The sequence below is a fragment of the Bos grunniens genome, chromosome 19 (genome assembly GCF_055505025.1).
Source record: "Bos grunniens cultivar Pamir isolate PY7600 chromosome 19, Bosgru_T2T1.0, whole genome shotgun sequence".
In the NCBI taxonomy this organism is placed as follows: Eukaryota; Metazoa; Chordata; class Mammalia; order Artiodactyla; family Bovidae; genus Bos; species Bos grunniens.
The window spans coordinates 31,863,552-32,007,730 of record NC_141183.1 but is presented as its reverse complement, the minus strand read 5'-3'; the positions used below and the strand labels follow the sequence as shown (position 1 = coordinate 32,007,730).

Genomic DNA, 144,179 nt, shown 5'->3' with positions numbered 1-144,179 from the left:
AAGATCCCGCTTTTCCTCCTTAATTCTTCCTTAATTCATACACTTTTATGGAAAGAAGTTATAAACAAACAGATGTTTCTGGATGACATTCCATTATTTAAATTAAACTTCAGGCAGCAGCAGTATCACGTGAGTAAAGATAATTCTCCCCATGTGGTGAGAGGTGGATTCAGAGGAGATGAAGTTTTGTATGTGATGAGCCATCCTCTGGCTCCCCAAGTTATTTAAAAGCAACATGAAGGAAAAGCCAGGGCATATCCAGGGTATGTAGGAGTTTTTGCAAAACCAAAACCAAACAGGGACTTTCCTGGAGGTCCAGTGGTTAAGACTTTGCCTTCCAATGCAAGGAGTACAGGTTCAATCCCTGGTCAGGGAGCTAGGATCCCATATGCCTTATGGCCAAAAAACCAAAACATAAAATAGAAGCAATATTGTAACAAATTCAATAAAAAATTTTAAAATGGTCCACATTAAAAAAAAAAAAACTTAAGAAAAAAAAAACCATAATACCCAAGGTAATCAAACATCAAACAATTAATATTGATAAAAGAAATCAACCCCAAAAGAAATCAACCCTGATTATACATTTGGAAGGGCTGACACTGAAGCTAAAGCTCCAATACTTTGGCCATCTGATGTGAAAAGATGACTCATTGGAAAAGACCCTGATACTGGAAAAGATTGAGGGCAGGAGAAGTGGACAACAAGGTTGGTTGGCATCACCGACTCAGTGGACATGATTTTAAGCAAACTCTGGGAGATAGCAAAGGATGGGGGAGTCTGGGATGCTGTAGTCCATGGGGTCACAAAGAGTCAGACACTTAGTAACTGAGTAACAATTCAATCTCCTATCTTCTGACTAAAATCACCTTTTCTCAGCCTGTAGAAGACTCTATCCTAAATTGTCTTAAAAACACATTTGGTTTTATTTTTTTCTCTTCTTTTAAAATTTTTATTTAAATTTATTTGGGTGTGTTGGGTCTTATTGTGACACAAGGGTTTAGTTGCCCTACCAAATATAGAATCTGAGTTCCCAGACCAGGGATTGAATCTGAGTCCTTTGCATTGGAAGGCAGACTCTTAACCACTGTATCACCAGATAAGTCCCTGTTTGTTTTTGTTTTCTGATCTGCTAAATGGCTGAGAGTCCCTTGGACAGAAAGGAGATCAAACCAGTCAATTCTATAGGAAATCAACCCTGAATATTCATTGGAAAGGCTGATGCTGAAGCTCCAACACAGTGGTCACCTGATGCGAAGAGCTGACTCACTGGAAAAGACCCTGATTCTGGGAAAGATTGAAGGCAAAAGGAGAAGAGGGCAGCAGAGGAAGAGATGGTTGGATGGCATCACTGACTCAATGGATATGAATTTGAGCAAACTCAGGAGACAGAGTGAAGGACAGAGAAGCCTGGTGTGCTGCAGTCCATGGGGTCTCAAAGGGCTGGACATGACTTAGCAACTGAACAACAGGAACAATGAAAATGTGTGACACTTCTTTTATGCAAATCCACTCTAGGAAATCCTAGGTCTCGGCATTCCTCCCTGAATATTAGAGGGAAATAAACGGCCTGTACCCCAGCCTGCTATGATCATCATCAGAATTGCAGAGTTGAAGACCAAGAGGGAGCAAGACTCCACCCACTTCCTCCTGCTCCAGCCAGGGGACCCCTGGTCTTGAGGGAGCCTTGCTCTCTGGCCCATTCCCTCGAAGAAACGGTCGTTCCTGGAAATCCACTCCAAGCCTCCCCCAGCCTTCCAACAATGTGTGTTTATGGCTGCAGCGCCGCAGCTGGGAACCATAAGGCATGAATGAATGCGTGTCCATACTTTGGAGCCGATTTTCGTCAGAAATGTACTAAACACTTCATAAATTAAGTCCTTGGCTGTCAAGCTCCTCTGATATTAGGTTAGTCATTGCTCGCCATTCCCTGAACAAAACCCAGGGGATGGCCGCACCAGATGGTGCCAGAGGTTTTCCTCTTTTTCTTTTTGTTAATGGAAAATGTGTGGGGAGGAATAAGTTACCTTGTCCCCTGCCACACAATCACAGATGTGAGTGATGGACATTCCGGCTGGTTTTCCCAGTGCTGCAGCCTTTCTGTCCTTCCCCAGCATGGACAGGCTGTGCAGACAGGCTTTTGGTGGAGGGTGAGGAGCTGGCTGAGACCTTAGATGCCTAGATTTCCCCCAGGTTTTGTGAGTGCCAGGCACTGATGTCAACACTATGCATTTAGAGGAATCAGTCCTCCAGGATGATCTCATGATGAGACAGTGTTATTATCCCCCACTTGACTGCTTAAGAAGCTGAAGTACATGAGTGAATAACTCGTCCAAGGACACATAGCTGTGCACAGCTGAGATGAGGTTCATGAACATGCCTTGCCCTCAACTGCCTGCTGTACGGCTGCTGCTCCACGGGTGTCAGACCCGAGTCAGAGCCACTCTGCTGGCAGAATGGGGCAGAAGCATGAACGTCAGCCCTCCCATGTGTGTGTGCACTCAGTTGTGTCTGACTCTGGAACCCCATAGATTGTGTAGCCTTCCAGGCTCCTCTGTCCAAGGGACTTCTCAGGCAAGAATACTGGAAAGTGAAAGTGAAAGCATTTGTCGTTCAGTTGTTCCAACTCTTTGAAACTCCATGGACTGTAGCCTGCCAGGTTCCTCTGTCCATGGGATTCTCTGGGCAAGAACACTGGAGTGGGTTGCCATTCCCTTCTCTTGGGATCTTCCCAACTCAGGGGTTGAACCTGGATCTCCTGCATTGCAGGCAGATTCTTTACCATCTGAGCCACCAGGGAAGCCCAAGAACACTGGAGTGGGTGCCATTCCCTTCTCCAGGGCATCTTCCCAACTCACGGGATCGAATGCGGGTCTCCTGCAGTTCCTCCACTGGCGGGCAGATTCTTTATCACTGAGCCACCTGGGAAACCCTCAGCCCTGTAAGCCTGTCTTTGTTTATTTATGCAGTAAAGATGTTCTTAGGATCTACTGCCCTAGAGGGTCTTAGGAAATTTTCCTTTTTAATATTTTATTTGGGCTTCCCTGATAACTCAGTTGGTAAAGAATCAGCCTGCAATGCAGGAGACCCTGGTTCAATTCCTGGGTCTGGAAGATCCCTTGGAGAAGGGATAGGTTACCTACTCCAGTATTTTTGGGCTTCCCTTGTGGCTCAGCTGGTAAAGAATCCATCTGCAATCCAGGAGACCTGGGTTCGATCCCTGGGTGGGCCTAGGGATCTACTTAGATCTACTTAGTAGTTCTACTAGGGATCTATTTAGTAAATCTTAGGAGCTACTGCCCTAGAGGTTCTTAAGGAATTTTCTTTTTTAATATTTTATTTATTTGGCTTTGTTAGGTTTTAGTCGCACATGCAGGATATTTCATTGCAGCTCACGGACTCTAGTTGTGGCGGACAGACTCAGTAGTTGCTCTGCAGTGTGTGGGATCTTAGTTCCCTGACCAGGAATTGAACCTGTGTCCCCTGCATTGGAAGGTGGATTCTTAGCCACTAGATCATCAGGGAAGTCCTTAAATTGATTTACTTTAGAAATCAGTCCCCCTTTGACAGAATTTACAATTCTAGCATTCCCTGCTAGAGGAGTGAGGCAAATTTGGGGGTCTTAAAGAAATTTTAAAAATCAATTTTCCTAAAGACACTTTTACTACGTTTAATATTTTTAACAAGTTTTTTTTTTTTTTTTTTTCAAGAAAAAGAGATGTTCATGATTTCCGCCCCCTAGGGGATAATATCAGTTGCCTGAGCTCTGCCTATGGGGTAGGAATGCTGATGCTAACAGACACTCCACACGCAGGCCTTTACAAGTCCCTCTGGGGCATCACATTTTACCCCACCTTTCCCCACTTGGGAGTCTCCATCTGCTCAGAACACTTAGGGCTCCAGGCTGCCACTTTCAGCTACGTTGTTAAGCTACGTTGTTGGTCTGCTTCACTGTCAATACTCTCATATCCCTTCTATTACATACATCTTCTGGAAATCTGTGGGCACTGACAGTTTTCCCCTCCTGTTACTTTAATTGGCTCCCCTGGTAGCTCAGCTGGTAAGGAATCCACCTGCAAGGCAGGAGACCCTGGTTCAATTCCTGGGTTGGGAAGATCCACTGGAGAAGGAATAGGATACCCACTCCAGTATTCGTGGGCTTCCCTGGGAGCTCAGGTGGCAAAGAATCTGCCTGCAATATGGGAGACCTGTTATTTTAAATGCTCTGGTCCCAGTGCTTTCTGAACTTCTCTGTTTTTTATTTCAGAGGAATCATGGGAAGGCTGTGCAGATCTTGAGTTGGAAGTTTGTCTTCTTGAAGACAGGAGAGATGCTCTAAGGGAGACAGACTCACAGAATCTAACCCGACGTGGAGTGGGTAGGGGTCTTTGAGGAGGACACCCGTGGCCTTCAGGTCGATAACAGTGGTTCGGATCATATTTGAGAACTGTGATGCAGGCCAACCAAATGGGCAGCGGAGTCTCTTCTTCACGCTGACCATGCCCTGAGAAGGCAGTAGCCTTGGCACTGGAGTTTGGAGAGACTCCAAGGCAGGCAGAGGAGACAAGGAGTCACGGTGGGTGGAAGAGAAGGCTCAGGGCTGCCCTGATGGCAGCTGTTTGGCTTGGGGAGGGGAAAGGCTGAGGGCAGGCTGACTAGAAGCGGGACGTCCTGTGTGACTGGTCAGGGTTCAAAGAAAGCGTGAACATCTTGCCAAAGATCAGACATCTCGAGAGGGGCAGAGTGAACATGCAGACCCAGGTTCTGATTCTTTCCGGGCTCACCCATCCCTCCACACCGTGAGACATCCCTTCTGAGTTGCTGCAGGAAATAGGCTGCTCTGGTTACCAGATCAGGGACCACGGTCGCCTTCGCTGTGGCTCTCCTGTCTGTGCTCCAGAGGGCTTTCCACAAACCCATAGCGAGGTCTAGTTCTTTATTCATCCACTTAAAAAAAAATCTTTTGCATTTCAAAAACTGTGTTGAAGGGGCTTCCCTGGTGGCTCAGTGGTAGAGTTTCTTTACCACTCTGTTGAGTGGCACTCTGTTCCCCCCAACTCCCTGTGGCCCCCACTTCATCCCCTGGCAGCCCCTAATCTGCTCTCTGCCTCTACGGATTTGCCTATCCAGGGTGCTTCATACATATGGAATTATATAATAAGAGGGCTTTTGTGCCTGGCTGCCTTCACTGAGCATACTGTTTTCAAGGTTCATCCGTATTACAGCTTGTAAAGCACTCTGTTCCTTTTAAAAGTGGAGAAGTCTTCCGCTGCATGGACAGATTATATTTTGTTTATCCACTCATCCACTGTTGGTCGTTTGGGCTGTGTGCACCTTTGCTGCTATGGAGACCACGGCTGTGGACATTCATGGGTGGGGCTTTGTCTGGACTCTGAGCACCACTGCTCCACACAGCTGTCCAGGCAATGCTCCCCCGGTGCTTGTCCTGAGCCTAGAATTCCACCCCAGCTCAGTCCACCCTCTGGAGCTAGCCGGGCAGGCAGAGGGACAAGGAGAGCTGTGCAGAATGCCAAATGGGAGCTCCGTGGCCGTACCCTCAGGGACCAAAAGCCATACTCTGCAAGCCACTCAGGACAGAAACTTCTTTAGACCTGCCTGCACACAAAATGTTTCCTTAGGCTGAATGTCCTACTCCTTCTCCTGCCTGTCCAACTGCTAGTCCTCTTTCCTCTCTAATTTAACTGTCACCCCTGACTTAACGTTCCTCTAAGTGGAGTTCTTTAGTATACAAGCTACTGAAAGAAGAGGCAAGGCATATCCTATATACATTCCCAGTTTCTCCGGGACAGGAGCTGCACAACTACTCAGCCTGTGCTCTGGAGCCTGAGAATCATAACTACTGAAGCCCACATACCCCAGAGCCCCTGCTCTGCAACAAGAGAAGCCACAGCAATGAGAAGCCTGCCCACCACCACAAGAGAGACGCTCCCCCCGACCCCCGCCACAACTAAGAAAGCCCCACAGCAACGAAGACCCAGCACAGACAAAAATAAATAAATAAAATTATTTTTAAAAGATAGCTTGAATATGTCCAGCATAGGAATACAGCCAATATTTTGTAATAACTGTAAATGGAAAGTAACCTTTAAATTGTATAAAAGTAAAATATTAAAAAAATATGTAGTACACAGGAGGATGTGCGTAGGCTATATACAAGTACCACACCATTTTATGTGAGACTTGGGCACTTATGGATTTTGGGGTCTGTGGGGTCCTGGAACTAACTCCCTGCAGGTACCCAGGAACAACACAACTATCTGTCCGCTTTGTCCACTGGATTCTTCCAGCCACAGTCCTGTGTTGCTGGCTCTGTTTCAATGTGCTCAAGTCCTATCTTCCCAACAAGACTTAAACTTCTTTTGGGGGAAGGACTGGGTCCAGCCCCACCCTACCCATCCACAGCCCGCCGTGTGTGAGGCTGCTCAGCAACCAGAGAAAATTCCTCACCCTGTCTAAGCTTCAGTGTTTCATCTGCAAATGGGGGCTGATATGCTTTTTACTGCCTTGTCACTAGGGTCACGTGAGATGATGCTCTGGGGCCCTCATCAGAGTCTGCAGAACCAGGCTCGTGGGAGGCAGCTAATCCGTGCTGGTGGTACCATCGTGGCTTCCCTGCAGGACCATACAGAGGGACACCGCTCTGTTCTCCTCCATCATGGAATTTTAACCTTAAATAAAAGAGCTGGAGGAGAAAAAAACATCTAAGGGGCCGGTTTGAGAAAGAGTGATGATTTGTTTCTCAGAGGGCAGAGCCTCCCCCGAGCTTGGGCAGGAAAGTCCCGGGGTCACATTTAGAACAACCTAGTCGCATACTAAAACTCAGGGGGCGTCTGAGTTACTCAGAGCACTGAGTGAGCTATTGTGGGCACTTTAGCAACAGTAACAAACGTCTCTGTAGTGGAACAAAATGTGTCCTTTCTCTGGGTTGCAATTCCCAAACTCAAGGTTTAAAGGAATATGACTTTATTGTTATTTTCTTTAGCAGAAGACCCTGAGGTGTGAATCGAAGCTGCGGTGCTCCCCGGAGTCCAATGCTGCCTGGCCCGGCTGCCACCAGCACCCTGAAATGAATGGGCATATTATGCTTTCCATTAAAAGTTGTGGCTCTTAATTAAAAACGTGATCGTGGGTCTTTATGGAGACATTGTTTAGGTTTTCTTTAGCTGTTAACACGTAATAAATCATTTTAAAAGGACCTTTCCCCAGATTGCTTAATGGTTAGTGTATTTTTAAAAAGCGATTTGAAAATAAAGCTGGGATTAAATTTAGTGTTTGACAAGGTGCTAAGGGGCTCACCACCTCGCTGGGCTAAGACAAGCGGGCTTTGCTTGATCTGCTACTGACGGTTCTCGTCTCTCCAGCTTCGACCCAGCTTCCCCATTTGAAACAGCAGGGTGACTTGGGTGTCAAAAGTTTAAATGGTGGGTACAGGGAAAAAGTGCAGCCAGCCCACTCTTTCATCTGAGCTTCCTTTTACTGTCTTATAATTGCAAAACATGCAACTCTGCTGAGAAGAAAAGCCTGTTTCTTTTATGAACTCTCCTGCAATGCCATAAAGCAGGGAAGGTGTGGGTTGCGTGTCGGTGCCTGTGAATAATCCATAAATCCAAAAACCTGGGCTTCATTTCTTCTTCCTGGTGCAGCCTCCTGCACCAGGGTGGAGTAAACAGGAAGTGCCCTTGGGTTCCAGTCCATTCGAGGGTTCTGTGCATATGGATGTAGGAATCTCTGCAAATCTGAGGGGTGGTCACAAACATTTTCTGATTTACTGGGCTGTTCTTAGGACCTCTGGGTTGGATGGTACAGCAGAGACAAAACTAAAGGGCAGCCTGGAATTGATGTGGGACCTTAGTCACGCATCGTTGTCATACTTTAGGGATGCTGTGTTTTCTGCGAAGGAGGACAACAGTAATTTTTCTGGGTATGATGAGATGACAAATGTCAGAGTGTTTGCAAAGTACCTGTCACCGGGCAAATAAAAGATTATGGTGATGATTCTAACCCAGTTTTACAATCATTTAAAAATAAATAATTTCTTTGCAAAATTTCTAGTTGGCTGTGAAGATGGTTTTGGTTTGTTTCCTCTTCCCTCATGGAATTTCCTGGTAGAGGAAGGCATTACCTTGTTTGCTACTGGCCGAGAAGCTTTCTGTCCAAGTTTGCCCATCTCCAAGCCAGGGCTCAGCCTCCAAGCGGCAGTCCCCCCAGGACGCCAGTAGAGGGGGTGCTGCCCCCTGCTCTCAGCACCGGGGGTGCAGTGGCCGCTGGGTTTCCCTTTCACTGTCCTGGCTGTGACCTTGACTCCTGTGTGCCACGGAGACCACACACATGGCCGACAGCGGTTTTCATCTTGTTTACCGAAGGGAAAGGGAATTTAACTGGGATTCTTCAGAAATTACAAAATGCCAGACGTCGCATTCCTGGTTACCGTCCATTCCGAAGTTTATCCCTGATTCAACTTAAGGTCCATCTGGCTGGGAGTGTCTCCACCTGCGTGGGGCAGCTTTCCCCTGAGTTGGTCTGTCTGCCTGCCTCTCCTGTTCTCATTTTCAATCCTGGCTCTGCACTCCGCCCCGCTACCCTCAGATTTTGATGAAGAAAGTAGCTTCCACCCAAATATGAAGGATCCCAGCAAAACTCATGACATCAGCATATTGTACTTTTCCTACTATATTTTTTAAAGAGGGCTGCATTCTGTGGTTGACATTAGTTTACTCCTTGATTAACAGATATGTATGTGTGTGTATCTGTTCTTTTGGGTGTTGTCTCTATACAGATTTATTGTTCAGTTGTGTCTGACTCTTTGCGACCTCATGAACTGCAGCACGCTAGGCTTCCCTGTCCTTCACCATCTCCTGGAGCTTGCTCGAACTCATGTCCATCAAGTCGGTGATTACCACTGAACCATGTCATCCTCTGTCACCCTCTTCACCTGCCTTCAATCCTTGCCAGCATCAGGGTCTTTTCCAGTGAGTTGGCTCTTTGCATCAGGTGGCCAAAGTATTGGAGCTTCAGCTTTCAACTCCAGTCCTTCCAATGAATATTCAGGGTTCATTTCCTTTAGGATTGACTGGTTTGATCTCCTTGCTGTCCAAGGGACTCTCAAGAGTCTTCTCCTGCACCACAGTTAAAGCGTACATTTAGGTTACCAATTCCAGATGAATCTACTCTAATCAGTTTTTTAAAAAACGTATTTATTTGCCTATATCGGGTCTTAGTTGCAGCCTGTAGGATCTTGGTTGCGGTGCATAGGCTCTCTGGCTGCAGTCCGTGGCCTCTCTAGCTGTCTGTGACCTGGCTAGTTGTGGCCTGTGGACTCCTAGTTGTGGTCTGTGGCCTCTCTAGTTGTGGTCTGTGGACTCTCCAGTTGTGGCATGGAGGCTCAGTTGCTCTGCTACATGTGGGGTAGCACATCTACCCCTTACTACATCTTAGTTCCCCGACCAGAGACTGAACCTGTATCCCCTGCATTGCAAGGTGGATTCTTAACCATTGGACCAGGGAAGTCCCTTAATCCACTCTAATTGTTAACTGTTGCCTTTCAGTTTGATAGATAAGAATTTTTGTCACTTTTATCACCACCAATCCTATCCCCTATGTGTAGTGTATGACTAGCATCACCCAGATCCTTCTTTAGTCAGACCTACATATTCAAAGTTATCCTTTGATCTCCATTTCTTTTTCTAGAAACCCCAAGACATCTCCATTCCGTACTGGCAATTTTCTTCCCCCATACTTCACCAGTGCTCCCATCTACCTCCTCAACTTTATGCACAAAAACTTTATGCTCCCATCATTAAGGTTTATAAAGTTTACATTTTGTTATGAAGCAAGGTTGCCACCCATGAAGGCTAGAGTTGGTTCTAAAAGTTGAGAACTCAGCCACAGCATTTATCCTTTTTTAGATAATGTAACACCTCTTATTTGCAGAACCAAGCAATAATCTATGATTACATTTCCATTAATATAATGTGTAAATATCAGACTTCTTTCTTTACCTGGAAAACAATTTTCCAAGCTCAAGAAACATTTATAAATGGGGATTCATTCTTCTCTCCTCCTCCAGATCACATAATAATCCTAGACAGTCAACTGTTCAGGTCATTGCAGTGGCTGGGGGCGGGGAGTCTCTCTTCTTATTCCCACCCTGGTGACTGTTGGGATGTAGTCTGGCACCTCAATTGGGATTTTTCTTCCTGGAGGCTGGGAACCTTCTTGGGCCACCTCTGAGTCATTCCACTGTGATTCTGCCACATCCTGTCCCTAAGGACTGAGGGTGCCCCTGCTCAAGGGAGCAAGCAACCAACCACAGTCTGGGGAAAGTCTCTCCTTTACTCCTCTGGTGGCCTTCAAAGCCCCTCTCTCTCTCACACATACATACACCTCTTTTCTCTGAACCTCAAGCACGCAATCTTTTCAATGAACCCAGGCTCCTAAAATATAGGAGAAACTGTTGACCTGGGCAGCTTCTATTTTCAGCTCTGCAAATATCTCTAAGACAAGAAACGATCAAGGGACATAGATGGAAGCAAGACTGTAAGGAAGGCTGAGTGGGCACCACCTTGGGGAGTTGTTTGGCCATAGGGAGTGATGTGAAGATGATCCGCTAGGGGCAGAGGTGGCAGGTTCTCTGGTGCAGAAGGGCCCTCACTCCCTTTTGCATTGTCTGCATTCGTGCTCCAGGAGCTGAGCTGAGTAACTTTGACCGAGACCTAAAATACTAAAATATTTCCTATGTGTTGTGCTGACCTCTGCTCTAGATGAGCAATTCCATTTCTAGGTGTGGATGCTTAACTCCCCCAGACGGGGGCTGCAAGACGTGCCCCTGCTGATATTGTTTGTACTCAGAAAACCTGGAAACAGCAAATGTTTCTCAGTGTGGGGAGGGGGAGCCGTGATGGATACACCGTGGTGACTCACGTACCAGGTTCCACAGAGGAAGAGCAGTGAGTGAACCAGGTGGAGGAGGGAGTGAATGCAGTATTTATTTACATTTCAGTAAAACCAGACTGGAAAAGGTCAGTTTTCATTCCAATCCCAAAGAAAGGCAATGCCAAAGAATGCTCAAACTACCACACAATTGCACTCATCTCACACGCTAGTAAAGTAATGCTCAAAATGCTCCAAGCCAGGCTTCAGCAATATGTGAACCGTGAACTTCCAGATGCTCAAGCTGGTTTTAGAAAAGGCAGAGGAACCAGAGATCAAATTGCCAACATCCACTGGATCATGGAAAAAGCAAGAGAGTTCCAGAAAAACATCTATTTCTGCTTTCTTGACTGTGCCAAAGCCTTTGACTGTGTGGATCACAATAAACTGTGGAAAATTTTGAAAGAGATGGGAATACCAGACCACCTGACCTGCCTCTTGAGAAACCTATATGCAGGTCAGGAAGCAACAGTTAGAACTGGACATGGAACAACAGACAGGTTCTAAATAGGAAAAGGAGTACATCAAGGCTGTATATTGTCACCCTGCTTATTTAACTTATATGCAGAGTACTTCATGAGAGACGCTGGGCTGGAAGAAGCACAAGCTGGAATCAAGATTGCTGGGAGAAATATCAATAACCTCAGATATGCAGATGACACCACCCTTATGGCAGAAAGTGAAGAGGAGCTAAAAGAGCCTCTTGATGAGAGTGAAAGAGGAGAGTGAAAAAGTTGGCTTAAAGCTCAATATTCAGAAAACAAAGATCATGGCATCCGGTCCCATCACTTCATGGGAAATAGATGGGGAAACAGTGGAAGCAGTGTCAGACTTTATCTTTTTGGGCTCCAAAATCACTGCAGATGGTGACTGCAGCCATGAAATTAAAAGACGCTTACTTCTTGGAAGGAAAGTTATGACCAACCTAGATAGCATATTCAAAAGCAGAGACATTACTTTGTCAACAAAGGTTCGTCTAGTCAAGGCTATAGTTTTTCCAGTGGTCACGTATGGATGTGAGAGTTGGACTGTGAAGAAGGCTGAGCACCGAAGAATTGATGCTTTTGAACTGTGGTGTTGGAGAAGACTCTTGAGAGTCCCTTGGACTGCAAGGAGATGCAACCAGTCCATTCTGAAGGAGATCAGCCCTGGGATTTCTTTGGAGGGAATGATGCTAAAGCTGAAACTCAAGTACTTTGGCCACCTCATGGGAAGAGTTGATTCATTGGAAAAGACTCTGATGCTGGGAGTGATTGGGGGCAGGAGGAAAAAGGGACGACAGAGGATGAGACGGTTGGATGGCATCACAGACTCGATGGACATGAGTTTGAGTAAACTCTGGGTGTTGGTGATGGACAGGGAGGCCTGGCATGCTGCGATTCATGGAGTTGCAAAGAGCTGGACACCACCGATCGACTGAACTGAACTGAAAGCGAAAGTGAAAGTGAAGTCGCTCAGTGGTATCCGACTCTTTGTGACCCCATGAACTATAGCCTATCAGGCTCCTCGGTCCATGGGATTTTCCAGGCATAAGTACTGGAGTGGGTTGCCATTTCCTTCTCCAGAACTGAACTGAACTGGACTGAAAACCAGAAAGCATTATATATATTGTTTATCTATCTTTATCTACGTGTCTATCTTTATCTACCTATCTATCTTTGTCTGCCTGCCCATTCATCCCTCCATCTAGCCATCCCTCCGTTTATCTATGGTTTATCTTATATGTACATATAGACACATACATATATGTATATGTATGGAGACAGAGAGAAAGTGAGGGAGAGAGAGGAATGTGAACTACAGTACCTTTATATAGCTTTCACAAACTCACGAAACATTATAATATTGTTCATACATACATATCTGTGCTTGTATAGAGGGCGGCAGAGGATGAGATGGTTGGATTCCAGCACCAACCCAATGGACATGAACCTGAGCAAACTCTGGGAGATGGGACAGGGGAGCCTGGTGTGCTGCAGTCCATTGTGGGATAAGAGTTGGACACAACGTACTGACTGAATAACAACAACAATGGTCCCTTTAATCCACAAAGTATGAAATGCTCTCAAAATTAAATTATGATAATATAATTATGAATGATTTTTTTGATGAAGAAGAAAAGGGGGAGACATCTATAAAAAAATCAATGTGGCTAGACTTTCTCATTAATTCCCATTTTAAAAGAACACGTACGAGATATAAGGAGAAACAGAAAGCAAAGGGCATGTGAAAAAGAGGCTAGTATGAATGTGTAAAAATGGAAAAATGCTGAGACTTGAAAACAACACCAAGAAGACTGGGGTTTCCTAAGATGCATCCAGAACAAGAATTACAAAGAATATATAAGGCCTCTCCCCAGGGCAAGAGTGGAGAAGGCAATGGCACCCCACTCCAGTGCTCTTGCCTGGAAAATCCCATGGATGGAGGAGCCTGGTGGGCTGCAGTCCATGGGGTCGCTAAGAGTCCGACACGACTGAGCGACTTCAGTTTCACGTCTCACTTTCATGCATTGGAGAAGGAAATGGCAACCCACTCCAGTGTTCTTGCCTAGAGAATCCCAGGGATGGGGGAGCCTGGTGGGCTGCCGTCTATAGGGTTGCACAGACTCGGACATGACTGAATCGACCTAGCAGCAGGGCAAGTGATGTAATAGGTTAAGAGAGAATATAGTAAAACAACAATGACTCAAATATTTTTTTAATTTATTTTTATTCTGTTTCTATATTTTGCAATCTCTAAATTTAAAAGAAACTGAAGAAAATTCTGTAAGTGGGAGCAAAGCTCTCTGAGATAGTAATTATATTGCATATGTAAGATGCACACCTTCCATTTTTATCCTTTACCAAATTTATGTCATCAGAATCATTCTCATTTCAGAAAGTGAGTTGATAAATTTTCTATATTTTTCCATGCCCTTAGTAGTTTAATTGATGAGAGTTCAATATTCTTTGAACATTTGAAAAAACTCATTCATAAAACTAAAGACTATTGTCCATCAGCAGATGAATGGATAAGAAAGCTGTGGTACATATACACAATGGAGTATTACTCAGCCATTAAAAAGAATACATTTGAATCAGTTCTAATGAGGTGGATGAAACTGGAGCCAATTATACAGAGTGAAGTAAGCCAGAAGGAAAAACAGAAATACAGTATACTAACGCATATATATGGAATTTAGAAAGATGGTAACAATAACCTGGTGTACGAGACAGCAAAAGAGACACTGATGTATAGAACAGTCTTACCGACTCTGTGGGAGAGGGAGAGGGTGGGAAGATTTGGGAGAGTGACATTGAAACATGTAGAATATCATGTAAGAAACGAGTTCCCAGTCCAGGTTCGATGCGCGATACTGGATGCTTGGGGCTGGTGCACTGGGACAACCCAGAGGGATGGTATGGGGAGGGAGGAGGGAGGAGGGTTCAGGATGGGGAACACATGTATGCCTGTGGTGGATTCATTTTGATATTTGGCAAAACTAATACAACTATGTAAAGTTTAAAAATAAAATAAAATTAAAAAAAAAAAATAAAGACTATTGTTCTTTTTGTGTAGGTCTTTAACAATTTTTAAAAAACCATTTCTTCCATTGTTATTAGGCTTTTAAACTTTCCTATGTCAATTTTCATAATTTATGCTTTCCTGGAATATTTTCCACTTATTAAAATGGAAGGTTAATGCACAACATTTGTTTAGGATCTTAAAAATTGTCTCTCTATCCATGGCTATAAATGGATATAAATGGTAATAGCCCTTTCTTTGACTCTAAATTGTGTACTTATGTTTTCTCTTTTGATTCACTTAGCTTTAGTCTGTTTTTCTTTTTTTCAGCTTATTGATACTTGCTCTTGTAATTTTTCCTTTCTTCTTTTATGCATGTACAGCTATCTGTGTATAGTTTTAAAGTTTCTGAAAGAAAAACGTTTAATTATTTTGTTTCCAGTCCTTCTTTTTAATAATAAAAGCCATTTAAGGGATTTCCCTGGTGGTTCAGTGGTTAAGAATCTATGCTCCCACTGCAGGTGGCACGGGTTAGATCCCTGGTGGAGGAACTAATATCCTGCATGCCTCATGGGTGGCAAAAACAAAAGGCACTGAAGAACAGGGATTTCTGTTTGAGTTTAGCATTGGTTGCAGAGTACAACTTTAAATATTATTGTTATTTTCTTAAAGGCCTGTCATTGCATTTTTTAAGTTTTTATTTTGAAACATTTTCGGATTTATAGAAAAGTTAACAAAGTTAGTACTGAGTTCCTCAGCTTTCTCTAATGGAATGTAGGTGCATGGTACAATTATCAAAGCTAAGACATTCAAACTGGGATCATACTGTTAGGTTAAACAACAGACTTTATTCATCTTTTACAGTGTTTTGACTAGTGTGTACCAATCCAGGGTCTCACATTGTGTTCAGTTCTCAAGTGTCCTTGGCCTCCTCCAACCTGGACTCTTCCTTAGTTTTTGGGACCTCGATGCTTTTGGGTAATACTGGTCAGGCGTTTTATAGAACGTCCTTCAGTTTGGGTTTATCTAGTGCTTTTTCAGGTTCTATTGAAGTTATGAACACTTGGCAAGAATATGACAGAAATTAGTGTCCTGTGCTTTTGTATTAGTGTTCCCTTAATAGCTAAAGAAGATATCCTAATTAAATTCCCACTCTCACAGGGTTTTAGAACCATGAGAATTCTCCTTTTTCAAAGCAGATTTTCATGATTCATCATCTCCAGCTCCTCACAGCTCCATCCAGCCTGCAACCACTTCCTGCCTTACCATCAATAAAAGCCTGGTCTCAGGGCAGGCCACAAGAGTCTGTTTCCACTTTCAGCACTCTGCCTATCACCTAAAGGGGAAAGGTCCCTAGGACTACAAATCGGTGAGCTATCCTAACAGCTTCTTCCAAGGGAGTGTTTCATAATATTTCCCAATCACCCAGGGTCTAGTCTAAGATAGGCAATATTGGGGATCTCTAGGTGTCTCCAGGCTTTTTCTCAGAGCCAATAACTCCATGAAATGGGAAAGCAGAGGTTGGTTTCTGCAAGTCTTTGCTTTCAAGTTTTACTGCAAGTCATTGCAGAGAAAGTAAAAACACCTGTATTAGAAGGGTTTGATCATTTTCTGAGAATTTCTGTCTTTTCATCAATCAAACATACTACATTTTTCTCTACTTGGCAGGCGTATAACTGAAAACTGGAATTGTAGGATCGTAGAGTTAGATGGTGGAGAAGGCAATGGCACCCCACTCCAGTACTTTTGCCTGGAGAGTCCCATGGACAGAGGAGCCTGGTGGGCTGCAGTCCATGGGGTTGCTAAGAGTCGGACACGATTGAGCGACTTCACTTTCACTTTTCACTTTCATGCATTGGAGAAGGAAATGGCAACCCACTCCAGTGTTCTTGCCTGGAGAATCCCAGGGACGGGGAGCCTGGTGGGCTGCCGTCTATGTGGTCGCACAGAGTCGGACACGACTGAAGTGACTTAGCAGCAGCAGCAGAGTTAGATGGAATCTTAGGAATCATCCAGTCCCGTCTTGCTCACTGTAGGAATTTCTTTAAGAGCATTTCAAGTGGCTCTAGATTTGAAGGGCTCAGTGCTTCATAAGACAGACCATCTAACCTAAGGCTTATTTCTATTGTTAGAAACCTTTTTCTTCTTTATTGTGGCAAAATGTGACCAGTGATCTAATTTGTCTACCTAACCATCTGTAGGGAGACTTTTGTCTCCTGTGACCTTTACCCCTCAGTGTTAATCTGATAAATATGCTACACTACATGGCCAAGGGACTTTGCAGGTGTGATTAAGGTTACTAATCAAATGTCTTGAAGACTGGGAGAGTATCCTGGGTTGTTGAATGGGCTTTATCAAATCACTGCTGCTGCTGCTACTGCTAAGTCACTTCAGTCGTGTCCGACTCTGTGCAACCCCAGAGACGGCAGCCCACCAGGCTCCCCCGTCCCTGGGATTCTCCAGGCAAGAACACTGGAGTGGGTTGCCATTTCCTTCTCCAATGCATGAAAGTGAAAAGTGAAAGTGAAGTCGCTCAGTCGTGTCCGACTCTAGCGACCCCACGGACTGCAGCCCACCAGGCTCCTCTGTCCACGGGATTTTCCAGGCAAAAGTACTGGAGTGGGGTGCCATTGCCTTCTCCGTAATTAAATCACATGAGCCCTTAAAAGTAGAAATCCTACTCTAGCTGGTAACATAAGGGAAAATAAGGAATTTGAGGCAGGAAAAGGTAGAATACTGTTTTGGCTGGAAGATGAAGAAAATTATGTGCCAAGGAAACTGGGACTTCAGTCCCACAACCACAAGGAAGATAATTCTTCCAACAACTTGAAAAAGCGTAGACCCTTTGATCTCAGCCTTGTGAGATCCCGAACAGAAGACTCAGCTGAGACACTCTGTGCCCAGACTTCTGACTCGTGGAACTATGAGATAATAAGTGGGCATTCCTGCTACTTGAGACAAGATTCCCCCCACCCCTTAGTCATGAATGACCCCTTCCTGATTCACAGCTAAATGTTAATCATGACCCATCCATTCTAGTCAGAGTAGCTCATGCAACAGTCCCTCTTCCCCCTCTCAAATCCCTCCTAAGTGCCACCTACTATACCTAAAGCCCTTCCTGAGGCTTTAGGCATATCCTTACTACCTGTTCCTCTTTTCCAACACCGTGCAGGCACCCACCATAACAGATGGGTGATGTTATCCAGTTTTCCCAAGACAGAGGGGTTTCCCAGGATGTGGAGCTTCCAGTTTTAAAACCAGGATGAGATGGTCAACCTACTGGGCTTGCCTGCTTAGGATAGAGGTTTCCCCTTAACATAAAAGCTGACCATACCAGACGTTTGTTTCTCAGCTTTATTTGCAGCTTGGGTTTGAGTGTATGATCTTGTAGGTCAACGGGGTCAAAGGGAAATACACAGGGAAGCTTCTGGGAAGTCAGTTAAACAGAGATGAAGAAAAAGGATCAGCCTTTCTTATTGTCTTTGAATGCCTCTGGATAAAGATATGATGCCTGCAACAGTAGCAGCCATCTTGTGATCATGAGCCTAGTAAGCTTAAGGACCAGATCCATAGGCTGATGGAAGAGAAAGATGAATGGGGCCTGGTCCTTGAAGCCATGGTTGGCCCACTGCACTGACTCTGCAGCCACCTTCTTCTGGACATCTTATTATGGGAGATAATATTGTCAGAGCCACTTTTAGTCAAGTGTTTTATTTCTGGCAGTTCAGAACATTCTTGTGGATACAATACCATGTTTACTGTTCATTCTGCTTCCCAAACACCTGTTCGTAGAGCTGTGGACACTATAGAACAGCCCCAGAAGCACTTCTAGTACATTTCATTGTGACGATGAGTCCCAATTTCTGCTAATATGAAACTCTAGCACATAAAGATTAGGGTCCCTCAAACACAAGAGTAGGAGGTAAAGTAGATAGCAGAATGACATAGACATTTTGGCCGGAAGCTTAGGAGAGATAAAGACAGCTGAAGGAAAGCATGCGGGGAATTGAGAATCATGTCCTCACTTCTCTGAGGCACAGAGCCCTGGGAGATGTGGAGATGTATGATGTCCGATGAGTTGACAGTGTGTGACACTATCCAGGGCAGTGCCTGGGTAACATAGCCCAGCACACTGTGGAAGGAGGGGTGGAGAAAGACTGTCTGACTTGGGCAACTTATGTCTATATATCTGATTCCTAACTTGTCCACTCTGGGTCCTAGAGACAAGTAGAGTCACAGGAGGCGGGGTGCTGCAACTCTGAGCTGTAAACTCGGAGTTATTGAATGTTTAGATGCAGAACTAGTGCTGAAGGGGGAGAGGCAGCCCAGCCCGGCAGTACGAATGCAAAGTGAACCTACACCCGGACGTGTGCCAGGTGCACGGGGGGGTCTGAGTTCATCTGACTCACGTTCCCATCTCTTTTTTTTAAAGTAGGTGATTTGTCCCTATCTTTTTTTATAATTTATTTATCTTATTCTATTGGCTTTGCGGGTCTTTATTGCTGTGCATGGGCTTTCTCCAGTTGTAGCGAGTGGGGGCTACTCTTTGTTGTGGTGCATGGGTTTCTCATTATGGTGGCTTCTTTTGGTGTGGAGCACAGGCTTTAGGCACACGAGCTTCAGCAGCTGCGATTCCCAGGGCTCTAGAAAGCAGGCTCAGTAGTTGAGGCACAGGGGTTTAGTTGCTCCATGGCCTGTGAGATCTTCCCAGACCAGGGATTGAACCCTGTCTCTTGCATTGCAAAGTGGATTCTTAACCACTGGATCACCAGGGAAGCCCCTACATCCCATTTTTTAAGATAGGTTTTACCGAGTCCTCACCACCCTGGGTCTTGTTACACAAAAACACCTCTTTGAATAAAAAATTTTACTGTCAGTCCTCAAGTTGGGAAAGAGTTGTTTTTTTTCACGACGTGGCTGTCTTATTTTGTCCCTGGAAGGATGCTGAGTGAAGCTACAGAGCCCACTCTGAGTTGAGCACTACATATTCTAATGCAATATGGTGACTGAAGGATCCATGGGCATCAGGGGATTTGCTGAGCATTACTGAACAGATCTCAATAGCATGAAGTTTTGTATTTTCTCCCATTCTAATCTCTTGGCGTCCACATTTGCCATGCTGTGGTTAAGCTGGCCTCCGGCAGAGTATATGGGAATAAACACCCTTTTGTTCACAGTTCTTGCAAAGGAAGTGCATCATTTTAGCCGGGTGATCTCAGTGGCCTCCTAAACTTTGAGAACTGCTCTGTTGGATCCACAGAAATGCCACTTTTCGATGAAACAAGCAGCAGGCATTCGCTCCTCTTTCTTCTCCTAAACTGTGTGTGTGCAGCATCTGTGTTTTGTGTGTTGTGCTGCATGTTGTACCTCTGAGTATAGCGTTGCGTGTGTTGGGTGTTTGCATTGCTCTAGTTGCTGTGTGTGCACTGGTGGCAGAGAGAGAAAGGTACAGGAGGAAGGAATTTGCCTTCTCTCTAGGAATGGCAGGGATGTTGAAAAATCTTCTCTAAATCCCTAATCTCTTCACCCAAGATTAAGCAAATAAAATTGTTGGCTCGAAGAAGTCAGATTCTTGATGACTCCGAAGAGACAGCAGCAAAGTGAGTCAAGAAGCTTAGCTTCATATCAGCAAAGAGATAAAGGGGCTTGAGTTCTGAATGACAGCTTGAGCAATATACACTAATCCGATTATCAGGGAATTCAGTGTCACTCCACATTAACAGTGGATTTAAAAATGGCCCCTAAAGACTTAGCGTTCATCATCCGAAGGCTGCAGTTATTCCTGAGGATAAAATAACCCTGACCTGAAACACCAGGCTAAGGGGCCAGAGACTGGGATGCTCCTGGGATGAGGGGAAGCTGAGACTCATCTCTCATAAGGGTCCTTTGTTCACCCAGGGCCCTGTGGGGGCTGTCCCTTCTCTTCTGCCCAGAAGAGAGAATGGGGATGGAACTAACTGGGTGGTTAAAATCCTTAGCTTTTATATTTCACAGCTGATGACTATAAGGCTCAGTGAAAGTAAGTGAATTGATTAGGCTCATCTATGTACTTAGTAGGCTTCTCTGGTGACTCAGTGGTAAAGAATCCACCTGCTAATGCAGGAGAGGTGGGTTTGGTCCCTGGGTTGGGAAGATCTCCTGGAGAAAGAAATGGCAATCCACTCCACTATTCTTGCTTGGGAAATTCCATGGACAGGGGAGCCTGGTGGGCTACCATCCATGGGGTCGCAAAAGAGTTGGACATGACTCAGTGACTAAACAACAACAATGACATATACTTAGGAGCATGGTTGAGCGACAAACACATGTACACACACTTAGGAGCAGAAGTAAGTTTCAAACTCAGCTTTATCAGACCACAAAGTACATGGTCTTTCTACTACATCCTGCCTACAAGTAAGGAGGAAATGAGGTGTTCCATGGTTCCTCTTGTTTAAGTGGTCATCAAACCAAGTGTTGTCTTCTTACAACCTTCCAATGTTTGCTCTGGCTGTGATTTCAGATCGTCCCAGGATGGAAAAGTGTCTTTCCATTTGGCGAATACATCCTTAATCTTCACTGAGCGTAAAATCAGAGGTCATGGACCACTGGAGTTCTTGGCTAAATCCTAGTCCACTGGAACATGCTGCTATTCATATTTTTATTTGTGATTTGATAATTTTCTCATCATGAATGAAAGATTATTTGGGACTACCCTCAGTGAAGAAACAAGGTTGCTTGACTGAGAAAGAAAATCTCTTCCCTCCTTTTGCAGTTAAATGTTGACATGTGGTCAACCACTTTAAAAAGGGGTGGAGTGGGACTTCATTGGCAGTCCAGAAGTTAAGACTCCATGCTCCCAATGCAGGAGGCCTGGGTTTGATCCCTGGTTGGGGATCTGGGGGAACTAAGATCCCTCCTGAATGAAGCAAAGCAGGGTGGACAAGAGGGTAATCATGGGTGCAGCTTTGATTGTTTCTTCTTCTTCTTCTTCTTTTTTTTTTTTTTGCTGTGCAGCTTGTGGGATCTTAATTTTCTGACCAGGGCTTGAACCCATGTCCACTGTAGTGGAAACTCAGAGTCTTATGCACTGGACTGCCAGGGAATTCCTCGGGTACAGCTTTTTTTTTTTTTTAATTTTAAACTTTTTATTTGGTATTTGGGTATTGCCAATTAACAATGCTGTGATTTCAGGTGAACAGCGAAGGGACTCAGCCATACATATACATGTATCCATTCTCCCCCAAACTCCCCTCCCATTCAGGCTGCCACATAACATTGAGCAGAGCTCCCTGTGCTACCCAGTAGGTCCTTGTTGATTATCCATTTTAAATATAGCAGTGTGTATATGTCCAGCCCAAATTCTCTAACTATCCCTCCCCTTTAGCAGTCAGAGTTTCGTTTTCTAAGTTTGAGAGTCTCTTTCTATTTTGTGAGTTAATTTGTATCATTTTTTTTTTAGATTCCACATATCAGATCTGATCAGATCAGTCACTCAGTCGTGTCCGACTCTTTGCAACCCCATGAATCGCAACACACCAGGCCTCCGGGTCCATCACCATCTCCCAGAGTTCACTCAAACTCACGTCCGTTGAGTCGGTGATGCCATCCAGCCAGACAGAGACATCCTCTGTCATCCCCTTCTCCTCCTGCCCCCAATCGCCCCCAGCATCAGAGTCTTTTCCAATGAATCAACTCTTCCCATGAGGTGGCCAAAGTACTGGAGTTTCAGCTTTAGCATCATTCCTTCCAAAGAACACCCAGGGCTGATCTCCTTCAGAATGGACTGGTTGGATCTCCTTGCAGTCCAAGGGACTCTCAAGAGTCTTCTCCAACACCACAGTTCAAAAGCAGCAATTCTTCGGCGCTCAGCTTTTTTCACAGTCCAACTCTCGCATCCATACATGACCACTGGAAAAACCATAGCCTTGACTAGATGGACCTTTGTTGGCAAAGTAATGTCTCTGCTTTTCAATATGCTATCGAGGTTGGTCATAACTTTCCTTCCAAGGAGTAAGCGTCTTTTAATTTCATGGCTGCAGTCACCATCTGCAGTGATTTTGGAGCCCCCCAAAATAAAGTCTGACACTGTTTCCACTGTTTCCCCATCTATTCCCCATGAAGTGATGGGACCAGATGCCATGATCTTTGTTTTCTGAATGTTGAGCTTTAAGCCAACTTTTTCACTCTCCTCTTTCACTTTCATCAAGAGGCTTTTTAGCTCCTCTTCACTTTCTGCCATAAGCGTGGTGTCATCTGCATATCTGAGGTTATTGATATTTCTCCCGGCAATCTTGATTCCAGCTTGTGCTTCTTCCAGCCCAGCGTTTCTCATGATGTACTCTGCATATAAGTTAAATAAGCAGGGTGACAATATACAGCCTTGACATACTCCTTTTCCTATTTGGAACCAGTCTGTTGTTCCATGTCCAGTTCTGACTGTTGCTTCCTGACCTGCATATAGGTTTCTCAAGAGGCAGGTCAGGTGGTCTGGTATTCCCATCTCTTTCAAAATTTTCCACAGTTTATTGTGATCCACATAGTCAAAGGCTTTGGCACAGTCAAGAAAGCAGAAATAGATGTTTTTCTGGAACTCTCTTGCTTTTTCCATGATCCAGTGGATGCTGGCAATTTGATCTCTGGTTCCTCTGCCTTTTATAAAACCAGATTGAACATCTAAGGGAGGCCAAATACCCTCTCCGTCTGACTTATTAATACTTCATGGACTATGACAATCTCTGCATCCATCCATGTTGCTGCAAATGGCTGGCTCATTCTTTTTGACGGCTGAGTAGTATTCCATTGTATCTATGTACCCCATCTTCTTTATCCATTCCTCTGTTGATAGACATTTATGTTGCTTCCACCTCTTGGCTATTATAAACAGTGCTGCAATGCATATTGGGGTGCATGTGTTTTTCAGATCATGTTTTTCTCTGGATATATGCCCAGGAGTGGGATTGCGGGGTCATATGGCAGCTCTATTTTTAGTTTTTTAAGGCACCTCCATACTATTCATAGTGGCTGTACCGACTTACATATGCACATATAGTGTAGGAGGGTTCCCTTCTCTCCCTGGGTACAGCTTTTGATATGAGAATTTTTTTCTCCTTGCCTGTCTCTGGGGGACAGAAAGGCAAGAGCTCCATGTTTGAAGGAATAGTAGTTTTACTCTATCATCTTCAGAAAACTACATACATATAAAAAAACCTAAAAAAAAAAAAATAGGAGCATTGCTTTTCTTTCTTTCTATAAAGAAAAGAGCATAGCTAAGTCACAGCCCATAGATGTCAGTAGAATCAAAAGTATCTGGCCCACAGGAAGCCAAATTCCAAGTTGCTGCCACCAACAAGAAAGGGACTTTATTGACTCTGTGTCTGTCCTTTGTCTGCACACAGGCTGCAGAAGCCCACTCAACAGGAACCTCGCCCTCTGGATTTCCACATCAAAGACGGGCTGAGGTTCTCTGCCCTCCTGGGTGGCAGTTTGACAGCCAATATCCTACCTCAGATCAATGCTCCCTGCCAGTCATTACCACAACGGATATTTCCTAAACTGTTTGTTCTGAGAAATGTATTCTTTTTAAATTATTTGCGAGGGAAATCTCAGGGAAACTCGACAGCCTTTGGGCTCTGAGGTGAGATGAGACTCTGTTATCAGAATAGCTCACCTCTCTGTTTTCTCTTGGCTCCAGAATTAAGTGGGATCTAGAGTGAAACACTCTGAAATAAGATATGTAGGTATTTTCAGCTTCAACCTTTGTTTCCAACTCTCCTAGGGATTTTGTTGCTGTTTCAATTTAGTCGCTGAGTCACGTCCGACTCTTTTTGACCCCATGAACTGTAGCAACTGGGCTCGTCTGTCCATGGAAGATTCCCCAGGCAAGAATACTGGAGTGGGTTGCCATTTCCTTCTCCAGGGGATCTTCCTGACCCAGGGTTTGAACCCGCATCTCCTGCATTGACAGGCAGACTCTACCACTGAGCCACCGACGGATTTTACAAAACTGATGGGAATAAATTATTCTGGCCAGTGTTTTTCCCAATGTCTTGTAACTTGGGACACAGAGAACAAGACCCCTTCCGGTTGGTGGAAGATACAGCAGGTGAGACCTGGGACTTGAGGAATACCATACTTCAAAGCAGGCGGAGGGACCCAAGTTATAGTGACAAACACCAATGATCAAAGCAAACAAGAGTTGGTTCGAGACCACCAGTGTTCAGGACCTGACTCCAGGAGACTTGTGGTCAAGAGGCTCCTAATTGCCCTTGACTTTCCCCGACAGCTTATGGGACCAAAGGACTGAAGGTCACGTGGGCTACTAAATGTCCTTCCGAAAGTCTATTTTGCCCAATTTCTTTCAGAATGATTTCACTCATGTGCAACCAAAGCAATCCTGAATAATATACTGACCATTCATGAAATGTAAAATGGCTATTGATTTTCACATATTCTGTCACAAGTGACCAAAGCAAGATCTTTTATTAATGTCAATGGTTTTTCAATAGGTTTTTCAGATATTCAAAATGGATTCATGAGTTTAATTTGTGAGTGATGATAATGTTGTTCCATAATTCCAACATATTTATGTGTATATATACATAGACACATATTTATATGTAAATGTATGCATGTACACAAACATACACATATTCCTTTCTGACTGTGTTGGCAAGGATTTCCAAATTCACTTTGAATAACAGCAGTTACTGGCAATCTATGCCACGCCTGATTTTAATAAGAATGCTTCTGGACTTCTAGAGTTAAGAGTAATATTTGCTGTTTTGGTTTCAGATAGATATAATGTATCACATTAATCGAATATCCTATTTTTATTTGACAAAGAATCATACTTTCAAAGAGGTTAAGAGCAAATCTTCCATTTCAAAAATCTTTTTAGCAACTCTGAGGGTGACTATATGCTTTAGAAAAATCTCCTTTGATCCATTAATATAGTTAATTATGTTCATAGATTTTTCTAAGAACTATTCATTTTTGCAACTCTGGAGAAAGACTTGCGCTTTTTCTCTGCATGTGATTTATTTACTATGATTTAGATTTGCTTTGCTAATATTTTGCAGCTTTCTTCTATACCAACAAATAAAAATTTGACTTAAGTTTTTCCTTTTAAAGCAATGTTTTGCAGATTATGGCATCAGGCTTCTGCTAGCTTTCTGTCCGTGTACTTGATCGTGAACCATTAAAATACCATATGAATTCTCTCTTTCTCTCTCGCTTTGGCTGTCCCATGCAGCTTGTGGGGTCTTAGTTCTCTGACCAGGGATTGAAACTGAGCCCTCACAGTGCAAGCATGGAGTCCTAAACACTGGACTGCCAGGAAATTCCCTTGTTTTCCTTTTATTAACTTCTTTTGTTGTATGTTTAGATCATTTATTTTCAATATATCTGGCTTACAGTAAAACAAGTTAAAGCTTGGGTTTTCTGAGAATTCAAATTTTCTTTTATTCAATAAGTATTGATGCTTAATATTACTATGATCTCAGCTTGTATTTTCTCTTTAAAGTAGGAGTTATGTACCACAGAAGTTATATATGGAGGAGGGCATGGCAACCCACTTCAGTATTTTTGCCTGGAGAATTCCTTAGACAGAGGAGCCTGGAGGGCTACAGTCCATACAGTCCATGGGGTTGTAAACAGCTGGGCATGCCTGAAGCTACTTAGCACGCATGCACACATGTATCAGTAGTTTACTATTTCAAGGTGGTTGAGTTTTTCACTTGAAATTTCATTAAATTTGCTTGTTTTTAACACCCAGTTTCAATAAATTAGGGGCCAAAGACTATGGCATGAACCATTTGGTTTTGGAGGAATTTATTTACATTTTCTTTGACCTAAAATATGGTTAATAGTGCTTATTAAAGCAACTAAAAGCTGACTTTATCCATCTCTTAATTTAGACTTATTTATTATTCATATCTTCTGTGCTTTTGGGAAGGGACTAATTAAGGGAATTACTTAATTATACAAAGACTTAGAGACTTGGATCGCATTTTTTTTACTTCAATTTTTTGGTCAATTTTTCCAAATATTACAAATGATTTTCCTTTTATATATTTCAGTATACCTCATCTATAAAGATTCAAATCAATTTAACTTTTCTACCAATTTAAAGCTTTATGAATACAAAATGAGTCTTCCTTTCCTGTGTCATTGTTTTTGCTTTGAATTTTACTATGCTTGATTCTGTCACTTTTTTTTTTTTTTTTTTTGAGTGTAATCATCACTGGGCTTCCCAGGTAGTACTAATGGTAAAGAACCTGCCCACCAATGCAGGAAACATAAGAGCTTAATGGTTTTTGTTTTTGTGTTTTGAGGGCCTTTGTTAAGTACGATACAAATTAGCAACAAGTAGTCTTTGGCAATCATGAATCTGGGATTTTCAGTGGAAAAGTTTGAACACAACAGACTTTAGTGCAATGGGTGTTGGTGAGCTGTGTGCACAGCTCCTGCAGGCAACACTTTCCTCAAGTTTGTGCAAAGGATGTGATGTGAGAGCAAGATTTGATGAGGGACATGTGCTTATGGGAGTTTTTTAATGAAAAACAAATACAGAAGAGAATTCTGCACCTTTAAATTCTAATGGGGAAAAAGAGTATAGAATGCAGGGTTGAAACTCGAGGTGAGAAAGATGGTAATTGATAGAATTAAGTCCCCAAAGATACTGTTGGGAATGAGATCCAGATCATAAGTAGGAGGACTAGTTTTAGGTTAAGAGGAGATCCCTTGCCCATCTTTCTATATGAAGGTGAATATGACCTATAGGGAGACTGATGAGTTTGCAGATGAGATGCAGGAAAGCAGAAAGTGTTTGCATCTTATCATTTCTATTTTACAGAGATGTGGAAAGCCGGGGGTCTGTTGAAAAAGAGATGGGGTGTGGCAATGCACAGATTTTCTATGATGTAGGTTTGAAACAGTGACCATGAAAAACAGGAGATAAATTCGATGAGAGAAACACAGAAACATTGTCATAGTGTTCTGAAGACTCAGGAGAAGTTTCTTGTGGATTTGAGATCCTACCATTTCATGAGGTTGTGTGATTTCTTCAGTGTTACTTTTTTTAAAAGTTTATTATTTTTTTTCCTTTTGAACCTTTTATTGTATTGGAGTATAGCCTGTTAACAATGCTGTGATAGTTTCAGGTGAGCAGTGAAGGGATTCAGCCATACACATATGTGTATCCTCCCCCAAACTCCCCTCCTATCCAGGCTTCCATGTAACATTTAGCAAAGTTCTATGTGCTGCACACAATTTATTTATTTTTAATTGGAGAGCAGTTGTGTTACTTTTTCTTTTTTTAAAGCATTTATTTATTTGGCTGTGTCAAGGCTTATTTGCAGCACTTGGGATCTTTCCTTGCGGCTCATGGACACTGGTTAGTGCTTGGGCTTAGTTGCCCTGCGGCGAGTGGGCTCTTAGTTCCCTGATCAGGGATCAAGCCCACATCCTGTGTATTTCAAGGCAGATTCTTAACCACTGGGCCACCAGGGAAGTCCCCGTCCTTCACTATTTAAAGGTGAGAAGTAGAAATAGAGAAAGTGCAAGTTAAGCTGATCCATGGTGTGAATTTTGCTGGGCTGAAGCAGCAGAATAACAGAAGGGGCTTGAAAATGTTGCTGTGAGTGGCTGAAGTGGCTGAGTGAATGATTTCTATGCTTTTTTGTCAAGGGGTGCTTTATGGTCCAGAATGTGCTCTAGCTTAGTGATATTCCATATAAGCTTGAGAAGAATGTGTGTTCTGTTGTTGTTGGATGAAATGGTCGATAGATGGCCTTTTATCCAGTTGACTGATGATACTGCTGAGTTTGACTATGTCTTTATTGATTTTGTGGCTACTGGACATGTCTACTTCTGATAGAGTCATGTTGAAGTCTTCAACTATAGTGGTGGACTCATCTATTTCCTCTTACAACAATACCAGTTTTTGCCTCATGTGTTTTGATACTCGGTCAAATTAACAATTAAGGATTGTTATGTCTTCTTGGAGAATTGGCCCTTTAAGCATTATGAAATGCCTCTCTTTAACCCTAATAATTTTCCTTGCTCAGAAGTCTGCTCTGTTTGAAATTAATATAGCTACTTCAACTTTCTTCTGGTTAGTGTGAGCAAGGATATCTTTCTCCTTTCCTCTACTTTTAATTTTGATGTATCTTTATATTTTAAATGGGATTCTTGTAGACAACATATAGTTGGGTCTTATTTTTTCATTCACTGACTTTAGTCTTTTAATTGGTATAGTGAAACAAATTACTTTTGACATGATTATTGATATTACTGGATTCATATCTACCATGTTGGGAGTTTCCTGGCTGTCCAGGGGTTAATACTTCACCTTCCAATGTCAGGGGGTGCCAGTTAGATCCCTGGTTGGAAGTTAAGGTCCCACAAGCCTTGTGGCCAAAATCCAAAACAGAAAATAGAAGCAATATTGTAACAAACTCAATAAAGACTTAAAAAATGATCCACATTAAAAAATCTTTAAAAATATACTTACCATGTTTATTTCTGTTTCCTATTTATTGTCCTTGTTCTTTTTTTTTTTTTTTTTCTATTTTTGTCTTTCTCTTTTTCTGCCTTTTGTGGTTTAATTAAACATCATTCAGTTTTCTTTTTTTGCATATCAATTACACTTTTTTTTTTTTTACTTTTAAGTGTTGGTCCTTGAGTTTGCAATATACATTTACAACAAATCCAAGTTTATTTTCAAGTAACCCCATGCCATTTCATGAACAGCTCAGGTGCCATATAATAATGGAATATTCCTGATTCCGTCCTCTTATTTCTTGTCATTCCTGTCATTTCCACTTCTGTGTAACTTATAATCATTAACTATGTTGTTGCTATTATTTTGAACAAACAACAAATTGTTATCTGTTAGAACAAGAAAAGTAAAAGTTTTGTCTTCACTTATTCCTTCTCTCATGCTCTTTCTTCTTTTATATAGATCCAAGTTTCTGACCTATATCATTTTCTTTTTATCTAAAGAACTCATTTTAACTTTTATTGCAAGGCAGGTCTAATGGACACCTAATCACTTAATTTTTGTTTGTCCAAAAAAGTCTGTGTTTTCCTCTCTTTAGAAGGATAATTTCTCAGGATATAGAATTCCTGGTTAGTAGTTTTGTTTTGTTTTTCCTTTCAAATCTTTAAATATTTCTTTCTGCTTTATCCTTGCTTGCATGGTTTCTGAGATGAAGTCAGAGGTAATTCTTATCTTTCCTACTTTTTTAAGTAAGGTTTTAATTTTTTCTCTTCTGACTTTTTTCAGGATTTTTTTTTTATGTTTGATTTTTCACAGTTTGAATAGGATACACATAAGGTGTTGTTTTTTCTCCTGTGTTTTTCTTGCTTAATGTTCTCTGAGTTTCCTTATCTGTGGTTTGGTGTCTGACATTATTGCTTGGGAGAAATTCTCAGTCATGTGGCTTCAAATGTTTCTTCTGGTTTCTCCCCTCAGCCCCCTATCCGCCCAGTGCATTGTCAGACCTTGTGCGCTTGTCCCCACAGTTCTCTGATACTCTAGCTTTCTTTTCCAGGCTTTTTTCTCTTTGCAATTTCATTTTGGAAGTTTCTATTGACATATCCTCAAGCTCAGAGATGTTTCTTTAGCCAAGCCCTGTCTACTAATAAACCCATCAAAGGCCTCCTTGTTCATGTTACAGTGTTTTGATCTCTAGCATGTCTTTCTGAGTCCTCCTTAGAATTTTCATCTCCCCGCTTACACTATCCCCTGCCCTCTGTTCTCCCACAGTGTCTCCTTTGTCCATTAGAGCTCTTAGCACAGCGATTGCTGTTCAGCTGCTACGTTGTGCCCTGCGCCGGATCCTCGTCGTGTCCTGCGGTGAGCGGGCTCGGGAGGGCAGGCTTGGTTGCTGTGGCACTCGTGCCTGCTTGCTCTGTGGCATGTGGGATCTCAGTTCCCCGGCCAGGAGTCGAACCTGCGTCCCCTGCACTGAGAGGTGAATTCTCAACCACTGGACCACCAGGAAAGGCCTGACTTTCCTTCTTCTGACTATAAGGCTTTATGTGTTAAATGTTTATTCAGGATTAAATAATCATAATTCTTACAAAGTAACTGATCAAATAAGATATTTGCATATTAATAAGACATTCCATATCAAATAAGATATATTGCACATTTTGATAAATAATTATTAATCAAAGTAAAATTTTCTGACTTAAAGTTTGTTAACCCAATCATTTGTCATTAACCTTCTTAATTTCTAGGAGGTAAAACAAAATCTCTTTACTGAAGCTTATCAAAAGATATTAATTTTACTTGCTACTCTTGTACTGACAGTCACCTTTTATTAAAGCTGAAATTAGATACATCAGAGCTAAGTTGTCCCTATGAAATCTGAAATCTCACATTTTTGTATTTTCTTAAAATAAGTTGTGAACAATGAGCTGTTTATTCATCTCAAAGTTTAATTTTTCATGTTATCTCAAGATATGTTTATAAATGATAGTCAGACACTTGAGAGTTTATACACATAACACATACATTCAAGTAGGATGAAGTTTTTTACTTCATCCTACTTGAAATGAAATCAAGTTCATTTCATGGTTGAAAACAATTTGGCAGAATTAGAGTAATACTAAATTTGAGGAGGTGGAAGTAATTCAAATTAAACAAAGGTGTTTTCTAAATTGTAGCTGAGATTGCATACCGGAATGCTTTGTCTATACATCCATACATTAATAACTGTTCTCATTTTGAAGGAGGAATCTAATGAACTTGTAGAAATAAATTGCAAGTGAACAAGAGACAATTCGAGGCTGCTAGTTAGCTAGTAGTTGAGGAGCTTATAACAGGCACTTTAATGGTCCCGTTGTGAAGGATTATGTTAATATATATATATATAGTATGGGCTTCCTTGGTAGCTCACATGGTAAAGAATCTGCCTGTAATGTGGGAGACCTGGGTTTGATCCTTGGGTCAGGAAGATCCCCTGGAGAACATTCCAATTATGCTAATAGAGACCTGAGAAGTATATAATCTAAGTGAAGAAAGGAGTAAGTGTTGGAAAACACAGCAGAAGATGTGTTGCCAGTAAAAGGTAAATATAGATTTCCAACAGCCAACTGGCAAAAGTTAATGAAATCATTTCTTCCATGGGCTAAGTAAATAATCAAGAAATCAGTCAGTCAGTCCTAAAGGAAATCAACCCTGAATATCCATTGGGAAGGACTGATGCTGAAGCTGAAGCTCCAAGCCTTTGGCCACCTGATACAAAGAGCCCACTCATTGGAAAAGATGGATTCTGGGAAAGATTAAAGGCAAATGGAGAAGGGGGCAACAGAGGATGAGAGGTTAGGCAGCATCACGGACTCAATGGACATAAAACAGTGGAGGACAGAGGAGCCTGGTGGGCTGCAGTCCATGGGGTGGCACAGAGTTGGACATGACTGGGCGACTGAACAACAACAACAGATGATCAAGAAGATATAAAATTCTTTCTTACTTCTGATCTATTCTCCTTTTCCTCCAAGTCACAACGTTGATCTGTGGGAAGAAACGGGGGAGGGGGAGAAGTTTTTTACTTCATCCTACTTGAAATGAAATAAAATATGCACCTGACACTTATTTGACGTCTTACTTTTCCTGAGATGGTGAAAATGCAGAGAAGACGTGCCTGCAGCAGACGGTTCTTCCCCGGATGTATGTGTGTGTGTGTATCTCTGTGTATAAATCCTGACTGTTCTAATAGCAGGACAGACAGATAAAGAGATAAGGCAGGGACCCTTGCCCTTGGTTTGTGGCTGTGTTAAAGTGAAGTTCCACTGCTTCCAGTATTTCACACTGACAGCTCCTTTGCTTTGCTCTCAGCAGACTCTCCCTAAGGGGTGATGACTACAGGACTGTAGTCGGGGCGCAGAAGAGGTAAAGCCATTAAGTTCCCATTCCCATCCCTCCTGCCACCTCAATCTACAGTGTGTCTGGATTTAGAGTGTCTCAACCTAGGGGGAATCACTATGCTTTGACCTTAATAGAAGTATCACCAATATGGGAAACGACTCAACCCTCAGATGGAGGTTATAGTGGCTTGATTAAAAGAAGTTTCTCAGACACCGACACTTGAAATGGTCTGTCCCCTGGGGCACTTTCACAGCCTGGGGTACTGCAGTACAGTCAGGTTCAGGATGGAGGAGAGGGACATCTTTCTCTCTCAAAGTGGGTGAAGGGGACTCCACAAGGGGGAGAGAGAGAGAGGAAATCTACATGCAGCTCTACCACAGCGCGTTTTTAGGCAGAGCAGTTTCAGGAAGGAGTACTAGCATAAATCAGGGGCTTCCCTGGTGGCTCAGGTGGTAAAGAACCCGCCTGCCAGTGCAGGAGAGGTGGGTTCGATCCCTGGGTCAGGGGGATCCTCTGGAGAAGGAAATGGCAACCCACTCCAGTATTCTTGCCTGGGAAATCCTATGGACAGAAGAGACTGGTGAGCTACAGTCCATGGGGTTGCAAAGAGCCAGACACAGCTTAATGACTAAACAACAACAACAGACACCTAGTGTAAAACAACCCCTTTAAAATATATTTTTTATTTGACTGTGCCAGGGCTTAGCTGTCGCATGTGGGATCTAGTTCCCTGACCGGAGATCGAATTCAGGCCCACCACTGCATGGGAAGGCAGAGTCTTAGCCACTGGACCACGAGGGAATTCACGAAACAACTACTTTATTTTTAAATTTATATTCTATTTATTTATTTTGCTGTGATGGGCCTTAGTTGTAGCACATAGCATCTTTGATCTTCACTGGGGCACGTGGGGTTTTTAGTTGCTGCATGTGAGATCTAATTCCGTGTGTGTGTGTGCTCAGTTGTGTCCAACTCTTGCAACCCTGTGGACTGCACCTCTCCGGGCTACCCTGTCCATGGGATTTCCCAGGCAAGAAAACAGAAGTGAGTTGCCATTTCCTTCTCCAGGGGAATCTTCCCAACCCCAGGATCGAACTGGAATCTTCTGCATCTCCTGCGTTGGCCAAGCAGATTCTTTACCACTGAGCCACCTGGGAAGCCCCCTAATTCCTCGACCAGGGCTCAAACCCAGGCCCCCTGCCTTGAGAGCTCAGAGACTAGCCACTGGACCACTAGGGAAGTCCCAAAGCAACTTTAATGTACCTATTCTGGTTCCTATGTTAGTTTCCTGTCACTGCTGTTAACAAATTTCCCCACCCTTAGTGGCTTAAAATAACAGGATTACAGTCTTTCACTGTTTGGGAGGCCTAAAGTCAGAAATTCATTTCACTAGGCCAAAGTCAGGGTGTCAGCTGGGCTGTATTCCCTCTGAAGGTTGTGCTGGAGATCCACGTCTTGCCTCTTCCAGTTCCTGGAGGCTACTGTGCTTTCCCGGCCGCTTTCCTGCAGCCACGCTGCCTTCTCCTCTCTTCTGTGTCAAATCTCCCTCTGCTTTTGTTGTATAAGGACACTTCTGGCTGTATCAAAGGCCCATCCAGATGATCCAGGATAATCTCGCCAACTCCTGACCCTTGACTTAATCACTCTTACAAAGACCCTTTTTCTCTATCAGGTAACATTTATAGGTTCTGGGAAATAGGACCCAGTATTTTTGTGGGGTGGGCTTCCCAGTTGGTGATAGTGGTAAAGAACCCACCTGCCAATGCAGGAGATGGAATAGACTTGGGTTCAATATCTGAATCAGGAAGATCCCCTGGAGGAGGGCATGGCAATTCATTCCAGTATTCTTGCCTGGAGAATCCCATGGACAGAGGAGCCTGGTGGGCTACAATCCATGGGGTCGCATAGAGACAGACATGACTAAAGCAACTTAGCACACATGCACGCATCTTTGCGGGGCATTATTCAGCCTATTAGGTGTGTGTGTGTGTGTGTGCATGCTCAGTTGATCAGTGGTGTTAGACTCGTTGTGACCCCATAGACTATAGCCTGCCAGGTTCCTCTGTCCATGGGATTCTCCTGGCAAGAATACTCGAGTGGGTTGCCATTTCTTCCTCCAAGGGATCTTCCTCACCCGGGAATCAAACATGTATCTCTTGTGTCTCCTGCATTGCAGGAGGATTCTTTCTTGTTGAGCCACTGGGGAAGCCCCTCAGACTACTAAGGTACTTAGTAAATATTTTTCATCTACTTTCAGGAGTTTTCTGCTATACTTATAGCACAGAGATGGTATATAATAAAAGAGGATAATTCTAGTTCCTTAAATTCCAACAGTGGTGAATTCTTTTGGGTTGTATGAAAATATTGCTGGTTGGTCTTCATTTTTACAGTAGTTATGAATTTCAGAGTATGTATCTGTGCCTGCACATATGTTCTTATAAAATTTTTTAATGATTTCTGGCTGTGTCAGTCTTTGTTGCTGTGTGGGCTTTCTCTAGTTGAGGCCAGTGGGGGCTACTTTCTAGGTGCACAGGCTTCTCATTGCCGAGATTTCTCTTATTGCAGAGCATGGGCCAAAGAGTTGTGGCACATGGGCTTGGTTGCTCCATGGCATGTGGGATTTTCCTGGACCAGGGATTGAACCGGTGCCCCTTGCATTGGCAGGCAGATTCTTAACCACTGGACCACCAGGGAAGCCCACATCATGTTCTTATGGTATACTGGCCAATGCAACACTACGATTCAAGGTGCTCTGTAAAATTTTGGAGAGGGAAATCAAGTGGGCCATCCCAATAAGAGAGCCAACACCCACTCGTCAAGTTGATCTCCCAGTTTCTAACTTCCACAGAAACTTGACCACCGAATTACATCTCCTGATGCCCAGGATGCTTTCTGAGACAGGCTGATTCACTCCCTCCATAATCTCATAAACCCCAATAAGTATCAATGATCCCCAGAATCCTTGGGAGCCATGTCTAGTTTTTCCTTTGGTTATTGTAATCATAGATACTTGGCACCATCTGGCTCTAAATTTTGGGGGTAGGGGGTGGGTTCAGAGTCATTTACCACATAAAGATCACATATTCCAAAGAAAGCGAGCCATCCAGTACACTGCAATGATAAAACAAAAATGAAAGCATTATTCGGGCAGGAAGTCCTCTGCGTGGCAGATAAAGCACGGTAATGGTATCTCCAGCACATGGGCCCAGGACCGACTATAAATGATCCATTCAAGTCCCTCTGTGCGCACGTGTTAAAGGACTTCCAGATGTCCTCATGGGCAGGCCCTCTGTTCTGTGATCTGGGTCTCACCCACCATATGGAGCTGATTTGGTGTCATGATAGAATGATGCAAGATGAAACACCGGCTGCTCTGCTAGCTACAGAAGAGTTGGTAAATTGTTTAAGGCCTCATCATTTGTCTAGTTGGAGGTCCCCACGGCAAATGCCCCCTGATTTCTGTGGGATAAGGAGACCTGGGGGCACACCCTAAGGACAGGCTCTCTGTAAAACATATAAATGATTATGTCAGTGCCCTGGAAAGACCCCATGTATTCTGGGATCTTATCAGAATCCTCAGTCCACAGCCAGAAGTTTGGGGTGAAGTTGGAGATGTGAGATGCAAAGCAGGGGTAAGAATCCTCTGTGTGCTGTCCGCCTCGGGTTTTATTTCATAACCGGAGGTGCCCGCTCCTCTTGGTTACAGCCGATGGCCACTCCCATGGCAGCTTTCAGTGATACTTGGAGAGCCAGAGAGAATTAGGATCACATGAGGGTGTTTTGTTGTTTTTCAGTTGCTAAGTCACGTCCAACTCTTTGTGACTCCATGGACTGCAGCACGCCAGGCTTCCCTGTCCTTCATTATGTTCCGGAGTTTGCTCAAACTCACTTCCACCGAGTCGGTTATGCTATCTAACCATCTCATCTTCTGTTGCTCTCTTCTCCCTTTGCCCTCAGTCTTTTCTAGCATGAAGGTCTTTTCCAATGAGTCGGCTCTTTGCATCAGGTGGCCAAAATATAGGAGTGTGTTTAGAGAACATTTATTTCAACTCTATTTTTCCAAGTAAGAAAAAGGCAAGGGTACATAATTTATCCATTATTCATATCTTAGGGTCTCTGCCTCCCAATTCCTTTTTTGATGCATATAATATTTATGTTAATTTGCTACATACATATATATATACATATGTAATATGGAGATACACAATAAGCCAACTCCTGATTATCTACCACTGTCCTCTCTTTTATCCAGGTTTTTCATCCAAGAATGGCTTCTTCCTCTTACCAAGTATAGTTTCTGCAATCACAGCTTGGTCTGTATTTATGAAAAGTATATTGTAATTGCCATTCTCTTCAACTCAACCACCAAAGAATGCTTCCAAAAGAAAAGAACAAAAATTTCTAACCCAAGTGCCAAAATATTTATGCTGAAGTCAGATAAAAATGAAATTTGTAGAGATGTGCCATTTCAACTTCTTTGCATCTTCTTGATTATTGGTACTTGCTATAGACTGGGAGAAGGCAATGGCACCCCACTCCAGTACTGTTGCCCGGAAAATCCCATGGATGGAGGAGCCTGCTAGGCTGCAGTCCATGGGGTCGCACAGAGTTGGACATGACTGAAGTGACTTAGCAGCAGCAGCAGCAGCAGCAGCTATAGACTGTGTCCCCCCAAATTTGTATGTTGAAATCCTAATCCCTCAATGTAATAGTACCAGGAAGTGGGGCCTTTGGGAGGTGATTAGGTCAGGAGCATAGAGCCCCTGGGAATGGAATTAGTGCCCTTACAAAAGAGACCTCGTGTAACTGCCTCCCAATTCCTGGTCCAATGCCCTTTCTGCACACGTGGATGGCCTGTCTGTAATGGGTGTCATCTTAAACAAGGTCGTCTTGATTTGAAAATCAAAGGGAAGTCCACTGCATTGAAATGCTTGGATCAGAAGCTGCTGTCACGTTGAGTTGGACTTGAGTACTGGGAGGAAAACCCAGAACCACCTGTTACCAAAATCTCGTCTGCTTTGCTGACCTGTAATAGTAGTTCTCATCAAATTTCACCGTCAGTTTCACTGCCACTGTGTGGCAGGTAGACACAAAACATAATCAAGCTTCATATGCATAAACATACTCAGAGATAAGATACACAAAGATAAATTGGTACCCAGCGTCATGAAATATAGATGTTTTGGCAAATACAAATATAGATGTTTTGGCTAATGCAAGGATGCGTTCATGCTCAGTCACTTCAGTTGTGTCCGACTCTTTGCAACCCCATGGACTGTGGCCTGCCAGGCTTGTCAGTCTGTAGGGTTCTCGAAGCAAGAATACTGGAGTGGGTTGCTGTGCCCTCCTCCAGGGGATCTTCCCAACCCAGGGATCAAACCTGTGTCTCCTGCATCTCCTGCATTGCAGATTCCTTACTGCTGAGCCTCTGGGGAAGCCCCATGAGGATGTACTGTGGCTTAATCTTTACACCATTTTCTCTTTTCCTGGTTATTAGCCATCAAAGACAGTAATTAATGTTCTGACCCATCTGCATGCCTCCACTTACTCTTCCTGCCTTTTTTCACATTTCCAACAAAAATAATGTCCTCTGTATGTCAGCCTTCTGTCTCAAAAGCCATCAATAGCTTCCTGTTGCACGTTGAGTAATGACGATGCCTTGTCTTAGGGCATTCTAAGCCCAGCACCAAAACTGGTGAGTAGGTTTCAATTACTGCACCCACCCTGATGGATTTTGCCCTCCCTGCCTGGAACCTCTTGTTGAAAAGGGATCTGATGCTACATCTGAACTCAATAAGAAGGCGCACCATGATTGATAGGGGATGTCTGCCATGATGTGGTATCTGGGAGTGAAGGCCCAAGGCTACATATTTCTCAGCCCTACCAGACAAGATCTGGTCTCATCTGTCACTCTATCTCTATCCCAGGTCTTTGCTTTAGCAACTCCAGGTTGTCTTATGTTCAGTTAAGGGACGATAAAAAAGTGCAGCAATGTCATCCTCATTAGATTGTCAGATATTTAGAAATACCCAATCTATTCCACCTCTTAAAACCTTCTGTATCCAGCCCCTCCATGCCATGCTCTTTGCCTCTGCCTTAGTTCAGACTCTCGTCAGCTCTCACCTGGCCTATTATTCTCCTGTCTGATCATCATTTTATTGTGTATTAAATTCTTCAGTGGCTCTCATTTCAATTGCTTTTACTTGGCTTCTAACCACTCACCCTCCCAATGTTTTAGCTAATGCTAACCCAACACTATCTCTACCATACCTTTAAATGCAACCACTTTTTTTTTAATGTAGACCATTTTTTAAGGTCTTTATTGAATTTGTTACAATATTGCTTCTGTTTTTTTACCAAAAAACAAACAAAACCAAAACAAAGCAATGTTTCCTGAATGATTTTGTCTTATAATTCTGTCTTATGTATTATAAGTCCTGTCCCATTTTCACTTGCTTTCTAATGTTCTGTACATAGTAAAATATGACCACAGGGAGTTGGATGTGGCCCCAAGAAAAGATACATCCACCTCTTAAGCCCCAGATTCTGTGCATATGACCTTATTTTGAAAAAGCAACTTTGTAGATGTAATGAAGTCAATGGTCTTGAGATGGGAATCATCCTAGATTATCCACCGGGACCTGATACCAATGACAAGTGTCCTTATAAGACACAGAGGTAAGAAGACAAACACAGAAGTGAATGCCATGAAGATGTAGGCAAAGATGGGGGTTAGGCAGCTGCAAGCCAAGGACTATCTGGAGCTTGCAGAATCTAGAAGATGCAAGGAAGGATTCTCCATCTTGAACCTTCAGAGGGAGCAAGACCCTGCCAACAGCTTGACTTTGGACTCTTGGTCTCCAGGACTATGAGAGAATAAATTTCTGTCCTTTGAAGTCACCAAGTTTGTGAGAATTTGGTATGGCAGTCCAAAGAAACTAAGTGACATTCCTGCTGTGGCCATCTACAAAATCGACCAATCTCTAGACTTATTTTGTTGGCCCTACCTTGCAGCATGCAGGATCTTAGTTCCTCAGCCAGGGATGGAACCTCTGCCCCCTACATTGGGAGTGCAGACTCTTAACCACTGGACCACCAGGGAAGTCCCTACTAATCTCTAGATTTTTGCACTCATGTGTGTGTGTTGGTCACTCAGTCGTGTTCAACTCTTTGAGACCCCCATGGACTGTAGCGTTCCAGGCTCCTCTGTCCATTGAATTCTCCAAGCAAGAATACTGGAGAGGGTTGCAATTTTCTCACCCAGGGGATCTTCCCCATCCAGGGATCGAACCTAGGTCTCTTGCATTGCAGACAGACTTTTTTTATTGCCTGAGTCACCAGGGAAACCCCTTTGCACTCATAACTAAGTTCAATTTCTAGCAGCTAGAGATATTCTAAGCTAGACCAGGAGGGTCAATATGAGTCTATGTTCACATTTTTACGTCAAAATGAATCCTGCTTTTATTCTAAGCTCATGATATAGTCCACTAATCTCCCAAACTGTGCATTCAGTTCAGCTCATTTCCTACTTATTGATCCAGGACAACAGCTTTATCAGGCTGAGTTCCAAATTCAGATTAATTTTCCTTTTCACTGGGCCTTTTTAAATGGAGTTTAATGATAGCAAAGTACATGTTCCAAGCTCCTTTTGAAAATTGAACTCCGTACCTAGTTGGGAAACCCAAGAAGATTTGAACAAAGTATCAATAAATATCCCATTTTCAGCCTTGGTCCATCCCTATCCTGGAGACACAGATCAAGACCATCCCCATGGAAAAGAAATGCAAAAAAGCAAAATGGCTGTCTGGGGAAGCCTTACAAATAGCTGTGGAAGAAGAGAAACGAAAAGCAAAGGAGAAAAGGAAAGATATAAGCATCTGAATGCAGAGTTCCAAAGCATAGCAAGGAGAGATGAGAAAGCCTTCTTCAGTGATCAAGGCAAAGAAATAGAGGAAAACAGCAGAATGGGAAAGACTAGAGATCTCTTCAAGAAAATTAGAGATACCAAGGGAACATTTCATGCAAAGATGGGCTCGATAAAGGACAGAAATGGTATGGACCTAACAGAAGCAGAAGATAATAAGAAGAGGTGGCAAGAATACACAGAAGAACTGTACAAAAAAGATCTTCATGATGGCCCAAGATAATCACGATGGTGTGATCACTCACCTGGAGCCAGACATCCTGGAGTCAAGTGGGCCTTAGAAAGCATCACTACGAACAAAGCTAGTGGAAGTGATAGAATTCCAGTTGAGCTATTTCAAATCCTGGAAGATGATTCTGTGAAAGTGCTGCACTCAATAGGCCAGCATTTTGGAAAACTCAGCAGTGGCCACAGGACTGGAAAAGGTCAGTTTTCATTCCAATCCCAAAGAAAGGCAATGTCAAAGAATGCTCAAACTACCGCACAATTGCACTCATCTCACACGCTAGTAAAGTAATGTTCAAAATGCTCCAAGCCAGGCTTCAGCAATACATGAACCGTGAACTTCCAGATGTTCAAGCTGGTTTTAGAAAAGGCAGAGGAACCAGAGATCAAATTGCCAACATCCACTGGATCATGGAAAAAGCAAGAGAGTTCCAGAGAAACATCTATTTCTGCTTTATTGACTATGCCAAAGCCTTTGACTGTGTGGATCACAATAAACTGTGGAAAATTCTGAAAGAGATGGGAATACCAGACCACCTGACCTGCCTCTTGAGAAACCTATATGCAGGTCAGGAAGCAACAGTTAGAACTGGACATGGAACAACAGACTGGTTCCAAATAGGAAAAGGAGTATGTCAAGGCTGTATATTGTCACCCTGCTTTTTTAACTTATATGCAGAGTATATCATGAGAAACGCTGGGCTGGAAGAAGCACAAGCTGGAATCAAGATTGCCGGGAGAAATACCAATAACGTCAGATATGCAGATGACACCACCCTTATGGCAGAAAGTGAAGAGGAACTAAAAGAGCCTCTTGACGAAAGTGGAAGAGGAGAGTGAAAAAGTTGGCTTAAAGCTCAACATTCAGAAAACGAAGATCATGGCATCTGGTTCCATCACTTCGTGGGAAATAGATGGGGAAACAGTGTCAGGCTTTATTTTTTGGGGCTCCAAAATCACTGCAGATGGTGACTGCAGCCATGAAATTAAAAGATGCTTACTCCTTGGAAGGAAAGTTATGACCAACCTAGACAGCATATTGAAAAGCAGAGACATTACTTTGCCAACAAAGGTCCGTCTAGTCAAGGCTATGGTTTTTCCAGTGGTCATGTATGGATGTGAGAGTTGGACTATAAAGAAAGCTGAGTGCCGAAGAATTGCTGTTTTTGAACTGTGGTGTTGGAGAAGACTCTTAAGAGTCCCTTGGACTGCAAGGAGATCCAACCAGTCCATTCTAAAGGAGATCAGCCCTGGGTGTTCTTTGGAAGGAATGATGCTAAAGCTGAAACTCCAGTACTTTGGCCACCTCATGCGAAGAGTTGACTCTTTGGAAAAGACTGATGCTGGGAGGGATTGGGAGCAGGAGGAGAAGAGGACGACAGAGGATGAGATGGCTGGATGGCATCACTGACTCGATGGATGTGAGTTTGAGTAAACTCCAGGAGTTGGTGATGAACAGGGAGGCCTGGCGTGCTGCGATTCATGGGGTCGCAAAGAGTCAGACACGACTGAGCGAATGAACTGAACTGAACTGAACTGAGTAGATGAGAAGTGGTATCTCATTGGGGTCTTGATTTACATTTTCCTGCTGACTAATTACACTGAGCATCTTTTCACGTGCTTGTTGGCCATTTTTATATCCTCCCTAGAGAACTGTCTATCCACATTCTTTGTCCATATTTTACACATCCAAGAAATTTAAACCAAAGAACTCTTAAAAAGCAGGAGAGACTACGGTGAAGGAAACTAGGAAGAGATCAATGAATCTAATGAAGGTGTATTCTAGACTATGGGGCAGTTACTGTGCAGGAGAAAACTGGAAACTAAGATCCTGGGAAGAGTCCCCTAAGAGCAGAACAAATATAAATTATTTGAAAATTAAAACAAACATAAACACAATGAATATTTTGATACATATTTATATGACCAATGTTTTAGCCATTTCTTGTTCTAATATCTTGCCAGTGGTATTTTCCTTGAGAATGTAGTTTTCAATGTGACTTAATCTTTAAAATTATCTTAAACACTGGTAAGTTTTGGCAAGTACAGCTTCTATTTCAATTAATATAATGTCATGGCTTTGAATTCAGTTTTGCAATGAACCAGTGAACCAGTGAAGTTGCTCAGTCATATCTGATTCTTTGTGACCCCATGGACTGTAGCCTACCAGGCTTCTCTATCCATGGAAGGAGTGGGTTGCCATTTCCTTCTCTAGGGGATCTTCCCGACCCAGGGATCAAACCCAGGTCTCCCGCATTACAGGCAGATGCTTTACTGTCTGAGCCACCAGAGAAGCCCAGTTTTGCAATGATGTGTACATCAAAGCTATTTTCAAGTGCATTTCTGTTTCTAAATTTCTTAATTTAGTAAAAACATTATTTTTACTATGGTCCTATGCACCACCATAATTTGTTTTCCATATAATCACTGTAAGCTAAATTGTTTTATGTTAAATACCTAACTTTTAAATTTAATTTAAATAGACTTTATAATCATGTCAGATATTTCATCTTTGACAGAAGGAACTTTTAAAAGCTTTACTCTGATGTTATTTTTATGTAGATCATTACACTACTCATAAATAATCAGATTTGATTCCTTTCTTTTACTTTCCTGTGTTTTATTTTTTGCACTGTCAGGGACTTTCTGAGCAGTAATATTGGGCATCTTTGCCTTGTTTCTGACTTCACTGGGGATACTTCGGGTATTTCACTATTAAAACTGTGCTTACTTTCAAGTTCAAGAAAATCTTTTTTAAAGTACAAGGAATACCCATTTATTCTGAGTTAAGATTTAAGTCAGGAATGAATACTGAATTTTATCAAACGTCAAACTTGTATTATAACATTGTGGACAATCTTTAAGTGAATTTCCTACAGTGATACTTAAATACTCAGTTTTCATAAATACATGGAGCAAAAAGCTAGAAAATCTTTGTTCAGTTCAGTTCAGTCACTCAGTTGTGTCTGACTCTTCTCGACCCCATGAACCGCAGCACGCCAGGCCTCCCTGTCCATCACCATCTCCCAGAGTTCACTCAGACTCACGTCCATCGAGTCAGTGATGCCATCCAGCCATCTCATCCTCTGTCGTCCCTTTCTCCTCCTGCCCCCAATCCCTCCCAGCATCAGTCTTTTCCAATGAGTCAACTCTTCACATGAGGTGGCCAAAGTACTGGAGTTTCAACTTCAGCATCATTCCTTCCAAAGAACACCCAGGGCTGATCTCCTTCAGAATGGACTGGTTGGATCTCCTTGCAGTCCAAGGGACTCTCAAGAGTCTTCTCCAACACCACAGTTCAAAAGCATCAATTCTTCAGCCCTCAGCTTTCTTTACAGTCCAACTCTCACATCCATACATGACCACTGGAAAAACCATAGCCTTGACTAGACGGACCTTTGTTGGCAAAGTAATGTCTCTGCTTTTCAATATGCTGTCTAGGTTGGTCATAACTTTCCTTCCAAGGAGTAAGCATCTTTTAATTTCATGGCTGCAGTCACCATCTGCAGTGATTTTGGAGCCCAAAAAAATAAAGCCTGACACTGTTTCCCCATCTATTCCACATGAAGTGATGGGACCAGATGCCATGATCTTCGTTTTCTGAATGTTGAGCTTTAAGCCAACTTTTTCACTCTCCTCTTCCACTTTCGTCAAGAGGCTCTTTTAGTTCCTCTTCACTTTCTGCCATAAGGGTGGTGTCATCTGCATATCTGACGTTATTGATATTTCTCCTGGCAGTCTTGATTCCAGCTTGTGCTTCTTCCAGTCCAGTGTTTCTCATGATATACTCTGCATATAAGTTAAATAAGCAGGGTGACAATATACAGCCTTGACGTACTCCTTTTCCTATTTGGAACCAGTCTGTTGTTCCATGTCCAGTTCTAACTGTTGCTTCCTGACCTGCATATAGGTTTCTCAAGAGGCAGGTCAGGTGGTCTGGTATTCCCATCTCTTTCAGAATTTTCCACAGTTTATTGTGATCCACACAGTCAAAGGCTTTGGCATAGTCAATAAAGCAGAAATAGATGTTTCTCTGGAACTCTCTTGCTTTTTCCATGATCCAGTGGATGTTGGCAATTTGATCTCTGGTTCCTCTGCCTTTTCTAAAACCAGCTTGAACATCTGGAATTTCACGGTTCACATATTGCTGAAGCCTGGCTTGGAGAATTTTGAACTTTACTTTAGTAGCGTGTGAGATGAGGGCAATCCTGCTGTAGTTTGAGCATTCAAAAACAATAACAAAATCTGTGTTACATTGTTGCTAAGGCGGGACCAGAATAAACCTCTATGATCTTGTGTCTATTCTCAAGTTTCTAAGGAAACAGAAAGTCTCATGCATTCTAGTGGGAGTGTCATCTTGAATAATTGTAATGGATGGCAATCATTAGGTCAGATATCTGTCAAAATTATGAATACAAGAACTCATTGACTAAGAAAATTCTGTTCCATGAATTTATCCTGTCAACATATTCTCAAATGTCTAATGTGACACATATATGAGATTATTCATTTCAGCACACACAGTGGTAGCCAAAAGTCAGAAAGCAATCCAAATATCCATCAGTGTAAGGCTGCTTAAATAAATTATGGCAACACTCATATGATGGAATAAAGCATAAACATAAGAAGATAAGAAAGCTCTTCATTTACTCAAGTGGAAAAATTAGCCAAGATACATTATGAAACCTAAAAGGCTGTTTTAGAACAATATACCTTGATGCTACATATGTGGGTTAGAAAGGGACAGGGGAATAAATTTAGAGCTGCTCTACCTTCAAATGGGCTTCCCTCATAGCCAGTTGGTAAACAATCTGCCTGCAATGCAGGAGACCCGGGTTTGATTCCTGGGTCGGGAAGATCCCCTGGAGAAGGAAATGGCAATCCACTCCAGTATTCTTGTCTGGAGAATCCCATGGACAGAGGAGCCTGTCAGGCTACAGTCCATGGCGTCGCAAGGGTTGGACACAACTTAGTGATGAAACCACCACCACCCACCTTCAAAATATATTTGGGATATGACTTCTTGTTACCAACCTCATTGCCACCACCTGGGTCCGCATCTCCCTCATCTCCTGTGGGATGACTGAGATGGTTCTCCAGATAAGTCATTGCTTCTGTACTTGCTTCTGGGTTGTCTGTTGTCAACATAGGGCTATTCTTCTTAAACAATGTCTCTTCTGCCCTTCAAGGATTTCCCAGCTTCTTCAGAGACCTAAAGGTGACCTGAAGAACCACGGCTCCTCGACTCTCACTCCCATCCACTTTGCTCCAGCCGCAGGAATCTTCATGGCATCGCTCACAAGCATCTTCTCTCTTCCAGGTTTTTTCGCCATTGGTCCCTTCCTGGAGGGTTCCTCTCAGGACACCGACATAAGCAGCTCATCCTGTTTATTCAAGTCTTAACTCGAAAGTTGTTTTCTTAGGGAGGGCTATCCTGACCTCTATTTCTAATATTTCAAGCCACCCCCACATTAATATTTCAAATCCATTTTTTCCTGATATTTTTCCTTTGTAATACTTGTTATTTTTATTTTTTACATTTTAACCGCCCTCCCCCCCCACCCCCCGCCATCTCTCCAGACAGAATGAAAAACCCTATGATGGCAAAGTTATTTTGAGGAAATCCCTATTACCAAATCCTTAGTATAGTAAGAGCTCGTGTTTTTTTTTAAATAAAGAAGAGAATTAATGACTATAATTAAAATCTTTCTGGAATATCACTTAGAAACTGCTGACACAGTTTTCAACAGCTTTCAACAATAAGTTGCTGAAAATACCACCTTTTCGCTCATGCTTAAGTGTAACAGGCAGCTTTGAAGCCTTATTCTATTGACGACGTTCACAGTTACAGCAGCAATGACACCACCAATAACAACACTGACTGAGCACTTGCTCGGCATCCTGATTCCTTTTGTCATATTTATTTTAGTGAAAAATAACTTGTGATATATTTTATATCTAATATAATTATTCCAAGTGATAGTTGCTCAGTCGTGTCCAATTCATTGTGGCCCTATTGACTATAGCCTGCCTAGCTCCTGTTTCTGTGGAATTCTCCAGGCAAGAATACTGAGTAGGTTGCCATTCCCTCCTGCAGAAGATCTTCCTGACCCAGGAATTGAACCTGGGTCTCTTGCATCGCATGCAGACTCTTTACCATCTGAACCACCAGGGAAGCTATATCCAAGATTTGTTGTCCTGGAAGCTGTGTTCAGGGCTATAGAAATGTAGCCTAATGGTATTAGGCACCATACATAACACCTCATTAGCAGTGTTAGGCCTGTTCTATAGACTAGAGTCAGACAAGACTGAGCGACTGAACTGAACTGTACTGATAGATTAGAATATAAAATTAAGGGATATATACTAAATATTATATTTAGCAAATAACTCATTGCCAGAATAATAAAGAAAAATAAATCCTGCAAACCAAAAACAAAAAACCCAATTAAAAATATGCAAAAACCCTCAATATAACTGTATGCAAAGAAGGTATACAAATTGTCAAAAGATATTCTCACAAAACCAGTTCAAAGCAGCTCTGTTTTAAAAGCCTAAACTCAACAACCCAAACATCCAGCAATAGGATAGTAAACTATTACACATTTGTACAAAATAATATTACTCAGTAATAAAAAGAATGAACTACTGTTACACTCAGCAACCCAGATGAATCTCAGTCACTACGTTGAGTGAGAGAAGCCCAGGCCCTAAAGAGTGTGTGTTGTGTGATGCCAGCAGAGGCACAAGTAATCCATGCTCATCAAAATTTGAACAGTGGTTAGTTTTGGGGGAGGATTGGTGAGAAAAGACTCAAGGAAATTTCTGGGGAGATGAAAACATTTTCTATCTTGCTCTGTGCTGTGGGAACGTTTGTTACTACTTGTTAATTATGCCAATTAAAAACAAAAAGACTAAAGGAGAGGGGGATAAAAAGCAATTTATCAAGTTATGTCCCAAGACTATAGGGCACCTGGTAGACCTGGCTTTCTCATCATAGCTGACAGGTTCCCTGAGATCACCACAGGCTCCAGGGCTTGCTCCCTGTCCTGCTGGTAGGTGTCATAGCTCTATAAATCCATCCAGCCTAGGTGCACATCACTGCTTCCTGGTCCTCAATAGGCTGAGCCTGGTGATGGATGCCATCAAACCCAGTCACTGCCTGAGGGCTGGGCTGCTTCAGAGGCAGGGGGACAGAAGGGTGCATCAAAAAGTCACCGCAATGCACTTCACCCAAAATTAAGTGCTAAGGGATGATAATGGGGCTTTTATGCCATATGCATGTTTTCCTTTCCATTAAATCTCAGATATGCTGTTTGCTTTGGTATCCTTAGTGCAGGCTGCTTTGAAATCCATAGGGGGAAAGAAACCCGTCATTAAGTCCAGCAGCCCAGCCCAGCAATGCAGTGGTGCTCTTATTTGGTTTTCCTTCTGTAAATATTTGTGCTCTCTCAGGCTAAGGAGTGGCCTGTGCCGAGACTAAAATATCCCCATTTATAAATCCTCCAGGTGCAGCAGGGAAAGCCTGACCCATCACCCTGCCCCTGCAATGACCCCAACCTCACTCTCGCAGACCACCCTCCAGGCTGCCCCCAGTGCAGACCTGTGATCACCTCTCCCCGTTGACTGCAGGAGAGGATGAACCTGAAATCGAGCGGTTATTGCAAACCTGATTTTTTCAGTCCAAAGGTGAAGGTTACTTTGCATCTCATCGCTGCTCTAAGCTTGTTAATGAAAAGATGGAAAAACAATATTGATAACAGTGAAGTCCCATTTGTCCAGAAATGAAGGCTGATTTGTCACAGAAATAAAACAGAAGACAAATGGAAAAGCTAAATATACAGTAAGACCAATAATGGAAAGAAAATTGTGAAAGGCTTAAAGAAATATTTCTTTTTCTACTGGGTGTATTTATCTGGGTTTTCAAATTTCTGCTTTTCACAAGAGGCTCATGATGTGAATTCTAATCCCAAATAAGAGGTCAGACTGAGGCTTAATTATCTTCCACTGCTAAATCCAACTGACTTAACAGCTAAGGGAATTTTGTCCATTCATTGAATAACATTTATTGAACTGCACAGTATTCCAGATGTTGGACTTATTCATTTACTTTTTTAAACTTTCCATTTTTACATGTCTATAAATTCACTTCCTCTTTCCTTTTCCTAAATTCTTATCAAGCTAATTTGTGTCAAAACTATGATATTTCATGCATTTCTAAGTTTTATCTTATATAAATTCCCCTATTTGCCTTATGATAAGGAGCAAATGAAGTACTCTTGATAAAAGCATATGAAAATATTTTTCATCTTAAATACATTTCAAAGAATAATCAGAGTCTTAGACTTTTGTTGGAAAAGGAAAACAAAAAAGTTAATCTTTGTGATTTTAATAACCTTATAAAAATGGAAACAGAACAAAAACTAGGGAATGAAAGCTGACATGAGATCAGAAATTTTTCTAGTAAAAAACAGGATTGCTGAATTTAGAAATGCAGTAGAGAAAAAATATTTATGGCAAAACCCCAAACCTCTACCCTCTTTAAAAAAGGGATAACTACAGATAGTCTATGGGGTCAGTTCTTCATTTCTGTGAAACAGTTATTTATGTTACAAAGCAAGCCAAGTCTTTAGAAAGAAATGAAAAAAATTCATATCTCTGATCATAGAGCCTAACATATATAGGATAAAACATGGAATAGAGAGACTGATTCATATGAAAAATCAAGTATTCTAAATAAAATGTCAACAAATCAAATATACCAGTATATATACTTGTATACACACACACACACACACACATGCATGCACGCACACAAAGTGGTTAAGAATCTGTCTGCCAATGCAAGAAACACAGGTTTGATCCCTGAGTTGGGAAGATCCTCTGGAGAAGGGAATGTCTATCCACTCCAGTACCTTTGCCTGGAGAATCCCATGGACAGAGGAGCCTAGTAGGCTTCAGTCCATAGGGTCGCAAATAGTCAGACACAACTGAAGCGACTTGGCATACATATGAGGAATAAAATTCATATTTTATGGCAAGACAGAAATAATTTAAATATAAGAAATTTTCTTTGCCCTTTGGCCTCTCCTCTCCCCACTGTGCACTGTGTCTGCATTAGGTATTGACCAAACCCCCCTCATTGGCAGAAACATCTCTGCTCAACCATAAAGAGCAACATTCTCATCACATCAACAACACAACTTAAAAAATAACACTCCTTCTGTTCTTACAAGGGATCTCAATGACCAACCACTTTGTACTTGCAGATCTGAATCATGTAAACTGTCAATAATACATCAGTTAATGCTCAACCTTCCATCTCAAAAAAACTTCTATAACTGCCTGGATTTCTAATGGGCAGAACAGTTCTTCAGCATTCTGAGATGCTTTCCCCAGGTTATAATCCTTGAATGTGACTCGAATAAAATCTTTCATTTCTTTCTTGGATCAACTAATTAATTTTTCATTGACATATATATTCTAGTATATACACCCATTTCTGTGGATAGCAGGATTTAGCATGTGACAAGTCTGTGGCTCCAGATGATAAACAATCTGCCTGCAGTGCAGGAGACCCAGGTTTGATCCCTGGGTTGGGAAGATCCCCTGGAGAATGGAATGGCTATCCACTCCAGTATTTTTGCCTGGAGAATCCCATGGACAGAGGAGCTGATAGGCTATGGTCCATGGGGTTGCAAAGATTTGGAAACAACTGAATGACTAACACACACACACACGTTTTTATGGTAGCCACTGGGTTCAAGTCTGAACTTGAACTGACTTTCTGGGGATAGTCATCCTGTTCCCTTAGAACTTACCAAAGCCTGGACCCAGAGTGGAGTCCATATAGTAATCAGCTGAGCAAACTAGTCACTTTCCAGCCTCCTTAGTGGGGTTGTAGTAGCTGCTACTGCCCGTAGGCAGACACCATTCCTTATCAATCGATGTGATTGTTTAGAGAAATAAGCAACCACCTGAGTAAGGGGGCTCAGTATTTGAGCTAACACCTAAGGGCGATTCCTCTTCTCTCTTTTTTTTTTTTTTTTTCTGTGTATGTGTGTGTGTTTTAAGTAGATGATAATTACTTTACAATATCATGATGGCTTCTGCCACACATCAACATGAATCAGCCAAAGGTATACATATGTCTCCGGCTCCTTGAACCCTCCTCCCACCTCCTTCCCCATCCCACCCGTCTAGGTTGTCACAGAGCACCAGCTTTGGGTTCCCTGCATCATACAGCAAATTCCCAGGGGCTATCTATTTTACATATGATAATGTGCATGTTTCAATGCTATTCTCTCAATTCATCCCACTCTTTTCTTCCCCCACTGAATCCGAATATGTGAAAAGATGCTCAACATCGCTCATTATTAGAGAAATGCACATCAAAACTACAATGAGGTATCATCTCACACCAGTCAGAATGGTCATCATCAAAGAAATCTACAAATAATTAAGGCTGGAGAGGATGTAGAAAAAAGGAAACCATCTTGCACTGTTGGGAATGCAAATTGAGACAGTCACTATGGAGAACAATATGGAGATTTATTAAAAAAAAAAACAACTCTGGAATAAAACTATCATATGACCCAGCAATCTCACTACAGGGTACACCCCAAGGAAACCATAATTGAAAAAGACACATGTACCACAATGTTCAATGCAGCATTATTTCTAATAGCTGGGTCATGGAGGCAACCTAGATGTCCATCAGCAGATAAATAGATAAGGAAGTTGTGATACATATCAGTTTAGTCACTCAGTCGTGTACAACTCTTCGCAACCTCATGGACTGCAGCACACCAGGCCTCCCTCCCTGTCCATCACCAACTCCCAGAGTTTACTCAAACTCATGTCCATTGAGTCAGTGATGCTACCCAACCATCTAACCCTCTGTCATCCTCTTCTCCTCCTGCTTTTCAATGTTTCCCAGCATCAGGGTCTTTTCTAATGCGTCAGTTCTTCTCATCAGGTGGCCAAAGTACTAGACTTTCAGCTTCAGCATCTGTCCTTCCAATGAATAGTCAGGACTGATTTCCTTTAGGATGGACTGGTTGGATCTCCTTGCAGTCCAAGGGACTCTCAAGAGTCTTCTCCAACACCACAGTTCAAAAGCATCAATCCTTCAGGGCTCAGCTTTCTATACAGTCCAACTCTCACATCCATACACGACCACTGGAAAAACCATAGCTTTGACTAGATGGATGTTTGTTGACAAAGTAATGTCTCTGCTTTTTAATATGCTGTCTAGGTTGGTCATAGCTTTTCTTCCAAGAAGCAAGCATCTTTTAATTTCATGGCTGCAGTCACCATTGCAGTGATTTTGGAGTCCAAAAAACTAAAGTTTGCCACTGTTTCCATTGTTTCTCCAACTATTTGCCATGAAGTGATGGGACCAGATGCCATGATCTTAGTTTTTTGAATGTTGAGCTTTAAGCCAACTTTTTCACTCTCCTCTTTCACTTTCATCAAGAGGCTCTTTAGTTCTTCTTTGCTTTCTGCCTTAAGTGTGGTGTCATCTGCATATCTGAGGTTATTGATATTTCTCCTGGCAATCTTGATTGCAGCTCGTGCTTCATCCAGTCCAGCATTTCTCATTATGTACTCTGCATATAAGTTAGATAAGCAGGGTGACAATACAGCCTTGACGTACTCCTTTTCCTATTTGGAACCAGTCTGTTGTTCCATATCCAGTTCTAACTGTTGGTTCTTGACCTGCATACAAATTTCTCAGGAGGCAGGTCAGGTGGTCTGGTATTCCCATCTCTTTCAGAATTTTCCACAGTTTGTTGTGATCCACACAGTCAAAGGCTTTGGCATAGTCAATAAAGCAGAGGTAGATGTTTTTCTGGAATTCTCTTGCTTTTTCTATGATCTAACGGATGTTGGCAATTTGGTCTCTGGTTTCTCTGCCTTTTCTAAATCCAGCTTGAACATCTGGAAGTTCATGGTTCATGTACTATTGAAGCCTGGCTTGGAGAATTTTGAGCATTACTTTGCTAGTGTGTGAGATGAGTGCAATTGTGTGGTAGTTTGAGCATTCTTTGGCATTACCTTTCTTTGGGATTGGAATTAAAACTGATCTTTTCCAGGCCTGTGGCATGGAATATTACTCAGCCATAAGAAGGAATGCATTTGAGTCAGTTCTAGTGAGGTGGATGAACCTGGAACCTATCATACAGAGTGAAGTCAGTCGGAAAAAGACAAAGATCATATATTAACACATATGAAGACAGTAATGATAATTCCATTCTCTCTTGAATGTAAAGGTCAAAGGGTTTAGCTCCATCTGGGAGGGCCAGCAGGAGGCCTGATTTAATGGCTTTTTCAATTCTCCAAAGGCCCCTTTGCATTCTGAATTCTATTCAAAAAAATCATTATCCTTTCCTTTCAACTTGCCACCTAGAGGCCTAGCTGTTAGGCCATAATTACAGACCTAGATGCTCAGGACCTGGACACTCCCAGGATACCCCTAGGCTGTCTTCCATTTTTAGGAGGAGTGAAGCTGCAAATGGATTGGTTCCATTCTGAAGTGGCTTCTCCAACTTTCCGTGAGGATGAAGCTGAGGTGGGTCACCCAAGTTTGCTACCCACTGCCAGGTCTACCTTCCCATCTCCCAGCCTGTCTGGGGCCCAGGCTATACCACACAGAATGGTAAGATGTTTCTTCCTGATGGACCCTAATGGGTGACCCTTCAGCTCAGTGGACTCTTGGTTCCCCATCCCTTAGATGCTCTATGTTAGATTTGTTTCCAAAGGCCAAGGGGGCCAGTTGGAGTGACCTGTTGTCACACAAATGCCATAAGATTCAACCCAAAGAAGATTTGCTTGGGAAATTTGGACCCAGCAGCAAACAGTTAATGGATTCCTCAAAAGACCCAAATAGGTGGTATCCAAATGGTGTGAACTCTGATGTAACTGGGGTCCCCCTATTTGTAATGGTTGGAGCTTGAACTAGTTAGTCCTTCCTCAATCAGAACATCCTGGCCAGAGACGGTTAGCCTCTATAGTTCCTGACCAGCTTGGTCCCTTAGTGGGTGGCACTGCTCTCAGATGGGGGTGAGGGGGGTAGTTCTTCTCTTTCCTCCCTTAGGTTGAAAAGGAGAAGTTTTCAGACCCCTTACCAGGTGAGAGCTAAAGGTATGGGGTGGGGTGGGGGGTTCCCCATGGTACTCACCTGATCTCCCGGGCAGCTGCAATCCTCCTGTTCTGATCCTGGGAGGAGAGCCCAGGAACCTTGGCCGATGAGTGTTTCCTGTTCTTGCCAGAAGCTCTCTGGGCTTCCCTCCTGAGCACGGGGTTCCTGGCCTTTTGAGGGGTTCCCAGGAAAATCCCATGGACAGAGGAGCCTGGTGGGCTGCAGTCCATGGGGTCGCTAAGAGTCGGACACGACTGAGCGACTTCACTTTCACTTTTCACTTTCATGCATTGGAGAAGGAAATGGCAACCCACTCCAGTGTTCTTGCCTGGAGAATCCCAGGGATGGGGGAACCTGGTGGGCTGCCGTCTATGGGGTCGCACAGAATCGGACATGACTGAAGCGACTTACCAGCACCAGTACCAGCACCAGGGCCCCCAGGTCACTTCTGAGAAAGCAGCACTGCCTGGGTGGGGCTACCTCATGGATCTGTACCCACCTTGGGAGCCTTTGCCCTGGGCATCCCCATGTCTTTTCCTGAACTCAGATCGTGAGTCCTTATTCCGTTTTGTCCGGTGTCCCCATTACCTGGGCCTTTTCCCAGTTTTGCCTCTCAGGTCTCGGGCTATCCCATCCTTCACCAAACCAGAAGTGACCATGGAGGATGCTACCATTGACCCCTGGAGGTGAGCAAAGAGGACACATCGCACTGGTGTAGCATAGAGAGGTAGAGACGACCACACTCCCAGCGATACTGCAGGCAAGGCTGCCCTGTCTCCCTCTTGCCCTTGGTTCCCTCCGTCCCTGGGGTTGACACCATGGGAAAGCCAGCCAGAGGCAGCCAAATGCAGTCATGTCATTTCAGTCTCCAACCCCAAATATGTCACAATGTGGTCCCCTCAAGGGGGACTACTAGGGTCTAAGGCCTGCTTGGGCCACACCCTAGCACCAGGTTCCTGGGCAGAGCTGCTCTGGATTTGGCCCCAGGCAGTCGCATTCCACTCAGTCACAGTGTCCTCTGGGATCAGAGGAAGCTCCCAAAGCCTCCGCTATGTTCCCGGCTGGAGTCAGGGTGGGCCTGGAACCTAGGGAGGAGTGCAGGTGAATAAGGCCAGCCTGTCCCACCTAGGGTGTCAGCATTTTGTTTTTTTTTCTTTTTTGTTTTTATTTTTTTAAATTTTTTTAAATTTTATTTTATTTTTAAACTTTACATAATTGTATTAGTTTTGCCAAATATCAAAATGAATCCGCCACAGGTATACCTGTGTTCCCCATCCTGAACCCTCCTCCCTCCTGCCTCCCCATTTGTTACTGACCTTCCTGAGTCGGTACTCCACAAGGGTCTTTCTGCTTTTAGGCTGGGAGAGTCGACTGGGTTCTCGCGAGGTGGGGCGAGATCTCAGGGACAGGCAGAGCGTCTCTGCACACGGCCCGTGGCCGCCATCTTGGATGGAGCCTTGTGGGCGGAGCTTCTGCACACGCCCCACCCCTGTAGCTAAGGTGCAGGTGTAGCCTGTTTTGCATCAGGAACTCTGGACTGAAGATCCGGATACAAGGCCTCTGCTGCCCGCTGCCCGCTGTGAGCCAGAGAGACTAGACTCCGCACAGAGGAAAAGAAAGGTAAGACTTTATTTTATTACCCAGATTCTATGTTTATTTCCTGTGAATTGTTCATGGGCTTGGCCTGTGATGAGGTCGGAGGAGGAGCATTGCTGGTGGAACTCCAGGAGCTAGGAGCTGAGCGTTTCCTAGCAGCCAGGGGCCTACTGCTGGGAGGTCAGAAATGAGGAGGTTTTTGATGTCCTTTCAGAAATCATGGTGGATGACCATTGTGAGAAGAATCTCGGGGGTTTTTTGTTACCTTTTTTAAAACTTTTTTTTTTCCTTTTTAAATTGAAGTATAATCGATTTACAACGTTGTGTTAATTTCTGGTGTTAACAAAGTGATTTCGTGGAGAAAAATCTCCTTTTAAGTATGTTAAACAGTAATTGAGATGTGAATAAGTGGTAGCCACTGCAGACTGCAGACAGCTCTCACCAAAGGTTTTTTTGTTTTTTGTTTTTCCAGTTTTTATTGGAGTATTTGTTGTTCAGTCGCTAAGTCATGTCCGACCCTTCACCACCCCAGGGACTGTAGCCCGCCAGGCTCCTCTGTCCATGGAATTTCCCAGGCAAGAATACTGGAGTGGGTTGCTGTTTCCTTCTCCATTACTGGAGTATAGTTGATTTACAATGTTGAGTTAGTTTCAGGTGTACAGCAAAGTGAGGCAGTTATGTGTATACATGTATCTACTCTTTTTTCAGTCTTTTCCCATATAGGCCATTACAGAGTACTGAGCAGAGTTCTCTGGGCTATATAGTAGGTCCTTGTTACCTATCTATTTTATATATAGTAGTGTGTATGTCAGTCCCAATCTCCCAATTTATCCCTCTCTCCATCCCAGGTAACCAAAGTTTGTTTTCTACATCTGAGACTCTACCCCCAAAGGCTTTAACGTGAAAGGAAAGAGAGATATGAGAGTGTGGAGTTTGGGATAATTCCTCCCCCCCCCAATGAAGATAGAAAGTAAATTGTGTTTATTTGCTGATTAAAATAATCCAGGAAAGGGTCAATTATTTATGCTGGAGAGGGAGCTTATTGCTGGGGGAAAACATTTGAGGATGAAGAAGAGAAAACCTTCATAAATCGTTAGAAAACTTATTCTTAGATAACAGGATCTGTAAATATACTTTGTCATCTCCGAGTGAACCCCTGCAATTAAAAAGTAGTTTTTCATTAAAATGTTATCATTTAAAATGTTGAATTTGACCAAATTGAATGCCTCAGAAGAACTGAGATGGTTTTGAAAAATAAGTTATGAGGAGGGAGTTGTTCAATCATATAAAGTTTCTGTAATTTTTTATGATGAGGAATACACAAAGTGGCCAGTGGAGCAGAATACAATATCAGGAGTAAGCCTCCCTGGTGGCTCAGACAGTAAAGAATCTGCTCACTATGCGGGAGACCTGGGTTCAATCTCTGGGGTGGGTAGATCCCCTGGAGAAGGGAATCACGACCCACTCCAGTATTCTTGCCTGGAGAATTCCACCTGTAGAGGAGCCTGGCGGGCTATAGTCCATAGGGCCACAAAGAGTTGGACATGACTGAGTGACTAACTCACTTTCAGGAGTAAGCCTAGAAACATAAATCAGAAGTTAGTATGTGTCAAACTAGTGGAGAAAGCATCCTTCATTAAAAAGTCATCTCACAACTTGTTGACTCATAACTGCTGAGCCATTTGGGGGAGGGAAGATTAGATCATGCTGCCAAATCATATATTAAAATAAATTCCGGGTGCATTAACACTCTTAACAGACCAGACACCATAAAATACTAAAAGAAAGCGTAATGAGCTTCTAAGCATATTTTCAAAGGTAAATAGATATGTAAATAGACCGATGGAGGGATTATGTAAAAATTAAAATCCTCATGGTAAGATCCAAAGATGAAAAACTCTATGTGGTTATGAAAACATGCTTTGGATGAGAATTTAATGAGAAAGGAAAATAATCACAAAATGTCACATTATTGAGCCGTAAACTAAAAGATTGTAGAAGATCTTACAGTCCTTACTTTGCAATAAAAATATTTATACATGCAAAGAGTGGAGGAGCAAAGAGTGGAGGAAAAATTAATTAACTGTGTATTTCAAGGCAAAGAAATCACCTATAGAGTCAGTTTTTATTTTTTTAGAGCTTTTCTGTAGTTCTCAATACACATGTCATAAAAATAGGGGGGAAATAGTAGTACTTTTTTCAAGTTTGAGCCACTACTGGCTGTTTTAGGTAGTTTATATTAAATCAAAATCTTAAATATCAAATAGCTTTTTAAGATTATACTTACATTCTACTTGCAAAAAAAAAAATGGGAAAAAATCCTTATAATGTACATCAAGCATTGGGTACTTGTACATATATTTCTTTTCATAGCTGGAATTGAATAGCCTTGCCCTTGAACAAAATACAATTCAGTTCAGTTGCTCAGTCATGTCCAACTCTTTGTGACTCCATGAACCGCAGCACGCCAGGCCTCCCTGCCCATCACCAACTCCCAGAGTCCACCCAAACCCATGTCCATCAAGTCAATGATGCCATCCAACCATCTCATCCTCTGTTGTCCCCTTCTTCTCCTGCCCTCAGTCTTTCCCAGCATTAGGGTCTTTTCCAATGAGTCAGCTCTTCACATCAGGTGGCCAAAGTATTGGAGTTTCAGCCTCAACATCAGTCCTTCCAATGAACACCCAGGACTGATCTCCTTTAGGATAAACTGGTTGGATTTCCTTGCAGTCCAAGGGACTCTCAAGAGTCTTCTCCAACACCACAGTTCAAAAGCATCAATTCTTCGGCGCTCAGCTTTCTTTATAGTCCAACTCTCACATCCATACATGACCACTGGAAAAACCATAGCCTTGACTAGACGGACTTTGTTGGCAAAGTAATGTCTCTGCTTTTTAATATGCTGTCTAGGTTGGTCATAACTTTCCAGGTATTGGATAATGTTGTGTCTGTTCTGCTGGGTGCTTGGGTAGGGAAGGCATTTTTCTTGAAGTGGTACATCTTGTTTCTGTTTCAATCACTGTTTTACCTGTATTCACTATATTCAATACACTGCCTGCAGTAACATATTACCATAAACTTAGTATCTTAAAACAACAGACATTTCTATTCTCACTGATTTGGAAGCTGGAAGTCTGAAATCAATATCTCTGGGCTGAAATCAAGGTGTCAGAAGGGCCACCCTCCCTCAGGGACTTTAAAGAACAATCTGTTTATAATCTCTTCCGGCTGCTGGTGGTTGGTGGTGGTTGTTCCTTGGTTTGTGGAAACATCTCTCCCATCTCTGCTTGTGTCATCACATGCGTTCCCTTCTTCTGTGCTGTAATCTCTTTCTGCTCCACTTTTATAGTGCATTTAGGGCCCACCCCTAAATCCTCTTAATCCAGGATAATCTGGTCATATCAAGATATTTAATAGCATCTGCAAAATCTGTTTTCTTCCATGTTGTTGTTGTTCAGTGGCTAAGTCATGTCTGACTCTCTGCAACCCCATGGACGGTGGCGTGCCAGGCTCCACTGTCCTCCACAATCTCCCAGAGTTTGCTCAAATTAATGTCCATTGAGTTGGTGATGCTATCTAACCATCTCATCCTCGGTTGCCCTCCTCCTCCTTTTGCCTTCAGTCATTTCCTGCATCAGGGTCTCTTTCAGGGAGTCAGCTCTTCACATCAGGTGGCCAAAGTACTGGAACTTCAGCTTCAGCTTCAGTCCTTCCAATGAATATTCAGGGTCAATTTGACTGGTTTGATCTCCTTGCTGTCCAAGGGACTCTCAAGAGTCTTTTTTGCCATATGAGGTGACTTTCCCAGGTTCCAGGGATTAGGGTGGGGTTCTCTTTTCAGGATAGAGGGTAGTGTTCATCAACCCACAGTCACTCAGAGATGTACTCAGTCCTAGGGCAAGACCTTCAGTCTGGGACCAGGAGTAGCTTCCTACTCTAGGCACAAGGATGGTAACTGAGTGAGACCCCCATCTTTCACTGCTAGAAGCCAAGGGAGGGGTGTGACAGTCAACAACTCCCAGGAAGCAGTTTCTGGGCAGCTTTCTCCAGAACCATGAACTCTAACTTCCAGCTCCACTGGTGGGTGGTCTAGGCAACTGAAACTCAAGTTGGACTAAAGGAGACAGTGGGGCCTCCTCCATGGTCTCGGACAGAAGGTCATTGGCTCATCAGAGGGTCATTCTCCTGGGGTAGTCATCAGCCTAGAATAAGCAGTGAAGTTAGAAGAAAGCCAAAGTGAAGAAACCTAAATGCAATGTTTTAAAATCCCTGACAGCAAAAGATCAGAAATAGCTAGGGTTCCATTTGAATGAGGTCAATTTTACCTCATTGGCTGGCAGGAGCCCATGCCTTCTAATATAATCCCATTTGAGAAAGTTGAGGGTGTAGATTTATTGTTTATCTCTCTTTTCTGATGACTTTATGTTTTTTTTTTACTTTTCATATAAAAGTGTTTTATTACTTTTAATATAAAATTTTAGTGTCTTAGGCTTGAATCCTGGAACACAAACACTGGATTTTAAGTATTTTAGAAATGAGAGACTGAAACACTTTCTATGTCTACACATCAGCTTTATTAAGAATCAAAAATGATAGGAAACCAGCCTAGAGAAAGACTATGTCTTAGTGAGCAGGAATCTTCAGTTTCTTCCTTCTGTGCTTCATGGGCATGTGTGCACCCAGGGTAGTTGTGACAGTTGACTGCCCATTTGAAGCTAGTGGATCTGCAGAGTTGAACAAAGGGACTCCCAGATTTTTATTATCTACCCTGTTGGAATAGCCACACCAGGACCTAGAAATAGCTTGTTACCATGGTGATTTTGCCGCTCAGAACACGATGTCACCCAAGCCTCATGTCTGGGTCTCAAGTCATTAAATACTTGGTGATTCATATTTATGGGACTACAGTTTTCTGTGTCTGTACCACAAGTTAGGATATTTCTCTTTGTGCCTGTTTCAGGACTAGGAATTTCTCAAGTATATCGACTGGGGGCTTTCCACATGCAGGTGTGGCCAGGGGTTTACCAGTATCTGATCTCTAGCCTCAAGCTACGTCTGACTCCACTCTCATATTTCCCGACTGCTTGTTTGATATTTATGGCTGATGGTTCTGCCATGACTTCAATCTTGATACATTTTTCCCTAACAAGATTATCTATGCATCTCAATATTTCTACATTCATCAAAACTTTCTACTGTTCATTTTGCAACAAGGCTCAATATCTTGGCCTCACATCTGATTATTCTATTTGTTGTCCTTTGTTTCCAAGCAGTTGCCCTTTTCAATTGTTTGTTTAAAATACCTCCTTCCTTTGACTCCCACTATTTCCTAAAGTTTAGTCTAGAATCTCACAAGGCCTCCAAAAGTAGCATTAACATACTTTGTGCCTCTGTTTTTCCTATTCCCCTAACTAGGGCTGTGTACTCAGGTAGACACATATTTAAGGATACAGAGGAAGATCCCAGACTCCCCAGCTCAGTTGGCTACAAAGGTTATCATCGAGGGTCTATTCCATTGATACTTGTCTGTAAAATCATTTCTGTAATCAACATTAACTTAAAAAGATACGAGGCAACTAGGTATTCTGGCAAGCTCAGCATGAAAAAGTACTCAAATACAAAAAAACTGGATGAATTGAGGGACTGAAAACTTCACCTTACATGGTCTGGGAATGTCATGGTCTGAAAATCACTGATTTCATACTTTGTTCCATCTTCAAAGGCCTCAACACATTTATCAGTCATTTACATTTTACACTAAATGGATGCCTTAGCTTCTTTGAAGAAGCCAGTCATAATAAGGTGGAGGATAAAAGTAATTAAAAATTACTGTTGGAGAGGAAGAATCATACACCAAAAAAAGAATTCAGAGAAGGAAGGAGTGTAAAAAAACAGGCTTTTCCTTCTTAACTATTTTGAATGCCTATGATAAATTTAAAATACCGTTTCTTGTTCATTCAATAAGGATCTGATGAGAACACAGATACTATGTGTCCATCTCTGTAGTAGAAACTGGACACAGAGAAGCAAGCAAAAGGGACAACTTTTTACTTGCCTATATCCTAGTAAGAGAGAAAAGCAATAGACATGTAAACAAACAAAATTCACAAACAAGTCAATAAAGCGATGCTTGCTATGATGGAATTAAAACAGGGTGCTCTGATAGTGATTGAAAGTGGCTGCCACTCAGATTGGATGGCCAAGGAAGACCTCTTGGTGGAGTTTATCATTGACCTAAGACCCAGATGATAAGAAGATACCAGTCAACAGAAGATTCGAGAGAAAAGTGTTCCAAAGAGAGAGAAGATAGCCTGTAGAGACCCAGCTATAAGAAGCTCATTGTGTTCAAGGAATGGCCAGTGTGACCGGAAGACAGCAAAGAAGCATGCAAGATGAAATCTAAGGTGGTCAAGCTTTTCAAAGTTTTGGGGGTGATAGTGGCAGTTTGTATATTATTTTAAAGGAGTTGGGAGCTTCCACTGAAGGGCTTTAAGCACAGGTATAACATGGTATGATTTATACTCTATAGCGATCACTCAGGCTGCTGGGCAGAGGATAAATGGGTTGTGAAGGGAAAGAAGGCACCTCCCGAGCATCTCTCTAAATGAGAGATGATGATGACTTGGCTTGGATTGTGGCAGTAGGATTGGCTTATTATGGTTGAATTTAGGAAAAAATTTGAATTAGGGGTGTCACTGCTTCTGGATTAGATGGATGTTGGTTGAGAGGATGGCTTGGTATCTTTGCTTGAGCAGCTGGATCACTCATGGCACCATATGGAGATGAGAGATGCCTAGGACAAGTTCTCTTGAGATGTCCATTTGACATCCCAGTGGAAGTTTTAGATCAGCTCTAGGTGGAGTTCAAGTCTAGACATGTCAGTTAGAGCCCTGACAACTTATTTAACAACAAGAGACTGAGAGACTACACCTGATTTCCTGGGAAGAGAGTGGAAAGAGAGAGATGGAAAAGTGGAGCTCATAATCACTTTAATCTTCTAAAAATACTCTTTTACTGACTGTTTTCCTGCTTTCTTGCTCAATGATTCTAATTTTTTCCCATTTTTTCCATGCTAAATTATTAGCATGTAATTCACTTTAATGTTTAAAGTACTGAACGAAATTTCTATATCCTTTCTAATTACTCCAGTCTACCCTGATCTTTCCATAGTCGAGTTTCTGTACCTTTCTGATTAAGGAAGAATTAACCTTATCCAAAGGGGTGTCTGGCCTTTGTCCTCAACTATTGGAAAGTGATTAATATCCTGCCTCAGGGAAGTATCTTTGTTTGCCTGGGGGCTCTGGCCACTGGACAGTCTTAATAATGTGATTCATGTTGAGGCCTTATGTGGCATCAGTTCTGGCCCCTGGAGGGGCTGGAGACCAAAGGGAGTGACCCCACCTCAGGGAGAAGCTGGGTAGTAAAGGTCAGTCATGTAGGTGGCTTGAGATTGAGTCACAGTAGAAACTCTGGACACCAAAGGCTGAGGTGAGCATGCTAGGTTGGTTGTACACCTGGCATATTACCACACACAGCAACTGGGAGGATTTGACTCCATCCACAAGTGCACAGGGACAGGATAACCAGAAGCTTTGCATTTGGAAATTTCCTGGACTCTACCCTTGGTGTCCCTTCCCTTGGCTGATTTTAATCTGTGTTCTTTCCCTATAATTAACCATAACTGTGAGTATGACAGCTTTCTGTGAGTTATCAGACCTAAGCATGATTTTGAAGAACTGATGAAGAACTGATGCTTTCAAATTGTGGTGCTCAATAAGACTTTTGAGAGTCCCTTGGACCGTGAGGAGATCAACCCAGTCAATCCTAAAGGAAATCAACCTTGAATACTCACTGGAAGGACTGATGCTGAAGCTCCAATACTTTGGCCACCCGATGCAAAGAGCTGACTTGTTGAGAAAGATTGAGGGCAGGAGGAGAAGTGGGTGGCAGAAGTTGAGATGGTTAGATAGTGTCATCGACTCAATGGACATGAATCTGAGTAAACTCTGGGAGGTGGTGAATGGCAGAGGAGCCTGGCATGATGCAGTCCATGGGGTTGCAAAGACTCAGACACAACTTAGTGACTGAACAACAACAAAGCATGATTTTGGAACCCCCCCTTTTATAGACTGAATGTTTTTATCCCTTCCCAATCCATAAGTTGAGATCCTAATCCCCAAAGTGATGGCATTTGGAGGTTGGGCATTTGGAGATGAAGTCATAAGGGTGGAGTCCTCGTGAATGGGATGAGTGCCCTTAGAAAAGGGACCCCAGGGACCACCTCTTCTGCCATATGAGGACACAGTGAGAAGACAGCTGTCAATGAACCAGGAAGTGGGTTCTCACTAAACACTCAATCTGCTGGTGCCTTGACCTTTCAGCCTCCAGAACTGAGAAATAAATGTTTGTGGTTTAAATTTACCCAGTCTGTGGCATTTTTATTATAGCAGCCTGACCTATGATATGCTCTGAATTTGAAGTTGGTGTCCAACTGCATGGTCTGTTTGGTCTGTTTCTTCTAAGTTGGTCATTGGTTCTACTCTTCCCATCTTCATTTTGGTGGCTAATCACATGCTTATTTCCTTGTTATTCAACTTTTTTCTGTTTCTGTGTCCCCCTCAACCAAGAGTGGATCTCCTAGAGAGCTTTTGTATCCTTAACACTCTGCATAATTTGGGGGCTCTTAAGAAGTTCTCAGGGCTTCCCTGGTGGCTCAGCAATAAAGAATCTACCTGTTAATGCTGGAGACATGAGTTTGATCCCTGAATCAGGACGATTCCCTGGAGATGGGAATGGCAACTCACTCCAGTATTCTTGCCTGGAGAATCCCACGGACAGAGGAGCCTGGCGGGACACAGTCCACGGGGTCACAAAGGGTCATACACAACTTAGTGATTAAACAATGACAACAAGTTCTCAATATATGTGTTCAATTTTATCATTATGTCAAGTCACTAAAAGTTTGGGAATCACAGCAATACCTTAGAATAACCAGCTGAGAACTTACCTTTAACACATCAACTATTCCAATACTTAATAAAGATGGAAACTTCAAAAGTGTTGAATTTTTTCCTGTGTAAATTTTTCTAAAAATGTTTCAGAGCCAAGCATAGATTGTGTGTGCCAAGATTTGGTGAAAAGAACTTTATTGCAAAGTTACCAGCTTTGAGAATTTGGTCCTCATAAAGAGTCTCTATAACCTTCCATGAAACATCAGGAAGGGGCCAGTTTAATAATGACGCTACCTGTGTTCTAGGGCACAACTAATGAGAATCTCTTTAATGGGGAGCGGGGAGGGGGAGGGATGAAAATCGAGAATTTAAGCTAGATCTCCAGGTATTAATGTATGAATTGTTTTAATGACTTCTTTAGAGTCTGGCTTCTCGTTTTGTCAGAAACTCTTTAAATGGTTGCCAGTTTCATAAAGGGAAGTAGCTATTTTATTTTTCTGAAGGTATTAGAAAGTGTAGAGACAGGGCCACGTTTTCTTCGTAACCACGATGACTTTGTGCCAAAGTCTAAAATCCTTACCAGAAACCAGAAGATGGTACACTGGACCCGGGAGGCCTGGATGCTCTGCACAGATCTCTCATGCTGTGCAGGTCATTACTTATTTTTGGGTGGTTATCAAGGGTGAGAGGTCCTGACCCTATCAAACACAGCTAGTTTAATAATGTCCCCTTTGAAAAGCAGTTTAGTTCTCTCAAAATAGATTTTTAAAGACTTTCAATGAAAGGCATCGAAAGAAAGATATCTTTTAACCATAATTTAGTAATTCTCCAACCTTGATTTTTGGCTTTCCTTGCTGCCTAAGTGGTCATATATTTTATAAGCCTTGCTAATTTGCTGTTAAATTTGCTATTTATATGATCCTAGATGATTTGCTGGACTTCATTGAACAGAAAAGAATTTTATTAGCAGCCAGTGCTCTAAGAGAGGTTTTTTTTTTTCTTTTTTTTTTTTTCACACCATCAAGGCCACTTTCTCAACTTATTGACAGCTTTATGAGTGTAGCTGGATAAAGAACAGTTTCCTGTGTCCAAAGCGGTCTTGCATTCCATGGGGCAAAAGCTCGGACTTTTAATTAGGATGTAAGAGCCTTCTTTTCTCTCCCCGCATTCTCTGGGGGCATGGAGCAGTTACACTTGCATTTAGATAGTTAATCACTTTTCCAGACTTCAGTCCACTGAAATTAGGGAGGTCTTCAGGGCCCATGTTTACCTGGATCTGGGCCAGCCCAAGATGGTATTTATTTCTGCACATCTGCAGTTTGTATATGTGCACACATGGTTTTGCCTTTCTAATTAATTGAAGGTATTTTGCCTACTGCAAAAATTGTCAAATGAGTTCTGTTTAGAATCTTCTCTGAGCAAGCCCTCTATTGGGTATTTTTCACAAGAGAATGAAATATGCCGTAGACTTTTCCTGGATGTGTTTCGTCTCTGCATCGAGTACCTGGCAAATTCTCCTCATTCCTTTCTCTCTTTTGTCCTGACCTCAGTATCCAGCAGATTTATAGGAGTTTTAAGGTTTTATGTTCCTGTTAAAATTTTCCTTATTATTATAATCCTATCCAGCAAATTCTCTTTTCAACATGGTGTTAAGGCTTTGATTATGAAAATGGGACACCAAAAAGTGAACGAATATTTGGGGGCTCACAGTGGTAGCCGGGTTGATATATTTTGCTAGTATTTGATGTCTTTTGAAGAAAGCGTTTGCTTTCAGAATATTCCAGCTGGCTGTCTTTGGTCCCTTGCTCCGTCTTCACAGATACACACTGTCAGCAGTCACTGTGAATGGACTTCTGCCAAGGGTGTGGAGGGTCTCCAGGGTCTTGCTTGATGGTGTGACTCCAATAACAGCAATACCAGGACCACCTGAAACCTATTCACTTATTAAAGTAACTGGCAGGCTGTGGATAGGAAGATGCTCTTCAGGGGATTTTTCTGAATTGCACCCCCCCTCCCCCGGCTTTTTTTTAAAATTTTGTAACCATGTCAAGAAGACCTATTTCTTCTTTTTTTAACCACAGGCTCTTTTTATTTAATTTTACTTGTTGTTAGTTGTGCAGGGTCTTCGTTGGTGTCCGTGGGATTTCCTCTCGTTGCGCTGAGCAGGGACTGCTCTCCAGTTGCGCTGTGCAGCCTGCTCATTGCAGTCTTTTCTTGTTGTGGAGTGCAGGCTTCAGTAGTTACGCATGTGGGCTCAGTGGTTGTGGGTCCCTGGCTCTAGGGCACAGTTGCCATAGTTGGCGGCACATGGGCTTAGCTGCTCCGCATCATATGGGATCTTCCCGGACCAGGGATTGAACCTGTGTCTCCTCTGTTGGCAGGAGGATTCTTTACCACTGAGCCCCCAGGGAGGCCCAAGAAGAAAGTTAAGAGTTTTGTTTTATTCAGCAGGAGTTCTTAGAACTTTAAGCCCAGGAGGCAGCAACTCAGGTAGCCCTGAGAAATTGCTCTGAGGAGGTGGGGGAAGAGGTCAGGTTATATAGAAGTTTGCTGCAAGGGGCAGGTAGTCTGAATATCAAAAGATTACCATTAATTAAGGAAAACCAGATATATCAAAGCATTTAGTCCTCTTCTGTATATGGGAAAATGCAAGCCTCTGGGTTTATTGAAATCACTTCTTTCATATGCATCTCAGCTATTTGGGGCCAGCATCCTGTGTTTTTATACCCCCTCCCCACCCCCACCTGTCTGTAAAGAGTGTCTGTAGGCACTGTAGCTTGCCAGCAGGTTCTTCTTGAATTCCCTTAGGACTCACCGGCTTACACGTGGAGGGCCAGAATCTCAGATAGCTGTGACATCCTTGTTTATCGATATGGCAGGAGTTATTCCATTTCACAGTTTCATAAAAAGACCTATTTCTTGACTCAAAAATGAACATAAGCAAACAAAAAAGTATAGATTTTGATCCATGGCTTAGAAATCTGGCAGCTTAGCAATGCTGTTGGTAAACTTCAACCAAATCTCATTGTTTGGGACTGCAACATCGAGGGCTATTGTAATAATCTCAAATTCTAGGTCTGCCTGCATCCATTGGTAAGTTTCCCCATTCTTTTTAATTTCCATCTTGTCCTTGAGGAACTCATACACATATCAGCATTTGCAAACATCTACACAATCTACGAACTGTGAAGAACTGACTCATTTGAAAAGCCCCTGATGCTGGGAAAGATTGAAGGTGAGAGAAGGGGATGACAGAGGATGACATGGTTGCATGGCATCATCAACTCAATGGACATGAGTTTAAGTAAACTCTGGGAGTTGGTGATGGACAGGGAGACCTGGTGTGCTGCAGTCCATGGGGTTGCAAGGAGTCGGACGTGACTGAGTGGCTGAATTGACTGACTTGACACAATTTACACCTAGCAACCTAACCCTGATAAATCCTGAATGTGCTGCCCTGTGAGCCATTTGCTTAGAACATGCTGACAACTTCCTTGAAGTCATAACCAAGTTACAAAATGCATTAAGCACCCAGGACCCATTCCAATCTGGGGCTTTGCCGAGTCAATCATTTGCATTGTTTCCAGAATATCAGTACTTGCAGCTGATGGCAGCTAGTGCTAAAATGTCATCTCTTTTTTCCTTAACAGATTGCAGTGAAAATCAGTTCTCTTTGAACTTGTGCAAAATGAGCATTTATGTTATGGGATACTTTCTACTAGTAATTCCGTAGCCTGAATTACGTAGACAGTCGTTCTAGCGTAGTAATTCTAGCATCTCTGGGCAAACCTATCCTGCTGCTATATTCTTGCTTAAATCAATGGAATAGTAAAATTGAGTTTTAATAACTTCCCTTTCCATCTGGTGATTCTGGCAACTATGTTTCTTTTCCTAGTCTAGGCAGTCACTCTGCTTGCCCATTTTTAGCAAGTGGTCTCCTGATGTTCCTTTTGCTGCTCAAGATTTCTTTCTTTCTTTCTTTCTTTTTTCTTTTTTTTTTTTTTTACAAATCAGTGATCCTGATCTAGAGATTCTGTGCAAAGTAAGTCAGCCTGGGAGCTGGGGAACCTCTATTTAGCTTTTACCCCTGGGCCTCCCTGGTGTTTCAGACAGTAAAAAATCTGCCTGCAGTACGGGAGACTTGGGTTTGATCCTTGGGTTGGGAAGATCTTTTGGAGAAGGGGAGGGCAACCCACTCCAGTATTCTTGCCTGGAGAATTTTCTAGACGGGGGAGCCAGGTGAGCTACAGTCCCTGGGGTCACAGAGTCAGCGACTAACACTTGCTAGCTCTGAGAACTTGGCTATATCATTTCACCTCTCTGAATCTTTGCTCATCCAATGAACAGGACCAAATGCTCCCCTGAGGGGCTTCCCAGTTGTTTGATTTTGCTGTCTCCAAAAGGCAGCTTTATCTAAGGACATTCTCAGTGCAGAAATAGGCCTCAAGGAGCAAAATATGTAGTCTCATTTCAATGCTTCCCTTTCCACCTTTTAGCTGACAGTACCTAGGAGATTGCGGTACCAATTCAGTGCATGTGATGTATAGAATATTTCAGAAAATATGTCTTAAACTTTCATCTATGCATTTTAGCTCAGATCTTGAGTGCTGTGATCTTCATTATCAAACAGGGTATGGTTTTCTTTCCTCCTTCTCTCCTCCCCTTTTGTTCTCCCTCCCTTATCCTGTGGCAGGACAAACAGGAGACAAAGCTCCTTCAGAAAGATGTCCCTTGATCTTGACCCATTTTCCACTGCCCACACTCATACACTCAGCCGTGTTCTCCAACTGATCTGCATGCCCTATGGATAAACGGACAGGCAAGGCCAATGGATTTTCCTAAAGGCTCCAGAGTGAATGATAGAATCAAACAGGAAACTTGAATGTATTCAATAGATGAGAGTGTGCTTCTTACGGGCTTCCCAGTGGTTCTGGTGGTAAAGAACCCTCTTGCTGATGTAAGAGATGGGGGTTCGATCCCTGGGTCAGGAAGATCCCCTGGAGGAGGGGATGGTGACCCACTACAGTATTCTTGCCTGGAGAATCCCATTGACAGAGAAGTCTGGTGGGCTACAGTCTATGGGGTCACAAAAGAGTTGGACATGACTGAAGTGACTGAGCATGCAGACATGCATTGCTACTTATGTGGGTCCATTTGTCCCATATTTTCTTCTCTTTGAGGTTTTATATTAACCACACCCACTTTTAGTTAAGAAATAAGTAATTTTCCTGAGATGCTACCTAAGTTTTCTTATTTTTTATAATGATGTTTAATTCCTTCCATCCTCCCTTCTTTTCACTTTTTCTTTTTCACACTTCTCTTCCTTCCTCCCTCCCTCCCTGTTTCTTTTCTTTTTCTCCCTTCCTATGCATAAGCTCTTCTCTCTTTCAGTTTATCACTTGAAGCTTTGGCATTTCTTCTTGTTTAAATTAATTAATTTATTTTAATTCAGTTCAGTTCAGTTCAGTCACTCAGTCGTGTCCGACTCTTTGCAACCCCATGAATCGCAGCACGCCAGGCCTCCCTGTCCATCACCAACTCCCGGAGTTCACTCAAACTCATATCCATGGAGTCAGTGATGCCATCCAGCCATCTCATCCTCTGTCGTCCCCTTATTCTCCTGCCCACAATCCCTCCCAGCATCAGGGTCTTTTCCAATGAGTTAACTCTTTGCATGAGGTGGCCAGAGTACTGGAGTTTCAGCCTCAGCATCAGTCCTTTCAATGAACATGCAGGACTGGTCTCCTTGAGGATGGACTGGTTGGATCTCCTTGCACTCCAAGGGACTCACAAGAGTCTTCTCCAACACCACAGTTCAAAAGCAGCAATTCTTCAGCGCTCAGCTTTCTTCACAGTCCAACTCTCACATCCATACATGACCACTGGAAAAACCATAGCCTTGACTAGACGGACCTTTGTTGGCAAAGTAATGTCTGCTTTTGACTATGCTATCTAGGTTGGTCATAACTTTCCTTCCAAAGAGTAAGAGTCTTTTAATTTCATGGCTGCAATTACCACCTGCTGTGATTTTGGAGCCACCCAAAATAAAGTCTGACACTGTTTCCACTGTTTCCCCATCTATTTCCCATGAAGTGATGGGACCAGATGCCATGGTCTTCATTTTCTGAATGTTGAGCTTTAAGCCAACTTTTTCACTTTTCTGTTTCACTTTATTTTAATTGGAGGATAATTATTTTACAATATTGTGGTGGTTTTTGCCATACATTGACATGAATCAACCAAGGATATACATGTGTCCCCCTGTCTTGAACCCCCCTCCCACCTCCCTCCCCATCCCATCCCTCTGGGTTGTCCCAGTACACTGGCTTTGAGTGCCCTGTTTCATGAATTGAACTTGGACTGATCATCTATTTCACATATGGTAATATACATGTTTCAATGCTATCCTCTCAATTCATCCCACCCTCGCCTTCTCCCACAGAGTCCAAAAGTCTATTCTTTATATCTGTGTCTCTTTTGCTGTCTTGCATATAGGGTCATCGTTACTATCTTTCTAAATTTCATATATATATATGTTAATATACTGTATTGCTGTTTTTCTTTCTGACTTACTTCACTCTGTATAATAGGCTCCAGTTTCATCCACCTCATTAGAACTGATTCAAATGTGTTCTTTTTAACAGCTGAGTAATATTCCTTTCTGTATATATACAAAAGCTTCCTTATCCATTGGTCTGCTGATGGACATCTAGGTTGCTTCTATTTCCTGGCTATTGTAAACAGTGCTGCAATGAACACTGGGGTACAAGTGTCTCTTTCAATTCTGGTTTCCTCGGTGTGTATGCCCAGCAGTGGGATTGCTGGGTCATATGGCAATTCTGTTTCCAGTTTTTTAAGGAATCTCCACACTGTTCTCCATAGTGGTTGTACTAGTTTGCATTCCCACCAACTGTAAGATGGTTCCCTTTTCTCCACACCCTCTTCAGCATTTACTGTTGGTAGACTTTTTGATAGCAGCCATTCTGACTGGCATGAGATGGTACCTCATTGTGGTTTTGATTTGCATTTCTCTGATAATGAGTGATATTGAGCATCTTTTCATGTGTTTGTTAGCCATCTGTATGTCTTCTTTGGAGAAATGTCTGTTTAGTTCTTTGGCTCATTTTTTGGTTGGGTAGTTTATTTTTCTGAAATTGAGCTGCAGGAGTTGCTTGTATATTTTTGGGATTAATTCTTTGTCAGTTGCTTCGTTTGCTATTATTTTCTCCCATTCCTATGGCTGTCTTTTCACCTTGCTTATATTTTCCTTTGTTGTACAAAAGCTTTTAAGTTTAATTAGATCCCATTTGTTTATTTTTGCTTTTATTTCCATTACTCTGGGAGGTGGGTCATACAGGATCTTGCTGTGATTTATGTCAGAGAGTGTTTTGCCTATGTTTTCCTCTAGCAGTTTTATAGTTTCTGGTGTTACATTTAGATCTTTAACCCATTTTGAGTTTATTTTTGTGTATGGTGTTAGAAAGTGTTCTAATTTCATTCTTTTACAGGTGAGTGACCAGTTTTCCCAGCACCACTTGTTAAAAAGATTGTCTTTTCCCCATTATATATTTTTGCCTCCTTTGTCAAAGATAAGGTGTCCATAGGTGTGTGGATTTATCTCTGGGCTTTCTATTTTGTTCCATTGATCTATATTTCTGTCTTTGTGCCTGTACCATACTATCTTGGTGACTGTAGCTTTGTAGTATAGTCTGAAGTCAGGCAGATTGATTCCTCAAGTTCCATTCTTCTTTCTCAAGGTTGCTGTGGGTATTCAAGGTTTTTTGTATTTCCATACAAATGACGAAATTATCTGTTACTAGTTCTGTGAAAAATACCGTTGGTGGCTTGATAGGGATTGCATTGAATCTATAGATTGCTTTGGGTGGTATACTCATTTTCAATATATTGATTCCTCTGATTAATGAATGTGGTATATTTTTCCATCTATTTGTGTCATCTTTGATTTCTTTCATCAATGTTTATTGTTTTCTATATATAGGTCTTCTGTTTCTTTAGGTAGATTTATTCCTAAGTATTTTATTCTTTTCATCACAATGGTGAATGGGATCATTCCCTTAATTTCTCGTTCTGTTTTCTCAGTTAGTGTATAGGCATGCAAGGGATATCCCTTGTGTATTAATTAATGTGTATTAATTTTATATCCTGAAACTTTGCTATATTCATTGACTAGCTTCTAGTACTGTTCTGGTGGTGTCTTTAGGGTTTTCTATGTAGAGGATCATGTCATCTGCAAACAGTGAGAGTTTTACTTCTTCTTTTTGAATCTGGATTCCTTTTATTTCTTTTTCTTTTCTTATTGCTGTGGCTAAAACTTCCAAAACTATGTTGAATGGTGAGGGTGAGAGTGGGCACCCTTGTCTTGTTCCTGACTTTAGGGGAAATGCTTTCAATTTTTTGCCATTGAGGATAATGTTTGCTATGAGTTTATCACATATGGCTTTTATTATGTTGAGGTATGTTCCTTCTATGCCTGCTTTCTGGAGAGTTTTTTTAACCATAAATGGGTGTTGCATTTTGTCAAAAGCCTTCTCTGCATCGATTAAGATAATCATATGGCTTTTATCTTTCAGTTCGTTAATGTGGTGTATCACATTAATTGGTTTGTGAATATTGAAGAATCCTTGCATCCCTGAGGTAAAGCCCACTTGGTCATGATGTATGATCTTTTTAATATGCTGTTGGATTCTGTTTGCTAGAATTTTGTTGAGAATTTTTGCCTCTATGTTCATCAGTGGTATTTGGCATTTCTATTCATTAGTGTGTTATTTACCCAGGCATTTCTTTAAGAATTTCTTTACAATGTGGGAGGCCTGGGTTTGATCCCTGGGTCGGGAATATCCCCTGGAGAAGGAAACGGCAACCCACTCCAGTATTCTTGCCTGGAGAATCCCATGGACAGAGGAGCCTGGTAGGCTACAGTCCATGGGGTCGCAAAGAGTTGGACATGACTGAGTGACTTCACTTTTTCTTTAAGAATAGAACATTGGTGGGGGGCGGGGAGGGGCGAGGTGGTGGTAGAGAGTATAGTAAAATCACAACTACTTGGCTCACTAGTTATTCAGGCTATTTATCTTCAAGTCCTGTTCAGAAACTCCTCCTGAAATGAACCTTGTTTAGTTCTACTTCATCTTACACTATCTTTTCACACCCACAGTCCTGTACTTCATTCATCCCATAAGTATTTACGGAGCACCTACTGTATGCTAGATACCAACACTGAGATAGTTCTGAGCTCTGCTCCTAGGGAGTTTGGAATCTACTGAGGAAAACATGAAAATCAAAGTGAAAACAAATATAATGTTGATGAATGTGATAAATGATTGACACCTGAGAGAAATGTGTTATGGGGAAGAACCCAGAGGAAGGTACTGCATATAGACAGGTTAATTGGGGAAGGTCCTCATAGCTCAGTTGGTAAAGAATCTACCTGCGATGCAGGAGACCCCAGTTTGATTCCTGGGTCGGAAAGACCCTCTGGAGAAGAAATAAGCTACCCACTCTAGCATTCTTGAGCTTCCCTTGTGGCTCAGCTGGTAAAGAATCTGCCTACAATGTGGGAGTCCTGGGTTTGATCCCTGGGTTGGGAAGATTCCCTGGAGAAGGGAAAGGCTACCCACTCCAGTATTCTGGCCCGGAGAATTCCATGGACTAAGTCCATGGGGTCACAAAGAGTTGGACACAATTGAGCAACTTTCACTTCACTTCACTGCACTTCCATGAAGACACAAGGATGAGGGAGGGAAAGCCAAGCTGAGCAGGTCGCATTCACAACCAGGTGCCAGGCTCCAAAGATGTGCTTTGATGATGATGTTCAGATGCTAAGTAGTGTCCAAATCTTTTTATTTTATTTTTTAACTTTACAATATTGTATTGGTTTAACCATATATCAAAATGAATCCGCCACAGGTATACCTGTGTTCCCCATCCTGAACCCTCCTCCCTCTTTGAGATCCAATGGATTGCAACATGCCAGCCTCCCCTATCCTTCACTATCTCCTGAAGTTTGCTCAAATTCATGTCCAATGAGTTGATGATGCCATTCAACCATCTCATCCTCTGTTGCTCCCTTCTCCTCCTGCCCTCAATCTTTCGCAGTATCAGAGTCTTTTCCAGTGAGTGGGCTCTTAGCATCAGTGGCCAAAGTATTGGAGCTTCAGCTTCAGCAACAGTCCTTCTATTGAATATTCAGGACTGATTTCCTTTAGGATGGACTGGTTGGATCTTCTTGCAGTCCAAGGGACTCTTTAGAGTTTTCTTCAGCATCACAGTTCAAAAGCATCAATTCTTTGGTGCTCAGCCTTCTTTATGAACCAACTCTCACATCTGTACATGATTACTAGAAAAATCATAGCTCGTTATATAGAGTCTATTTAAGATGAAGACATTTCACTTAATAAAAACAAAAATACTGAACAGATAACCTTTTTTAAAAACTTCTTAATTTTATATTGGAGTAGAGTTGACTTACAATGCTGTGATAGTTTCAGGTGTACAGAAACTGATTCAGTTATATGTCTGTCCATTCTTTTACAAATTATCTTCCCATTTTGGTTGTTATTACATAATACTGAGCAGTTTCCTGCACTATACTTCCCTGGTGGCTCAGCTGGTAAAGAATCTGCCTGCAATGAGGGAGACCTGGGTTCAGTCCCTGGGTTGGGAAGCTCCCCTGGAGAAGGGAAAGGTTACCCACTCCAGTATTCTGGTCTAGAGAATTCCATGGACTGTATAGTCCATGGGGTCGCAAAGAGTCAGACACAACTGAGCAACTTTCACTTCACTCCCTGTGCTATACAGTAGGTCGTTGTCAGTTATCTATTTTAAATATAGCAGCGTGCACATGTCAGTCGCATACTCTCAACTTTCCACCCCCAGTCTTTCCCCTATCCCTGATAATCAAAAGTTTGTTCTATAATGGGGGAGGTTCTCTTTTTAAGAAAAAAAAAAAAAGAATTAAAAAATACAAAATTAGATATAAAAGTGAATATGTGTTTAGAATGAGAGAAAGCACAACAAATTATACATTTTAAAATGCTGAGAAAAATAATGAAAACTGGGAAAATAACATATTTTATTAATTTACTGCCAACATACTTCTATAAAAGATTTCCCCTGATGTTAGCAGAATTCAACCTTTGGTTCACCTCTTCACATGACAGTAATTTTGTTATATCACTTCCTATTGACAGAATAGAAAGATAATTTAGTTTATCCTCCAGCGTGGTTAATGGAAACTTTATTTATTATTAAGAGTTTAAAAGTTTCTTTCATCTTTACAATTTACTGGTGGTCTTATATAGGTTTCTAGGTTTGTTTATCAAATCTAAGAAGACCTTTCAAGGTTATGTCATGTATTATGAGCCATATGATTTTGACATGGCATATCAGATTTTCTTGTGTGGTTACTAATATAAATACTCTTTGAATGGATGACTAATTATTCAGCGTTTCTTTGATGGCTTTATGTCATGATGCTAGAACAGTGGGCACAGAGATGGTAGTAGTATTGATATATCTGGAAGTCATTCTTATTTGGGAGCCATAAATAACAACTTACCTCTATGTGGAAGTGACTACAAACCATGTACATGTATCTAACTAAACTGCAAGTGTAATCCCAGCTTAACTTCTCCTTGGCTCAATGCCCAGATCCACCTGAAACAAAAGGAAGTGTGATGGAGGAGAAGCGGGGCAGAGTGTCAACAGTCTTAACCAACTGTGGTTACAGCACCTTACTTTTGCAAAATTTTACAAAGCACATGGCCAATGGGCATGCTACCAGGGCTCTTTGCAAGTCTTGGCAGAGGCTGGTGCAAATGAGGGACCACAAAACACATCTTATCAGCCTCAGAGGACATCTGCTGCAAGATGGTCAAGGTGAAGACGGGCTGAAGGGATCCTGCCTGGAGACACAGACACCTCAGTGGGGCTCTGACCTAAGGTGGGTCCCTGAGAATGAAAACAAAGGCATATCTGATTTTTATATCTCTTTTTTAATTAAAATATTTTTATTGAAGTATAGTAGATATACAATGTTCTGTTTCAGGTGTATAGCATAGCAATTCAGATATATATTAATATAGTTAATCATTAATATATTTGTTGATAATATAATTAATTATTAATATAGTATGTTAATTGATAATTATTAATTGTTGCTTTTTAGTCACTAAGTCCTGTCACCTTCTTTGCGACCCCATGGACTGTAGCCCTCCAGGCTCCTCTGTCCATGGAATTCTCAAGGGAGGAATACTGGAGAGGATGGCCATTTCCTTCTCCAGGGAATCTTCCTGACCCAGTGATCAAATGCAAATCGCTTGCATTGACAGGTGGGTTCTTTACTACTGAGCTACCAGGGAAGCCCAATAATTGTTAATTAGTATATTAATTATTAATATATCAATTATTATATTAGACACATATATATAATTCTTTTTCAGATTCTTTTCCCTTATAGGTTATTACAAGATGTTGAGTATAGTTCTCTGTGCTATTTATAGTAGGTCCTTGTTGGTTATCTATTTTTTGTATTGTACTAAGGAGTTTGGAATTAACATATATACAGTACTTTATAGCTTTCCTTTAAGGGGGAACATAATTGATAGGTTTTGGTGATTTCCATTTAGGGGAGGGGGGAAAGTAGGAAAGATGGATCGTTCAACTTTCTGACTTGAGTAACTGGAGGAGATTGTCATTGAGATGGAAATCTATCTCTTGATTAGGAGATAGACTTGTGAATGTGATTGAGTTGAGAAGGGCCCAGTGATAACTGAGTTGGCAACAGTGGTTGGAAGAGAAACCTGGGAGATGGTGGGGTAGTGATGGGATTGGGAGGTTGGTGGTGCTGACCATCAGTGGAATGTTGGAGCTGGAGCCAGGCAGTGGCCACTGCTGCAGCCAGAACAGCCCTCGAGTAGGGTCAAAAACCAGGTTAACGACCTTGGCAGGTCACTGCAAGCTTGGCTTGAACCAAACCCTTCTCTTCCATGTGTACCGGCTTAGGTGCTTCACTCACAGTTTTCACCAAGCCTTCCATTCAGCTTAATTTGGCATGTTTTGTGGTAAAAGTTCCTGGGCCAAACTTTATAGGTCTTTAGTAGAATAGCTCTCTCAGTTCACAACCAAGTAACAAATCAGGACTTCTCCCCTGACCCCAACACACTTACATAAGTTGTTGTTTTAGTCGCTGAGTTGTGTCCAACACTTGTAGGACTCCATAGACTGTAGCCTACCAGACTCCTCTGTCCATGGGATTTCCTGGACAAGAAATGTAGTGGGTTGCCATTTCCTTCTCCAGGGGATGGTCTTGATCCAGGGATTGAACCTGCATCTTCTGCACTGGAAGGCAGATTCTTTACTGCTGAGCCACCAGGGAAGTCCGTATATAAGTCCTAGCTGTTTCTTTTCATTATCTTTCTTCTGGTCATTTTTGTTAACCTTTTCTTCCTTACTCATACTTTTTTTTATTCCAATTTTATTTCTATAATCATTTAAAATATTCTTATTTATATCTAATAAAAACAACCTCTGAAATAATTTTTAAAAATAATTTGCATTAAATAGAATTTATTTTATAATGCAATCATAATTTTTTATTTATGTTATTTTCTTCCAGTTTTACTGAGGTATATTTGACATACAATGCTGTATATGTTTAAGGTGTACAGCCTAATAACTTGACATACATACATTTTGTAAAGTGATCACAATAGGTTTAGCTACTATTGTCATCTCACATAGTTACCATTTTTTTTTCTTATGATGAGAGCTTTTAGGATTTACTCTCCTAGCAATTTTCAAATGTACCATGTGGCATGGTCAGCCATAGTCATCATATTGTCCACTACATCCCCTGCTGCTGCTGCTGCTGCTAAGTCGCTTCAGTCGTGTCTGACTCTGTGAGACCCCATAGACAGCAGCCCACCAGGCTCCCCCGTCCCTGGGATTCTCAAGGCAAGAACACTGTAGTGGGTTGCCATTTCCTTCTCCAATGCGTGAAAGTGAAAAGTGAAAGTGAAGTCGCTCAGTCGTGTCCGGCTCCTAGCGACCCCATGGACTATAGCCTACCAGGTTCCTCCATCCATGGGATTTTCCAGGCAAGAGTACTGGAGTGGGGTGCCATTGCCTTCTCCGATTACATCCCCAGTAGTTATTTATCTTACAATTGGAAATTTGTCCTTTGTGGCCGCCTTCATCCAACTCTCCTATCTGAAGTCCTTTCAGATATAATTCTATTCTTTATTATATTGACTTATTCTCACTCATGGTATCTTTTTCTTTGTATGGTTTGTCATTATATATTATTTTGTTTTTTATTCTGGACAATATTGTAAAGTAATTAACCTCCAATTAAAATAAATAAATTTATATTTAAAAAAAAGAAAATTCATCAGTAGGACAGTGAGAATTCTTTGAGGTCTAAGTTAAAGACAATATCTTTGAAAAAAATTGCGCTTAATCCTGCCCGCAGGCATTATAAATTCGTGGAATCATTTTAAACTAACTTCTTAGCTTATTATTTACTTTGCCTGTTTTTATAATAACCCTACAACATAAATGTGGACCTCAAATCCATATAAAAGCCAGGTCATAGTTGCAAATTATGAAGAAAGATTTTTGTTTTCATTTCACCCTAGCATAGATAAAGACATGCTAGGTAATTTTCTTTGGTACCTGCTTTAGCGGGTGTATTTCAGTATTCCTGCTCACCCCCCACACCAGTTCTCTCTCTCACTGAAGGTGTCCTCTAGTCACAGGAATTTTTGTATGTAATTCTTTACTTTGTCTGGCAAGGGACATTTTCTGGGAGGGAACATTCCTAGACGCTGTCTCCTTTCCCTGGGCAGTTGTTAAAAGTGAGTATTTTGGTAACAAAGTAATATGGATGCCCTTTGGGTAGTCAACAGCTTCAAAGCTCAGGCTGCCGGTTTCTTGCATTTGCTCTGTAATTGGCCTCTGAGGATTTTCCTTATTTTCTTGCCAGCTCAGGCACGCATGTTAAATAATCATTTTTTGATATTTTGTTGCTAGATGGTTGTTCAGGTTATTGCTGGAACTGGAAGCCAACCATGACTTTCTTAAACAGTTCCCAGCCCTGCAACACAGTTTCTAATTTGCCTTTCTTTTCTCTTGTTGACAAGAGAATGGTGTGTCCTTACTATATTCTCAAATTATGCAGCCTATCTATATGGAAGCTACTTCCTTCATAGTAATTCCCTAGAGATTCCCCAAACCTCCTGCTTCTCTACAGATCATGGATTCATCAGCTGTCATCCTGAGATCACCCATCTCTGCTTGCTAGAGTAAACCTACTACTTCTCAGATCCAATGGCTTCCAATTTTTCATTTCTGTACTTTGTCCTCTCATGAAAGAACTCCTCAGTTATTGGACATTTCTCAGTTGATTCACATCTAAAAAGGTCTTTATTTAATTCTCAAACTTGACTGATTGTTTGCTTCAGTTCAGTTCAGTTCCTCAGTTGTGTTTGGCCCTGAGATCTCATGGAGTACAGCACACCAGGCTTCCCTGTCCATCACCAACTCCCAGCGCTTGCTCAAACTCATGTCCACTGAGTCGGTGATTGCATCCAACCATCTCATTCTCTGTAGTCCCCTTTTCCTCCTGCCTTCTCCAGCACCAGTGTCTTTTCTAATGAGTCAGTTCTTCATATCAAGTGGCCAAAGAATTGGAGCTTCAGCTTCAGCATAAGACCTTCCAATAAATATTCAGGACTGATTTCTTTTAAGATTGACTGGTTTGATCTCCTTGCAGTCTAAGGGACTCTCAAGAGTCTTCAACACCACAGTTCAAAAGCATTAATTCTTCAGTGTTCAGCTTTCTTTATGGTCCAACTCTCACATCCATACGTGACTACTGGAAAAACCATAGCTTTGACTATATGGACCTTTGTTGGCAAAGTAATGTCTTTGCTTTTTATTATGCTGCCTAGGTTTGTCATAGCTTTTCTTCCAAGGAGCAAGCGTCTTTTAATTTCATGGCTGCAGTCACCATTTGGTTTGCTTAGGTATTGAATATAGTTTCAAAATAAATGATCCAGACTTCTGGTTTCAGTTCCAAAATTTAAAGAGCTTGGAGGTCATCATTCTTGTCCTTATAACAGGAAAAGAGCTGAAACACTGAAAATCATGCTTTTCTCAGACCCATTAGAGAATTGAGATCTCAGGGCAGATTGCTACTTGCTACTCGTGCATCTGGAAGGAATGGTGAATCTAGAGCTAACACCTGTTTCCATAGGAGTCGCTGGAGCCTTAAACTGGTAGAGACAATGACGTGGTAATTTGGATGATTTGCTGGAGACAATGTAGAACAGCATGAAGTGGAAACCTCCTAGAGCCTGCAGTCCAGCATGTCCTCTTCCACAATCATGGATTTTACTTCTAGGGACCTCACCAGGTGCTCATCATGAAGAACTAAGAAAGATCCCTTGGTGACGAGAAGAGGAATGGAAAAGCAAACATTGGAAGATGCCCAAAGCAAACTTTGGAAGATGCCCAAAGCTGTCTCTATAACAAAGACCTACTATCCAAGGGGAAAGATGTCATCAGAACCTTATAAAACCTAGGTTAAAGGCATTTACACACTGCCACCCCCACTAGGAAAGATATAACCATCTGAATGCAGAGTTCCAAAGAATAGCAAGAAGAGAAAAGAAAGCCTTCCTCAGCAACCAATGCAAAGAAATAGAGGAAAACAACAGAATGGGAAAGACTAGAGATCTCTTCAAGAAAGTTAGAGATACCAAGGGAACATTTCATGCAAAGATGGGCTCGATAAAGGACAGAAATGGTATGGACCTAACAGAAGCAGAAGATATTAAGAAGAGGTAGCAAGAATACACAGAAGAACTGTACAAAAAAGATCTTCACGACCAAGATAATCACTATGGTGTGATCACTGACCTAGAGCCAGACATCCTGGAATGTGAAGTCAAGTGGGCCTTAGAAAGTATCACTACAAACAAAGCTAGTGGAGGTGATGGAATTCCAGTTGAGCTCTTTCAAATCCTGAAAGATGATGCTGTGAAAATGCTGCACTCAATATGCCAGCAAATTTGGAAAACTCAGCAGTGGCCACAGGACTGGAAAAGGTCAGTTTTCCAATCCCGAAGAAAGGCAATGCCAAAGAATGCTCAAACTACCACACAATTGCACTCATCTCACACGCTAGTAAAGTAATGCTCAAAATTCTCCAAGCCAGGCTTCAGCAATATGTGAACTGTGAACTTCCAGATATTCAAGCTGGTTTTAGAAATGGCAGAGGAACCAGAGATCAAATTGCTAACATCCACTGGATCATGGAAAAAGCAAGAGAGTTCCAGAAAAACATCTATTTCTGCTTTATTGACTATGCCAAAGCCTTTGACTGTGTGGATCACAATAAACTGTGGACTGAAAGAGATGGGAATACCAGACCACCTGACCTGCCTCTTGAGAAACCTGTATGCAGGTCAGGAAGCAACAGTTAGAACTGGACATGGAACAACAGACTGGTTCCAAATAGGAAAAGGAGTATGTCAAGGCTGTATATTGTCACCCTGCTTATTTAACTTATATGCAGAGTACATCATGAGAAACGCTGGGCTGGAAGAAGCACAAGCTGGAATCAAGGTTGCCGGGAGAAATATCAATAACCTCAGATATGCAGATGACATCACCCTTATGGCAGAAAGTGAAGAGGAACTCAAAAGCCTCTTGATGAAAGTGAAAGAGGAGAGTGAAAAAGTTGGCTTAAAGCTCAACATTCAGAAAATGGTCCTATCACTTCATGGGAAATAGATGGGGAAACAGTGGAAACAGTGTCAGACTATTTTTTTGGGCTCCAAAATCACTGCAGATGGTGACTGCAGCCATGAAACTGAAAGACGCTTACTCCTTGGAAGGAAAGTTATGACCAGCCTAGACAGCATATTAAAAAGCAGAGTCATTATTTTGCCAACAAAGGTCTGTCTAGTCAAGGCTATGGTTTTTCCAGTGGTCATGTATGGATGTGAGAGTTGGACTGTGAAGAAAGCTGAGCACCAAAGAATTGATGCTTTTGAACTGTGGTGTTGGAGAAGACTCTTAAGAGTCCCTTGGACTGCAAGGAGATCCAACCAGTCCATTCTGAAGGAGATCAGCCCTGGGATTTCTTTGGAAGGAATGATGCTGAAGCTGAAACTCCAGTACTTTGGCCACCTCATGCCAAGAGTTGACTCTGGAAAAGACTCTGATGCTGGGAGGGATTGGGGGCAGGAGGAGAAGGGGACGACAGAGGATGAGATGGCTGGATGGCATCACTGACTCAATGGACGTGAGTCTGAGTGGACTCTGGGAGTTGGTGATGAACAGGGAGGCCTGGCGTGCTGCGATTCATGGGGTCGCAAAGAGTTGGACACTACTGAGCGACTGAACTGAACTGAACTGACCCCCACTAGTCTTTCTGTTTCACTGAAGAGGGAAAGGAGAATACTAAGAAACATTTGTGAAAGTCACAACCCAGGGACAGGCCACTGAAAGACAGATTTAATTGTAAAAGTAAAGAATGCTTTTGTTCCCCCACATCTGACCACCACATAAGTAGTAGCTCTAGTATAATAACAATGTATTAAAACTGAAAGAGCTGCAAGATACAAACTTTATTTAAGGAGGAGTGCTTAGGGAAACCTTAGGACAACAGGGGGGTATTCATCTATTAGAATGACTAAAGTCCAAGGCACTGACAATACCGAATTCTGGAAAGGACACCGAGAAACTGGAAATGTAGAATGATGCAGGCTACTTTGGAAGACAGTTTTGCAATTTCTTACAAAGTTACAGTTTTACCATATAATCCAGCATTGCATGAAAATGTTTATGGTAGGTTTTTTTTAAATAATATATAAAAACTAGAAGCAATTAAGATGTCCTTCAGTATGGATAAAGAAACTGTGGGTCATCCATACAGCAAAGTGTTATTTAGTGTATTTACTGAATAATTAAACAAATGATCTATCATTTTCTATTTTTCCCATTACATAGAAATGCCTTATTTAGCTGTAAGAACACATTGAGGAATCTTAATGATACATTGCTGTGTGGAAACAAGTCAGTCTGGAAAGATTACGTATTGTATGATTTTTAGCTACATGTCACACTAGAAAATGAAAAGCTGCAGAGTGTTTGCCAGATGTTTAGGGGGAAGTGAGGAAGGTTGAATAGGTGAATCACAAGAAATATTTTTTTTAAGGTGTGAACTATTTTGAATGATCCTGTAATGGGGAACACAAGACATTATGGATTTGTCAAAACCATAGACTGTTATAGTACAGATTGAATATTCATGTATGCAAACGAAAGAACAATTCAGCCAGAGGAAAAGGTGTTGATTTAAGTAACTCTGGAAGTGAGTGGAGTCTGCAAACATCAAGGCAAAAGGAACTGCATGTAAGTACTATGTCCTAACTGTTAAAGTTCTTTCCCATGAAGGTATGATGGAACAATCCTGATACTGTATACTTATGCATATACTGGAATTGAACAATTAAATGGATGAATGGAAGGTAGGAGGAGTCAAGTTTCTTACTGTGAGAGTCATATTTTACAGATAAACAAGGGAAGGGGGCTAGAATAATCCATATGGTAAGGGGTTATGTTTGGAGACATCGGTATGAACTCATGTTTAGTCTAACCTAGACCCAGATATTTGCATATAGAAATATTTATAAATATATGTATACATATGTGTTAGTAAAGACACTCATATTTACTTGAGTGAAAGTCGCTCAGTCATGTCTGACTCTCTGTGACCTCATGGCCTATACTGTCTATGGAATTCTCTAGGCCAGAATACTGGCATGGGTAGCCTTTCCCTTCTCCAGGGGATCTTCCCAATCCAGGGATTGAACTGGGGTCTCCTGCATTGCAGGCACATTTTTTTTTTTACTAACTGAGCTATCAGGGAAGCCCTGTTTATAAATATGTGTATACATATGTGTTAGTAAACACACTCTCATATTTCCTTGACTTGTCAGCTCAAAGAGCCAAGAAGCAGTGACATCTCAGTATCTATGAATACACTTCTCACTCAGATTTTGGTTTCTAATACCATTTCCAAAAAAGGGGATGTTGGAGAAATAGTGGATTCTAGGGCTTGGGCAGAAGATATACAAAGATGGGCCTGGAGCATCTTATAGTGACACAAAGTTAGGAAGAACTCAAGAAATACAAAAATAAAACCACAGCCCATCCACATTATGTTGAAGGTCACAGTAGTGAAGTCAAAGAGCTTCTGTGCCCCAAACTGGAACAATGCAAGCCACAAAATAAAGTGAATTATAACCCAAAGTACAAAACAAGTATCCATCTTGACAGGTACACACTGTTATATTTAAACTGGATAAGCAACCAGGACCTACTATACAGCACAGGGAACTCTGCTCAGTGTCCTGTGGCAGCCTGAATGGGAGAGGAGTTTGGGGTAGAGTAGATACATGTGTATGTATGACAGTCTCTTTGCTGTGTGCCTGAAACTATCACAATGTTGTTAATTGGCTATATTCCAGTATAAAACAAAAGGTTAAAAAAAAGCAGCCACGAATCCATAGTGACGTAAAGAAATGATTGATTGATGGAGAGGAAGAGACAAACCCCCAACGCAGAGATATTCCAAAAAATAGTACGGATATTCTGCTTTCATAAGCCCCCAGGCCTGAAATATGGGTTGTGCACAGGCAGTATGGAAAGCAGGGAGACCAACTTTACGCTAGAAAAGTGTGGCAAGCATGACCTCAGCACACGATCAAAGCCAGCATCAGTGGTGATAAGTCATGCTGATGGCATTTACCCTTGCTGTGATGAGACTGGCACTTCATTCTGTGATCTTCCTCCCTGGAACACCTAACTGCAGTCTAGTAGAGTAACAGCTCTGATAAAGGGACATTCCACAAAATACCAATCAGAGCTCCTCAAAACTGTTCCCATCATCAGAAACAAGAGAAGCCTGAGAAACCATCACAGTCAAAAGTTACCTAAAGAGGAACTTCCCTGGTGGTCCAGTGGTTAAGACTTGGCCTTCCAATGCAAGGGGTGCAGGTTCGATCCCTGGTTGGGCAGCTGAGATACCACATGCCTCCCGTCCAAAAAGCCAAAAACGTAAAACAGAGACAATATTGTAACAAATTCAATAAAGACTTTAAAAAGGGTCTGCATAAAAAAGAAAAAAAAAGTTGTCTAAAGAGACAGGACAGCTACAGGTGATGTCATACCCTGAGTAGAATCCCAGAAAAGGACATTAGCTAGAGACTGCTGCTGCTGCTTAGTTGCTTCAGTCGTGTCCGACTCTGTGTGACCCCATAGATGGCAGCCCACCACGCTCCCCTGTCCCTGGGATCCTCCAGGCAAGAACACTGGAGTGGGTTGCCATTTCCTTCTCCAGTGCATGAAAGTGAAAAGTGAAAGTGAAGTTGCTCGGTCATGTCCGACTCTTAGCAACCCCAGGGACTGCAGCCTACCAGGCTCCTCCATCCATGGGATTTTCCAGGTATGAGTACTGGAGTGGGGTGCCATTGCCTTCTCCATAGCTAGAGACTAAGCCAATCTAAATAAGAATGCATCAAGCCTGGTTGATTAATTCTAACAATGTACCATATTGATGTAAGATGATTTATGGGAACTGCCTATACTATTTTCTCAGTTCTGTATATCTACAAGAACTCTGAAATATACAGTGTATTTTTTTTTTTAATTACTCCCAGAAGCTGGAAGGCAGTCTCTTATAACCAGTCATCTTCATGAAAAAATCAGATTGTCGCTCCTTTGAGGAGATAAGATTTTTTTCCCCTCCTCTGGAAGCTTTCAGGCTTTATTTATTTTGTTAAATCCAGACTGTTCTTAAGTTTCCTGACAATCTTTTAGATGTGGTCTTCTGTCATTTATCTTGATTATCACACTATAGCCTTTTTGTTCTGAAGAATGTTGTGTTTTTTCGTGTCTGAGTTGTTTTCACTTTGTATTTGTTACTTTTCTCTGCATTCTCTGATTTCCTTTTTAGTGACTTCCATCAGTAAGATGCTGGACCGCACGGAACCTACTTGTGACTGTTTTCTTCATTCTGTCTACCTTTATCAGGTGGCTCAGATGGTAAAGGGTCTGCCTACAATGTGGGAGCCCGGGGTTCAATCCCTGGGTCAGGAGGATCTCCTGGAGAAGGAAATGGCAACCCACTCCAGTATGCTTGCTGGAAAATCCCGTGGACAGAGGAGCCTGGTAGACTACAGTTCATGGGGTCTGAAAGAGTCGGACACGACTGAGTGACTTCACTTTAAGTTTGACTTTATCCTACTCTATCTTCCAGTCCTGCTATTGACGCTTTTTATTTTGGCAATATTATTCTTAATTTCTAAGAACTCATTACTTCTCAACATCCTATTTCCTAATAGATAATTTTCCTCTCAAATTTGAGGTTAAAATAATGTCTATCTTATTTGTTATCTTTTTACTCATCTGATTCACCGGTTGCTATTTTTTCTTGCTGATTTTTTTTTTAATCATATCTCTTGTACTTCTTGGTTGTCTCTTTATATTTAAGGATGAAGAACATGTTGATGATTGTTAGAGTTGATGTGAGATTCTTGTGTACTTTTGCAGGCTCTGAGAAGAAGCAGGCTGGCTTCCCTTCAAGGTGCCTTAGAAGGGAGATGACTACCTGTGAGATTAAGGTCATTCAAACACAGCATCAGAAGGGTTATACTCTGTACCAGGAACACCCAGTAATGTAAACTCTTTCTTGGTAATTTGCTTTATTTATTTGCAGGAGAGGCTTGTATATTTTTTACTGCAGAAGGAAAGGAGGTTTCTTAGGTTCAGGGTGAGGGTGGAGCAAGTGGAACTGCCAATCCTACTTAAACCTCCCGGTCATCCCCATCTTTCCTTGTGTCCCACTCCAGCATCCGTACCTGCCCCCTCCACACTGGGAGCCTGCCATGCATCTCTCTATCGATTGGGCTCTCCCTAACCTCAAAGCTATCTCCTTAGCACAGTCCCATCTGTTTCCGACATGTGAAACCATCCTGGACATCCCTTGATAACTGCCATTTCCCTTCTCTCTCTGGTTGAGAATTTATTTTCTTGGAGTATGATTCTACCCACATTGCCCCGAGCTTTGAGAGAGAACAGGAAGAAGAGGCATGTAACAGATCTGCTCCTCTGAAATGAAAGCATCACGTCACTTTTTAAATAGGAAGACTTTTTAAATAACATCACATCACGTTTATAAATAACGCTCACATCACAAGATAGTACATCTGCTAATTTACGTCGTCTTCATTATCTGATTCATAAATAGATGGGAAATCATTTGAGGACTGCATTTGTAATTCTTAGTCACCTCATTGTAGAAATCACTTCATGTAATTGTTCTTCTCTATAAATACACAAGAAGACCAGGGCTCTGAGCGGAGAGCCCTTAACTGACTCAGGTCTTTGGATTTTGGAATGAGCTGGGTCCAGTTTGGGTTCTGGAATTCTCACAGGCTGGGAGGTTCTGAGCAGGTGCTGAATTTCTCTAAGACCCCGTTCTCTCATCTATGAAATGAGAAAACAGAACGTGCGTCGTGGAGTTGATGTGAGGATAGAATCAGATTATACAGCACTCAGCATAGGGCTATAAGTGATCTAGCCTAATAAATATTGCTGTTTTCATTGATTATGATGATCATCTAGGTTGACTCGACTTGCATACCCAGTAAACATTCGTTTTTGTGGTTAATAATGATCGCGTAATTTAACATCCTTTCTTTTTTGCCAAAATTGATTATTTTATTAACAATATCTTTTTTTTAAATTGGACTATTGTTGCCTTACAATGTTGTGTTAGTTTCTGCTATACAGCAAAGTGAACCAGCCATACATATACATGTTAATTTGATATCCTTTCACTTTGTCACATGATAAGTGATGTAAGTTGTAAAAGGGAAGGGAGAAAGGAGTTTAACTTTGTGAGGAAGAAAGCTCAAGAGGGAAAATAAGTGCTGCAATGAGAAAAAAAAAAATATATATATATATATAAAACCCCAAATATGAGAAGTAGAGGGCCCATCAGCAGTACTTGTGATCCACATATGTTTTACCTCAGAAGTTGGTTTGTAAATGACTTTTGTCAATGACGGTTATAAAGAATAACATTGAAATGTTTGACTCCAGCAGAATCTGGAATTAGACCTAGAAGGGACCAGACTGAAGCAGATACACTGGTTTTTGAAGTCGTTGGATAGGAGGAAGAGAAATATCAGGAGGCATTTTACTTTTCATTATGGGTTTCAACAATAGCGCGATTATACAAATAGTCTTCTGAGCACAGAAAACAAAACACACATAACTTCCATGTGGGAAACAAAAGAAGCTTTTGAAAGCATCCAAGGGGATGGGAGATGAAGCCATCAGAGCTGGGGTAGAGAATGGGGTGTTGGGAAAGGTTGTATTTAACTCCAGTATCCAAACCCAAAGATTAATTCCATGGTTCCGATTCAGGGGAGTGGGAGTGGTGTGGGAAAGAGACAGCAGTTTCCCTTTCCTCAGCGCGGTATTAATTTTAGAGGCTCTCTCCGTTGAGTGCGCACTTTTCTCATTTGTTTGACCAGCACTGTCAGGGAGCAAGGAGACTCCTCCCGGCATATATTTTCCCATTTACCAGGGTCCCTGTTTACCCTGATCACACACTGTCCTGCATGAGCTGCTCTGTCTGTTAACCCCACATGGCTGCTAATTAGCAGGTCACTTGCAGGTTAGAGGTGTGCTTGTGTTGTGCTTCTCGGCTTGCTGTTGTGTTATTATAACAACTGCAAATGCCATATGCAGCTGCCATACGGGGTGTGCTCAGCAGGCTGCTTGTATAATTACAGGCATTAGCCAGAGATGGAGCCTGCCAGCTGACATTCAAGAGGCAATAATAACTTAATTTCCCTCATAGCAAATTGGCTCTTTAATAGAGAATTCAGTTACACTCCGAACTCAGGGATGGCTTGAGAATTCCAGCAAGCAAATTTCTGTCCAGTTATTAGCATCAGGGGTGGGGTAGGTGCAGATATACCAAACTCCGTCTCCTTGGCTGCCTAAAGATAAACCAAAGGTTGTTATTATTCCACACTTTTAATATTTCCAAAGAAAGGATGTATTATCAGAGAAGCCAACTGGCCTCAATGAAGGATCTGTCACAGTACGTACAGTCTTAAGTGCGTCGTGAAAGGCTTTTGCACTTTTTGCCCACCTGGTGTCTCTTACTGAGCACTGTTCAGGAACCACTTTGCTTTGTTGTGGTGTTTGGAACTAAATTGACTAAAGATTTCATCTGGGGATAAATTCCCTGCGACTCAACTTAACTGGGTCTTTGCTCATGTTTTCCTTTAGCCCAAATATTTCTCCTCTCATTCTCTACCCATCGAACATCTGTGCAAAGCCATTCCCTCTGTGATAACTTTCTTGATCCTTCTCTCTACCTCCAGAAGGTATGGTTGCTTTCTTCTTGTTGCTTTTCTAGCATTTGGTATAATAATTAAAACTCTTTATCTCTCAGAAGTCTTTGTGCCCACACCTGTCTCAGAGTTGACTGAGAGCCCCTGGCAGCATCTGTTTTTGATCCATCTTGGTAACACCTAAAATGCCTTTTCCCCAGCAGGTGCCAGAAGCAGTTGTTAGATGGATTTAAAATATATTGAAAAAGCTATAGTCATTTCTGTATTTTAAAATATGTATAGAACTTTAATCACAAGGACAAACAGATATTATAAAAGATTAATGGCTTGATTATTTAAAATAAAGCCTAGCTTTACACAGTATATGTAAACAGATTTGTCTCTATATATATATGTTAAATAATATTTATATTTTGTATACATTTTGTACCTATATTTATACATGTATGTCTTCATATACACATACATGATGATCTTTGCACCTATATCTGCATCTATTATTTTTCTGTTCTGTGCTATTTAACTGAGATTGCATCGAGCATTTACAGATAGTAGTTCTGGCAACAAGTGTATAAGGTTAAATAGTAATGGATATGATTATAATTGTAGAAATAACAATTATAACTCTAAGATTATGGAAGAAGGTTTACTTACTTGTAAGTTTGGATTAAACATTCTATGAAACTTATATATTTAAATAAATTAAAAATCTTGCCTTTTGAGTCTTTTACTAAAAAAAAAAAAAAGATTGCAAACTTATCATGACCTGGAAAGACTTGATATCCTCTGAAATGATAAAAGAAAACTAAAAATTGTTATATACATTTGGAATGTAGATTTGTATGAGATAATCTGGTGATAAATATTTATGTACCTAAAGTCCAGGAAGATATGCATACACAATAATATTAAATACATAGCAGGATTTGGATTACTTTTGATTTATTTATTTTGCTAATCTGTATTTCCTAAAATGTTTATGAGTTCAGGAAAAAATGGTTACTAATGTGTAATTTTATTAATATATTTTCAAAGGTTTATAAGAGGAAGGATTTTGGCACCTCTGAATTCTCTTTAAATAATGTCCACAAATGAGGTCTGGAAGTGCTGGGGTTTTTTATGCTTAAGAAGTAGGCGTAATTTATTTTGTATGAATTAAGTGTTTAAGATAGATAATGTGCTTCTGGGTTCACAGGTGCAATGCAGATGAGGCAGGAAATTAAGGCATTTTGAGGTGAAAAACACCAGTCAGTGCTAGGGCTGAAACAATATTAAATTCAACATGCACTTAATTTAGTTATTTGTTTATTTTGTGTTTATTTTGTAAGAAGTTCAAAGTAGTTGGATTGGGCAGTGACAAAGGAACAATTCGTTAAAACTTGCTGTTGTTCAGTCGCTAAGTCGCGTCTGACTCTTGGCGACCCCATGGACTGTAGCTCATCAGGCTCCTCTGTCCATGGGATTTCTCTGGCAAGAATACTGGAGTGGGTTGTTACTTCCTTCTCCAGGGGATCTTCCTGACCCAGGGATCTAACCTATGCTTCTCCTACATTGTCAGGCAGGTTCTTTACCATTGAGCCACCAGGGAAGCCCCAAAGCTGGCTGATCTTGTACCAAATTCAACTAATATGCTATTTATATTGATAACACAATCTCTCTCTCTCTCTCTCTTTTTATATTGGAATAGAGTTGATTAACAATGTTGTTTTCTATATCTATGACTATTTCTGTTTTGTAAATAAGTTCACCATTTTTCTAGATTCTACATATAAGCAATATCATACGACATTTTGTCTTTGAGAGATTGCATTTTCTGAAGTTTATTTCTATGTGTTTTATTTAGTTTCTGTAAAAGAGTATTTTATTCTAGAGGGGCGACGGTCACATCAACCTCCGGGTGCAAGGAAGGTGAAAGACGGAAGGAATACAGCCAGACTGCTGGCTCAAGCTATCTATGTCCTACCCTGTGCATTAAGCCAAACTGTACTTTTCAGGGAAATTGTATTTGATAATTTAAATGACTTGAAAACTGGTATATGAGAGATGCAGTCTGATTCCTTTATGTGTTCATTCATTTGACAACCACTTATTGAGTGCCAGCTCTATCCCCCAAAGTCAAAAGGGTTATGTATCACAGAGAGGGCCCAAGTTCGTGGAGACTGTTCTCAGACCCTTATGTATCTTGAGTTTTTGTTCTGGAGGTGAATCATGGGTCCACACAGCATTCTCTGTGGCGGGCTGTTAGGCTGGGAACAACAACCATCTCAATGCAGACGGACAGTAAGGTGTGCTGGGCTGGGCCTTAGGGGCCGGATGAATTCTTGAGAAAGGAGCCTGGAGAAGCTGGGTAGGGGTCAGGCTGTAAATACGGTCTGATTTAGACAGTGTCCACCTTGTGTCTGGCACATTGCTTTACAAATGTTATTTTATTTAATCAGCATAACAGATAGGTATTATTCTAACCCGACATTAGCACATCAAGCGTCTACTTTTAATTCCAGCCAGGGCCAAGAAGCTTGGAAAACAGAAGCGATCGCAGCAGGCAGCCACACCGGGCATGAGAAGACCTCACAAAGGAAAATGTAGGTCCGAAGTCTGAAGTGTCAGTTATGTTTCTAACAATTGCATATGGACTTCATTAACCAGCTAGCTAAATGGTCCTTATTTTAGCATCCCACCAGCTGGAGGGGTTTCTAGGAGGAAACGTGAGAAGGGAAAAAGTCTAGGAATCTCAGGTTCCCCAGGGCCTTCTGGAATTCTAACAGATTAAGCAAGATAAGGTCCACTCTGAACTCCCCTCTCTTCTTCCTGCACCCCTCTGTGCAGTCACCTCATGGATGAATAAGACCAGAGCACCTGTATCTGTCCAGGAGGGGCCGGAGCTGTTTTATTTGCATCCCTTTGGGCTTCTGAGGCTGCACTCCCCTAGGGAATGCAAGGCAGAAGCAGAAAGTCTTCATTCAGCACCAGCTCTCTGTGGGAAACGTGTGTCTCTCTGCCACGAGGGCTCTTCATTATATGTTTTCTATTACATCTTTAGCACAGCTTTGTGTTGCTTTTTCCCATAGGTTAAATATAATGACAGGTAACCTAATCCTGAAGGTAACAGAATCATCTTCGAAGACACAAGGCTCTATTTAATTCTTGCCAAATGACAGAACATACCCAGACTTTGAACAGACCTCCGCAGAACCCCAGTAAGTTTTTGTATCTTGCCGAGCTTGGAGCCAGATCGTCCCTTTCTTTTCTTTCTCCCGCTCCCAGGCTGGATCCGATTTCACACCCATCGATCCGTAAGAGGATAATGGTATCACCGTTCAAGACAGGCAGCCATGGAGAATTGTTTTATGTGCTTCTGATACTCAAGAAGTTTCGGTGGCCTGGGCTACGTCTCACTTTTCAAGGAGAGTCAATTCCAGGGCAGAAGACAGTGTGGCAAAGAAAAAACAAATGGGCTTTGGAATCAGGTGGACATGGGTGGGAAGCACAGCTCTGCCTCTTATTAGCAATGATCTTAGTCAGTGCTGGGGCCTCAGTTTTCTAACTAGTAAAATGATGATAAACCCATACCCGGCTTGTAGAAATTTGCAGGACAGAATTAAGGAAATACGTGAATCTATATTTCAAGGACAAGTCATTGTGTGTGTGTGGGGGGAGTGTTATCTCACTTGGCCTCATTTGTGTGTGTGTGTGTTTAAATGTTTATGTTTATTTATTTATTTGTTTTTGGCTGTGCTGGGTTGTCGTTGCTGAGTGGGCTTTTCTGTAATTGTGCAGAGCAGGGGCTGCTCTCTAGTTGCGGGCTTCTCACTGTGGTGGCCTCCTTGTAACTCCCGGGCTCTAGAGCACAGGCGCAGTGGTTGTGGCTCGTGGGCTTAGTTGTTCCACAGCCTGTGAAATCTTTCTGGACCAAGGATTGAGCCTGTTTCCTGCATTGGCAGGTGGATTCTTTAACACTGAGCCACCAGGTAAGCCATATTTTGTGTGTGTGTGTTTTAATATTTGTTTATTTGGCCGTGTCGAGTCTTAGTTACGGCACTTGGGATCTTTGTTCCATCACACTGGATCTTTCATTACAGAGCACAGACTCTCTAATGGTGACGTGAGGGCTCAGTAATGGCAGTTTGCAGGCTTAGTTTCTCCACAGCAAGTGGGATCTTAATTCCCAGACCAGAGATCAAACCCACATCCCCTGCATTGCAAGGCAGATTCTTAACCACTGGACCACCAGGGGAGTCCCTCACTTGGTCCCACTTTGAAGGTCATTTGAAAATCCTGCAGAGTGTTATCCCCTTATCCGAGAGTGTGTGCCATGCTGTCCTCTGCACGGCCTGTAGTTACAGAGTTTCATGTTGGGACAGTAACTGGCGTTAATGTTGGGGGACGCCCAGATTCTGTGCCTGGACTCTGTGTGTATTTGTGGAAAGCACTACCAAGACCTGTGATAGAGTGGGATGGGTATTGTCTTAGGTGCTGAGAATGAAACACATGCTCCCTGCTCCTCCGACCAGCAGGAGAGCCTGGGGCCACTGCAGGGCCTGAAGGATGCTCGAGTGTCAGGGAGTTCACAAAGACGGTTAGCGTCAATTCTGTCAGGGATAAGGAAGAATGAGGACAGGCATCCGAGAGTGATCCTTGAGCTGAGATCTGAGGCTGAGTAGGTGTTTTTTGAGGCCTTCCCAGGTGGCTCAGTGGTAAAGAATCTGCCTGCCAATACAGGAGACATAAGAGACATGGGTTCGATCCCTGGGTTGGGAAGATCCCCTGGAGTATATACTTCTAATTGAAGTATAGTTGCTGTACAATATTATTTAAGTGACAAGTGTACAATATAGTGATTCATCCTTTTCAAAGGTTATACTCCATTTACAGTTATTATAAAATATTAAGTGTATTCTCCATGTTGTCCAGTATATCCTTGTAGCTTATTTTATACCTAATAGTTTGTACCTCTTAATCCCTGACCCTTATACTGCCCTCCCTCCCCACTCTCCACACTGGTAACCACTGGTTTATTGTCTATGTCTGTGAGTCTGCTTCTTTTTCATTATATTCACTCATCTGTTATATTTTTTAGATTCCACAAATAAATGACATCACACCGTATTTGTCTTTCTCTGTCTCCCCTCCAAGTCCATTCCTCCTTTAGAAAACATTGTGTGTGTGTACTCAGTCGTGTCCGACTCTCTGCAACCTCATGGATTGTATCCCACCAGGCTCCTCTGTCCATGGGATTCTCCAGGCAAGAATGCTGGAGTGCGTTTCCGTGTCTTCCTCCAAAGGATCTTCCCGACCCAGGTATCAAACCCACGTCTCCTGCACTCTTGCATTGGCAGGCAGATTCTTTACCACTGAGTCAGCAGGGAAAAGGTAGATTAAGAAATGGTTAAAAGTTCAGTGGCTGGAGCATAAATAGACAGAGAGGGATAAAGAGATGACTGGGCCCAGGTTCTGCACAATAAAGCCAGAATGAGATACCACTGCATACATATCAGAATGGCTAACACAGAACACTGACAGCATTGCAGCCTGGTTAGTGTGTAGAGGAACTCTCTCTCATGCATCGTGGGTGAGAATGTAAAACGGTATTGCCACTCTGGCAAACAGTGGAGCTGTTTCTTATAAAACTAAACAGAATGATCATCCAACCCAGCGATTACACTCTTAAGCATTTATCCCAGAAAAATGACAACTGATGTTTATGTACAAAATGATGTGCATTGAAAGATTGTAGCAGTTTTATTTGTAGTATTCCCAAAATGGAAATGACCCAGATGTCCTTCAGCAGGTGAATGATTAAATTGTGGTCCATCCATACCATGAAATATAACACTGCTTGGCAGGAAGAAGGAGAGACTAGTGACGCGCAAATCATGAGTGTCTGGGGCTTGATGCTTAGCGAGAAGAGCCAGTACCAAAAAGATTACTGGCTGTGTGGTTTTAGTATCCTGGTCATGATGTCGTACTTGATCATAGTTTTGCAAACGCTGTCTTTAGGGGAAACTGGGTGAAGAGTAGAAGAGATCCCTCTTTATTATTTCTTATAGCTTTATGTGAATCTTTAATAATATGAAATTAAAATTTAGTGAAAACCAACAAAACAACAACAAAATCATACTGCTCAGAATTCTACAAGTTTTAAAACATTTTATTATTCTTTTTAATTTCACTGTGCTGAGTCTGATTTGCAACATACAGGATCGTCACTGTGGCATGCTGGATTTGTAGCTGTGGCACTCGAGCTCTTAGGTGTGGCCTGTGGGATCTATTCCCTGACCAGGGATTGAAGCCAGTCCCCCCTGCATTGGGACTGTGGGGTCTTAACCACTGGACCCAAGGGAAGCGCCCCCTCAATACCATTTTTTGTGTATTTTGTTACACATACATTTTTTGAAAATCAAAAAGCACATTTTTAAGCAACTATTGTACATTCTGCTATGCAAGAATAATAATATATACAATTTGAGGCTTTTATTTGTAGATGAAATAATCCTCAATGCTTTCTTTAAGCAGAAGCACTTATTAAAGGATTTTAAGTAGTTTTGAGACTCTCCAGGAGAGCCAGAGTCCGTCTTATGAAAGGTATGAAAATGCGTAATTCCAGGCTGAATACCAAGAGTCGTAGGACTGCTGTCTGGAGGAGCTGGACATTCTGCATCATGCCTGCTAGGACGCGACCGCATGGGCATCACTTGTGACTTTTCTTGAAATTGCTTCTGGCTTCCAAGGTCTTCTTAATGATTTCACTAAGAACACCTTAAAACCTAGACACCTCCCCCCCATCTGCCATCTGTATCCTTGCTACAAATTTAGGTGAAGATGCAAGTATTCTGAATTCTACCTTAGGCATATTGCTTTTAAGCCAAAACTAGGATGCATGTTCAAAGATGCTAGATGGACATAAATTACAAATTACACTTATGCCCACCCTTTGGTTTACATTTCCAAGAAAGAACAACGCTTCTCTAGACCTATAATGCAGACAAATCCGATTTTCCTTCCTGAACAGTAGATTTTAAAATATTTTCACTGATGCACTGTCCTCCTCCCAGGCCACCATTATCCCCTTTGTCCTAATTGTAGTTGTTTGCTGCTGCTGCTGAGTCACTTCAGTTGTGTCCGACTCTGTGTGACCCCATAAACAGCAGCCCACCAGGCTCCCCTGTCCCTGGGATTCTCCAGGCAAGAACACTGGAGTGGGTTGCCATTTCCTTCTCCAATGCATGAAGGTGAAAACTGAAAGTGAAGTCGCTCAGTCGTGTCCGACTCTGAGTGACCCCATGGACTTCAGCCTACCAGGCTCCTCCATCCATGGGATTTTCCAGGCAAGAGTACTGGAGTGGGGTGCCATCACCTTCTCCGTAGTTGTTTAGTCACTAAGTTTTTTCCAACTCTTTGCAACCCCATGGACTGTAGCCTGTCAGGCTCCTCCGTCCATGGGATTCTTCAGGCAAGAATACTGGAGTGGGTTGCCACTTCCTCCTCCAGGGCATCTTCCTGGACCAGGGATCGAACCCACGTCTGCTGTGTCTCCTGCATTGGCAAATGGGTTCTTTACCACTGAAGCCACCTGTGAAGCTCTTTCTCCTGACTAAATTCTTTAAATCCGTAAGACAGATCTTAGAGGAAAAAAAATTGCTCTTTAGTAACTGTGTTAATGTTAATCCCTATGAAAATATCTAGTGTAGAATTTTGCACATACTCAGTAAAATTTAGTTGCTTTGGCTCTTCCATACCTTAGTTATTTCATGAAGATTTCTTGATTCTTCCTTTTGAAATCAATTGCTCTTTCCTCTCTTCTACCTTCATAACAACTACCACTTATCTGAAGGTGTCTGGTTCATTTTACTGAATATGTACACCTTAGTGATATGTAATTTTTTACTGTTTTGAAAATGAAACCTAAATCCTCTCACCTAGTCATTTATTTCCAGTTTTACTCAAATATATGTGTTTGAAATCTCATTTGATTTTTAGTTTTCTATGCTATGTCTGCTAAGTATATATATATTTTCTGCCTTTAAGGACATTTCTTCCCTTTTCTTCCCTTCCTTCCTTCTTCCCTCCCTCCCCAAAATATTTGGGTTTTCCTGCTTAAGAATTCTTAAGTGTATTGTGTGGTGTGTCTGTCTGTGTGCAGGGGAGGTTGGGATGGGAAGAGATGAGGGATTTCATCACCACTTAATGAGCCAGGCATAACTGTCACATTCTTTGTAACCAACACACATGTCCAGAGAGCCGTCACTAACTAGTGTCAAGGGCTACCTGAACGTCTAGCTTGAGCGTGATAAAAATTTCCAAATAACGATTTAAGAAAATAATTGTTCACTTGGCAACTATGAACTTATGTTAAGTTTTCCTGTGTTTAAGAAAAAGATAAGCTCTCGAAAACACAAAACTCAGAAGTCAAATAAAGATAGAACTGGAGGTCCAGAACTGATTTCCACTGGGAATTATTAAACTGTAAAATATCAAGAGTACCTATGCATGCATACTCAGTCATGTCCAACTCTTTACAACCCCGTTGATTGTAGCCCCCAGGCTCTGTCCATGGGATTTTCCAGGCGGGAATACTGGAGTGCGTTGCCATTTCCCCTCTTCCTCACTCAGGGATTGAACCCGTGTCTGCTGTGTCACCTGGATTGGCAAGCAGGTTCTTTACCACTGAGCCACCGGCAAAGCCCATGTTTACCTCAGCCCCACCCAAAAGAGAATTCCCCCGTTCCCTTCAGAGACCTCATAAAATTGTGTGCTTTCTTCCTCTATGACAGAAATTATTCTGTCTTCATGGCTCCTGAAGGCAATCATGGGTTTTCTTTAAACTGAAAAGAAATCTAGTGTAACATTATAGCACAGTACCCTTTCTACTTTGCCTAAGCTTTCTTTCTTTTTTTTTTTTCCAATGCTGTCTCCAACTTTGGGTCAGAATCAGCTACTGTAACCCCCAACATGGGCCTGGTAGGTAGTTGCATGAACTCCATTTTTCATGACAGCAGTATCCAAATGCCGAATTTAAAGTATTTGGGAGCTTCCCTGGTGGTGCAATAGATAATAATCTGCCTGCCAATGCAGGGGACACGGGTTCAGTCCCTGTCTTGGAATATTCCACATATTCCAAGGAGCCACTAAGCCCAATGATGTCACAACTGCTGAAGCTGGCGTGCCTAGAGCCTGTGCTCTGCAACAACAGAAGCCTGTGCATTACAACTCGAGAGTAGCCCCCTCTCTGCACCTGGAGAAAGCCCGTGTGCAGCAGCGAAAACCTAGCACAACCAAGCATGAAGGAAAGAAGGAAAGGATTAAAAAGGTATTCATATTTAGTAACAGCATGAAATTCTTGATGTATCTTCCGTTTCCACCAAGGTGCATTTGTGAATGGCACCTTGGAGATCGCCATAGGGAACTACTGACTGATCTCCAAGGTAAAGGTAAAAATGCAGCTCTCTAAACAATGATTTGTGGCATGTGTTTGGAAAACGAAGTGTTTAGGCACTGGCCCAAATATTAACTGGAAATCGGTGCTGCAAGGCAGATGTTTACCATCCCTAAACAAATGGACCGCAGAACTCCATGAGTCTCCCAGCTGTTGATATGCTCTAGTTTCAGCAAGAAGAGAGTCATTTAAAATGAAATCCCTTTGCCTTTGTAGAAACACAGTTGTGGGTGAAAATGTCATTTGATTTCAGAAACACAATCTGCTGATGACTTGTTTAGAAATACATGGAGTCCATGCAGGATGAATACAGGCAGTGACCCAGGATAAACATGGCGACCAATGGTGGAAAAGTCTCAAAAAGTAAAACCCACTTCATAAGGGGATGGCCATCTGGTCTTCTGATCAGTATGGCCCTGAATTTCCAATCTGTTTGCAGGAGGACTGTGCTTCATGTGGAAAAGCCAGCACTTGTCTTTCTCAATTCAGTTCTTCATAGTTAAGGAATAATCCTTCAAGTTTCAGGCATTGTGTTGCTTATAGATTTCAGACATCCTGTTTCTTGTCATTTTTAGTATGATTGCAAATTTTTTTTTATTTCTGAGTTTTCAGCTATTTTGGTGGGTTCTCTTGAAATATTATTTCAAATTGAAAATCTCAAGAAATGCTTATTGAACTGATTCTAAAAGTAACACATCATTAACCTCTTTTATCTAAAATGTAAATCAGAAAAGAGGGAGAAGAAAGAGAGGCACAAAGTTAGTTTTATATTGGAGTATTATTTTGGATAATATGGTAACTTTTCCACTTGTCATGGAGCTATTACCAAAGATGGGGGTGGGGGAGGGTAGAATTAATTTCCTCTAAAATATCTCTTACTTTGATTTTTTTAAGTACCAGTGAACTGGGCTACAAATTCATTCCACCAACATTCAGAGCTCTTTGCTCTCACAACTGTCCTGCTGGAATCAATAAGCTGTTGATGAAAAACCTTGTTACTTAATACATTAGTAAGCTTAATCTGTTTTTTAGAAACCTAAGCACTTTCATGTCACTAGCTGCAGGGGTAGAGACAAAAGCTGTGGCTAATTATTAACAACTTCACAAAGCTGATATTGAATTTCTAATGTATCCCAAATGCCCCTTCCTCCCACCCCCACCCCCATTAGTTCCTGTGTCCCACCAGCTCACACATTGTAAGCTTGGTGAATGACTTTCAGTTTAAGATCCTAAAGTTTCAGAAAAACTTGAAACAATAACAAATTCTCTGGTCATTTTGAAACAGTCCTGTACCGCAGCAACATCTGGATACAAAGGGGAGTCATTGCTGGCTGGAAGAGGGCCAATGGCATCCTTCCGCTCCACCTGCTTCAAGATGGGTGACTCCCAGCTGCTGAGTAAAGAGGAGGAATGGGGTCAGGATGGCCTTGTAAAACAGGCCAAGCTGGGTTAAACGTGTTTCAGTTCTCAGATCTCTATTCCTTCCCCTGCAACCTCTCCTGAGCTTCAGAATTGCATTTCCAACTGCCAAATATACAAACATTTCCTGACTTGCAGAAGACAATAGCTAAGGACTATACTGAGAGTTGGGGACCAGAGACAGATTTCAAACCGAAAACTAGTCCTCGGTTTGTCCCTGGGGGTGTGTCCTGGTAGGGAAGGTGACATAATTAAGGCACCCAATGAAGCTGGGGCTTAGTCTGTGGGGTCACTGTGAGTTGGACATGACTGAAATGCCTTAGCAATGAAGCTGGCATTTATTGGTCAGGGCTCTGACTTCTGCATAGCTAGCCCTGTACGCCATATAACGTTATGCTTAGAACATGCTGGAATCATTATGTATCAGACACGAGTCTCACTGGTAGAACAAGGTCTAAGACCAGGACAATAAGATCATTTTCCCCTGAAATCTGCCTATCTCATTAGGCTTTTCATGGGTGATATAACTTCTCCTTTCCTCCAAACATGCAGGGGTCCCCTGACTATCCCTGCTAAGCATGCCATTTCCATTATGGTTATAAATTATGTGCCTGGCCCTCAGAGCTTCTTATCCCACATTACAGATACTTATTGAAGATGAACTATTATATGACAGCACAAGGAAAAATGAACTTTGGGAAGTAAAACTAACGGATTTTTTTTATAAACCATTAATCCATCTAGCAAGTTGTGATATAGATAATTTCCATAGAGTGTATAGTTCACATGGATTATTCCTGAAATTATAACACACACACATGCGCAGTCTTTACAAATAACACCATCAGTTTAATATTTTATTAATGATTTAGCTTGATTCTACTTTTTCCAATTGAATTTCTGAGTTATATTTACTTTTATAATTATTATTAATTGTTGGTTTTCTTTTGTTTAGGTTCTGAAATGCAAGAAAGAGCTAAGCGTGGACACTGTAGGTTATATAACAAAAATGTTGTGAAATTATATTCTCATACATTTCTCTAAACATACAGTGTCTCTGAGGGACCTGGTTGAAAATCTATGCCTGAAGCCAAACCTATCTTTGGGCATTTTATTCCCATGAGTAAATATATACCCTTTGCCATTTAAGTGCATTTTCTATTATTTGCTGTCGTAAGTACTCTGTCTGATAAAATGAAGTGAAGTGAAGTGGTCGCTCAGTTGTGTCTGACTCTTTGCGACCCGGTGGACTGTAGCCTACCAGGTTCCTCCGTCCATGGGATTCTCCAGGCAAGAATACTGGAGTGGGTTGCCATTTCCTTCTCCAGGGGATCTTCCCGACCCAGGGATTGAACCCAGGTCTCCCACATCACGAGCAGACGCTTTAACCTCTGAGCCACCAGGGAAGCCCATCTGATAAAATGACTATACCTTACTATCTAAGCTCTGGGTCATAAAATCTTAGATCAGAAAGGGTGAGAAGGGGAACTTGTTTTTCCGGACAGTATTACTGGGTTTGTCTCTCTTAAGTGTGACTGCAAAATTGTGGGCTGAGTGAATTTACTCAAAGCTAAAACCAGGTATTTTGGACATATTTTTAGGTGGTAGACTTGGGAAATGGTAAGGATTACATACCTATTTATTACCTTATGGGTGATGAATAGTTTTTAGACCTGGTGTATTTGGCATCTGACTGGCTGGTGCCTGGTTCTCTGGAATATTAATAAATATTTGTTTAATCAGTGAACGAACGGATGAAAGGAGATAGCACAAGAGAAAGGGGGAATGGGAGAGAGTATTTCAGTATCACTGCTGTATCAATGTGGTTTAATCCAGTCTTCCACCTTGGGTTCAACAGCAACCCTTAGCGTGATTTATTCAAGAGCTGGAGATCTGTTTATTGAGTCTGATCCTTTCCTCTTATAAACAAAGGGCCATTTGCCTCAGAAATTTCCCATTTGGTTCTCTAGCTGTATGCCCTACGCGAGCTCACACACTCAAAACAAAACTTTTAGATCGTATTTAAAAAAGAAGACCACACAGGTGCCACTGGATATGAAGATAAAGTTACAGTTGTAAAGCACATGGTGATGGCTTCCCAAAACACCAAGCCCTAAATTTAAATTCTCAGGAGAAGGAGAAGGATATATTGAATTATACACACTAACTGAAAACTTTGGTATCACTGAAAAACATTTTAGAGCATTTGATCCTTTTTCTTCACAGAAGCAATGTCCCGGTATCTTACCTATCATTTTCATTTTGTCATCCAGAAAGAGAAACACAGTGCTCCACTATCCATTCTTGCCAAGGGTTCAAATTAAGTGTTTTTGAAATTTTTTTTTTTTAAGTGAGTTCAATATAAACTTGGTATGAATACAAATACTTTCTTTCCTTAGAATGACCCCTTTAACTTACATGATCTCATCTCACTTTACAGCATTGCATGATAGGATAGCATGTAATGAGGTTATAAAACTCAGAAGAATCACATTTCAGCTAAAAGTGGAAGTTGGTAATAAACAAAGATGGCCACTTTCACTGGGAATGGAGCGATATACTAAAATGTAAACACTCTATAAACTGACCCTGGGGAGAAGACTTGGAAATGTTCTTAACACAAAGACAGTGACTCTTCCACCTTCCACTGGAAAGAGGGTGAAGCCCCCGATTTGCTGATGATATGTGATACCCCCAGAATGAGCATCTCTGACACCACAATTGCCCCCCACCTTGGAATGACCAGACTTGGCCAACTGGCTTCTATAGAATGAGCCAAACACCATTTTGGAGTTTTATTTTGCAGCTGCTAGAAACTCAGGGGAAGATGCCAATCCCAACTGAAATCCAAGAAGAAGGAAGAGAAGAAATGAGATCTCGGCTATAAACGGTTCATCATCCATTCCAGAGAGGAGATGCTGGCAGGGGTCACGCAGGTTGACAGAGAGTGAATCCTTCATCCTTAAAGAAATCTGTTGGCTGCCTCATGTTAGGGTGCTGCAAACACAAAACCCTAAACCTTCCATCAGTAGCACCTGGTCTGCTCCTGATGGGCGAGCAGGAATAATTAAAGGTGTCAGAACTTTCTAGAAGAAATCCAGGTGACAAAATTCTCTGGGGTGAATACAAAGGGGAAAAAGCCTAGGAACTTGGTTTCACTTTATGTCTGTCTCCTCGTCTCATGGGGAATATGCAACCCTTTGAGAATTGCTCATCATGGCAAGGATGAGGGTGGGCTGGAAGCTTAGGGAGAAGAAGTGCCTGGATAGGGCCTCTTACCCACAGCCCACCATCTTTCCACATCTCCAAGGCTTGCAACCCCTCAGACAAGACATGGTGTATACAGGCTGTGAGAGGGGAAGGGTGAGGCTAGGCAGGTCATCTTTAAACCAAAACAAATCACTTTATTGCCTGAGAAATATCAACAACCTTAGATAGGCAGATGATACCACCCCAATGGCAGAAAGCCAGGAGGCACTAAAGAGCCTCTTGATGAGGGTGAAAGAAGAGAGTGAAAAAGCTGGCTTGAAACTCAACTTTCAAAAAATGAAGATCATTGCATCTGGTCTCATCACTTCATGGCCAATCAGTTCAGTTGAGTTCAGTCGCTCAGTTGTGTCTGACTATTTGCACCCCCATGGACTGCAGCACGCCAGGCCTCCCTGTCCATCACCAACTCCCAGAGTTTATCCAAACTCATGTCTATTGAGTCGGTGATGCCATCCTGCCATCTCACCCTCTGTCATCCCCTTCTCTTCCTGCCTTCAATCTTCCCCAGGATCAGGGTCTTTTCAAATTAGTCAGTTCTTTGCATCAGGTGGCCAAAGTATTGGAGTTTCAGCTTCAACATCAGTCCTTCCAATGAACACTCAGGACCAATCTCCTTTAGGATGGACTGGTTGGATCTCCTTCCAGTCCAAGGGACTCTCAAGAGTCTACTCCAACACCACAGTTCAAAAGCATCAATTCTTCGACACTCAGCTTTCTTCACCATCCACCTCTCACATCCATACATGACCCCTGGAAAAACCATAGCCTTGACTAGACGGACTTTTGTTGGCAAAATAATGTCTCTGCTTTTTAATATGCTGTCTAGGTTGGTCATAACTTTCCTTCCAAGGAGTAAGCTTCTTTTAATTTCATGGCTGCAGTCACCATCTGCAGTGATTTTGGAGCTCAAAAAAAAAAAGTCAGCCACTGTTTCCACTGTTTCCCCATCTACTTCCCATGAAGTGATGGGACTGGATGCCTTGATCTTAGTTTTCTGAATGTTGAGCTTTAAGCCAACTTTTTCACCCTCCTCTTTCACTTTCATCAAGAGGCTCTTTAGTTCTTCTTCACTTTCTGCCATAAGGATGGTCATCTGTGTATCTGAGATTATTGATATTTCTCCTGGCAATCTTGATTCCAGCTTGTGCTTCTTCCAGCCCAGTGCTTCTCATGATATATATACTCTGCATATAAGTTAAATAAGCAGGGTGACAGTATACAGCCTTGACATACTCCTTTTTCTATTTGGAACCAGTCTGTTGTTCCATGTCCAGTTCTAACTGTTGCTTCCTGACCTGCATACAGATTTCTCAAGAGGCAGGTCAGGTGGTCTGGTACTCCCATCTCTTGAAGAATTTTCCAGTTTGTTGTGATCCACACAGTCAAAGGGTTTGGCATAGTCAATAAAAAAGAAATGGATGTTTTTCTGGAACTCTCTTGTTTTTTTGATGATCCAGCAGATGTTGGCAAAATTTGATCTCTGGTTCCTCTGCCTTTTCTAAATCCAACTTGAACATCTGGAAGTTCACGGTTCATGTGTTGTTGAAGCCTGGCTTGGAGAATTTTGAGCATTACTTTACTAGCGTGTGAGATGAGTGCAATTGTGCAGTAGTTTGAACATTCTTTGGCATTACCTTTCTCTGGGATTGGAATGAAAACTGACCTTTTCCAGTCCTGTGACCACTGCTGAGTTTTGCAAATTTGCATGGCTAACAGATGGGGAAAAGTGAAAACTGTGACAGATTTTATTTTCTTGGGCTTCAAAATTACTGCGGATGGTTACTGCAGCCATGAAATAAAAAACTGCTTGTTTCTTGGAAGGAAAACTATGACAGACCTTGATAGAAGGTTTTAAGAAGCAGAGACATCACTTTGCTGACAAAGGTGTGTATAGTCAAAGCTATGGTTTATCCAGTAACCATGTATGGATGTGAGAGTTGGATGATAAAGAAGTCTGAGTGCTGAAGAACTGATGCTTTTGAACTGTGGTATTGGAGCAGACTCTTGAGAATCCCTTTAACAGCCAGGAGATCAAACCAGTCAATCCTAAAGGAAATCAACTGTGAATATTCATTGGAAGGGCTGATGCTGAAGCTGAAACTCCAATACTTTGGCCACCTGATACAAAGAGCTGACTCACTGAAAAAGACCCTGATGCTGGGAAAGATTGAAGGCAGGAGATAGGAACAACAGAGGACGAGATGGTTGGATAGCATCACTGACTCAATGGACATGACTTGAGTAAACTCCAGGAGATAGTGAAGGACAGGGAAGCCCAGTGTGCTGCAGTCCATGGGGTTGCAAAGAGTCGGATGTGACTTAGTGACTGAACAACAACTTTATGTCTGAAGTTGAAAGCAGCCGGCATCACCAAGCACAGCATGGTTTAGACCTGCCAATTCTTAAACTCTGCAACTATCAGGAGATGAGGAGAGACTCTACTCTCTTGACCTTTAAAGAGACTACTTTCTGTGGATGAGGGAACACTTGATAAGTGGTGAGGGTGACATGCCTGAAGGCATGTTCAAGCTGCCTTTCAAGAGGGCGTGCTCCATGAACTGCAGAATTTTGTCTTCCTGCAGAAAGATTGTATCTACTAAGCAGAAGACACTTCTCAGCAGGTAGGTCCTTCTAGTCCTTCCCCCTCACACTGCTCAGGCTCTTCTCTAAACAGACATTGAACGAAGATTAAATGATATTGGCTTGAAACGGTGCCACATTGGTGGTCCTGAATACCCACCTCTTTCTCTGTCACTCTCCCTCCACCCAGAAGGAAAGGTGTGCGCCCCTTATCACAGAAGGACACAGCATGAAAACAAAGAAGCAAGCAAATAAACACATTTAACAACCAGAAATGGTGGGGGGCTATGCAGGATAAGGCCGTGAGGACATTCTGGCCCCAGAGAGTCTCTCTCCACATGAAGGCACCAGAAGGCAGAGGAAGTCCTACTTCAGCAACACTTGGAAGCCTAGCCTCATCTGATGGTAAATGAGGAAGAGGCTGGAAAGTCTTCAGTCTGGTGTTTTGGAAACATTTCTTAATAGAGCCTCTCCTACTCCGTGCTTTCACTGCCAACGGCTGGGTTCAGTCAGTAGTCAGGGAACTTACATCCTGAAAGTTGCAAGGTTTAGCCAAAAAAATAAGGAGTAAAACCAATAACTGAAGGCGAAGAGTCCAGCCAACTCCTTAAGTATTTTCACCATTATCAGTCAAGCAACTGATGCAACATTGAACAGGAGAGTATATGGAGCACACAGAATAACATCAGTACACAAATCCCAAACCAACACTTGGAACATGCCTCACGTGTACACAGAGTGATAAAGATGCAGTATTTTTTCTTTTTTAAATTTGAGGTGTAGTTGATGTACAACTGAGAGTTGGACTATAAAGAAAGCTGAGCACCAAAGAATTAATGCTTTTGAACTCTGGTGTTGGAGAAGACTCTTGAGAGTCCCTTGGACTGCAAGGAGATCCAACCAATCCATTCTAAAGGAGATCAGCCCTGGGATTTCTTTGGAAGGAATGATGCTAAAGCTGAAACTCCAGTACTTTGGCCACGTCATGTGAAGAGTTGACTCATTGGAAAAGACACTGATGCTGGGAGGGATTGGGGGCAGGAGGAGAAGGGGACAACAGAGGATGAGATGGCTGGATGGCATCGCCGACTTGATGGACATGAGTTTGAGTGAACTCCGGGAGTTGGTGATGGACAGGGAGGCCTGGTATGCTGCAGTTCATGGGATTGCAAAGAGACAGACATGACTGAGTGAACTGACTGACTGATGTACAATATGAAAAGTTTCACGTGTACAACATAATGACTCACAATTTGTTAAAGTTATATTCCATTTGTAATTTTTATAAAATTTTAGCTGTAAAAAATAGAGCCCCTTTTGTTTCATTTTTGAGACCTATCATGAACCATAGGAGTTGGAAGTTAAGGAGATTGGGGTCTTGCCAGGTGAGCCCTCCTGGATGACACTTTGTAGTGGAACTCGTTTGTAGCACATTATTAATAACTTTAAACTGTAAGCTATTCCAACTGTTTTTCTTAAAGTCCTCAAAGTTATCTAGAAAGTTTTTCTCAAGAAGAAACTGTGTTTAGTAAAAATTTTTAAAAGAAAATATTTTCAAATTTTATTAAAATGTTTCATATATTGCAGATATCAAAGTAGAAAAACATATTTTTTAAAAAGAAAAAAAAAATAGGTGGAATTACAGAAGACCCATAGCTCAGTTGGTAAAGAATCTGCCTGCAGTTCAGGAGACCCCAGTTCGATTCCTGGGTTGGAAAGGTCTGCTGGAGAAGGGATAGGCTACCCACTCCAGTATTCTTGGGCTTCCCTGGTGGCTCAGCTGGTAAAGAATCTGCCTGCAATGTGGGAGACCTGAGTTCTGGTCCCTAGATTGGGAAGACCCCCTGGAGAAGGGAAAGGCTACCCACTCCAGTATTCTGGCCTGGAGAATTCCATGGACTGTATAGTCCATGGGGTCGCAAAGAGTCAGACCCAACTAAGCAACTTTCACTTCCAGAAAACTTGAGCTTTGGAAGAGCACAATTTGAGCACATTTCTAGATGAGGAAAAAGTATCTTAGGGACCTTATTTATAAAAGGTCATCGATTTATTAAATAAAAGTGAAACAAGCAGGAAAAATCAAATCCTATCTAGTGTGTTGGGATTTTTTTCCAAGAGACATTGTATGTGGATCCTGGCCTCAGGAAGCTCTTTAGGGAGGGAAAGATGTGTATGGAGACATAATACAAGCTACATGGTGATATCAACCATGAGAGAAGCAAATAAGATGCTCTGAAGACTTGTACTGGAGAGGATTTTCATTCCACCCTGGAGATTCTCAAGGTGACCCTTAAACAGGGTCTGATATCTTGAGACTGTTGAGGGTATAGGGAAGTTTGGAAGCCAGGTGGAGGAGATCCAGCAGAAGAATCAAGGAACAGAAACTCAGACTGTGTACAGCCTTCAGGAAGCAGTTGGAACTTACATAGCATACACAGGAATTCTCAGGAGGTGAGAAAGTTGGGTCTAAGTAATAGTCAAATCTGCTGTGTGTGCTCAGTTGTGTCCAACTCTTTGTGATCCCATAACCTGCCAGGCTCCTCTGTCCATGGGATTTTCCAGGCAAGAATACTGGAGTGGGCTGCCATTCTCTTCTCCAGGGGACCTTCCTGACCCAGGGATTTAACCTGCATCTTTTGAGTCTCCCGCATTGGCGGGCAGGTTCTTCATCACTAGTGCCATCGAGGAATATATTAGACTTACTAAGAATGTCAGTGCAGCCACCAGAGAGCTTGAAATAGCAGGCGAGCCCTTCTGAGCACCAGAGGCTAGGGCTGCCTAGTGGCTGTTGGCCTGAAGTCCTTTCAGGGAGAGCAAAGGAGGTGGCTCCTTCTTGGGTCATTGGCCAGTCTGGCTTGGAACTGAACAGGGTTACAGGGATGAAGATGACAGCGAGAGAACCATGTCAGCTGCAGCAGAGAAAAGAGTTCTTTCTCAGAGGGTTGACCAGATGCTCCAGGAAAAGGGATGGGGTCCCTGAGATATGACTATGCGAGCAGCTCAGCCTCTTCCAAGGCTGGGAAGAGGCGAACTGGCAAACCAGCCAATGTGGCATCACCCGACCCTGGACCTCAGTGTCACCTCCAGGTTCGGTGCCATGGACATCTGCTCACACCTGTGAGATCCACTTCATTCCTCATAGCACGTGAGCACACCAAACACTTCCCTCTACGGCCAGGTCAAGTCTTTTGTGCTCCTGCCCTTTCTTTCCCAGGAGCATCTCTGTGGTCTCTCAAGTATTTGCCCTGTGATTATTGAAGAATTACTTTACATTCAGTCTCCTGGGAACACAGAGGAAAAAATCACGCTTGAAATTCTGTTGTCTGAACTTAAGTTAGAATCATTGAAAACCTAAATGTCTTAAAACGCAACCAGCATCACCTCTATTTGGTCCTTGTGATGTGGAGCAAATAGCTTTATCTAAACCCCATATCTGACATCCTTACACACCGTTATTTGTTTCTATTTATTATTAAAATATTTCCCTGCTGTGTCATATGGAACAGCTTTCGAAGATTCCTGTGAGCCACAGCTGGGAAATTCCTTCTTTGAAGTGCCCCATTTATTCATCTTTTGTCAGTGGCAGGCTCTTTATGCTCAGACATTTTATACTTTTCACAGTTATTTCAGAATCTATTTCATTTGACGGAGAGTCCATTTATCATTCTGCACACACTCCCATTTCTCATTTTCCTCATTTCTCTCACTTTGGCATTCTGTTAAGTTCATCAGAGCATTTTTTTTTTTTTCTTTTTTCCTTTCCTTTTAAGCTGAACTGTGAAGTCTAGAAAGATACTGAAAGCCCACTGCCTTGGAAGAATCATACCTCCAGTTTTTACTTGGACTCCCATCTTCACCTAGAGATTATAAAAGTTGGAGACTGTAACTCATGAATCTGCCTAATAAGATCAACAGCTCTCAGACATAAATCTGAAAGTGGGTGGTTCATTGGAGAATATCAGCTTGACTCCACTTAGAATCAAAAAGAGCTTTTGTCCATCTGGTTGCTAAATCTTGTTCTCCCAAGGTTTCTCAGTGGACCAGTTCTGCACATGGGCAGAATTTATATCAATTTGCCTAGGTGCAAAAGGAAACAAGGAGATGATCCTGTGGTTCTGAGATCGTTTCAATTTCAGCAGCATGTTCCCTTGAAGCTGATATACAAAAGGGCTTTTCCCCTACCTAGACTAATTTTGGCTGAGTGTTATTACTTTCATTTGACTTAATCAAGAAAAAAGGCAGTTTGTCATGATGGAAATCCAGATAGTTGATATCTTGGAACCTTCTCTTGGTATGATAATGTAATGTAACTCAGCAAAAATTGCTTGCCTGCTCACTGACTTAGGCTACTAGCAATGCAAACGACGCCAAAGTTGTATAAATCTTAGGAAGTAATGTATGGATGTGAGAGTTGGACTGTGAAGAAGGCTGAGCGCCGAAGAATTGATGCTTTTGAACTGTGGTGTTGGAGAAGACTCTTGAGAGTCCCTTGGATTGCAAGGAGATCCAACCAGTCCATTCTGAAGGAGATCAGCCCTGGGTGTTCTTTGGAAGGAATGATGCTAAAGCTGAAACTCCAGTACTTTGGCCACCTCATGCGAAGAGTTGACTCATTGGAAAAGACTCTGATGCTGGGAGGGATTGGGGGCAGGAGGAGAAGGGGACGACAGAGGATGAGATGTCTGGATGGCATCACTGACTCGATGGACGTGAGTCTGAGTGAACTCCGGGAGTGGGTGATGGACAGGGAGGCCTGGTGTGCTGCGATTCATGGGGTCACAAAGAGTCAGACGCGACTGAGTGAACTGAACTGAATGTCCTCATTGTGGTGTGTGCATATCAGAACTCTTTTGGGCCTTTTCATTTTGGAAATCTTGTAAGAGACTCATTGGCAAGAAAGGAAGAAGGGAAGAAAGGAAGGAGGGGAGGAAGGAAGAGGGAGAGGAAGCAAGGAAGGAAGGAAAGAAGGAAAAAAGGAAGGAAGAGAGGGAAAAGCACACCCAGAAAAGGAGACTTTATACAATGACTTGAAATATAGAACCTGAAAACTGAGTGATTTCTGTGGATTGCTGCCTTCACATATTTGTATATTTTAAACATAAAAATTCATTCTCCAAAGTGTTTTTCTGATTGTTGACATTATACTCTTATTTATAAGTTAAGTCAGAAAAGAACATAAAGGAAAAATAGCAACCGATCTTAATCCCTTTACAGTATTTTTGTAAAAATGGAATTACACTGCATATACAGGTCTTTTGACTAATCCCAACTATTTTTACCTTGTACAAATAAAGTACATGGTTACTATCCAATGAAAGTATTGTAGCCACATAGACTACAGGAATCGAAATTTCCCCGTATTCTGGTATCCCTAACACAAGCACTGCTCGAAAATTTTGGGATCGCTTCCTGAAGTCTTATGATATATCGATTTGTCAATTCCTTTGATGTTCATTTCCCTACACTGGAAGCTCTGTGAAGGTAGGGTTTTATTTGGTTGTCCTCTTCAAACCTCAGTGTGTATCTGTTAGTCCCAAGCTCCTAATTCCTCCCCCAACTCTTTTTCCTCTTTAGTAACCATAAGTTTTTTTTCTGTGAGTTTATTTCTGTTTTGTAAATATGTTCATTTGTACTTTTTTTTTTTTTAGATTCCACATACAAGTGGTATGCGTCCTGCAGTCCATGAGGCCCCAGAGAGTTGGACATAATTTAGTGGCTGAACAACAATATAAATGATATCATACGATATTTCTCTTTCTCTGTATGATAATCGTCAGGTCCCTCCATGTTGCTGCAAATGGCGTTGTTTTATTCTCTCTTATGGCTAAGTCATATTCCATTGTACATATATTCCAATATATGTAGCACGTCTTTATCCATTCATCTGCCAGTGGATGTTTAGTTTGCTTCCAGGTCTTTCTATTGTAAATACTGCTGCTGTGAACACTGGGGTGCATGTATCTTTTTGAATAAGAGTTTGATCTGGATATATGCCCAGGAGTGGCACTGGTGGGTCAGATGGTAACTCTACTTTTAGTTTTTTAAGGAACCTCCCTATGTTCTCCACAGTGCTGCACCAACTTACATCCCCGCCAACGGTGTAGGAGGGTTCTCTTTTTTCCACACCCTCTCCAGCATGTGTTATTTGTAGACTTTCTAATGATGGCCATTCTGACCGGTATGAGATGGTACCTTATTGTAGTTTTAATTTACATTGCTTCATCGGTCTTAAATATGCTCCATTGCATATTAGAAAGCAAACATATCACTTTTCCAACAAAAGTCCATCTAGTTAAAGCTATGGTTTTTTCCAGTAGTCATGCACCAGTGTGAGAGTTGGACCATAAAGAAGACTGAGTGCTGAAGAATTGATGCTTTTGAGTTGTGGTGCTGGAGAAGACTCTTGAGAGTCCCTTGAATTGCAAGGAGATGAAACCAGTCAATCCTAAAAAAAAAATCAACCCTGAATATTCATTAGAAGGACTGATGCTGAAGCTGAAGCTCTAATACTTTAGCCACCTGATGCGAAGAGCCAACTCATTGGAAAAGACCCTAATTCTGGGGAAATTGAAGGCAAAAAGAGAAAGGGGTGGCAGAGGATGAGATGGTTGTATAGAATCACTGACTCAATGGATATGAGTTTGAGCAAATTCTGGGAGATAGTGAAAGTCAGGGACATGCTGCAGTCCATGGGGTGACAAAGAGTCGGACACAACTTAGTGACTGAATATCTATTGATCTTAAATTTAGTAGAAGCTTCCCTAGAAATGCTTTCCCTAGAGATACTTTCCAAATTTTCTTGATTTGTTAGAAAATAGATATATATTTGAATAGGATAGAGCATGCCTATAGGATTCAAGAATGAGAGTATTTATATCAGGTGGCAGGATGGAAGCAGCAACTAGACCTAAATGCAGGAATTAAAATCCTTTTAGAACTCAGTGGGAAATTACCTTTTTATCTTTAGAGTAGGGAAAGTAATCCATTTAGTCTGTACATGGAATGAGTTAGAATTTGAAAGCTTGGTATGCTGGCTAAGCTTCCCTCAGTAGTACTCTGTAATTATGAAAGTCTGAATTTTTAATTGGTGTGAAGATGAAACCCTGACTCCCAACCGTCACTAAAAAGAGTTTTGCTCTTATGATCTGGGTCGGTATTTGGAAAGAAAATTAAATGGTCAGGCTGTGTTCCCTGGAGTTAGCATCAGAGTTGTAGATAACCCTTGAGTTATGTGAGTTACTGAGCATTTTAATCACCTGCTAAAGGACTTAAAAAATTCTGACCTCCACCAAATACTTTTCCTTAGACCAAAAGCCTTAACAATTCCCTTACTCCTATCAATACTGTAAGCCTATTGCCATTCCTCCCTAGAAATACTCTAATTTCTCTTTTCTAACCCAGAACTTCCCAAAATGACAGGTCGATCAAAAGAATATCTGAATAGAAAGCCAGTCATCTATCAAAGGAGACTCAACCGAAACCAAGAAGAAATGATCCGTCTCATTTCAGAGGCAGTCAGATCTGGAGACAGTCTTAACACTGGTATTTGAGCTATTTGGGCAATTCCCATTCTTATCTTCAGCCTCTGCAGTCAGGTTGGAGGTCTGCTTGGTGCACGCAGCATCTACCGTCCACACCAAAGGAAGCCCCGTTCTTTGTGGTGCTTTGAGAAGAAAGCCATCATCTTGACACGCTATTTGTTACAATGAAAAGCCTTCGTACAACCATCTGTTTCTTATAAATGTGTTTATTTGTTCATCCCGGAGGAGCAGGGTCTTGGTTAAATGGTCCCCAGTCACACAAGGAGAGTTGTGATTAACATCAGGATCCTCAAGGGCTGATAATGAAAGTCATGCTGTTCCGTTTCTTCACTGTATAAATCAAGACACGTTCATCTCACTAAATGTTTGTTCAATGACTCATGTCCCTGTATTCAACGTCTTCGATTTTTTTTCCAGTCTCCTAAAGGTCCAAAGATGAAAATGCGAATATTTTTTAACATAGTCTGTTAAAAAATACCCAATTTAAAAGTGAAGCTTAAAAACATATACTGAAGGCCAGGACACAAGGGCATGGTGTTCTCAAACATTGTCTTGGGGACAGTGAGTGGGTTTGGCATTTGAGGAAATTAATCTAGTGATATCAACAAAAAATTACACATTCTTTGACACAGGTTTCTACTTATGCACATTCAGTCTACAGAAATAAGAGACTTAGGACTGAAAATTTAACAGGGTGGTATGGAGGAGGGGCAAGTAATTTTTTCCAAAGATTAAAACTAAGTTGAGATAAAAAGACTAAGTAGTCCCATTTTCTCAGTTTAATGTTGGCATTTCCCTAGAGACATCAGTGCTTTCAGTATTGGGGTCTGGGGTTGGGTGGTGGGGAGGAAGCAGAGCTTTGACTCAAATGTAAAATTCAAGTTTTAAATGAGACTGAATTTTCTGGATGCAAATGAGCCTATTTTATCAAAGAAAAGCTACCAAATTCTGATGGGTTTATGGAAAGTGGGATTTGATAGAGCATAGTTGGAATCAGTTATAGGAAAAATAAAATTCTTTCATGTTTATATCTTGACAATTGATATATCACATTTATGATTATTATATTGAAATGTACATACATATTTTGGGGAATAAAATATTTTTTATTTATATATTTTAGTCATTTCCATGGCTGCAGGGCATTGGTAATTTTTTTTTTAACTTTTAAAAATTAAGCAAAAAAAGATATACTAAATTTGGACAAACACAAAATTAATCAGGAATATGGAGAACATGAATATAAAAATCAGAATGAGCTGGAAAAGAGGCACAAAATACTGCTTCGTTAGTTTGGGGTGTTTACTTATAAATGATTTAAGTAAATGTTTATGGAGTATTTGCTATGTGCCACAAACTCGTCAGACGTTTTCACATTTATCTCATTTAATACATCTGGTGCCATCAGTGGCGTTACTTGATTCCACAGCTCTTTGTAGACAGTTTTCAGTGATTGCAAAGAAGAGAATTTGGAACATGTGATATCCTGAAATTTTAAAACTGATTTCTGTGAATTTCTAGAACAGAGTTCAAAAAATATATATATGGACAGGAAGGAGAAAGAATAAGTCAAAGAAAATTGGGAGCTGAGAAATGAAGGTTGGTAAAGCCTGAAGACTCATTTTTAAAATATTAACATATTTTTAATAAAATCTCTGAACAGGGCTGCTTGCAACATATTGCCAATAGTCAGTTATATCACTTGAAGATTATCCAAATTCTTTTCCAACTTTTCTTCTTCCTGTCCTTGAATGCTCACCTCAAAGTGAGGTTCTTTCCCTTAAAATAACAAGCAAAAAATGACTAAGCAGTCATGATCATACAGTTGAATTGACATGGGCTCATTAATAAATATTCTATTTTAGGACATGAACATTCTTGTTTGTCCCCAGTATCAAGGCTCTATAAGGCCAAGTCTGCTTGAATCACCAACTGGCTTTGTTTATCCAGGGGTCCAGTTTTAACATTCTGGGCAACAATGGAACATAACTCAGGTCATGGAGTTACCGAATCTGATGAGACAGACCAGACTGGAGGCTGAGAATGCTCTGCTCTCGTCTCACCTTGGCCAAGGACTCCCTGCAATGAGAATCCTTTTTCTCTACCCTGGTCATCAGGTCTACCCTTCCCCCAATGGCTTGGGGAACCCAAGTATGTGTTACCCGGATATTTTCAAGCTCCAGCTTTCTCTTGTCACCCTTTAGTTAAATCAGTCGTCCCCAACCTTTTTGGTACCAGGGACCAGTTTCCTGAAAGAAAGTTTTTCCGTGGACCAGATGGGGCCGGGGAAGGTTTCTGGATGATTCAGACACATTACATTTCTTGTGCACTTTATTTCTACTATTATTATCAGTTCCACCTCAGATCATTAGGCATTAGATCCCAGAGATTGGGAACTCCTGCTTTAAATGCTAAAACATTTGAATATTTATTTCTTGGTCTATGGGGGCTTCCCAAGTGGTGCTAGTGGTAAAGAATTCACTTGCCAACACAGGAGAAGTAAGAGATGTGGGTTCCATCCCTGGATTGAAAAGATGCCCTGGAGGACGAAATGGCAACCCACTCCAGTATTCTTGCCTGGAGAATCCCATGGACAGAGGAGCCTGGCAGGCTTCAGTCCATAGTACTGCGAAGAGTCATGCATGACTGAAATGACTTTGCATGCAAGCACACATGACCTGGTATATGTCAGTGTTTCCCCAGAATCTCTAGAATTAGGATGGGGGTGGAGGTTGTCATATTTTCAAATCCACTTCCTGAATCCCTGATCCTCTGAATTCCCAGTTGCCATTCTTCAATCCCAGCCCCTACTCTGGGCCCCATGTCTGCATAGATCTAACCCCCACTATTCTGCAGAGCCCCGCACTCATGGGGCTACTGTGTGAGTGAATGTGGGAGAGCTTTGACGACGTTTCGAGGGTGCATTGTGAAATTCAATTACGTTACAGAAAAGGAAACAATTTCCAGTTGAATGCCAGACACAATAGTTCTGTAAATGCAGTGGCTTTAACTTGTAATGACTTTATATAAATTAACTTATAGTGGCTTTATAATGTAGTGGCTTTAACATATTTAACTTACATGCAGAGTACATCGTGTGAAATACCAGCTGGATGAAGCACAAGCTGGAATCAATATTGCCGGGAGAAATATCAATAGCTTCAGATATGCAGATGACACCACTCTTATGGCAGAAATTGAGAAGAACTAAAGAACCTCTTGATGAAAATGAAAGAGGAGAATGAAAAAGCTGGCTTAAAACTCAACATTCAAAAAACAAAGATCATGGCATCCAGTCCAATCACTTCATGGCAAATAGATGGGGAAACAATGGAAACAGTGAGACTTTATTTTCTTGGGCTCCAAAATCACTGCATATGGTGACTGCAGCCATGAAATTAAAAGACACTTGCTCCTTGGAAGAAAAGCTATGACCAACCTAGACAGCATATTAAAAAGCAGAGACATTATTTTGCAGACAAAGGTCTGTCTAGTCAAAGCTATGGTTTTTCCAGTAGTCATATATGAATGTGAGAGTTGGACCATAAAGAAAGCTGAGCACTGAAGAATTGATGCTTTTGACCTGTAATGTTGGAGAAGACTCTTGAGAGTCCCTTGGACTGCAAGGAGATCCAACCAGTCCATCCTAAAGGAAATCAGTCCTGAATATTCATTGGAGGGACTGATGCTGAAGCTGAAGCTCCTATACTTTGGCCACCTGATGCAAAGAACTGACACACTGAAAAAGACCCCGATGCTGGTAAAGATTGAAGGCAGAAGGAGAAGGGGGTGACAGAGGATGAGATGTTTGGATGGCATCATGGCCTCAATGGACAAGAGTTTGAGTAAGCTCCGGGAGTTGGTGATGGACATGGAGGCCTGGCGTGCTGCAGTCCATGGGGTCACAAAGAGTCGGACATGACTGACTGACTGAACTGAACTGAAATGTAGTGACTACTTACAAGAACAGGGACACTCTTACTGGCTGTTTCCCTCTATGGAGCCTTCTGCTGTGGTCTTTCTATGCCTGTGGTTCTCAGTCTTGACTCTGTTAGAATCACCTGCAGATCTCTGCTAAGTCCCCATGCCCAGGCTTTACTCCGGAACAAGTGAAATAAGATTCTCGAGATGAGATGGCATTGAAGGCTCCTGAATTGGTTCTGGCACTCAGCAAAGTGTGAAGACCACTGCTCTAGATAGTCAAAATTATAATTAATTATCATAATTAATAATTCCCTCTCACCTGTTCTCAGACCCTGGGGTCTTCTCTCTCAGGGTTCCCCAAGGAAACCATAAATGTCTCTCATTTCATTAGGAGCTGCTGCTAAGTCATTTCAGTTGTGTCCAACTCTGTGCGACCCCATAGATGGCAGCCCACCGGGCTCCCCCGTCCCTGGGATTCTCCAGGTAAGAACACTGGAGTGGGTTGTTATTTCCTTCTCCAATGTGTGAAAGTGAAAATTGAAAGTGAAGTCGCTCAGTCGTGACTGACTCCTAGTGACCCCATGGACTGCAGCCCACCAGGCTCCTCCGTCCATGGGATTTTCTAGGCAAGGAGTGGGGTGCCATTGCCTTCTCTGTCATTAGAAGCAATTCAGGTATTTTATCTGTAGATCTATGTATGCTTGTACATGGGCATATATATATATGTGTGTAAGTGTGTATATGTAAGTATGTATGTAAATATGTGTATGTGTGTAAGTATGTGTGTCTGTATTATGTATGTGTATGTAAGCATGTATGTGTGTAAGCACATAACCACACATGTATGTATGTATGCATGTATGTATGCATGTGTTCGTGTGTGCAGGTGTGTGTGTAAGTACATGTGTGTGAGTGTGTATGCATGTGTGCATGTTTGTGTGTGTACATGTGTATGGACATCCATACTCTTGTATATTGACTCATCCACGCTGTGCCCAAGTCCTTTTTTCTCCATAGGATGTCTCCACAAGCGGTTGAAATGAAAGAGCCCTTTTCCCCGAAGACAAGTTACGTCACCGGCTGAGAAAGCAGGCCCATATGCAGTTGGTTTTTGTTTAAATGGTATTTTTTTCCTTAGCAGTGTACATAGAAACAGTTTTCTGAGTCCCTAGAAAACAAAGGACTTTGCACACCTAGAGACTCCTCCTGCGTTTACGGTGCCAACTCCCCTTCCCTGGTGACTAGAACTTCCTTCTGCCCAAGTGCCGTACTCTCAGAGAAAGCTGCTCTCACCCCAGACTCACAAAACCAGACCCTCCAACGGGAGACCCAGGCGCGCCTGCCTTGGTGTCTGGGGCTGGATCCAATGAACTGTTAAGTCTTTTTGATCTTTAACTCCTAAGAGCCTGATTTCTCACACGTGGGAGGAGAACCCGGTGCAAGGTGACCCACGGGTGTGAACCTGACTCACCGCTGCTCCCCACATCTGTTCTCTTTGCAGTGGTGCTATTTGGCGTTTTAATGGACACTTTTATTGAGAATCTGAAGAGAACAGATGCCAGTGAGCAAGTATGCTTTTTTATAGCCTCATCTCTCCAGGCTTGCCCCATCACCCAAGATCTGGCCTTTCCAGAACAAGCAATATCTTCAGCCTTGATACCCAGGTGCTCTGGAGGTCTCATAAAGATGCTGGAGAGCGGCCGCATTTGTAATTTTGGAAGGCTCATCACTAAAGTGGTTAGGAGCCTTAGTCACTGGGACCCCCTGTGCCTTCCACGTTGGCAATATAAGTGGTCCTCTAAAATCTCAGAAGGAATGCCTATGTCTCTTTTTTATAAACCACCAATTCTCTGCTCTGGAGGACCAAAATAGCATTGCCTTCGTCAACCCTTTCATGTGTCACTAATAATTATGTTTGCATGTCAATATGTGTGATCATTTACTTTCTAAAAATATATTTGAGCAGATTGGAGGTTCTTCCCATATTAAGAAATCTGTCTGTCACTTGGATTCCAATATGCTTCCCTGGGCCTGACAGAAAGGCATGGACTCACAGAGTACACAGGAGTCCTGCACGACTCGCAGTGTGCCCATGGTAATGGGTCACACATGACATCCATCAAGTGTGGGGGAGGAAGGTTGGAGCTGTTGGGATAATTAATGGGGTAATCGGCAGTTAAGTTCAAGAAGACTTCAGTGGAAATTACATGAGTGATCACCTTCTCTCCACTGCAAGCTGTTTCCTTTGCTTGGGTTAGAATTTCTGTGCCTAGGAAATCGTGTGTTTTGTCTTCTCAGTTTAATAGTCATTTATCCACCATCCTTTCAGATGTTTATTGACTTTTTTGTGGGGCTTGGGCATGGCTCTAAAATAAAACCACTGATGAGATTCTCCCAGGGTTTAATGGATAATCAGGTCAGTTTTCTCTGATCAGAATGGTACAGCCAATAGGAAAGGGCTTTGCCCATTTTGGATATAAATATTTGTTGATGGAATAACTAAATGAAATCACCTATGACATATATAATATATAAAAAGTAGCAGGAGGAGTTGACTGTTTTCTGAAGGCAGTATATTCTTTTTTCCTTTTCATCTTGCCTGCCTCCTCCCCTAACTCCTTGGGTCAGTTTTCTTACATTTCTTCTGTTCTCAGAGAAGAAAGAGAGGTGTTTTGATGAACTGCTAGGCAACATGGCAAAGGCAAGTCTCTGCAGTCAACCTGGGAGAAGCTGCTTTGGCATTGCAGGTGGGAGTGACCCCAGCCCAGCCTTGTGTGGGTGTAGGTCATTCAGGTCGCCTGTGGGTTCCTGCGTGCCAGAGCATCCCAGCCGACGCAGTGGCCGTTCTTGCAAAGCCCAGTGTTGGTCTCCTGTGTATCGCAGATTCTCCTCCTTGACTTCTCTGAGGCTGGAAGGCTTTCGAACCTTCCCTCTTTAATCTCATCGCCGCTGCTTTCAGGAGCCTCACTCCCTTCTCTGACTTGTCCCAGGCCCCACGCTGGTTTCTCTCTCCTTGCCCTGAAAAGTCCCCACGGTTGTGTCCTCCGCCTTCTGTGGTGCCTCTGCTTTTTCTCTCAGAAGCCCCATGGCTCTTTCCTCACCTCATTCTTTATCTTGGTGCCTAAGATGCCTAAACTAGTACCAACAGCTCTTCTGTCCTGGAGTCTGTCTGCCATGTCCAGATGGACACTTTTGGAAGATTCACTGTGATTTTACTTTTATTTTTTCTCTCTCTTTTTTTAAATTATAACAACAACAACAACAACAAAAACACTTAATTTTGTATCAGGGTACAGCCAATTAACAATGTTTTGGTAGTTCAGGTGAACAGCAAAGAGGTGCAGCCATGGATATACATGTATCCATTCTCCTCCAAACTCCCCTCCCATCCAGGCTGCCATGTAACATTGAGCAATGTTCCCTGTGTGCAGTTGGTTATCTAGTTTAAACATAGCAGTGTGCACATGTCCATCCCAATCTCCCTAACTATCCCTTCCTCCCGTCCTTCCCCCCAGCAACTGTAAGTTCATTCTCTAAGTCTCTCACTGTGATTTTAAAACCAATGCACCATGATCGGAGGTGACCACCTGCCACAGCAGCGGTTTGGCTGAGCACCTCACCCAGGTTCTATTGGGGAAGCTGAGGCACTAGGGTGGGAGAAGGGGTTCATTACGGGGATTTGACTTCAACACATGGTGAAAGCTGGGTGAGCAGTTTGCAGAGTTGCTTCTGTCTCTCATGTTGGAGCTTGAACTCAGTAGCAAGCAGCTGGGAAGGAAGGATGGATGGGAAGTATGAGAAAGAGAAGGCAGCCATGTGGCTGACATGTGGGAGCCCTGTGCTTTGGAGCTAGGCACACAGCTGCCTAGCACTTGGAGAAGTGACCATGTGCATTCAGCTGACAGAAGCTCCTGAAGCAGCTGGTCATATACGTGGAAGCTGTATCAGATCTCACTTAGGACTCTCTTGTGGCATCTTCTGGGAGGAGAATTCTGAGACACGGAGTTCTAGCTTAGTCTTGTTGACAAAGTGCAAACACCCCCACCAAGGGCTCTTACCATTTCTTCCGTATCGTTTCACACACTTCTACCAAGTTGACTTTTTGGAATGTTGAGTTTTTATTTAACCACCATGCTATCTAAAAGGGCTTCCCTGTGGCTCAGATGGTAAAGAAACTGCCTGCAATGCAGGAGACCTGGGTTTGATTCCTGGCTTGAGAAGATCCCCTGGAGAAAGGAATGACTACCAACTCCATTATTCTTGTCTGGAGAATTCTATGGACAGAGGAGTCTGTGGGCTACAGTCCATGGTGTTGCAAAGAGTCAGACATGCTGAACTGACTTAACAGGCACACTATTTAAAAACTTCCAAAGGTGTGGCACTGCCCAGAGTGGTGTTTCCCTTTTAAGGGTTTTTAAGTGTTCTGGGGTAGGATCACTGAGGGCGGAGGGTTTACTCAGCAGAGTCAGCTCTGGGTCCTCACCCCAGCTTCAACCAGAAAGTTTGCCTTTACCGGCTGTAAGTATTGCACTCCCCAGCAAAATTGCATTCATAGAGAACCTACCTGTTGACTTTAAAGAAAAAGAAAAAAGAGAGAGAGGGGAGAGAGAAGAAAAGAAGGAAGGAAAGAAGAAAGGGAGAAAGAAACTGCTGAAAAGCCTAGAGGTTCAAATCCTAATCCTCCAACTATAATACAGTTCTCCTTATTTATCCATCTTTATCTCCTGCTACTAACCTCAATGGGAACCACCTTCTTTAATGTGATACTGGGTCCCTTAGCCATCTCTCATATGGCTAAGGGACCCAGTATTACATATCCAGTATCCATATCCATATGGATACCCAGTATCCATATCAAACATATGGATACCAAGGGAGGAAGGGGTGTGTGGGATGGATTGGGAGATTGGGGTTGAGAAACAGACTATTATGTATAAAATAGATAACCAATGAGAACCTACTGTATAGCACAGGGAACTCTACTCAATAATCTGTGATGACGTAAATGGGAAGGAAATGTATCGTTGATTGATTTTGTTGTACAGCAAAACCTACCACAACATTGTAAAGCAACTATACACCAATGAAAAAGAAAAGAAAAAAACATTTGTTTTTCAAAAAAGAAAAAGACTGTATTCATTGCCAATTTTATGCCCTGAAAGTGTGAAAGTGTTAGTTGCTCAGTTATGTCCAACTCTTTGCAACCCCTTGTACTATAACCTGCCAGGCTCCTCTGTCCATGGGATTTCCCAGGTAAGAATACTGGAGTGGGTTGCCATTTCCTTCTCCAGGGAATCTTCCTGACCCAGGGGTCGAACCCATGTCTCCTGCATTGTGGGCAGATTCTTTACCATCTGAGCCACAGGGAAGCCTTGACTCCATCCCCTTTTTTATTGGAATCACTCAAATCTCTTGGTTTTTCTTTCAGCAACTATAGACAAATGACATCTCTGAATCAAGACAGAGATGTGCAGACTTGTCTTCTAGAAAAAAGGAGTGAATGATGGTGGGGGTGCCATTTTACTTAAACACTCTCATAGGCACTGTGCATCAGTATATAATTTTGTTTTAAGTATTTTGTGTAAATGACTATAAATATGTCATCAAACTAGGTAAAGATAAATGTATATTTAAAAAAAAACATTTAGAAGAAAATAGTAATGTTTGCAACATCTATGAAGTGCCTCCTACATACTAGGTCTCATCATTTTCCTCTCATTTAATTTTCTAAGCAACCGTAAGATGTAGGAGTCATGGGCCTCAGACAACCAGTTTATTGAGGACTCTAAGCTCTTTGTGGGACAAGCATGAAACAGTTTTATTTTTCCCTAATAACCTCCCCAACCACAATCTCTATTCTAGGCAGTAAGGATGCTTAATGACATCTCAGCTAGACTCCATGTCTTTTCAGCCCCTTTTGGTTTTTTGCAGTGTCTCATTTAAGTTCTGTAGAATCAGTCCTGTTTATTTAAAGCCTTCAATCTAATGCCTGCTAAGCCCTGTCTTTGCCTCCTGCCTGGGTGGGCTAAACCTGTGGGTTGCAGGGGCTTCAGAAGGAAAAGGGATGGGCTGGGTGGTCTGTGCTCATATGGCTTCCCTTCCTTCTCTTTCCCCTGCCTGCCTCCTTCCTCTCCAGTTGTGGTTGGAAGAAAAGAAAGAAAAAAGAAATCTTTTTTTACTGAACACTCTTAATGAGGTCATAGTCCCTCTTTTGGAGAATTATATATGCTGCTTTAACTCATTTCTTTGGACTCTACATTTATGAATGATGGCTCCAACGTGCCTATTTGACAAGGAACTCATCCCAGGAAATTCTTTTATGTATTTATGGTTCCTTCTAAGATCTTGCTTTTAATTGAGAAAAAGGGGGATGTGGTGAGCTGTTGGCATTTACTAACCTTTATAACAGCATACCACTGGGTCAGTGATGGAGTTTACAGAGTCATTGAACAAATATTCATTACACATCTAAATATATATATGTATGGTATTATATATAAATTGTATTATATATATATATATATATATATATATATATATATATAGTATATCAGCGATCCCTAATCTTTCTGGCACTAGGGACAATTTTTCCATGGACTGGGAGGGGATGGTTTCAGGATGACTCAAGAATATATTTATTGTGCCCTTTATTTCTATTTTTATTACATCAGCTCCACCTCAGATAATCAGGTATGAGATCTCAGAAGTTGGGGACCCCTGATATATACTGTTCTGCTCTCAGGTATTAATGATGCCAAAATAAAAACCTTACATGTATGCAGAGAGGTAGAAAATTTAAAAAGCCCACTGCTCGGATTTCAAATTGGAGAAGTCAATGGGCACCCCACTCCAGTACTCTTACCTGGAAAATCCCATGGACGGAGGAGCCTGGTAGGCTGCAGTCCATGGGGTCTCGAAGAGTCGGACACGACTGAGCGACTTCACTTCCACTTTTCACTTTCATGCATTGGAGAAGGAAATGGCAACCCACTCCAGTGTTCTTGCCTGGAGAATCCCAGGGATGGGGAAGCCTGGTGGGCTGCCATCTATGGGTCGCACAGAGTCCGATACGACTGAAGTGACTTAACAGCAGCAGCAGCTTTCAAACATTCAAAAAAAGGGTAGCTTTTTGTTTTCCCTAACTGATAGGCTTTCCTACCTGCTGTCTGTTGGCTGGAAGCAGAGTGCTATCTAAACTTACCAGTTGATATTGCAGGATTTGGGGACTTGACGTCTTTTTATACTTATTAGATCTTTGGGGGATAAATTCTTAGTCTATGGGTTTTATCTCTCCCCTCCCCTACTTCTGTCCATGCGCATGGGGACACTTCTGTGCCCTCCTGGCAATGACAGGAAGAAACCGAAAGCTGCTGCTGACCCCACCCCAGCCCAGGCCAGTCTCTTGGTGAGGACTGGCCACTTGTGGTGCCTCATGGGTACCCATAGCTGCATCCCGTGATCTTGGTTCTGCACCTCTGGTAACTAATTCCCAATGTTTTGTGTCTTCATTTCGTAGCCAGTGGACATCGGTTCCCTGGTGCTTCTAGCATGTTGGCTCCATCACTGGGGAGGCAGAAACAACTGGTTCCCTGCCCACTGTATCTGATACCTGGGCCACTTTCAACAGTCGTGGTGAAGGTGACGGTTGCTCAGTCGTGTCCGACTCTGCAATCCCACAGACAGTAGCCCACCAGGCTCCTCTGTGCATGGGATTCTCCAGGCAAGAACACTGGAGTGGGTTGCCATTTTCTTCTCCATCAACAGTGGTAGCTCAAGTCCATTCTTTTAGTTGTCTCCATCCATCCATGCCGCTCCTTTGATGATTGCTCCCCTAGCAGCTTATGCTTTTCTGCAGGGCGCTAATCTTGACCTTCAGTGATTCCGCACAGTTGTATGGCCATTTCTACAACCTCCCTTCCTTATGAATCAGCCCCAAGGGCCTGAAAGACAGGCCTTATGCCTCATCTCATTGCTCTTTTTCTTCCCTTACTCCTGGGCTTCCCAAGTGGTGCAGTGCTGAAGAATCTGCATGCCAGTGCAGGAGACACAAGAGACAGGGATTTGATCCTTGGGTTTGGAAGATACCCTGGAGTAGGAACTAGCAACCCACTCCAGTAGTCTGGCCTGGAATGGTTAGAAGAGCCTGGCGGGCTATCGTCCACGGGGCTCACAAAGAGTCAAATGCGACTGAGCACACATGCTCACTCCTATTCCCCATCCCTCCTCTTCCTGGGGACAGTGGGCTTCAGGGCTCAGCAAGATGGCGCAGTATAGGAAGAGAGCTCCGCTTACTAAGGAAGAGGGACAGGTTAGCTGAGACTTTTAAAAATGTTGCTCTTATTTCTTATAAAGAGCTTTTTATGTATGATCTCATCTGCAGGTCTTTAAGACAATATCAATGAGTTTAATAAAATGAATTTTGGAAAGGAAGACAGATTTAAAACTCTGTAAATTCTGTTGTTCTAAAACTTCAGCCACCTCGAGGGAAGACCTAATCTCAAACCAGCAAAGCATTAAGTTTGATATGTTGCTTCTTCCTGAGCCCCAGACACAGGCACTTACACACTCTTAGAGCAGAAGTCTATGCTGAGAGGCATTTTGGCAACCCACTTCAGCATACTTGCCCAGAGAATCCCATGGACAGAGGAGCCCAGTGAGGTACAGTTCATGGGGTTGCAAAGAGTTGAACATGACTGAGTGACTAACACTTTCATTTTCTTTTCAAAATTAAAATTTACAAGTAGTACAATTAGCATTCCAATGAAGAACAAATTCTGGAGGTTGTATAGCAGGAATTCAAAGTACATCTTTAGGTAGTAAATGCTTAAATAAAGACATGGTTTTATTTTCATATGTGAGTTAGAGATAGAAATCCATTATTATGCTATTCCTGTTATACAACAGTTAAGATTATGGATTAAAACTGAGGGATGGAAAATTCATTTTTAAAGATTTACATTATTCACAGGACTAGGATTAAGATATGGATGAGATGTTCAATCTGGTTTTAGAAAAGGCAGAGGAACCAGAGACCAAATTGCCAACATGCGCTGGATCATGGAAAAAGGAAGAGAGTTCCAGAAAAACATCTATTTCTGCTTTATTGACTGTGCCAAAGCCTTTGACTGTGTGGATCACAATAAACTGGAAAATTCTGAAAGAGATGGGAATACCGGACCACCTGACCTGCCTCTTGAGAAACCTATATGCAGGTCAAGAAGCAACAGTTAGAACTGGACATGGAACAACAGACTGGTTCCAAATAGGAAAAGGAGTACGTCAAAGCTGTATATTGTCACCCTGCTTGTTTAACTTCTATGCAGAGTACATCATGAGAAACACTGGGCTGGAAGAAGCACAAGCTGGAGTCAAGACTGCCGGGAGAAATATCAATAACCTCAGATATGCAGATGACACCACCCTTATAGCAGAAAGTGAAGAGGAACTAAAGAGCCTCTTGATGAAAGTGAAAGAGGAGAGTGAAAAAGTTTGCTTAAAGCTCAACATTCAGAAAACGAAGATCATGGCATCTGGTCCCACCACTTCATGGGAAATAGATGGGGAAACAGTGGAAACAGTGGCTGACTTTATTTTTTGGGGCTCCAAAATCACTGCAGATGGTGCCTGTAGCCATGAAATTAAAAGATGCTTACTCCTTGGAAGGAGAGTTATGACAAACCTAGATAGCATATTGAAAAGCAGAGACATTACTTTGCCAACAAAGGTCCGTCTAGTCAAGGCTATGGTTTTTCCAGTGGTCATGTATGGATGTGAGAGTTGGACTGTGAGGAAAGCTGAGCGCCGAAGAATTGATGCTTTTGAACTGTGGTGTTGGAGAAGACTCTTGAGAGTCCCTTGGACTGCAAGGAGATCCAACCAGTCCATTCTAAAGGAGATCAGTCCTGGGTATTCTTTGGAAGGACTGGTGCTAAAGCTGAAACTCCAATACTTTGGTCACCTCATGCAAAGAGTTGACTCCTTGGAAAAGACTGTGATGCTGGGAGGGATTGAGGGCAGGAGGAGAAGGGGACGACAGAGGATGAGATGGCTGGATGGCATCACTGACTCTATGGACATGAGTTTGGGTGAACTCCGGGAGTTGGTGATGGACAGGGAGGCCTGGTGTGCTGCAATTCATGGGGTCACAAAGAGTCAGACATGACTGAGTGACTAAACTGAACTGAACTGAATGAGCCAAGATGAACAAACTCCAGCAAATTGATGTCTTCAATGAATTTACATGCTCAAAGGAGTAAGAACCACTTACTCTTTTAAAGTATATCCATTACTTATAAAGATATGCTGTGCTTATGGCTGGTAGGAGTTTAGTTAAAGGATGAGATCAGCTTCCTTACCAACACTGGAGTAAATCTTATAAATGCAAATGCCTCTGTGTAGCTTTATTCTGTCTGTAATAGTATTTGCCTTGTGTCCCACAGTTCCTGTCCTCAAAGAATTTCTGAACATAAACAAGAGACAAATCATTCAACCAAGAAATCGTTAAATCATAAGCTTTGACTGTTGTACATCTCATGCTGGTTTCTGAGGGTTTTATGGCAGCGGTCCCCAACCTTTTTGGCACCAGGGACCAGTTTCAAGGAAGACAGTTTTCCATGAAACGAGGAGGAAGAGGTGGTTTCAGGATGCTTCAGGCACATTGCATTTATCGTGCACTTTATTTATATTATTGTTACATCAAATCCACATCAAATCATTAGGCATTAGATCCCGGAGGTTGGGGACCCTTGTTCTGTGAGGTTGGGTCATCAAGGGCTTCCACATCTTAGATTAATTAAGAGCAAGTCTTGTTTAGAGCTTCCCAGGTGATGCAGTGGAAAAGAATCCGCCTGCCAATGCAGGAGATGCAGGTTCCAGCACTGGGTTAGGAAGATTCCCTGAAGTAGGGTATGGCAACCCACTGCAGTATTCTTGTCTGGAGAATCCCATAGATAGAGGATCCTGGTGGGCTACAGTCCTTGGGGCCGCAAAGAGTCGGACACCACTGAGCACACAATTACTTATCACTTAAGACTTGTTTGTGAGAAATTATTCTAGATTGCTCTTTAATTAAGGGAGATAAAACTACCTGCTAAAAAGGGGAGATGGTAGAGCTGAGTTCCAATATTTTGTGTCAGTGAATGAAAGAGGAGGAAGACATGAAGGCCCTCCCCTGTGATGATGACACTGGATAGGAGCAGGGAGAAAGCTTCAAAGAATTCACACACTGCAATGGCAATGTGACGGGCCAGTGGAGAGAAGCTCTGCAGTGGAGGTCAGTATCTATCATAGTGTCTACTTGACACATCAAAGGCATTCTAAAGGGAAAATAAAACAGCAGAGCCATCGATTAAATGGCTGGAAACATGCTACTATTTTTCATGTAGAGTTTGTCACAGATTCTACCAATTTTCACGCAAAAATTTTTTGACCTCAAATTTATTCTCTTCTGGGTACTACCAATTTTGATAAAAAGCACACTAGTCAAAAGTATGAAAATCTAAGTAGAAATGTCATGTGGTTCTTAGCAGGAATGTTGACTGGTCTGGGGGGAGTTTGGTCACAGCTGAGATGAGCAAAGGAATAAACTGGGGGCCTTTCAAAGGCAAGTGGTGGATCTTAGGGAGAAAATAGGGGATAAAGCAAGCATATTGAGTTATGGGGGAGAAGGCAATGGCACCCTGCTCCAGTACTGTTGCTGGGAAAATCCCATGGATGGAGGAGCCTGGTGGGCTGCAGTCCATGGGGTCACTAAGAGTCAGACACGACTGAGTGACTTCACTTTCACTTTCCACTTTCATGCACTGGAGAAGGAAATGGCAACCCACTCCAGTGTTCTTGCCTGGAGAATCCCATGGATGGAGAAGCCTGGTAGGCTGCAGTCCACGGGGTCACACAGAGTCGGACATGACTGAAGCGACTTGGCAGCAGCAGCAGCATTGAGTTATGGAATAGCACTATAATTTCAAGGTTGTGTGAAAGAAGAGAAGGAAAATTGGGGTTGTGGAACAGGTTTTAGGGGGAAGAGAAAGTGAGCTGCCTGGGACTTTTAAAAAATACTTATTATTTATATTTTTGGCTCCTCTGGGTCTTAGTTGCATGTGGGATCTAGTTTCCGGATCAGGGATCAAACCTGAGCCACCTGCATTGGGAGCTCAGAGTCTCAGCCACTGGACCACCAGGGAAGTCACTGGCCTGGGACTTTTTATACAAAATGATGTCACAGTGAAGTTGGGGTGTATGGTTGATGGCATGAACCTGGAAGTGAAGGGTCAGAACCAGAGACAGAGATTTGAGTTCTCAGCACTTCGGTAGGCTGAATAATGACCCTGAAGATGTTAACATCTTCATCCCTACAACCTGAGAATGTTACCTTCTGCGGCAAAAGGGACTTGACAGATGGGATTAATTTAAAGGTCTTGAGATGCTTTGTCCTGTGGGCCCAATATAATTCTAGGTGTCCTTTGATGTGGTTGTTATTTAGTCGCTAAGTCATATCGGACTCTTTGAGTCCCCATGGACTGCAGCACGCCAGGCTTCTCTGTCCTTCACTCTGTCCTGGAATTTGCTCAAATTTAAGTCTAATGAGTCAGTGATGCTGTCCAACCATCTCATCCTCTGTCACCCGCTTGTCCTCCTGCCCTCAGTCTTCCCCAGCATCAGGGTCTTTTCCAATGAGTTGGCTCTTTGCGTCAGGTGGCCAAAGTGTTGGAGCTTCAGCTTCAGATCAGTCCTTCCAGTGAATGTTCAGGATTGATTTCCTTTAGGATTTACTGGCTTGATCTCCTTGCAGTCCTTACAAGGGGAATAAAGGAGATCAGAGGGAAGTAAGAGAGAAATGATGGAAGCAAAAGTGGACACACATGAGGGAGGGGTCAGGAGACAATGAATGCAGGCAGCCTGGAGAATGTGACAATGGCAAGGACACAGATTCCCTCTTAAAGCCTCCAGAAGAAACCAACCTTGTTAATGTCTTGACTTTAGCTCCATGAAACAGATTTCAGTCTTCTGACCTGAGGAAATGTAAAGTAATACATTTATATTGTTTTAAGCCACCAAGTTTGTGGTCATTTGTTAGAGCAGCCACAAGAAACTAAAACAAGCTCCTAGTTAACACTAGAAGGAGAAGACCTTACAGCTGAAAAATGTCCTTGCAGAATCTTTTGGTTCTGTTTCAAAATGTAGTGGGGAACCATGTAATCCCACTAATTGGCCCAAAGACAGAACCACACACAGGCTTCCTAAGAGCACAGATGATCTGCTATGTCCCTCTTATTTTTTTTTTTCCTATGATCCTCTTTCTCCTTTTGGAGATCAGGGCAGTCCTTAAAAAGTCTCTGTTATGGTATGTGCTACATACGAAACAAAAAGAAGGCTGTGCTCAATTATGTCTGACTCTTTGTGGCCCCACAGATTGTTTAGCCCACCAGGCCCCTCTGTCTGCAGGATTCTCCAGGCAAGAATACTGGAGTGGGTTGCCATTTTCTCCTCCAAGGGGTCTTCCCGACCCAGGGATTGAACCCATGTCTCTTGTGTCTCCTGCATTGGCAGACGGATCCTTTACTGCCTTTCCAGCACTGCCTGGGAAGCCATTTCTCAAACTAAAGAGAATGTTTCACATTTCATGTTCTCCATTTCATAAAAATATCAGAAAATATTTTACCCACTTAAAAAATGAAAGTTATTTCTATTTTGATGATTCTAATATATTTTCATAGGGTAAGATTTTAAGTTCTCAAGTCCATGTTTTCTGAATTTGTCCGTATATCCCTGGATATGTCTGTGGGCATATTCTTGGGAATTTGAAAAATGTTTATACATTACTCAGTTTTGAAGGACATTGAAATATGTATGGGTTGAATGAAGAAAGGGCCGAAGAATACGTGTTTCCGAAACAATCAATCAGGTAGAGAATTCAGTGGGGATAAATGTAAAGCGAGTTGTCTGGTGGTGGGGAAATCAAAGACATAATGGGCATATTTAGTTTTTTCCATTTCAACTGTGGCAATTATGTGGCCATGGCCTTGTAACACTTTTTCCCCCCTATTTAGGGGCTCTGCCTATACAAAGTTCAGGGCAGCTGTGAGAATGACTATCCCAGCACAGAAGACATCTTGCTCCTATTATCCGCCCGGCTGACAGTACCGAGTGAGCGGCGGCATTCCCCTCCAGGCCTCTGATAGATGGCACAGCGCCGTGTGAGAACACCTGAAAGAATGTGGGTGCCTCTCCCCCCACCTGACAAGGCAGGGGTGGAGGCCCAGGAATAATTGCTGTGTCACTGGAATGTGATTTATTGCAATGGTTAATTATGTCTACAGGGCACCATCTGGAGACCCAATTTGGGTTCTTTACGAACAAAAATTAAAGTCAAAATGCACCTTCTTCTGAACTCAACTGAGTCCCACTTTGGACTTCTCACACCTGGAGGATATTATTAATACCCTACGCTTAGTCCCCAAACCACATCCTGACTGTTCCAGTTCAGAGGGTCTCAGCTACACAGAGCAGTTCTCACTGTGTAGACCATGGGTTTCCCTTCCTTAGACCATGCTATCCAAGGGATAAACATGCAGACTGTTCTGTATTATACCCCAAACTCAACAGTTTTCTGAGTGGTAACTGACCATCAGCCAAAAGCAGTGCTGTTGCATTTACTGACATATGCTTTTCTTTTTCTAGTGACCTGGGTTCGATCCCTGGGTTGGGAAGATCCCCTGGAGAGGGGAAAGGCTACACACTCCAGTATTCTGGCCTGGAGAATTCCATAGACTGTATAGTCTGTGGGGTTGCAAAGAGTCAGGCATGACTGAGCAACTTTCACTTCACTTTCAGTGATCCACTGGCTGGTGATTATCCCCAAACTATTTCTTGAAAAAGGATGCCAACAAGTCCATACTCAGTGAAGATTGTTTTTTTAAAATATTACCCAGTTTTCAAATAAATGTTTAATCTACGAGTCTTTTTTTTAAACATATTACTGTGAAGAGTTGATTTAAGAAATGCTTATTCCTTTCAATTAAAACCCAGAGCATTAATCAAATGTTTGACACTATAAATGTTTCCAATTAACAACTAGCTTAAAACCACATGTGTTTCAAGTGAAATTCAAAAGATCTATCTGTACAGGTGACCTCAGAGAAACCATTAACACATGGCTGGAGACAGCAAGAAATATTCTCCATTTGTAAGATTGAGATAAAGCATCAGGTTATGACTGACTGTGACTTCAAACACCCTTTTCAGGCATGGGCTCCCTCAACTAGAAGTTGGGTATTTCTCACGGCATCAAAAAGAAGTAAAAATATGTGTGTGAGTGTATGTATAGAGAGAGGGGAGAGAGAGAGAGACAGGGAGAAATGAGATTAGAAACAACCCCAAAGTCCAATCTGGATGAATAACTAGTAGTTCCAACCTTAGCAAAGACCGTGGTTGGTCACAACACAAACATCATCTGTAATCTTAGGGCCAAGAGAAATTTTCCAAGCAGTTCTTTTTCATTTTCTGCTGCAGAGATGCTATGCTATGCTATGCTAAGTCACTTCAGTCGTGTCTGACTCTGTACGACCCCATAGTTGGCAGCCTACCAGGCTCCCCCGTCCCTGGAATTCTCCAGGCAAGAACACTGGAGTGGGTTGCCATTTCCTTCTTCAATGCATGAAAGTGAAAAGTGAAAGTGAAGTCGCTCAGTCGTGTCTGACTCTTAGCGACCCCATGGACTGCAGCCCAACAGGCTCCTCCATCCATGGGATTTTTCAAGCAAGAGTACTGGAGTGGGGTGCCATTGCCTTCTCTGGCTGCAGAAATAGCAAGCTCAAATATTTCCAGGGCTGAAGCAGAGAGTGCAAATAGAAGAAATAGTGGGTAGAGTTGTAGTGGCGACCCCAGTAATCTAGAGGGCATGTGTCCGTCCATGTGTGTGTGTGTGTGTGCGTGCGCACACACACGTGCACGGGCTCAGGCTTGTACATGTGTGCTCAGTCCCTCAATCATGTCTCTTTCCCACCCCATGGACTGTAGTCCACCAGGCTCTTCTGTCCATGGGATTTCCCAGGCAAGAATACTGGAATGAATTGCCATTTCCTTCTCCAGGGGATCTTCCCCAAGCAGGGATCGAACACATGTCTCCTATGTTTCCGGAATTGGCAGGGGGATTCTTTACTACTGAGCCATGTGGGAAGCCCTCTAGAGGACAGTGCCTCCAACTAAATGTGAGAGCTGCTACCCAGCTCCAGTGAAGCACTGTCCCGTGCTAATGGAAGCCCAGTTGGTCCCAACATACTGATATTTCAAGAGAAGCCAGGATGGAAGTTTTAAATAAGACTTAAATAAGTTTTAAATAAGAGCTTATGAATTTCCATGGAGAAGGCAATGGCACCCCACTCCAGTACTCTTGCCTGGAAAATCCCACGGACAGAGGAGCCTGGTAGGCTGCAGTCCATGGGGTCCTGGGAGTCAAACACGACTGAGCGACTTCACTTTCACTTTTCACTTTCATGCATTGGAGAAGGAAATGGCAACCCACTCCAGTGTTCTTGCCTGGAGAATCCCAGGGACGGGGGAGCCTGGTGGGCTGCAGTCTATGGGGTCGCACAGAGTCGGACACGACTGAAGCGACTTAGCAGCAGCATGAATTTTCAGTTCAGTTCAGTTGCTCAGTCGTGTCCAACTCTTTGTGACCCCATGAATCGCAGCACACCAGGCCTCCCTGTCCATCACCAACTCCCGGAGTTCACCCAGACTCACATCCATCGAGTCAGTGATGCCATCCAGCCATCTCATCCTCTGTCATCCCCTTCTCCTCCTGCCCCCAATTCCTCCCAGCATCAGAGTCTTTTCCAAGGAGTCAATTCTTCGAATGAGGTGGCCAAAGTACTGCAGTTTCAGCTTTAGCATCATTCCTTCCAAAGAAATCCCAGGGCTGATCTCCTTCAGAATGGCCTAGTTGGATCATGATGGTAATTAGTTCAATTGCCAACAAAAACATGGACCTCTTTGCAGCCAATCTGTGACCCATGTCTGCTGCATAAAGAATCGGGCTGGGAGAGAAATGGGGGCACAGTTGGGAGGGAAGTGAATCCTTTTCAGATATATGTCAGCACATCACCAGCCTTGAGAGTGGGTTCTGGCTGGCTAGCTCACTGCTGAATCCGTCAGCTCCTTGCACAGAAAGCACATACTTTCCAAATAATTCTTCACCTGATCGGTCAGACTTGGTTAAATTATTCCAGGTGTGCAATGCAGGGGGTTATTACAACCATACGGAAAATGGTAACATTAAGACATGGTTACTTGCCCAGTGTCCTGATGAATCGCATTCTCTCTCCGTCTCCCTGCAGCCTATCAACAGCTGGGCTTGTCAATCGAACTGTAAGAGCTGTGGGCAGACACCTAAGTCCAATCTGTGGTGGATGGAAAGGTACATGTTTTTCTCTCTTTTTTGTTCCTCAAATGTTTTTCCAAAAGAAAAAAAAACAAGCAGAAAGCATTTATAATAAGATAAATGCCTGGCAGGTCACAGAATAAAATATTTGACATTCAGAAACAATTTCAAGACCTAAAGAGCTGTTACATTCATGCTTGTGCACTGATTTTTTTTCTCCATAAAACAAAACCAAGGTTTATATGTCTTTGAGGGAAACTGTTCAATGGCTTTAGAAATAAGAAAAGATGATAATTTTAGCTTATTGAGGAGACAATCCAGTTTGTAACCAGAGCCAGAAGGCATGGGTTCTAGTTCTTTGTTTTGCTTCCTAACTAGTTAGCTGACTTGAGTAATTGGCATTGAAAGGATCCAGAATCAGCACTGTGGCATAGAAATTATTTTGAACTGAAGGCGTTTGAGTTTCTGAAATCCCTTTATCTGCCTAAAAGCAGAGACCCCCCCAAAGAGTTTAATTGTCATAAATCCCCCTTTTTTGGGAGCAAGTTGAATTTTCTCTTCTGTGAGAGAGGAAATCAGTATCACAGCCAAACAGCCATCATTTCAAAACTAACATACTGCCCACCTATTCTCCCAAGGGCTCTTTTATGTTCCCCAAGTGTCATTTGTTTCCTTATAAGTGCCCTTCTCACCCTCTTCCTAACGCTGAGATGGTGCCCAGCCCCCAGTTCCAGCTGCACCTTTGAGTCCCAATTTTCTGTGAACTGCTGCATTTACATGTATATGAATAAAAATGTTCTTTCCCTTGCCAGTCTATATTTTGTCGATTTACAGGACCCCAAGGACCCATCTAAGAGAGTAGGGGAAAATTTTGTCCTCTCCAAACAGCACCATTTTTCCTCGTAGTGGTTTTGATATGCATTTTCCTAGCGATTAGTAATGTTAAGCGTCCTTTCACATGGCTCATTGGTCATTTGCCTCTCTTCTTTGGAGAAATAGCTATTCCAATACTTGGCTCATTTTTAACTGGGCTATTGTCTTTTTATTGTAAGAGTTCTTTATACATTCTGGATGGTACACCCTTACTACAGACATGATTTACAAGTATTTTGTCCTATTATTTGGGTTGTCCTTTCACTTTCTTGATGGCCTTCTTTGAAGCACAAAAGTTTTTATTTTGGATGAGGTTGTTGGGAGGAAAACTTTTCTTCTTCCAACTTGGGTCCTGTGGTCCTGGGTGTGCAAATTAAATAACAGTAAACAGATTAGCAGGAAGAAAAATCAAGTTTTATTGTATGCTCTCAGTGGAGAGTAACTCCCTCAATAGCCAGAGATTAAAATGTTATATACAAAATTTAACAAAGGTTTTTTTGTTTGTTTTTGCTTTTAGGACTTCAGTGGGAAGGCATGAAAGATTCTATTGGACTTTTTGGTGCTAATGGAATGGCGTAGTCTGTCTCCACCTCAGCTGAATTCACAGAAAATGCCCTAAGCATGGGTGAATGGCAGCTGTGTTTTCTGAGGCTCCACTTCAGTCAGATAAGGTAAGATCAGATAAATTTCTTTCTGCATCTTCTTCAGTTCAAATGTTTTCGTTTAAAATAATCTTTATGCTATGAGTGGATCCCCACGAGGTTTATCTTTTTTTAATTTATTTCTATTTTTCGGTTCCTTGTGCTTTTGGTGTGGTGCTTTTGATGTGATTTTGGTATTGAACCAAGCTTGGGTCCCATCTCCTGTGGGCAGCAAAGCCCATCTACTGACACTGGGCTGTTGTGAAGGAAAGTGCGGTGTTTACTGCAGGCGCCAAGAAAGGAGTCCAGGCAGCTAATGCTCAAAGGACCTGGCGGTGGCCCCAGTGCTCTGGATTTTGTGGCAAAAGTAAACTTGCATTGGCAAGCTGAGATGTCTCTGGTAAGTAACGGAACTCCTCTGTGATGACGGCAGGCCATTCTTCCCTAGTGATTGGCTTTGCCTACAATGGAGCATCGCTGACGGTCTTCTTTTTGTACCCAAGTTGGTCATTTGGCTTTGTCTCTGATGGGGCGTTGGCTGGAAGGCTAGGGAACTGTGACCCTGACAGATGGTTTTGCATTGCATTGGTTTGCTTATTTGATATTTGACAACATGGGCTGTGAATAATTAAGTATGGGTGATCAGAGCTCTGTTCTACCATGTAGTACCCTATGGTGTATTTTACAAAACTGGTAAATTTTCAGCTGTGTTTCAAAGAAAAGAAAGAAATATGGTAAGTCTGAGGTAAGTCTAGGTCTTCCGTCTTCCCAATCGGTTCCTCCTGACTAGGAAACCTTTCTCTGCTCTAAACTGTGATGTTTCAGTTTGTCTGATCTCACCGTGTTTTGGGCACACGAACTTGGGTTTGACAACAATGAAACCACTGCTTAATCCAAGATTTGTACTTATATTTTCTTACAAGACTTTTACAATTTTAGCTCTTACGTTTAGGTCTTTGATCTCTTTTTAGTTAACTTTTTGCATATGGTGTGAAGTAGGGGTTCAGCTTCATTTCTTTGATTGTACAGACTATTCTTTCCTCATTGAATTATCTTAAGGACATTGTTTAAACCACGTGATCATAAAAGCTTGAGTTTATTTCTAGACTCTCCAGGCTATTCCACTGATCTCTAGGTCAAGTTTTATGCCACTGCCACGCAGTACTGTTTATTCTCTCTTTCTACTTATATTTTCAAATATTGCTTCAGTCAACATTTGCAATAAAAACTCTAAAAGTCGTTATAATAATACAGCAAGTCTCTTGAAATACGTTAGTTCAGAAAGAAGTAGCGTAACAGAGTTTTCCTTTTGAAAGAGCTGCCAGCTGGGAAAATCATCAGGTAAGTTGTTCTACCGGACAGGCTTCAGTATGAGAAGGAAGTAGATTTTGAGAAGCCCTTTATGTTCACAGACAGTGATGTTCACTCAGGGGTGTTTTTCTTCTTTCCTCACCTAAGCCAAGCATGCCTACCTTCTGCTTAAGTAGACTGATTTCTCAGCCAGGAGCACAAGGGTATATTTAAAAGATGACACCAGTCCTTAGAATGAGACTTTGGTGGGTTTTCAGAGAATGTGTAATTTTGACCCCATAGACTGTAGCCCACCAGGATCCTCTGTTCATGAGATTTTTTAGGCAAGAATACTAGAGTGGGTAGCCATTTCCTTCTGCAGGGGTCTTTCCAACCTAGGGATCAAACCCAGGTCTCCTGTGTTGCAGGAAGATTCTTCACTGTCTGAGCCATCAGGGAAGCCCTATTGATATTGTACAGCTAGTGACATTTGAGTGGGGTGATGGCTTATGAGAGATTCTTCAAAGTTTTGACTACACAAATGGCAATAATTCTGATGGGAGGAAAGCAGAAGGGCGTCTAAAGAAATAAACGATTGTCCAAGTATAGTTTTCAATTTTGTAAGGACAGTGACCAGATTCATCTTGCCTGTCACTGTATATTTATGGCTAGCAGGGACCCAGCCATAGAATTGGTGCTGAGAAGCATTTGCTAAATACATAAGCTTTTATTTTAATATTAAATGAAAACTGAATAAGTTGAAAACAGAAGACTATCACAAAAGAAGTGGTCCCACTCATACTATACATTGGTCATGAGTGAATAGGCATTTTGCTCTATACAGTCACTCAGGGACCCAGGCTGATGGAGGCTCAGCATCTCACACCTGCCTCACCTGGACCAGGCAGCCTCATCAGTCACTGCGGCTGTAAGAGATAACTGGAGACCTGCGTGCAGGCTCCTGAAGGCTTCTGCTTAGCAATGAAACATGAATCCACTGAACTGCAAGGAGCTGGGAAATAGGAGCAAGGACCCACAGTCTAATATTTAATCTTTTATACATTGCCAATTTTTAAGCTTCATGCTGCTTTATCTTCAACCTAAAGGATAATATCTAGGAAATCATGGATTTGGTCTTCTATTCATTTTCTCTAATACATATTAGCATGCCTGACTTTTAGAAATAGGAGCGTCCATGTACCTAGAATTATTTCACATATTACAAAATGTGTCATTTTTAGAGACAGATGAACTTTGGACGCAATCGACTTCAAAAAAGAGCAAAAGGGAACAAAGCTTGTATGGGAGGGACAGCACACAGAGGCTGTGACACCCTGTAGGATTCGCAAGTGCATCAAACTGCAGAACAATTATAACAATGGTGTCCCCAGACTGGGACAATGACTCTGACTTGGGAATATTGAACAAAATGGAAATGGCTAAGAATTAAGTCATGGGAGATTAATAATAATAGTAGTAAGGAAATGCAACAGGAAAATTAGTTATAAAAATTGAGTTTTGACTTTCCACATTTTTTTTTTTTTGATGCCTTGTTTTAGTCATTTTACGAGGCTGGGTATTTGAAGGAAAAGTAAACTGGTTCACTTCAAAATCACTTTGCTTTGATAATAACAATCCTGGTATTGTAACCACCTGCTGTGCTCAGTGTTTTGCTCACCTTATCTCACTTGATCTTTTCAAAAACCATTTAAATTCGATTCTATTAATAGTCCCACTTTAAAGATGAGACATCTGAGGCTAATTTATATTAAGATACTTGACCCAGATCACAGAGCTAAAACTGAAACCCACGTCTTTGTCTAAAACCCAAACCTTCAAAAGGAGTTCTTATTTCCCAGGTTGTTTTAGGGTCCTTCTTTTAAATTCTTCCATCACTGCTTTGTCTCTTACTCTTCTTTGTAGAGGTAGCAAGGTGTAAAAAGCCAGTTCAAAGAGGATTGTTATTAGTAGATTTTCCGAGTGGTTACTCTGTCTCGTTTCATTTTCTTACTTTCATTTTTTTTTTCCATCCCTTTTTCTTCTTTTTAACATCTTTCCCAGTCCAGAGGCCAGAATCAACAGGATCAAAAATCAAACAAAAATCTTGAGCTTCCCTAAGGACACACATGGGGGATTTGGGAATCTCAGCTGTACAAATATGACGCCATCTTTAGACAAACCATCTAGAAGGATGGGGGGGACCAGCCTCTGTGTGTTGTATGCAGATGTCTTGTCACCATGCCTCCAGCCAGCTTTATTATCTGACAGATACGGAGCACAAATATTGACTTTTGCTATTTTTACTGTAACTGCGGCCATAAATGTTGATTACTGCCGGAGAGAGCAGACTGGGAAGAAAGCAGCAGTGTCTTCACAGCCCAAGAGAGCTTTTGTCTTTGCCTCAGGACAGAAGAAAGTAGGATATGAATAAGGTCCTCGTGGAATGATTCAATACAGGAATAATAAAGTGGTGATGATGTGAAAGATCCCATGGATTTGACAGACTTGGGGAGAAAAAAAATTCCCTATTGATTCTGAATTGTAATCTGGGTTCATTTAGCCCAAGCAAGTTCTGAATGTAGGAAACACAGGAACTTAACAGAACTCAGCCCCTCTCCCATGTCACACACTCTCATCTAGTGGGACTTCTTTCTCTTCCCAAGGCAACACACAATCATTGATGACTACATTTTCCAATTTTTTTCCCATCCATATCCCAACATGGCATGGCAAGGGAAGTAATCCATCAGGATGTAGAGTTTTCTTGGTCTTCTGTAGGAAACCAAGGAATTCCTTTTTTTTTTTTTTCATGGCAATCTATTCATTTGGCAAATGTACAGAAGCATGGGAATTTTCCCATTCAGAGCTTTTTGTTTTTCAGATCCACATTTAAGATTTAGATCACCAGTGTAGAGTAATTCAGGTATCCTGTTTGATTAGATCTCTTATGTTCTGTGTGAGCTTTGTGTGTGCAGGCATGCTCAGTCGTATCCGACTCTTTGCGACCCCATGGACTGTAGCCAGGCTCCTCTGTCCAGGGGATTTCCCAGGCAAGAATACTGGAGCGGGTTGCCATTTCCTCCTCCAGAGGATCTTCCTGACTCAGGGATCATAGCCTCATCTCTGGTGTCTCCTGCATCGGCAGACGGATTCTTCACCACTGTGCCACCTGGGAAGCCCTCAGCTTCAGAAACCAGCAAGATCAGACTTCTCCTTAAAGACATTGACATGATGGAGCAATGGGCTGCTCTAAACCTGGGAGTGGGTCTCCAGATAACTGCCTTCTAGATGCAAGAAAATAGATTCGGCAGCTCAGCCAGATACCCAAAGGGACACAGCCATGTACCCAGCCTTGTTACCCAGCCTCGGCATGGTTCAAGGCTGTAGAATCTCTACCTCAAGGTCCATCTATCTCTGGCCAGCATCTAACCTCAGGCACCAACCTGCCCATAGCAAACAAACAGATCTGCACTTTCTTGAGAGGTTCAGGAGGTAGGAATAAGATCCGCTGAGCCACCATCGGTGTCACAAAGCACTCAGACAGATGAAGAGGAGCACAGTAACAGCTGTGGTCTGGAGGAGAAAGGGCGCCTGTGTGTTGAAGGTGGGAATCTACGTCTGTGCACACTAAGGACAGATGAAGTCCTAGGTTTCCTTTAGATTCACTGTCAGGAGACCTAACAAGTTAGTTCATTGCAGCAGTAGCTTCTGTGGTCAAAGGCTGCTGATATCCTCCTTGAAAGAGTCTTTCATTGAATTGACTTAGTGAGTACAATTTAGGAGATTCTACTGAATATTTAACTTATATACAGAGTACATCATGAGAAACGCTGGACTGGAAGAAACACAAGCTGGAATCAAGATTGCCAGGAGAAATATCAATAACCTCAGATATGCAGATGAAACCATCTTTATGGCAGAAAGTGAAGAGGAACTAAAGAGCCTCTTGATGAAGTGAAAGTGGAGAGTGAAAAAGTTGGCTTAAAGCTCAACATTCAGAAAACTAAGATCATGGCATCCGGTCCCATCACTGCGTGGGAAATAGATGGGGAAACAGTGGAAACAGTGTCAGACTTTATTTTTCTGGGCTCCAAAATCACTGCAGATGGTGACTGCAGCCATGAAATTAAAAGATGCTTACTCCTTGGAAGGAAAGTTATGATCAATCTAGACAGCATATTAAAAAGCAGAGACATTACTTTGCCAACAAAGGTCCATCTAGTCAAGGCTATGGTTTTTCCAGTGGTCATGTATGGATGTGAGAGTTGGACTGTAAAGAAAGCTGAGTGCTGAAGAATTGATGCTTTTGAACTGTGGTGTTGGAGAAGACTCTTGAGAGTCCCTTGGACTACAAGGAGATCCAACCAGTCCATCCTAAAGGAGCTCAGTCCTGGGTGTTCATTGGAAGGACTAATGTTGAAGCTGAAACTCCAATACTTTGGCCACCCCATGTGAAGAGCTGACTCATTGGAAAAGCTCCTGATGCTGGGAAAGATTGAGGGCAGGAGGAGAAGGGGACAACAGAGGATGAGATGGTTGGATGGCATCACTGACTCCATGGACATGGGTCTGGGTGGACTCCAGTTGGTGATGGACAGGGAGGCCTGGCGTGCTGTGGTTCATGGGGTTGCAAAGAGTCAGACGTGACTGAGTGACTGAACTGAACTGAACCCAAGAGAGGTGGGATGGAATACATGAACATATCATATCAGGGGAAAAAAAAATGTGGTTTCAGAGTCAAGCAGAATTGGATACAATTCTAGGTCCAGACAGGTACACTTCATGTGATTTTGTAAAAGTTTCTTGTTTTTTTTTCTTCTGAGCCTTATTTTCATTTTCTATAAAAGAGAAAAATGACATGGTTATTGTGAGGCTGAAAATAAATGATATCTGTACAGTGTTTGCCATACATGGACTTCCCTGGTGTGGTGGCTCAGTGGTAAAGAACCCACCTGCCAATGCAGGAGACACGGGATCAATCCCTGATCTGAGAAGATCCCACACACAGTGGGACAACTAAGCCTCTCACATCTGTTCACGAATACTGGAACAACCTTAGCTTGTACTAGACAGACCTTTGTCAGCAGAGTGATGTCTCTGCTTTTCAATACGCTATCTAGGCCTTTCATAGCTATTCTTCCAAGGAGCAAGCATCTTGGAGACTGGGAGAAATCCATATACACCTTTCTTTGGCTCACTCATGAGTCATTTTAGCCCAATAAGCAAAAATCTCACCTAAAACAAATTAGATCATTTTGCTTTTCTTAGCAACATGTCACAGATTTTCTTCCCCTCTTTCCCATGTTTTGTCAATCATGAGACATGATCTTGCAGAGACCCTGACAAGGCTGAGCTCACAGCAGAACTAGCCTGACCCAGTAAGCTGGCCCGGAAACCTCCTGGGTGAATCTTCCTGAAACATCACAGCCCCATTTCTGGGCCTTTGTGGTCAATCTTCAGATAAGAGTCTCAGCTCCTTACAGTGTGTCCACCACCTTGTCTACAGCATTTGCCATTTTTAGTTGTGTTCAACTCTAGAGAGTTGAGAAAGAAAAAAAAAAAAACATTTTCAGGCAAGCAGTTCAGAAGTCAAGGTGATTGGTGACTTCCATTCTTTCCTACATGACATTCCAGAGACGTCAACTCAAAGTAGGAACGTCCTCAAACAGAAAATGAAACCATCCCAGCCCCCTTGCCGTGTCGTCTGAGTCACCACAGGGAATCTTGTAGGATTTTCCCATTAATTCTCAAGAATGGCCCACTGCAGCCTTCATGATGAGTTTATCAGTCTGCGTTTTATGAGCAGGCCCGTTATGCGTTTTCCAGGGTGTATGATTATCACCATATGTGGGATATACATCTCTAGTCACCTCTGAGATGGCAAGTAGGATATTCCCCAGGGGTGTCTTGCCACCGGGTGAAAGGAGCGCCCCTGCCTGGAGGGACAGCCGTCTGCTGTGTCCAACCAGCAGGGGCCGGGCAGGAGCAGTGTATGGAGGGGGCGGGAAGTATAGTCTGAAAGATGTATTCCATGCTGTAATGGCTTATTTGTTCACATTTGTAGTAATTATTTTAAAATTTCAACACTAAAAAAAGTGTTTCAGTGTCCTAATTCATAATGGAATGATTACTAAGACCAGGGTACTAGGCACACTCAAGGTCCTTTTTTCTTTGACCATTTCTGAATGAATGCCCCACAAAGGCATCT

At 42.2% G+C, this 144,179-nt stretch overlaps 2 long non-coding RNA genes across 4 annotated transcripts; one reads left to right on the top strand and one right to left on the bottom strand.

The window, feature by feature from the left end:
• Positions 1–50,993: 50,993 nt before the first annotated feature.
• LOC147351996 (uncharacterized) lies at positions 50,994–55,069 on the bottom strand. The gene is made up of 2 exons (XR_015146915.1): positions 54,924–55,069; positions 50,994–54,287 (listed from the first exon to the last, which is right to left on the bottom strand). It is a non-coding gene; the product is annotated as an uncharacterized LOC147351996 (long non-coding RNA).
• Positions 54,965–93,187, top strand: LOC147351995 (uncharacterized). 3 transcript variants are annotated; one of them, XR_015146912.1, is made up of 4 exons: positions 54,965–55,227; positions 83,401–83,597; positions 92,122–92,202; positions 92,885–93,187. It is a non-coding gene; the product is annotated as an uncharacterized LOC147351995 (long non-coding RNA). The 3 variants fall into 3 exon arrangements; XR_015146913.1 differs by lacking the exon at positions 54,965–55,227 and adding an exon at positions 75,666–76,504; XR_015146914.1 differs by lacking the exon at positions 83,401–83,597.
• Positions 93,188–144,179: the final 50,992 nt, after the last annotated feature.